Raw genomic sequence first — 144,179 nt, 5'->3', positions numbered from 1 at the left:
CTGTAGTATTTACTACTAAAAAAAAATCCACATGTAAGTGGACCTGCACAGTTCAAAGCCATGTTGTTCAAGGGTCAACTGTATTTTTCATTTGTTTGTTTTATACAACAAATTAAATATTTGTTTTCCATCCTGTACTGATAGCAAAAGCGTGGCTCTTAAGCAGTAAGGAGAACAAAGAGGTAGATATTTTGAGCAGAAAGAGATGTTAATGATCTCTAGTCCAACCCTCCTATTTTCCATATGAGGAAAGATTTTCTCTGAGGTTCAGAGATTTTAATCTATATTTGTAATGGCGCTAAGCATTGTTTTTCATAATACTGAATGGAGATAAAAATATGGAGGCCACAAAGGGACTTAGCACTATCTTTCTATAGGCTGGCGCCTCAGCATAGCCAGAGTTCCACAGGCTGACTGACTCTTGAACACCTCCAGGAAGCAAGCATTCAGGCCATGCATTTGGTCTGAGGACACTCAACCAAGCAGATGGATCCTCTGAACTGACCTGTAGTACTCTGTAATAGTAGCAGTAAAGCCTGTGGGGCTGTAGCAGATCTCTAGCAGTCAACTGCCCTTCTTTTGCAATCTTCTTGGCTTCTTCATCATTTTCCTGAAAAGTTTAAAAAGAAACAATGAATGAAGATTACTCCTGTGACTCACAAAGAAAGCTAATTGTGAATATGAGGTAGGACAGATGTAGGGTTGAATGTGAACAGCATGGGAGAGATAAAACATAAAAATATAACTTAAGGGTTTCCCTGGTGGCGCCATGGTTGAGAGTCCGCCTGCCGATGCAGGGGACACGGGTTCGTGCCCCGGTCCGCGAAGATCCCACATGCCGCAGAGCGGCTGGGCCCGTGAGCCATGGCCGCTGAGCCTGCGCGTTTGGAGCCTGTGCTACGCAACGGGAGAGGCCACAACAGTGAGAGGCCCGCGTACGGCAAAAAAAAAAAAAAAAAAAAAAAGTTTATATATATATATATATATATATATATATATATATAAAACTTAAGAATTAGGTTATGGAAATTGACAAAGTACTTTCCTAGAAATCTCTGCTATATAGAAATAATCATACCTGTTTGGATCCCCCCTCACCCAGTGCAACAACCCACATACAGCCCCTATCGTGACTATCTTGGTACTTTCCTAGCTACCCAGGAAGTCTAGGGCTCATCATCTGTTCCCCTAATCTAACCCTCTCTGCCTGATATTAAAATACAACTAAAATAGAATGAATTAGTTTTTATAACATCTCTTAAAAGCTCCATTTAAAGTCTGAGCCAAAAAGTTGTTGTAAAATGGTACCTATGAAAGACTGTATTATTGTTGTAATAAAAAATTCAGTTATTAGTACCCATAGGTTGTTCCTTCAGTACCAGGAATAGTCAGCATTCCTAATTATACTTTTAGAAAATAGCTAATATTCTATCATGGTGCCCACAGGAAAAGCCATTTGCAAGCAATTCTGACTCTTTATAAAGGGTCACAAAAATATTCTGCCTCAGGGGCACCCAGTTATTTCCATAGCCACATTGCTTCTCAGAAACAAAATAAAGTCTTACAGTGGAAGGGTAAATTTTATAATTTCACAATAAAACACAAGAACTTTTAAAATACTTTTCCTTTTTTAAAAAAAGAGTTCTTATTTTATGGGAAACTTGTGATTCATTAAGAACTTGTTATCCAGAGAAAACCATAATTCGAAAAGATACATTCACCACAATGTTCATTGCAGCACTATTTACAATAGCCAGGACATGGAAGCAACCTAAATGTCCATTGAGAGAGGAATGGATAAAGAAGATGTGGTACATATATGCAGTGGAATATCACTCAGCCATAAAAAAGAACAAAATAATGCCATTAGCAGTGACATGGATGGACCTAGAGATTGTCATACTGAGTGAAGTAAGTCAGAGAAAGACAAATATATGATATCACTTACATGTGGAATCTAAAAAAAATGGTACAAATGAACCTATTTACCAAAGAGAAATAGAGTCACAGATATAGAAAACAAACTTATAGTTACCAAGGGGGAAAGAGTCAGGGGAGGGATAAATTGGGAGATTGGGATTGACATAAAATAGATAACTAATAAGAACATACTGTATAGCATAGGGAACTCTACTCAATACTCTGTAATGACATATATGGGAATAGAATCTAAAAAAGAGTGTATATATGTATATATTGTAACTGGTTTACTTTGCTGTACAGCAGAAACTAACATAACATTGTAAATCAACTATACTCCAATAAAAATTAATTAAAAAAAGAACTTGTGCCTTTTTTTCTAACTGGGGAAAACAAAAGTGTACCATAATTGCTTTAAATGTTTTCTTGTGCATAAAGCACTTTAACCCTGGTCTTTTTAATCTTTAATTTGCATTTGGTGTGTGTAATTTGCATTTGGTATGTGTGCATGAATAAGGATAGTTTAGAAAAATCTATATTCTATATAACACTGGACTTCAAGTCTTCTAAAAATCCTCAAACATACTGATAGAGGGTATTCAAAATTGTCCTGATGTTGATTCTTCAGATATTTCAAGGGAACAAAAATTTCACAAAATAACATTTCTTTTGACTAAATTATGTCAAATTAAATTGTGTTATGATGGAACTCATGTAACTAATACTGGTGAATTTGTGATTGCCTAAAGAAACTAAAATGGCAGAAAGCATACCTTGGCCCATTCAACTTTCTCTAGTAGATCACTAAGATTTCTTTTAATTGGAACATAATGTTTCCAAGGCTTTAGTGCCATATAAAAATGTTCATAATATGGTGAGTCCTGCTTCAGAACCAAACTGTCACCAAGCATGAGGTATGGATATCTATAAGCAGCCACAGTCCCGTCCACATTCACTTGATACTTGTACTAAAAGATTAAAACAAACATAAACAAAAATTTTAACAGTCATTTGTTTCACTTCTGCTTCTTGTCAACACTGTAACATTAAATATAAAGAAGTTATTTCCCAACTTTAGTATTTACAAGTTTTATATTTTATTTTGTAACACACATCTTCTCTTTGTATTAAAATCATAAGTATCATTTAACAGGTCAATTTTAAGAAATACAACACATTTAAAGATAATAAATAATTTTAGGAAATAGGAATACCTATTTCAACTATGTCTATGTAATGGGAAATTCAGATTTCTGTAACCAGGTAAGAAAACTATTTCCAAAGCTCTATATTTAGCAAAGCTTAATATTGATAACAATTTACACTTTCATTTATTTCATTTGTTCCTTATACCCATGTTAGTATAAAAAAGGAAGGCATTATTGTCTCAAAGTTCGGTTTTAGAGTTCAGGAGACAGAAGCCTGGAGAAGACTAAGGACTAGTGTGATGCTGGTGACACAGTACGGACATATTTGTTGGATTAATAAACTTTGATTTACATTTAAAGTCACTTTTCATTCAATTATAATAATGTGAAGCAGATGTTATCATCTCCCTCTCTTTTTTTTTTATTAATGATAAAATTTGTTTCAGAGATATTTATAAACCTCTATTCTATGAGCCCAAATCCCATGCTCTCTTCATTATATCATACAGAGGAACAGGATATACTAACAGATTCGGTAATTACTTTTTTCTTAAATAATTGGTACCAAGGACTTTACCAGCCAGTCAGATTTTGTCACATTGTCACACCTCTACGTCCTTTGAGCCTTATACGGTGCTCTGAAGGAGCTAGGCAGGCTCACACATGTTAGAGGCGAGAAGTGCTAAGAGATGAAAGCCCCACAGTTCGTGGCAGAGGCAGGACTGGAGGCAGGACTTGAACCCTATTTTACTAGCATAGAATTCATACTCTTTTTATTTACAAGATCATTTTATGTAAAAGACATTTATATTCCCAGTTTATTAAAGAAGAGAAAAACAGGGAAATATACCAAAACTCTAGGTTAATCCTTGTACTGTATTTTGAGTATTAAATACAGTTCTGAGCTATTTGTTAGACAAAGTTAACAACTACAACAAACAAAAAAGAAACTGCATGAGTTTCATAATTCCCTATGCCTGATAAGAAAGTGTGTGTTGGGTCACAAGATGGGAGAAATCTGCCCAACCCCAGCTATTTGGTTGACTTTTAATACAAGTTTATCACTTCATATGTATCCAGGAAGACTTAATTGCATACCTTAAAGAAGTCAAAGAAACCTATCAATTTAGCTTTTCCAAGCTCCTTTTCTTTTTCTTGGAAGAAGAAATATCCTGTAATTCCTGCATCTAGTAGCTGTGGATTATCTTTGGACAGCTGCACCAACTGGAGCCTCTCCTCTCGGCTATCTCTACCTCTAAAGAAAGCTTTCTCTGTTTTATTGATCCAGGAAGGTCCTAGAGGTTTGAGACCATAAAAAAATACAATTATGAATTTGACATTTTTATATTATGGTAAGTATAATCATCTTTAATCTACCTTTGTCATTTAAGATGCTAAAGCTCTTTTATCATCAACACATCTAAAGTAAATGTTACTTTCGAAAAATATGCTCTAATTTTATCCTTTAGTGTACTAGTGAGAGGTCACTCAAAAAGTGGAGTTTCTATTGCATGACATTAGGAATTATCCAAAATAATGCTGGATCAAGTTCAAAGCAAAAAGAGATTCCGTGACTTGGCTCACTCATCAAGGCATTAGTTTCTTCCAACTTTTGTGCTTCACAAAAAAAAAAAAAAAAAAAGCGCTAGGCTTTTATTCTTAGAGTGACTAGAACAAAGTAGAGAATTAAGTAACATCCACACATCTTTAATTCTTAGGTTGCTCAGAATTTTGAGCATATCACTTTTGAATACAGTGCAGAATTTTTCTAGTATGTTGTTAAATGCAAGTAAGTTTTGCATAACCTAACTATGTATATATATTTATATCCTCTCTTTCCTGGGAGGGAAATAATCTGGAAGACTTAATTTAGCTCTCTTTCTATTATTCTAAAAAGAAGTCATTAGTTAACACCTGTCAGTGTTCTAAGGGATAAATCATAAAACATAGAAACTGTAGGGGGTCAACCTCTTTACTATTTTAGCATACTTTTCAGGAATTTACTGTTATCAAATAAAAAGCAGGTCAGTTTTCATTTCCCATTACCTTTAGAGAGTTTACAAGGAGTCTCTAGACTTGTCTACTAAATAAGTCCACTAAACTGCTCTAAACAGAAATAGAGACTTATTAAGACAAGGCAGGGATGTTTTCTACTCAGGGAGTTCGGTTTAATAAAAAGGTGTGTAGTACCATAAACCTAAGGTCATCAAATAGGAGGAAAGGAATTCAGATTGTAAAGGATCAAGAGAGGCAGAAAGAGGGAAGAGGAGAATTTCTTATGGTGCTGGAGGTTGTAATATCCAAATTATACTGTTATCACAATTCTCTTACATATGAATATAATTTTATATTTTTCAGAATTCTCTCTCATTTCATCCAGCAATATAAAGGCACTGGAGTCAGAATTAAGTTAAGTGATAGTTTTACCAAATATGTATTTTCAAATGGTATTTACAAGTGACCAACTCAAAGGAGACTCAGTTACACTAGGTTCTGGACATTACTAGCCTAATCCACATATCTTTAATTTCTGGATTAGAAGAATCCTAAACAAAAACCACTTTAGAGTTTAGAGTGCTGTTTTTCTTTTTTCCTGGCTAGAAAATAAGAACAATGGTTATTTAAATATATTCACATACTCTCTCTGATTGAACATTCCTTTCACCTTTCTTACTTCTAAGCTTTTTCTTAGAGAATGACTTTTACCTGTATTTCCTTGAATAGAGAGAAGATCATTTGTAACACCCCTCATAGCTTCAAGTGTGGAGTGGGTGATGTCATATGTTGGAAGGATAACATCTCGTGAATCCAGAGAGCCACACCATGAAATGATAGGTAAAGGGCCAGGGGTTTCATTGACTTTTCGATGCTCCAAAGGCCAATCTCCAAGATTAACATAAAATTCTAAATCTGGGAGAAGGACCTAAATAAACAAAAGAATGCTTATCAGTGCTGGGAAGACCTCAGTCTTTGGTACTAAATGCTTCAGTTCTTTGGCTTTTAAAATATTTCTGATAAAACTGAAATTTGAAAATAGTAGAAGAGAGAAGGATGCCTCTCAGTCATCAGTAGTATCAGAAAATCAAGGGTGAGGATTGTACATGACAATTCACTTGAGCAGGAGTTAGCTTCCTCTGTTCAGAGGTGACATTTAAAACTGTTGTGTATTATAGATATGGAAACTGTGTAGAAAGGTGTGTGAGTGGCTTCAAGCACCTTTTCTGCCAGCTGCTTAAGTGAGAATCTACAAAGTTAGACCCAAGCCCTTGTTTTCCTTCACTATCAAGCCTTTTTATAACATCTATGTTTGTTTCTGGAATCTGCTATCCATTTCTATCTCCATGGTCAATGCCTTAGTTTAGGCCTTTATCATCTCTTACCTAGATTGTTGCAATAGTTGTCCCTTACTAGATGTTCTGATTCTAGCCTCTCCCCACTCTAATCTGCTCTCCACATTACTGTCCAAATTTCTAAAACACAAATTAATGTTACTATCAAGCTTAACAGAAATTTAAGCCTATAGGACAAGGTCTAAACTCTCTGGCTGGAATTCAGGCCCCACTCTCTTACTCCAGCTTAGCTCTGAATCCATCTTCCATCTGCCCGTATACCAGAAAACTTTAGTTACTCTCTGAAAATGCCACCCACTTTAATACGTAATTCTCTTCACCTAGAATGCCCTTCTCCTACTTATCCACTTGGCAGTCTCCTGTCTCATCCTTCACACTCAGAGCTAATGTTACCTCTTCTATGACTCGCCTTCCTCAGACATTTTAACCCTGGGTACCTACTTTTCTTATGGGCCTATCGTGTTGTGGTACAATTACTTGTTTGTATTTATATCCCATCCTGACTTCTGAATAACAAAAACAAGTTCCACTAGAGTGAGCTGTTCAAAGACCAGAGGTGAGTCTCACTTATCGTAAGTCTCCTTTCAGTCACTGGGCAAAGAACCTGGAACAAAAGGGAAGGGCAAAGGGATATGACTATTCACCTTAGTGCTTCCCTGTTATCATTTAGTAGCTCATTAGTAAGCTCCACATCAGAAGTTCTCACTGTAGAGCAGGATTTCTCAATCTTGGCACTATTGATATTTTGGTGTGGATAATTCTTTCCTGTGGGGGCTGTCCTGTGCATTGTAGAATGATTAGCAGAATCCCTGGCCTCTACCCACCAGATGCTAGTAGCAACTCCCCAGTTGCGATAACCAAAAATGTCCCTAGGCATTGCCAAATTCCTCTAAGGGGCAAAATCATTCCTAGTTAAAAACCACATGAGTACAAGATACAGAAATACAGGGCAGAGTGGATTGATGGTAGCCCAGGAAGAAAGAACCGCCTTTAGGATCAGATGCCCATAATATGCTCATACGGTGGGCTGATGGGGAGATAGGAGGCAACTGCTATTTAAAATAAGAATTGATTGCAGCCTTACATTCCATGTGCTTGGGAAATTGTATAACTCACATCAGGAAAGCTGGCTTTTGATTTAGAAAACTACCTTGATGGTCTTTCTGGGTGAAAAAGGTAAAAAATGCCCATCCTCATCTTTTACTCTGCATAATCAGGAACAAGAAAGAACAAAAGGCGGTTTGAATTGCTCTGCTTAAGAGGAATTTATAGGAATTTGGCAAATGTGGAAAGAGGGGCTGAATAGAGGGATTGGGGGAGGAGTTGCTGGGGATGTGGAGAAGTCTTTTGAAAGACAGAAGCCCCAGTCATATTTAGTAAGAAGCCAAGACTTGAAAATCAAGGACAGCCAGTGAGAAATTCCCAGAGGCAAGGATGACTGAGAGTCTGATTAACACAGGGATGTCTATTTTTAAATGTTAGGATTTTTGTTTTGTTTTGTTTACTCTGCATTGGCACAAAATAACCTCTCTCAGTTACCCCAACATTCAATGAAGTGTGCAATGCACTTAGGATAAAACAAGGAAAATGTGTCCTCAGTTCAACTTATTCTGAGGTGACAAGAAGAAAGTGAAATCTGAATGGAAGGAGTATTCAGCAGGATTGGGGAACTTGAAGAAGTCACCTTGCAGCTGTAAATGTCTGGGAGTTCACAGAAACCTTGGGAGAGCACTATATGGCCTACTTACCTGGGATGGGGGCTCAAGCCATTTAACTTAAATATTAAAGGAAAGAGATATCCATAAAGGTGAAGAACTTATGAGTACTCAGGTGGCAGACAGATGCACATTTTCAAGCCTGGAATCCATTTCCATTCTTTACCATTATTATTCTAAGAATTAAAGGTTACAAATAAATAATTAAACTATTTTTAGAATCAATGAATTCATTCTCATACCTTTCTTGCCAGTGACAGCAAAATCTCATCTGAGAACATTTTGAAGTCTGTGTATTTCCCTAAAGATCTCCGGTAGATTAGGTTACTGAGAATCGTGTAATGAACAATAGCACCCCTCTCATCCCCAAACCTTTTTGGAACTTCGTTTAGCATCTGCTGGAGATTGATGCTGGGAAAAGAAGAAAAATCTTTTGCAATCTGTGGCTCCTTGGCTGGACAAGACAGAGTTTTCTGCCAGGCCTGAGGATCCTCTTCTGGACACTCACAGTACTCATGGTACACTGGTCCTAAGGAAAGCAAAACACATACAATGCCAAGTTTCATTAACATGCACTGCAACACAGGAAGTTGTTTGTGCCCCTGCTGTGAGCATGGGATGACTTCTTGGTAAATTCTAAGATTATCCAGACAGGGATAATCTGCCCTAAACAAATCAGTGGTAAAAGTAGTAATGTCAGAGTCTTGTGCTCTCACCTTCTATCCCCCTTTCATCCCACCCTAGATAAACTAGTATAGCATATGCTCTCTCCCAATATAACCTACTCTCAGTCAATTTATTGAAAAATTTATTTCTAATGAGTTATAAATGGCTGATGAGCATAAAACAACTTACCTTTTAACAAGGAAAAAGAGAATGTATTACTTTTCAGGCATGATAATGTAGTAGGGGTGGTGATTTTTTAAGACAAGATGAGGTCTCTTCCTCTGAGTCCCTAAAACTACCTCCATCAGCACATCTCAAAGAGGAAATATGAAACCTAAGGGCATCTTGCAGTGTAATTTTAAAGTGGCCAGACATAAGTATAAAACTATTCTGAAGACTCATTTAAAAAAGAATTTATGCAGAATTTATATATTATTTCAAAATATATCCATATTTATTTTAATATAAAAATAATTTTTTAAAGTTATTCAATTTTCATGAGAATTTCTACTTCAGACAAGTAATAGGGACCAATTTACCCTCCTACCTGAAACTACCAAAAAACAGATAAAATATATGAAATAACATTTTTTTTTAAGACATTGGACATCAGGCAATGGACAATGAGTTTGAGAGATGAGAAACAAATGAGGTAAACCCTACAGTTCCTAAAGCTTACTGCCTAAGGGAGTTTCTAGGTTGTGGAACATGGAGGAGGAATCCAGGTAGACCCCAGCAGTCTCACTGAGCTGAGGAGACAAGAGCTGAAAGTCCAGTGAGATCAAGGCAGCTAAAAGTTGTAGGACATACTCACTGCACAGAGAGGACTCCAGAGATCTGTACAGGTTCCCTTCAAATATTTAAGGCATACTGACCAATATATATGTTTGAGGAAACTATCCAAGGCAGAGAAAGGACCATCCATAACGATTAGAGGCAACAATACCCATTGTTCATACAGGGCTGGGAATAGTGCCTATTCATACAAGCCAGACTGGAAAGCATTCTAATTCACAGAGGTTGGATAGAGTATGCAGAGATGTATTGGCTGAGTAGTAAGGAATAATTAGCCCTAGACTAAACATGGCTCTAGGCATGCCTAATAAATTGTAAAAGAAAATTTGAAGCATCAAACTAATTCCAAATAACTTAACTGCATCCTAGAGAAAAGCTCAAGAAGATGAGAAAGCATCAAGCAATGAAGAATACACTGGATGGAATTAATGACAAATTGGGCGTTATAGAAGAAAAGATTAGTGAACTTAAAGATATAGCAATAGAAACTATACAAAACGAAATGGAGAAAAAACATATTTTTAAATGAAAAGAGCATAATTGAATCATCGGATAATTTCAAGTTTAATGTATGGGTAATTAGAATTCTTGGAGGGGAGCTGGGGTAGAACAGAAAAAATATTTGAAGAAATAATGGCCAAATTTTTTCTGGATTTAATGAAAGCTATAAACCCAAAGATCCACAAACCCTAAGCACAAGAAACATGAAGAAACCTACACCAAAGCACATAATAATCAAATTGCTCAAAAAAAACTGATAAAGAGAAAACCTTTAGCAGAGGATCAAAGATATAGATGATGGAAGATTTATCATGGGAAATAATGCAATTGAGAAGACAGTGGAACAGTATATTTCAAGTACTAAAAGAAAAAAAAAACTGTCAACCTATAATTTTTGAAAGACAGCTGTCTTTCAAAAATAAAGGCAAAATAAAGACTTTTTCAGATATCCAAAAGCTAGAAGAACTAATCATCAGCGTTCTCACATTAAAAGAAAAGCTAATGGGAATCCTTCAGGTAGAAGGCAAATGGTACTAGATGAAAATATGTATGTATGCAAAAGAATGAAGAGTACTAAAAATGGTAACTACCCCGGTAAACACACAAGATTTTTTTGCTTGTCATTTAAATTGCTTTAAATTACTTAGTTTTTCTCTCCCTTAAAATATCTAGTTAAATTGAGCTCCAGAAGATACATATATAATGTTTACCCTGTTGCACATACTTTAAGGTCATCATAACGCATTCTGAAAGCCATGGAGTCTACTCATAAGGCTGGCTCTGGTTTATGTAATAATTACTTACCTTTCAAAATATAAGGAGACTGAGCGACATGTTCATCACCATAAAGGACCTCTATCTTCAGCCCTTCACTGACAGTTTCATACATCCTATATCGCATCAAAAATGTCCCATCATTCCTGTCCAAAGGTTTAGGGATGTGAATCCGAACTAACTCTTTAGGTGAGAGAGATTTGATTACTACTTTGAATAGTGTTTGGCCTGAAAGAAAAAAAATATATAAGTAATTCTACTATTTCATGATTATTTTGTTTTACTAATTATTGGGTAAGTGTCTTTATGCAGAAGTTATTTTTTCAGTAATATCAATGGTAAACAAAATTATTTTAGTTTGGAAGATCCTTGAGGCCAGGAACTACGTTTGATTTACGTCTCAAAACAAAGGATCTGATTCAACATTTGATTCCTTAGTCATTCAATAAGATTGATTGAGTGAACAAAATCATTGAATAAAATAATTCTTAAAAAAACAAGGAAGAGATTAATTTTTTGCCTATTTGATCTTTTCTCCTTTGTGTAGGTTTAAAAGCCCAGGTAGTTAAAAATCCATAAACTTTTAGGATGACATAGCTCTAAGGCAATCTTACTTACTCCTTATAAAGTATGCACAAGCTTTCTTTGTAAACCATTTTAATACCTAATAAACCTCAATTCTGAAGAAATTTCCTTTTTATTAACCCAAATTTCAAGCTATACTTCCAAGCCCATTTCCTTAAGTAGAGAGAGATTATAGCTAGTTACTAGACTCTGCACAAATGCAACACACTCATACGTACACACAAACTCACATACCTTTGTAAATACTAGAGTTTACTTCTCTAAATTTGTTTCCTCAAGTTGAAATGAAACAGTTATACTAGGATGATCTACTAGGATGATCTAACAACCTTTTCAAACCCAGAATTCTGTGGGTTTTCTTTTCCAGGATAGACAATACCTACTTAGCAAACTTTCCCTTCTCTTTTTGCAGTATATTAGCTGACTTTTCAGGCTTTGAAACAATATTGTTGCAGGAATAAATGTTGGGACTTCTTTCTTCAGAGAGTACAGTGGACATACCTGCACTCAGTACAGATCTGATCCTCAGGAGCTTTAAGAATAAAGATCAGTGAATGTCTTAACCACAGTTAATCACCTATCAAAGGAATTGTTAAAAAAAAAGTGGTGAATCCTCTGAAATACACAGTCCTAGTACACAATAATTTGTGATCAGTCTTTCATCTCACACTATCATATTTCATAATATTCAAATATTAAGCATATTTTTTGTTTTTTAAAATTAATTTTTATCGGAATATAGTTGCTTTATTTTTTAATTTTATTGTATTAAGCATATTTAACATATATTTTTGAAATTACTAAAGAAAAAAGTTTGTTCCTCCTATTCTTAGTTTCTAAATCTAGTGAGTGATGTTTCTACTTTTTTTGATCTTCAAGGGTATCATTTTTTCTTGTGGGTCAGAAAAAAATGTTTCTCAGTCTCTTCAATTTAGTAATAGTAATGTAGTATCTGACATATTGCTACTACATAATTAAGTACCAAACACATGCATTTTAGGATTCTTGAAAGAAGTGTGATAAAATTATGAAAGACATCTGCTAAAAAAAATGAACTATAACAGATAAATGTAAGGGATTTATTAAAAAAAGAGTAATAACTTAATGTGAAATTATTATAAATGTTGGCCAATTACCTGAAATAATGAAACATGTAAGTTATTGCTTTACGTTATTTCCCGCTTAAGTTTCAGAAAGGCAATGTGGTATGGTAGACTGAAAATCAGGAAGGCAGAGCCTGGAGACTAAAAAGCCACCATTCTCTCCCCAGACTGGAAACAGGACAGAAAAGTCTTCTTATCTCCTATCAAATAGTGCTATTCTCCATAAGTTTATGATTTTTAAATAAACAAAACAGATATAAGACAAGCATATTAATGACTATGTGATATTTTGGAAGGAGCTGGATTTACAAAAGAAAACTATCTCCAAAACACTTCATTATTTTTAAATTGATCACACTAAAATAGAAATAAGCAATTCCAACATCATAAAAGAGAAAATGAGAAGAATGCCATTTCAAATTGCTTCAGATAGAAGGTACGTGAATTCTCATTTGCCCTGGGGGCTAATATAATGGAACAGAATCAAGCTCAGCTTGAGCTTTTCTATTCCACAGATCCACACTTGTTTAGGAAAGATAGCTAATTGAATGAGAATGCAGTGACTAAAGGAGACAAAAGGAGGTTGGCAGTATCAAAGCCTTACATCATTAGAATCAGAAATTTTGCAGACTTTTGATATGGAAAGAACACATTTTTAAAAAATTCACTTACTTAGCCAGGGGGACTGGGCCAGTCCCTGAGCTTGAAATTTTCATATGCATTTTCTTATTTATTTCCTCCAAGAACTTGTGAGGAAGGTATTTGCCACCCCATTTTACAGATCAGGAAGCCAAGGCTCCCTTGAAGAATTTAAGTATATACCTTGCCCAAGGTCTCATACCTATGAGTAGCAGAGCCAAAATTTGCACACAGCTTGAATCTTTCTTCTTTCAAAGCCCATTCTGAATCCAACTTGTCACATTGTGTAATGTTAACATACAGGTTCCCAAAATTCATAGTTGGAGAAATAACCTCTGACATTCCTGGTACAATGGAGTCAGCACCTCCCTTGTTGTTTAGGAATTTTATTAAGGCTCTCTACAGCTGCAACAAAAGTGTTGACTCCATCTGGCCAAGGGAACAGAGTCCCTGAAGGCCAACTTGTTACACCTTGAGGCTAAATAGAAATCCTCCCAAATGTCTGGCTGCCTGCTTACCATGCATACTCTATAGGATCTTAGTGAAAACTGGTTCACAGTGATCATATTACCAGTGATTTGATAAAAGGGAAAGACCATTGAACTAGATATTGAAAGGGTTGGGTATCTGGTTTTGACTCTGATCCTTATCCACTGTAGGACCACAGGAAAGACATTTATTTTCACTAACCTGGTTTCTTATAGAAAAAGTGAAGAGAATAGTATCTACCCTTCCTACCTCACAGGATGCTTAAGGAGAGCAAATTAAACACGGCACAGTTCAAAACACTGAAGTGCTACACAACTAGGAGGTAAGATAAGTTTATGAAGATATCATTACTGATGAAGGTAGAGGATGACTGAGGAGAAAATGAGTACTTGTATCCTGCCATCCTGACATACTCCAACCACCCTCTCTCCACCCCTTCTTTCTTTTCTTCTACAATAGTTACTGAGCAACTTTGCCGGGTATTATGTTAGATGCTGGGAATATAACAGTGGCAACAGGTTCTGCCTACATTCATAATAGAAGGAAATAATCTAAGTCAGACATTAGTGAAAATAAAGATATAAATTGGTTTTTTTCCTCATTCAAGGTCACAAGGGATTGAGTAGGATAGTCAAATAGTTAGCATAGAAACCCCATTAGGGAATTGTAGATAGAGAGGGAAATTTAGGGGGCTTTGGGAGACCACAGTAAGATTAATGATCACTCAAGAAAGTAATGGGAAAATCCTGAAACAATGTGGGCTTGCTTGACTCATAAAGCAGAACAAGTTGCTTAGCATCAAAGCCAGACTGGCTTGCTTAACAACAAAATCAAGCTAACTTGATTAGCTACAAAATCATGCAACAGAAGCACGAGACATGCCCCAAAACAATAAAACAATAGTAGCATGAGACCTACATCCTGTCCAGTGAGCTCAGTAAGTTAATGACCCCCAAAACATGCTTTTTGCCTGATGCCCTAAAAACAATAAAACAATAGTGGAGAATAAGGCCTACAACCTGCCTAGTGGTGTCATCAAGTTAATGACCCCCAGCACATGCTCTGTGCACACACAAAAAAACAATCATTTATGGAAATGTGACATCTACCCAAGAGAGACAAAGAAGGTCTTCTCCCCGTCCCCTGTCTTCCTTTGATTATAAAACTGTAACCCATTAAGCACTCAGGGGAGAGCAGCTTGCCTGCCCACTTGTAAGCCTCACAAGTGTTCTATTCTAATTAATCACTTCTTATCTATCACTTTGCCTTTGCTGAATTCTTTCTGTGTTGAGACATAAAGGACCAGCCTCCTTGGAGCCCCCTGAAACGACACCTATCAGTTTCAAAAGGGCATGGACATTTTTCATAAATGATATATTTTTTAAAAATTACATTTTCTAACTGTTGAAACTCATTTTTGCACATTAGATTTGTAAATGTTTAAGACTCTTCATATGTTGGGAAAATTACTTTCCAGAACCATTTGACCAATTGTGCTCCCACCAGCGGAGGATGTAGGTCATTGTCTGAGAGTATCTCATTAGCAGCTTTGAGTATTACCACTTAAAATTTTTTTGCCATTATTTTTAGATTAAAAAAATGGAATTTTATTTGAATTTATAGTTCTTTCATTAAAAGTAAGGTTAACAGTATTTCCTTTTGGATCATGTAACTTTCCTTTTTCATGTATAAATTAATTTTTTCCTTAGTTTTCCATCTTCTTTCTAAAGTCCTCCCCCATTTATGACATTATAAAATTAATTTTAGAAAACAAAGAAAACTATAAAGAAGAAAATACACCTCATGGTGAAAGACTGAATCTGGGTTTAAGAATCTTTTTTTCTGATCCTTAGGGCCAAGGAGAGTCTTTCTAAAACTGAAAAAAAAAAGTACTCAGTTTTCCACCGGCAGCGGAAGGGGCACTGGGTATTCTGATTGTCTCTTTGTTGATAAAACAGGGTGCCAGTTAGCAAGACATAATTTAGACATAAATTATCAAATCCTGACTGGCAACAACTTGAAACTTGCGGGACAAGTTGTAAGACGTTGCAAAGGTAAGATATTAAAGAGAACGTGGGAGGATGATTGGGCAGAAGGGATTCAGGACGATATCCACCCTCGGTAGAGGTAAAACCTAATGCGTTCTGAGTTTCGCTAATTCCTGCAATCTGCTTTCAAGAACTCAAAACTCTAAGAAAATAACCTAGTCTGCAAAACTGCCTCCTTTCTGCCTACTGCTCTGATATTTCCTTTGTGTAGGAGGGAGCTGTTTCAAACCCATTAGGCCTAAGCAGTGTAACCCCATCCGATTCTTGGGCTTGATGACTCAACACGTGAAGGCACTCCCTGCAAGCTGTGACAGATCAGACAACTAGTCAGGGGTGGAAAGACCATCTCCAACTTGAGACTCACACTGCATTCATTAACACCCTGGGCGCCATCCATTCGGAATGTCAGTCCTTGCACGTTAACTAAGGAAGGGCCCTCGGAGTTCATTTATTCATTCAGCAGACTCTTGTTGCAACTGCCTCCCGCCTTCGGGTCCAGGGAACGGGGAGAGAAGAGGAAGTGACCGGACTCGGGGGAAGGACGCCACGCAGGTGGCGGGCGGATTCCCGAGAGGCGCGGTCGCGGCGGGGACGCGCGGCGGGGACGGAGGGGAGCGGGCAGCTGAGCGAGGGAGGCCCGCGGCCGAACGCTACCTGGGGGCGAGCGAGTGAGGTTTTGGCCCTCCGAGTTGACGGCCTGCAGGTAGAAATAGCGGACGGGCAAAACGACGCCCGCCCGCAGCCCGGGCCCCCACACCAGGCTCTGCGGCGCGCTGACCGGAGCCTCGGGGGCCCCCGCGGCCACGAGCAGGGCGAGCTGCAGCGGTAGCAGCGGAACCAGCGGGAGGCGGCGCATGGTCTCCAGGCCGCTGCGGTCCAGCTCGGCTGCGGCGGGGAGGGGACGGGAGCGCGGCGGCCAGAGCTGGGCCCACCCCGGGGCGGGCTGTGAGCCGCCGCCCGCCGTCCCGCCTCCGGCCCCCTTCCGGCTGGAACGCGAGGGCGCGCCACAGGCGACTGCGTCAGGCGCTGCCGGGGGTCCGCGATGGACTCGTCACTTCCCCCACCCCCCCACCCCCAGCCGCGCAGGGTTGAGGACCAGGGTCGAGAGGCGGACACTGAGACCAGGGTGCTTGAGGCTGCACCCGGCCCCCACCTCTGGTTGCTGGAGTTTGGCACCTGTTTAGTGGAAACCGTCTTTTGAAGGACGCAAACACAATGGTGATTGCTAGGGGACCAGAGAAAAGGCCCAGCGGCGAACAGCTTTGAAGAGTTTAGGGAAATGCCTTCAAACAAGGAATTTCACTGGGTTTACGAGACGCTGAGCAAATATCACTCCCCTGATCCCCTACAAGGCCAAATCTCCCAGCCCTTTTGTTCACATTAGCACCAAATTTTATTACCTATCTCCTGTTTGTTTTCTGCTCAGCAGTCTCCCTCACTGGACTGTGACTCTCTCCATTCTCCCTAATCCCCTAACCCTAACTTCCCTTCTTTCAACAAGTGTTTGCTGAGCATCCACTGAGTTTGGGCCAAGCCTCAAGCCAGGAGCCAGGAGCTGGGCACTGGAGTAGCAGAAGTCACGGTTGAGGCTGGTGGGTGAGCGTCACCTCAAAGTCAGAAGCTGCTGTCCCCTGTAATTGATGAGGAATGATTGGTCTTGATTACTCCTCAGATGCTGAAAGTTGGATCTGGGAAGAGACTGGCAAGGGCCCTATTAGCGGGAAGCCACTGTCTGCCTCTCTTTTCGGACCATCTTATCTATATTAGTTAATTATTTTTCCTTCTTTTATCTGTTTATGGTTTTAATCTATTCAAAGGAAATAAAAGTTCTTCGCAGGCTGGGTGAGCCAGGGAAAATTCACGTACCAGTATGGACACAGGATTTCTTTCTTTTTTAAAAATTTATTTATGGCTGCGTTGGGTCTTCATTGCTGCACGCAGGCTTTCTCTAGTTGTGGCGAGCGGGGGCTACTCTTCGTTGCAGTGTGCGGGCTTCTCATTGTAGTGACTTCTCTTGTTGTGGAGCATGGGCTCCAGGCACGCAGGCTTCAGTAGTTGCAGCACACAGGCTCAGTAGTTGTTGCTGCCGGGCTCTAGAGCCCAGGCTCAGTAGTTGTGGTGCACAGGCTTAGCTGCTCCATGGCATGTGGGATCTTCCCAGACCAGGGATCGAACCCTTGTTCCCTACATTGGCAGTGGATTCGTTTTTTTTTTTTTTCTGGTACGCGGGCCTCTCATTGTTGTGGCCTCTCCCGTTGCGGAGCACAGGCTCTGGACGTGCAGGCTCAGCGGCCATGGCTCACGGGCCCAGCCGCTCTGCGGCATGTGGGATCTTCCCGGACTGGGGCACGAACCCGTGTCCCCTGCATCGGCAGGCGGACTCCCAACCACTGCGCCACCAGGGAAGCCTGGCAGTGGGTTCTTAACCACTGCGCCACCAGGGAAGTCTCTGGAACAGAGACTGCATCCTCCTGATAGTTTCTTAATCCAGAGTCACCAAAATCAGGCCCTTGGGCTGCTCAGCATTCCCGCTATGACCAAGGTTTACCAGGGCAAAATCTTTACCATATTTTCCCCACTTCTCTTGACCTATTTTAATAATGCTGAGCAGAGTTTGTAGATAGTGTTCTTTGTACTTTGGAAAAATTTTCAGAAACCAATAGTAAAGCACTGATAAATTGCAGGGCTAAAGTGTAGCATTACTTGGCATTACTTTCACTGCTAAATTTTATTTTCTGGGAGTGTCTGCATACTTTAAATTGAAAAATTTGCTCTGCTCTAGCTATCGCTTAAAAGGTTGTTTGGAACACATTGTGTTTGCATTCTTTCAAAATAAATATTAAATTTTTTATTCAGAGAAATAATCTGAGGTTTAGCTGGTACTGGATGATAGTAGAATATGGCCTAATAACATTCCATCCAAAAAAAACAGAATACAGTTTCTTCTCAAGTGCTCATGGAACATTCTCCAGGATAGATCATATCTTGGGTCACAAATCAAGCCTTGGTAAATTAGAGAAAATTGAAATCGTATCAAGTATCTTTTCTGACCACAACGCTACGAGACTAGATATCAATTACAGGAAAAAATCTGTAAAAAATACAAACACATGGAGGCTAAACAATACAGTACTAAATAGTCAAGAGATCACTGAAGAAATCAAAGAGGAAATCAGAAAATACCTAGAAACAAATGACAATGAAAACACGATGACCAAAACCTATGGGTTGCAGCAAAAGCAGTTCTAAGAAGGAAGTTTATAGCAATACAATCCTACCTTAAGAAACAAGAGACATCTCAAATAAACAACCTAACCTTACACCCAAAGCAATTAGAGAAAGAAGAACAAAAAACCCCAAAGTTAGCAGAAGGAAAGAAATCATAAAGATCGGAGCAGAAATGAATGAAAAAGAAATGAAGGAAACAATAGCAAATTTCAATAAAACTAAAAGCTGTTTCTTTGAGAGGATAAAAAAAAAATTGATAAACCATTAGCCAGACTCATCAAGAAAAAAAGGGAGGAGACTCAAATCAATAGAATTAGAAATGAAAAAGGAGAAGTAACAGCTGACACTGTAGAAATACAAAGTATCATGAGAGATTACTACAAGCAACTATATGCCAATAAAATAGACAACCTGGAAGAAATGGACAAATTCTTAGAAAAGCACAACATTCTGAGACTGAAGCAGGAAGAAATAGAAAATATAAACAGACCAATCACAAGCACTGAAATTGAGACTGTGATTAAAAATCTTCCAACAAAAACCCAGGACCAGATGGCTTCACAGGGGAATTCTGTCAAATATTTAGAGAAGAGCTAACACCTATCCTTCTCACACTCTTCCAAAATATAGCAGAGGGAGGAACACTCCCAAACTCATTCTACAAGACCACCATCACCCTGATACCAAAACCAGACAAAAATGTCACAAGTAAAGAAAACTACAGGCCAATATCACTGATGAACATAGATGCAAAAATCCTCAACAAAATATTAGCAAACAGAATCCAACAGTACATTAAAAGGATCATACAACACGATCGAGTGGGATTTATCCCAGGAATGCAAGGATTCTTCAATATACGCAAATCAATCAATGTGATACGCCATATTAACAAATTGAAGGAGAAAAACCATATGATCATCTCAATAGATGCAGAAAAAGCTTTTGACTAAATGCAGCACCGATTTATGATAAAAATCCTCCAGAAAGTAGGCATAGAGGGAACCTACCTCAACATAATAAAGGCCATATATGACAAACCTACAGCCAACATTGTTCTCAATGGTGAAAAACTGAAACCGTTTCCTCTAAGATCAGGAAAAAGACAAGGTTGTCCACTCTCACCACTATTATTCAACATAGTTTTGGAAGTTTTAGCCACAGCAATCAGAGAAGAAGAAGAAATATAAGGAATCCAAATCAGAAAAGAGGTAAAGATGTCACTGTTTGCAGATGACATGATACTATACAAAGAGAATCCTAAAGATGCTCCCAGAAAACTACTGCGGCTAATCAATGAATTTGGTAAAGTTGCAGGATACAAAATTAATGCACAGAAATCTCTTACATTCCTATATACTAATGATGAAAAATCTGAAAGAGAAATTAAGGAAACACTCCCATTTACCATTGCAACAAAAAGAATAAAATACCCAGCAATAAACCTACCTAAGGAGACAAAAGACCTGTATGCAGAAAACTATAAGACACTGATGAAAGAAATTAAAGATGATACAGATGGAGAGATATACCATGTTCTTGGATTGGAAGAATCAACATTATGAAAATGACTATACTACCCAAAGCAATCTACAGATTCAATGCAATTCCTATCAAACTACCAATGGCATTTTTCACAGAACTAGAACAAAACATTTCACAATTTGTGTGGAAACACAAAAGACCCTGAGTAGCCAAAGCAATATTGAGAAAGAAAAATGGAGCTGGAGGAATCAGGCTCCTGACTTCAGCCTGTACTACAAAGCTACAGTAATCAAGACAGTATGCTACTGGCACAAAAACAGAAATATAGATCAATGGAACCAGATAGAAAACCCAGAGATAAACCCATGTACATATGTCACCTTATTTTTGATAAAGGAGGGAAGAATATACAATGGAGAAAAGACAGCCTCTTCAATAAGTGGTGCTGGGAAAACTAGACAGCTACATGTAAAATGATGAAATTAGAACACTCCCTAACACTATACACAAAAATAAACTCAAAATGGATTAGACACCTAAATGTAAGACCGGACACTATAAAACTCTTAGAGGAAAACATAGGAAGAACACTCTTTGACATAAATCACAGCAAGATCCTTTTTGACCCACCTCCTAGAGTAATGGAAATAAAACCAAAAATAAACAAATGGGACCTAATGAAACTTAAAAGCTTTTGCACACCAAAGGAAACCATAAACAAATGAAAAGACAACCCTCAGAATGGGAGAAAATATGTGCAAATGAAGCAACTGACAAAGGATTAATCTCCAAAATTTACAAGCAGCTCATGCAGCTCGATATCAAAAAAACAAGCAACCCAATCCAAAAATGGGAAGAAGACCTAAATAGATATTTCTCCAAAGAAGATATACAGATTGGCAACAAACACATGAAAGGATGCTCAATATCACAAATCATTAGAGAAATGCAAATCAAAACCACAATGAGGTATCACCTCACACCAGTCAGAATGGCCATCATCAAAAAATCTACAAAAAATAAATGCTAGAGAGGGTGTGGAGAAAAGGGAACCCTTTTGCACTGTTGGTGGGAATGTAAGTTGAAACAACCACTACGGAGAACAGTATAGAGGTTCCTTAAAAAACGAAAAATAGAAGTACCATATGACCCAGCAATCCCACCGCTGGGCATATACCCTGAAAAAATAATAATTCAAAAAGAGCCATGTACCACAATATTCATTGCAGTTCTATTTACAATAGCCAGGTATGGAAGCCACCTAAGTGTCCATCAACAGATGAATGGATAAAGAAGATGTGGCACATATATACAATGGAATATTACTCAGCCATAAATAGAAACGAAATTGAGTTATTTGTAGTGAGGTGGATGGACCTAGAGTCTGTCATACAGAGTGAAGTAAGTCAGAAAGAGAAAAACAAATACCGTATGCTAACACATATATATGGAATCTAAAAAAAAAAAAATGGTTCTGAAGAACTGGCGGCAGGACAGGAATAAAGATGCAGACGTAGAGAATGGACTTGAGGACATGGAGAGGGGGAAGGGTAAGCTGGGACGAAGTGAGAGAGTGGAATGGGCATATATACGTTACCAAATGTAAAATAGATAGCTAGTGGGAAGCAGCCGCATAGCACAGGTAGATCATCTTGGTGCTTTGTGACCACCTACAGAGCTGGGATAAGGAGGGTGGGAGGGAGGTGCAAGAGGGAGGAGATATGGGGATATATGTATATGTATACCTGATTCACTTTTTTATAAAGCAGAAACACCATTGTAAAGCAATTATCCTCCAATAAAGATGTTAAAAAAATATGGCCTAATAAATTAGATAACACGTGGTAACACTATTTTTGAGAACAGATCAAGGAAGCCATATAATTGTATCTGAACACTTGTTTAGCTGTACTGAGTCTATAGCAACCTGTTTTCTTTCTCATCCTAATCCATATCTTAAAAGGTATATCTCTTCAAATCAACCAATGCCTTGACTAGATTCTTTATAATAAATCAAATATCATTCACTCAACAAACATTTATTCCATGCCTACTATGTTTTACACATTATACTTTGACTTCACAGCTCCTGTGGTTTAGTGGAGAAGAAAGACAAAGAGGAAATGTAAATAGTGTTATAGGTGCTAAAACATGGGTGTCAAGAACTGTATAGTGTCTGAGATTTTACCCTATTTACAAGCTAATAAGTTAGTCTGTTACTGTTTCATGGATGCTGTCAAAAGACACAAGACTCCTGGGTCAGAGACAAAGAACAATATTATTCATTGTAAAAGCAGTAACCAGAGCTTGTTTTGGTTTGTGTTGGATCCCCATGTCTCTTGTTATATGCTGAAATGAGTTCCTCGATAATTCATATGTAGAGGTGTTAACACTAGTACCTCAGAACATCACTGTATTTGGAGACAGTACCTTTAAAGAGATGATTAAGTCAAAAGCAAGTCATTAGGGTGGGCCCTAATCCAATCTAACTGGTGTCCTTGTAAGAAGAGGAAATTTGGGCACACAGAGAGACACCAGGAGTTCTTGGTTACAGGAGACAGACCATGTGAGGATGCAGTGAGAAGGTAGCCATCTGCAATCCAAGGAGAGAGGAGTCAGGAGAAATCAAATTTGATCTTGGACTTCTAACCTCCAGAACTGTGAGAAAATAAATCTTGCCATTTAAGCCAATCAGTCTGTGGAATTTTGTTATGGTGGCCCTAGCAAACGAATACACTCTCTCCACCCACCTCCCCCCCAACAAAAGTCCTGTGGGGACAATGCAAAAGACCTGTCCTGGATTCCTGAAGTGAGTTGCATTACAAGAGATACACTCTAAATTCAGGGGCTTACCATTTTTAGAGTAAGGGGAATTAAGTCTGTTCTTTGTCAGTGGGGAGATGTTTTCTCATCCCTCTAGGATGCTTGCTGCAAACACACCCTGTACCTTTACACTATGGGTAAAGAATAGTCAAGAACTTACATTCTTGGCATTCCCAGCAAAAATGTTCAGATATGTCCAGGGCCCATGGCAGATTGCCTCTACCAACATAAGTACATCAGATGAGGCCCAGTTAACCCAAACTTGGGAGAACTGAGATGCTTTCTGAAAGAGATGACATCTATGCTGACTCATGAAGGTCAAATAAAAATTTGCTGCAGGAAGAGGGGGAGAAGGGCATTCCAGGCAGGAGAAAAGTCATGCACAAAAGTTGAAATAAATGACACACTTCAAGAAGTTTTCTGTTCCCTTTCACATTCATCTATATATTGAGTTCCAATCTCAGACACCTAGAATTACAGTCTGTGTGTGACTCTGGAAGGTCAACATTCAATATGTATGCTTTTATGAATTGCACTGGCCCCTGGAGTCTTCACATTAAAGCTATGTAAAATTCACAGCTATTGATTATTCACTCAGTTCATCATTTTCTACCTTTTCTAGAAACTGTTCCTCTTTTTTTTTTTTTTTTTTTTTAATATACTACACAATCCAGAGTTAACAGTGAGGCTTTGCGAAACATGACCTTAACCCATGGCCATAGTTGATTGGTCCATAGTTTAGGACCTGCCTCATACTGAACCAGTCGGAATCTTTTCCTTGGGAGTTTAAAATCAGGGTTAAGAGATTTCAATTTGTAACTATTCTCTTAAACAGAGGCAACGTAAACGTCATGTTTTTTGCCTTTTAAACTGAAAATGGAGGAGAAATATAGAAAACTCTCTGGGTTTTCTATACAGTGCACTATAGAGGCTTGGTACAGTTCATAAGCAGCATCTTTGCCCTTGGTTTCTGGGATATCCCTGTGTCATTATAATAAATTCATCTTTTAACATTAGAGAATTGTCTAATTTTCAATGTTATTAATAAAAACCTTACTTGGGCTTAGACAAGCTTAGATCTCATAAAAATTCATAAAAATTTATTTTTGATTATTTCAGTAATATTTATTCAGCACCCACTTTTTGTCATGCATTCTGCAAGGTACTGGGGATATAAACTCAGTGGCTGCCTTTCCATACATTACAGTTCCAAGGGTGGATTTTAGATTATGAGACAACTGGTTTAAATATTAACTTGCATTTAGAATCAGAATACAGGTGTATTTCCTCCTAAAACACACTACTTATTGGTCCAGTCTGAATCAGGCACTCATTCCTGAACCAATCAATTGTGCTCAGACTCTTAGGGTCTTGTAAGAACATTGATTCTTCCACAGTGAAGATGTGGTGGTGGTGGTGGTGGTGATGGGGTGTCAGTTGGAGAATGGAATTGCCAAAAAAAAGAAAGAAGTGTCTACTGAGAAGACAATCATATCAACCACCACTGCATACCTCCAAAGCATTTCTAGAAGTACTTCTGAGTTTACTCTAGACTGCAATGACAGCATAATCTGGAAAGGATGGATGGGATAGAAAGCATGGGCTCAGAGGGAAAATTAGTGCTAGCATTTATTTTATTAAAACACAATGTTTCCTAAAAGTTCTCAACACAAGGAAAAACACAATTTTCTTCTTCTTCTACCCCCGTTCTTTTTGTATCTGTATGAGATGATGAATGTTAATTAAACTTATTGTGACAATCATTTGGCAATATAGGTAAGTCATGTCATTATGCTGTACACTTTAAACTTATACAGTGCTGTATCTCAATTATATCTCAATACAACTGAAAAAAAAACCCCACAATTTTTCACAGACTGTAGTACAAATATTAATTTTCTAAAAGAAAATAACTTATTAAATATTCTCCTGGATAGTAAATCTTTTTAAAAAATTGTCTCTCATTTTTTATCTGTATACCCACTGATAAAATATTCTAAGTGCATAAATACAATCATAATTACACACACACATAGATACCTATGTATACCCATGTGTGTATATATTTATAGTTTCTTTTTTGGAGGGGTCTTGGCTACCTCTTCTCTCTCTTTTCTGCTGTTCTTGAACATACATCCCCACCTCACCCCCCGAGTCTGGCCACAAAACAACCAACATTAATAGCCTAGTATGTAGCCCTCCATAACATACACATGCATATGCAGGTTTCTTGGTTAATGCTTTACAAAAATGAGATTTTGTATTTCTCAGTCAATAGTACCTCACGCAAATTCTTCTAAGTCAACTTGTATAGTTATACCTTATTTTTTTTAATGGTTTCATCATATTACATATGTGGGTGTTCATAATATATTGTCACTTCTTATTAGGTATTCACTTTGTTTCTGGTTTTTGCCACAAAATACATTGTAGCAATACAAATGATTATGTGTAACTCTATGCATATTAGTGCTTTTTATTTCTATTGGAGTGGTTTCTGGGGCAAATAAATATGATTCAGCCAGCATCCTGATTCTGCATCTTCCTGGTCATAACAAGGACAGAAGCTCCCATGGCAGTCCAATAATCTATGGCATGGTTTTAGGAATTGGACCTAGAATTTCAGCGTAATGTTTATCCCCTGAGCCCTACCAATGTGTTTCTGAGCAAAGAATATATGCTTTAATAAATCCTTTTCTATTTGAACCACCTAGAGAGGATTATATTGTCTACAACTAAAAATCCTAGCTGATCTAATGTATTTTAAATTTTAATAAAGGACAGTAAAAATATTTTGAATAAAATACTGCTCATATTCAAGATGATGACACTCTCCTGTCCTTGGTAGAGAGATGGCTTTGGGTTCCTCTTCTAGAAAAGATAAAAGATTAGTACAAATCTACTAATTTGTTTATCAGGAATTAACATTGCATGTCTTACATTTTAACTGGAAAGGTCTGCTTATCTTTCATAAGTGCTACTGGGCAGTAGATGGCCCAACTCCACGGGGCTTCCTCTTCCTTTATAAGTGTGAGAACTCTCAGAGAGAAATGCCAGACCCTCCTCATTCCTCCTCTCTTTTGCAGCCAAGTACATTGATCTCCACTTATGGTTGGTTGCTTTTTGGTACAAATGGAAGGAGAAGAGAGAAGGAGTCATTGTTTTCTAAAACCACTCATATGGCTGATCTTATTCAATAGCCACCAGTAAGATTTATTTGAATACTTTCGTCCACCACACTCCACCCCCCATTTTCTTTTTTGTATTCTTCCTGAAACTTTCACACTTAAAAATAATCATTTGAGGATGGGAATAAAAACCAAGTCAAATAATGCATCTATTTAAATCATTTATTTCAACACAGGCATTGTTTCAAATTTGTACCTTGTCTTGTAACACATTTCATATCTAGGGAACAGGTTTGAGAACAAGTACATAAAAGGATTATTTGACAACATTTTAAACAAAAGTGCTTAAGGCTTATTACATGTTTCAGAAACACAGAAGTGCCAGTCACAAAGAGACTCAAAGTAAAATATTTACATATCTACACTGTACATTTAAATGGGTTATTCTGAAGCATTATTACTATTATTAACAATAAACTCTTAGCAAAAAGGCCTCTTTAACCCTCTGGTATTCAATGGAGTATATTACTTTTATGGACATGTGGATATTCCAGTTTGACACGTAGCTTTACCATAACGTAAGTGGACTTTCTTTCACCACCTCAAGTACAGGCACACATGTACCTCCTACACAAAGCAGATTTTATTAGCCTATCATCAGCCAAAACCTTGTTAGCAGCAGTTGGAGTTTTATTAACAGCGATGTATTTACAATATAAGGGAGTAAATTATTTAGAGGGAAGTCTCTAAAAATTAAAATAATCTCATTAAGCCCTATTTTATTTTATTATTTTATTTTTAATTTTATTTATTTATTTATTTTTGCGTTACGCGGGCCTCTCACCGTTGTGGCCTCTCCCGTTGCGGAGCACAGGCTCCGGACGCGCAGACTCAGCGGCCATGGCTCACGGGCCCAGCCGCTCCGCGGCATGTGGGATCCTCCCAGACCGGGGCACGAACCCACTTCCCCTGCATCGGCAGGCGGACTCTTAACCACTGCGCCACCAGGGAAGCCCCTAAGCCCTATTTTAAATGGACTTTACATGTAAAATTTATGGCTATAGAAGTCTATCATTTAAACAAGTTAATAATTTACCAGGTACTTATTAATATTGATTTCTTCATTATTTACTCCATTTATGTGACTATTTACTTTAATGATGATTATATATTTTAGAAAACGAGTTATGAGTATAAAAATGACTACTATAAATTATTATAGCTATACCAAAAATGAATATTAAAAAGCAGCAGTTTGTATGTTAAAATACATAGACATTTGCTATACTTCTTTAATGAAGTGTTTTATAAAGGTATAAAATTATAGAAGGTGCTATTTTCATGAATTTTCTGTTTGCTTGACTTTTGAGCCAGACCAACAAGCAAATATTACAAATAGTGCAATGAGCATTGGCCATCAATGACCTTTGAATTCAGATGGTAGATTCTAGTACAGAGAAGCAGGGTCCCAAAGTAGTTGTTTAGCCTGACTTTAATTTACCTAATTGTTGATATAGGCTAAATTCAGTGAAAAATAAGCTAACTTCATCTCACCTTTTGTAACATACATGTAGACTCAGAATATTTACTGAAATAGATTGGTAAATGATCATTTAAAAAACCAAGAATCTTAATATTAAAATATTAACTTCGAATATTTTAAAATTAAATAGAAAACATAGGTCATGGTTTATGAATTTTATTTAAATTATCAGATAAATAGAAAAAGGAAGGTAGAATTTACAAACATACATGAAACAAAGAATAAACTGTTATTTATTCTTCACCATACAAATTTAAATGGAAACGTTTAGAACAGTTGATTTAGAATTCTACTGTCAGTCTCTTTGAGGTCAGGATTGGCCAGAGCTTGAAGTTTAAGACAATGTATAGATTGAAGAAATAGCTTTCATGTAATTACCTCATTTTCCTTAGTTTTGAGTTTCATGGGAACAATGCAAACTAGCTCTGGCATTTTGCTTCTAGGCAAGGCAATGGTTAGGAGGATAATAATAATATAGTCCTTTCTTGCATTTCTATCAGTTCCAAATTTCTGCATACTTCCCCAACACCTATCATTATCCTTAATTTTTATGGATGAAACAAACTAGGTGAGAAAAATGGAAACTAAAATGAGGCCAGGAAGCAAATATAAACCAAACAAGATGAAATCCATTCATGCTGACCCTCACAGTACTAAGATCCAGGATAGCACGATTTCTGTAGTTCTAGCAGATTAGCTTCACTGCCACCTGTTTATTGGTCTTTATGCTGATTAGGAGGAGAGAAAACCCCAAAAATTCCGCAAGGCAAATAAAGAGTTAGGAAAGCCAAGTTATCAGTGGGTGTGACAAGTTATTTAGTCTAGATAAATTATTGAAGGAATCATAGTGACGAGCCCTTAGAAGTTCTGCCTTCTAATTTCCCAGGGTCTGGTAAATGATCTGGCAAAGAAGCCTGTGAACCCCAAGGTGTCAGATCTGACTTGGTAGTACTTTAGGGACTTGACCAAGGCTACCATTTGCAACTAAAATGTCTCACATGGAAAAAAGTGTTCTATCCTGCAAATAAAGAAAAAATTTAAATGGATGGTTCTGGAGAAATGGAAGAAAAAAGGAACAGTTGCAGAGAGAGCTGCAGTAAGGATGTCAGTCTCATGAAGGGATGTCTGCTTATCTCTACCCCTCAGTTATGTTCCCTTCCTAAGCAGAAATTCTGTGGCAAAGCCACCTTCTGTACCATCCTAGAAACTATTTCAAAGGAATTCCTAGAAGTACTAATGTTCTTTGGCTTACTAGGGATTTACCTCTTCACCTACTATCTCAAGCACTTCAAATATGTGTTTCCCTGGCTCCGCTATGGATAAAACAGGATGTCCTTATAGATATGGCCTTATCTTTGCTCAAAAGAAAAAAACCCCAAAAAACCCAAACTCTAAACCTCCTAAATGTTGATGAGTCAGACAGGATAATAATACTTACTCCATTGTTATCACCCTATATTTTATTAAATGCCATGAATATAAGGTATGGAAGAGGCAAGACAGAGTTTTGCTGTTGTGCTGGGATATTAAAGTTGTAAATCACCATGAAAGGTATAAGAAAGTTAGGGGGAAAATAGAGCAGAAAACCAAAACTGGACAGTGAATTAGAGATTAAGTTTGGGCTGAGTGGCAGAAGGCCAAGGATATATACAGGGGAAGAAAACAGCAGAGAATCCCTCTAAACAAGAATTCATTGCTCTAGAATTCAGGAAGTCTATATATAGGGTGTGGAGGGGGAAAAAAAGAGAATTTGGATTGTTTCAGAGCAGGAACTGCCCAGACTAGATATTTTTTTTTTCTAATGTCTGTCCTTTCCGTAGACATACATATTTGCACTTTATTTACATTACAAACTTTTTTTTTTTTTTTTTTTTTTTTTTGCAGTTCGCGGGCCTCTCACTGTTGTGGCCTCTCCCGTTGCGGAGCACAGGCTCTGGACGCGCAGGCTCAGCGGCCATGGCTCACAGGCCCAGCCACTCCGCGGCATGTGGGATCTTCCCGGACTGGGGCACGAACCCGTGTCCCCTGCATCGGCAGGCGGACTCTCAACCACTGCGCCACCAGGGAAGCCCTACATTACAAACTTTTGGTGAAAAGGTTATACATTTTATAGAAAAAGCTTCACAGTTCTGACTCTTTGTCATTTTCATCCAGGTAGTATTCGTCATCCGTGGTTGTGTCTGTGTCACAATCTGAGTCTACTGGATCATCTTCATAGATATTAAGTGGTGCACTTAGAGATAAGCCATCTTTTGGCATCTGATTACTAGGAGAATTAGAACTTGATGACTCTGTTGGGTTAGGAGGGTTAACTACGTCATCTTTCAGGAAGCCAGGGTTCTTAAGAAAACTTGGTTTCCATAATCTTCCTTGTGTGAGTGACCTCTTTACATTCTCCAAGAAAGCCAGTTGTTGTTCTTTCCCAAATATCCCATAGTCAATAGGTCTGGATATAGATGTTGCAGACCTAGGACCCATTTTTGGCCCGCTGTTGTACAAAGCCCAACTTTCATTTTCATCACAGGAGGGTAGTTCAGAAAAAGATTTGAATCTTCGACTGTACCCACTGTTGTTAGAGAATTCATTCCCAAGGGTCAGTTGACTCAGGGCATTGTCAATAGAAGTACTTTCAGAAAAATGACGCTCTCTGAATTTTGGAGGATGACTTTTTCGTAGTAGAGCACCGTGCACATTGATGCTTTTTAAACTCTTTGAATGATAGGGGTGTGGCTCAGGTTCCCACTCCAGAGATGAAGCACTCCTTTGTTGTTGCTGAAAACTGGCCAGTGGCATGCTTACTGTAGATTTCTCTGCAGGCTCCAATTGAAAAGGAGGGTTCAGCCCCCTCTGATGGTCAGGGAAATCTGCTTCCCTGAGGCTGATCAATGAGGGTTGGGCCAGGGCTTCTGACTCTCCTTCCAAAATCTGAGCTACTGTTACATCCTTAGAATTCTCATACTTTAGTTGTGATTCTGAGATTTTTTTAAACTCATTTTGATGTGGCTGTGAAATATTGTTAGACTTCTGATTGCTTAAGTGTGTAGAAGTTTCTCTGTTGGTTATTGCAGTAACCTGGAGAGGGTCCTCGGATTTCTCCACATTTACTCCATCATTACTTAACCTGCTTTCATCTGTGGATTCTGTGGACTTTAACGTAGGCACAGGGGAGTGTGGGTTGCACTCTGGTGTGCCAGGGGATAAGGTGCTAAAGCCAGAATTGTTCCCACTTTGAGGAAAGATAGTAGTTACATGTCTTCTGGGGTATAAATCTTCAGCTGGAAATTTTCTGCTTGCTTTGGACATAACTGCCAATCTGGGTTTAACTGAAGATCTGTTTTCCCCTTTTTCTAGGTCATCCAAGCTTTTTTTACTTTTATTACTTCCTTCAAGAAGTGAAGGTTGATTCCATGCCAACTCCTGCATTTCATCTTTAGCCTTGCTCTCTGTCATATTTACCTCCTGACTTCTTTGAGGTAGTTCTCTGGGTTCAGACTGTAAACTGTCTAAATCTTGTTCACTTGAACAAGTCTTCTCATCAAGCTGTAGTTTATGCAAGGCTGGAGTAAGAGCAAAGACTTGGCTTTCTGAGTCAGAAAGTGGTTTATCAGGGTTTTTTGGGAAATCTTTTCTAATTCCCCCTCTTACTTCCCCAGGCTGCAATCCATTGGAGCTATCATCTATAGCTATACCTGTTATATCTTTCTGAAGACTTCCAGTAGCTGTAATGGTTATAGCACTACTTGTACACTCCCCAGAACTTCTAATAATTTGTGAATTTTCAACATTCTCTTCTGAATGGGCTGGGAGGTTAGAAAAATCACTGTTACCTGATTTAATGGATTGCTGACAATTTTCAGATTTCTCTCTTGTAACTTTTTTTCCCTGAAGCATTAGTGAAGTATACAGGGTTTCACTTCGCAATTTTCCCCCTTTCTCTTTCTTGCTTTGTGAATCACATAAAGGTGTTTTAGCTAAGTTGTGTGGGGAAACCTCTCTAGATTTAGGTTCTCCTTTATGAAGAGAAACATCTGCTTCAATAGAAGCAATTTCCTGTAATGTAGGCTCTGAGGACCTAAAACTTGGTAATTGTAAACCAGTCATATTTTCAGTGGTGTGAGAAAGATGGCTGTTCTCCTGAGCAGAGCTGACCTGCATCTTTAGATCTTTAGAGGAAGGTGTTCCTGACTGCTCGTGTGTAGAACAATTTAGTTTGTCTTTTTCTAAAGCATTAGGAGATATTTCAGTCCCCACTTTAGTTGATTCTGTAAGTGAATCGATATTTTGTGTATACTTTTGAAGAAGGTTACAGAACTTTTTTCTGTGTTTCCTTGGTAGAGTATAGTATATTGAAATCACCTCAAGACATTTCACATTATCTTCATCACCAGAAACAGAAAACATGCTAGTAGTCTTAAATTTATGTAATGTTTTCCCACTTTCTTTGCCTGACAAATCTGCAGAAAAAGGTAAAGGGTGTTCATTTGGATGGGAAAATATACCTGTCCTGGAGGCAGAAATTCTACCATTCTTTTCAGTGCATTCCTGAAAGTATTCCTTCTGGTGGTGTCTTTTGCTTAAAGAACACTCCTGAACAGATGAGTCACTTCCCAGAGGGTTAATGAGTCTCTCCCAAGGCTTTAGTGTTATAATAGAAGCATCTGTATCTGAGACTAAACCTTCTTTTCTTTCATCTCTTCCAGTTGAGGCATATGGCACCCCTGAGGGACATGACACAGCCCTCTTGATGAGGACTTGAAGTGGTCCTTTTCTAACAGAAGCAGATCCAATGTTTGTCATATTTGTCATCTCCTCTGTGGCTTCAGGTGGTATTGAGACTGAGTCTGAAACTACTCCGGAATATTTGCTCTCTGACTCACAAGAACTGGGACTGAATTTGTTTGATGTGTACTTCCCTACTGGATCTTCCACATCATTTTTGATTTGGAATGCAAGTTGCTCATTCCTAAACGAAGAAGGCATTTTCTTACTTTCAGACTTCCTGTTATTGATGAGAAAACTGGCTGATTTTCTTGGTAAGGTACAATAAATTGTGTGAAGCTCAGGAGGCTTGGAATTGCTTTCAGTTCCCTCAATGAGGTTACTGATGTCACTTGTGGGTATTGATCTGCTTTCCGTTTTGCTTACTTTTTCGGTATAGGATATACGTCGTCTTATTTTTCCTTTTCCCTTTCCATCCCTGAAAGGAGGATGTGAATGGCATTTGACAACATCAACCACTTCATTATGTACAGGCATACAATTAACATTACTCTTTTGGTTTTCTGAGAAGCTTAGGGAAAATTGACTATTTTGGTTCTTGCAATCATTGTCTTTTTCTTCTCTTTCTCCCAGAGACAGATCTTTGCTTGAAGGACATTTCCAGGAGAACCCTGCAGTAGAAGGAATCACCAGAGCATCAAGGCAAGAATCATTTGATGGTAAGGAATCTGGTAGTGTACCTGATGACAGATCTAAAGAATCACATGGCACATTGTGGTCGGCAGGTGACTTGCTACAGTTGGTAGAATAAGTTGTGGTACATTGTTCTTCCTTGGTATCTAAAACAGCAGGCTTTTCTGAAGACTGTGCATTTTGATTATCAGTACGTTCAGGACTCCCGTGGTTATTTTTAATAATGTTTGAAATATCTTTATTTCTTACTGTTAATTCCTGGTGAAAACCTTGATTTGGGCTGAGAGAAGGTGATGTTGTTTTGCTTTCCTGAATGAAAGGAAGGGAAGTTGCTGAGCCAAGTTTTCTGTTCCCAGTATAACTCTTATCTTTTTTTAGTTCATTGGCTTTATGAATTTTGGAGATATCGCTCCTGGAAATCTCTCCAGGCAAACTTTTTGAACTTATCGTCGTAGATGCATTAAAAACAAATCTGTTGCTCTTGGCTGAGTCCTGAGAGAGGAAATTTTGAAAATCAGGTAAAGGGTTAGAAATTACTGTCTGTGAAACAAGTTGGGGTATTTCACCTGTCATGGTTGTCTGGTCTATCTTGTTTAGTTGTTTGTCTTTTTCCAAAACAGATCCATTCAAGTCTTTCTCATTATTCACTTCCGTGACCAAGATATTGGGTTGGCTTTCAGTCAGAGGTGGAGAATCAACTGAGTCACTGTTGGTCCCAGTGACTTCTGTATAGTTTCTGATTGGAAGAGAAGCAGGCTTAATTTTCTGCAAAGTGACTGTGGGATTCTGAAAGTTGGGACTCTGAGGATTCCCTCTGTCATCAGGAATCTGTGGGAAGGTAGTTTTGAATGAGGATGCTAGAGTTTGAGCAATTTCAAATGAGTAAGGTTCTTTGTTTATATGTAGTTCCATAGGAGAACTGTCCTGTTGACATTCTAACCCATCAGATTTGATGTGATAGCTTGAACCAGGCATGGGGCAAACATTTGGTGCACTAAAATAAGTAGACTGGTTCCTTTTAACTTGTGACACCTCCATGCTCTCCATTGTGGATGCCTGAGAATCAAACTGTGAGGGATGTGGCTTCTCTTGGTTTCTGGAAATATTTGTCCTGTACCTAGGAGAAAATGACCCCCAGTGTTGAGAAGGAACACTATGACAATGACCAGCTAAAAATGCACTATTTGCTTCAATGGAGATCATTTCAAAGTCTCTGTCAGAAGAAGTGAATGGTTTCCTGCTTTGATGAAAGTCAGACCAGGAAGAATGTTTTTCCTGTTGGCCCCCAAAAGGACTTGGTCTAAATCTCTGTTCCCTGCTCCATCCAAAGGTATTGCTAAGGAAAGACCCAGTAAATGGGTTATCTTCATGGTAGAACAGCATATTCTCTGAGTTCTCAAATGGGTCAGCACTCATTGCATTATTCATGGGGGCATTTAAACCAACACTTCGGTGAACACTCTGTGGATGGTAAAATTCATATCTCCTATCCTCCTGAAAACACCTGGGATACATATACTGGTCAGCAAGGTCAATTTCCATTGGTGATGGTGCCCTCAGGAACTCTTCCTGGTTCTGCCTATCACTAGAGGAATCTGATCTATTCCATATGATAGATGATAAAGGAGTTCTCTTTGGGCTCTGTTGGTGGCTTGGTGGTATAAACCCAGTCTTGATCTGAGTTGTGGCTGAAAAAGGTAAGCTTCTTGCTGTGAAATACCCTGTAGCTGGTGAGGCTGATTGTTGTCTGCTGTCAAAATACAGAGAAATACTACCAAAAATATTCTTTTGCACATAATCTTCTTTTAAGACTCTGGGTTCCCTTGTTTTGTACATATCACAGATTGTCCTTGTTCTAGGAGAAAAGGTTTTAAAACCTTCCTTAGGGGTTCCTGGTCTTAGGATGTCATAGATAGACATATTAGAAGTTTCATTACAGCAATTTTTGTGCCTTGCTGTGATATTACGGTGTTTATTCCCACTGGAGTAAAAACGACTGAACTGTGTTCTTGATCCATAGTTGAGAGGTGTTCTGGCATCCAATGAGCTTGGAGACTGTTCCTGAGCCAGTTTTCCATCCAAATCATCTAAAACTAAAAGGAGAATATACGTCATTTTTTTGCATAAGATTTTACAGTCTAATAATATTTTGAGTTGTTGAAGGCTCCGCTTGAAGAAACATAATCCCTTATAATTTTTAGATCATATCACCATAAATGTTATGACATTAACTTTGATTATGTCTTTAAGATAGTTTGACTTTTACAAGCCTGTAATGGAAGTTTCTTTTTCATTTTCACACTTTTTCAAATCACACATTTTCAAAGTTGACCTTCCAAAATGTCTTAAGAACATAAAAGCACATTTTCCCCCCTAACAGTAAATTTTAATCATGGTTTCTAGTGAATCTTTTGTGTCACTAGGTAGCTATAATGTTTCCAATTATGTTTACCTCAGGGGATTGTAAAAGATATGAAAGTCTGTAAATAACATGTGAGTTCTTAGTTGTACTTAGTTGCACATTACTGCCAAAAGTTTAGCATCCAATTTATTAACATACCTATTTGGATGGTAACAGATATATTTTATCATATTCATGTTACAATAAATATGAGTAGATTGTGTATTTTTTTAAGAAATGTTCATTAAAAAAATAAAATGTGACATGAGAAATAAGTTATGGGATTATTTAAATTGCTGAAGAACTTTTTGGTTTACAGAAATCTATCCTTCTGAGTTACATAAAATGGTGCACTTTCTTTGGTTAATTAAAATTATTTGTCATTAAAAATTGTAATTTTAGGGGTTTCCCTGGTGGCACAGTGGTTGAGAGTCCGCCTGCCGATGCAGGGGACACGGGTTTGTGCCCCGGTCCGGGAAGATCCCACATGCCGCGGAGCGGCTAGACCCGTGAGCCATGGCCGCTGAGCCTGTGCGTCCGGAGCCTGTGCTCCGCAACGGGAGAGGCCACATACAGCAAAAAAAAAAAAAAAAAAAAAAAAAAAAATTGTAATTTTAACTCTTCAATGACAGGGAAAGTGAGGTATATCGGTATCTGAGTGAATGTAAGTGAGACGTACTTATAATATACCAATTATGTTAGGACAGGTGCTGAAGGGGTTTTTGATATCTGCTCTGAATTTTCTCTACTCTCTTTTATTTGTAAGTTGGTGCTATTAAGTTCGCATAGCCAGCAAAAGAACTAGTCTTGAGCATGAAAGATCTGTAACTAAGGAATTCTTCAGGGAAAACATTCGTCAATGTTTTAGTGAAAAAAATTATTTTTCTCCTGTCCCTGAAATAATTTATTTCCTACATCCACAAATAAAATAATCAAGCAATGCCAAAATATAAGGCAGGGCAAAAAGAAAAGAAAACTACATAAATCTGTCTTTAAAGCAAATTATAATGAAATCTCTTTGATTTCTGTTTTCCCTTTCAAGCTGTTCATAGTTTTTTCTTCCTCCTTAAATAAAGTCTTTTGCTGACTACAAAAGCAATATATGGTAAATACAGGAAAATATAACAAAAGAGGTAAAATCACCTGGAGTCCTTCTTCCCAGAGATAACCACTCTTAACATCAGTATCACGGGACTTTAAATTATTCAAAGTTACTTTGATTCCGAAATTAATACTGCTATTTGACTCACTACTCTTGAGGTCAAAAAAATTCCTGTTCTGCTTCTCCTTTTTATTTTCAGAGAGGTCAAGTCATTTTTTTTTTTTCATTTCATAAAAAGTAGCTCTCCTCTACTAGCAAAACCTTTGTTTCGGAACAGAAGTTTTCCTCTGGGTCTCTTTTCTCTGAAGCAAGTTCTCTGCCAGTAACCATCTTACTGAAAGGAGTTAACCAACCAGCTGGATGTCTCTCAATGATCACACCACCTGTCCTAACTATAGGGCTGAGGTGACATCATTGCCCTTGGAAATTGAATTTAGTTCCTCAAGGTGAAGCTAGTGAATGATTTCAGACTTCACTTTTCAAATGGCTAGGCTTATTTTATATAGAATAAACTATGTCAAGGTGAGCTATGCTTGTATAATAAGGTCCATGTGTATATAGTACTTTTGGAACCTGTTTTAGTCTTTATTGTTATCTATTGTACAAGGTTAATTGTTTAACAACGATCAGATTTCATCACAGTGCATTTAGGTCCTAATCAGGAACAATAAAAGTCTATTAAGGACAGTAAACTTTATAGATATATTTCCTAAAGACATATCTTTTCCTTTTTACCTGGGTTTAAATATTAAACATTATTACCATTCCATAGATTTATCAGGCCTTGATCCAAGAATATTTGCTTAGATTATATTTAAATATAAGATTCTTTAGGGACTTCCCTGGTGGCGCAGTGGTTACGAATCCACCCGCCAATGCAGGGGACATGGGTTCGAGCTCTGGTCTGAGAAGATCCCACATGCCGCGGAGCAACTAAGTCTGTGCGCTACAACTACTGAGCCTGTGTTCTAGAGCCCGCGAATCACAACTACTGAGCCCATGTGCTACAACTACTGAAGCCCGCACACCTAAGAGCCCATTCTCCGCAACAAGAGAAGCCACCGCGATGAGAAGCCCGCGCACCGCAACGAAGAGTAGCCTCCTATCACCACAACTAGAGAAAGCCTGCACAGAGCAACAAAGACCCAACACAGCAAAAAATAAATAAATTAATAAATTAATTTAAGAAAATGATTCTTTAATATTTGTGTTAATAGCATGTAACCACATCTTCTTCAGGTAAGGTAAACAAGAAGGACTTCAGAAATGAGGTACAGGGTTTGATACATTTTGAGCACTTTAATACAGACTGTAATTATTATTTGCTTTCCTTTAGTACTGGGAATTCCAAAGCAATTCAATGCATAGACTTACCTTGGAAAAACTCATCCTCTAGCAGTGAAGCATCCCACGGAGGCATGCTACTTCCCTCCCTCATGCCTGCTGGCTTGGGGACAAATGCACTGCCAATGGGTTGATTTTCCAGAGGTGAATTGTATATTTTTGCCTGCTAATTTTAAAATAGAAAATGTAATATTATTTCTGGACTTCCCCAGCCAACATGTTCCCACGAAAATGTCCCAAGCTTAAAAGTCCTAGTCTAGGGCTTCCCTGGTGGCGCAGTGGTTAAGAGTCCACCTGCCGATGCAGGGGACACGGGTTCGTGCCCCGGCCCGGGAGGATCCCACGTGCCGCGGAGCGGCTGGGCCCGTGAGCCGTGGCCGCTGAGCCTGCGCGTCCGGAGCCTGTGCTCCGCAGCAGGAGATGCCACAGCAGTGAGAGGCCCGCGTGCCGCAAAAAAAAAAAAAAAAAAAAAAAAAAAAAAAGTCCTAGTCTAAGGACAGCAAATAAATTTTCCTAACATTTATTTCTCTAGTTGTAATGTTTTGTTGCTTTTGCAATTTGCAACTGATCACAAACTTCTCCATACCTACATTAATTCCTTTCAGTATGAGCCTCTCCCTGCAAAAGATTCCTACAAATTTACATAGCACTACAAAAATCTTAAGGAGGTTCCTGGAAAATAGGAAAAAAATTGACCTCTCTTGAGTGAGGAATGTTGTCTCTCTGGCCCCAGTGGCTGTAATTTTAGATTTCTTAACACTGTACCTATTTTCTCTCAAGAGGCGGTTAGCTGAAACTTGCGGTAGATCTTAAGATTTGTAAACTTGATGGATTTAGGAAAAAAAAGTATTTCTATCCATGGAAATCATGTAGCATGGTAGAACCTCCCAGATACACATAAGGAACTGATTAATCATTCTGAAAAAAAGGTGCTGAAAAGCATGACCTTATAATTTTTTTTTAAACCTTTGCTAGTTTTATAGGATTTAGGAGAATGATGTAGAGTTCTTTACTAGCAAATTATATCTTGATTTCATTAAATCCATCACTGCTCTACTTTTAAGTTTTAATTTGTCTTTATAACCTTGGGGAATTATCCACTCCCACACCTCCACTTCCTTTTGCCAAAACTCCATTTGCATTTCCTCTGGCAAACTGGGTCTGCCACTCATGACTCCACTTTAACTCATCCTGCCTGCATCCCTGCACAAGGCCACTTCCCATTCCAATTGCTTTATTTTCAGTTCACTTTCTACCCAGTCCTTGCCGCTTGAATCCTTCTCTTCCCCAATTTTTCTCTTTTATTTGATGTTCACTATCACATTTAATCTCATCTTGAATGCTTAAGGCCAAATCTCTAATATTTCTAAAGCTCCAGCTTTATAATTTCCTCAACACAGGTGTGTCCAATTCTAAAGCCTAGGTTCTCTTAATCCTTGCATTCGTCATAATCTAGTATTTTTATACCTGTTTGTTTTCTTTCTCAAGATCTAGGTCAGTTATTTCTTACAGAAGCCCTGCCCAAATTTCATTGACTTGTCATTTTCAGTTCTATGGGTAAGCTGTAATTGAATACATACAGAGGAGATTTAGTAATAAGAAAAATAATCCAATGATAATTTATTGGTTATTGGATATAATTTAACACACTTATGTTAAATTCAGAAGTAAACAAATATTAGAAGCACGATATAACTATAGGGATATACCAATTGGAGGTAATAAAACTAGAAACTAATCGTTTGAAAAATCAGATCAGTTACAGTTACACTTTTCTCTCTACAGTGCATCGAGGTGTTCTCTTTTGTGTCCTACCTACTGTCTCTCCAAGTCTTTATTTGTGCTAATAACAATTAGCCATGAACCTTATAAGCCCATTCTTCCCAAACCTTCAGTTTTGGTAGTTGGTGCAGAGTAGATACATTTAAGAGAATAGTAAGCATCATTGTCTCCCAACCATTTTAACATTCAAATAAACTTCAGATTTCCTCTATGTAGACCAGAGTACATTCTTTTTGGCCTCCTGGATCACATTCCTTTATAATGAATTTATAATAAAATGCAAAGTACATGAACTGAACACTCAGGTGAAGAGAAGAACCTCTCTAGGCGGGAAGGGTTTCTACCAAGAGACTGTGAATATAACATCCTTTGGTTATATTTCTGCACAGATCTTCTGCTTCAAGGCCACCCCTATTCACCTAACATATTAAGGATGTTTCCAACACATGGAGATATTATATGGCTAAGAGAGGTAAATCCTTCTGCGGCTCAGAGCACACACAGATCCTCAGTCAGGGGTCAGTCTTGGACTCCGAATCTTCCTCCAAAGAATATTCTGTGCCATAACGTCATCATAAAAGATGAAGCCTATTTCCCATACCTGGCCTAGAGGATGAGGCCCAAACACCTCCATGCAGCAAAATAGTGTCAAAATCCTTTTCCAATTTTTGATTTAAGCCTTTCTTCCCCAACTAGCTTTAATCCCCATGCTCCAAGCTCCCTACACACAGTCCTTTAAAATGCTGTGCACTTCTGAGGACTCTGTGTCTCTGCTCCTGATCTTTGCCCTTTCTCCTCTTCTTCTGGAAAATGTCAGCTCATCCTTCGGAGTCCAGCTCCTATATCAACCTCTCTGTTAGTCCTTCTCCAATTCTTGCAGGAATAATTAATTACCACAGTATTTTTTATGCACCTCTGGTATTATACATTTTATTTCATATCAAAGTTGTTTACATTCTCTCCACTTTTACTTTATCACTCGACTTCTACCCTTCCTCCCCTACCCTCTCACACATTCTAATCCCCACTCTGATCTAGGAAACCAGGGATTCACAGACACATGAATAAAACCCTGGAAGTGGACCAAATTCTAAAATAACTAAGAAAGCAAAGTATTCTACTTTGTATCCTGAGCACCTTGCATAGCATCAGCATATAAGAGATTGACTCATATTTACTGAACTGAATTCAAAGACGATGCTTCCCACAATAATATTTCCCACTTCTGAACTTCTCCAATACATTTTTGTACACTCTTTTGATACTATTTTATATTTGAACAAAATTACTCATTTATTCAGTTTTCAATATACTTTAAAAATATCTTCTCTCATTTGATCCTTAGAACAAACTTGTGAAATAGGTAGGGATTTTCATTCCCACTTTGCAGATGAAAAAACTGAGTCTCAGTTAAGTACCTTACTCAAGTCACAGGAATAATAAAAGGTGACACTGGCTACTGACACTCATATGGTCTGATCTTTAATCCTATTTTCTCCACTACATTGCTTTGTATTTTTATTTTACTAATGTACATTTCTTCAATTAGGTGGTAAACTCTCTGAGGACAGGAACCTTGCTTTAAACATTCCATACCCTCCATGCACACAGTTATGGATTGATTTTCAATATACCAAGGTAGAAAATTACATATATAGGATTTTTAGTGAAGATTATTACAGAAATTGAGACACTGAATATTTACAATATTGACTCAATATAGCATGTCTGAGGTAGCAAAGCATAATGGTTAAGCACATGAATACTAAACAAGTCCAAATTCTGGTTCTCTCTCTTAAAAGCTGTACAACTTTGGGCAAGTTGCTTAACGTTTCTGTTCTGTACCTTAGTTTCTTTCTTGGAATAATGAAAAAAAAGACAAAAACGCAACAACACCACTCCTCATCTGATAGTGGTGCTGCGAGGATTAAATGAATTAATAGTTGTAAAACACTTTAGAATGGTGTTTAGCACTTAGTAATTCCTCATCGTTAGCCATTACTAGTCTTCTGTGGTTACAGAGAATTTCCTGGAGGACTCCTGCAGGTACTCGTAGTGTAATGAGTTAGAAAAGTGTCCTACAGGATTAGAGGCCAGAGTCTCAAAATGCTGGCTTTAGGGTCTCAGTTACATTCTTAAACATGGTACACAGAATATGCTGAGCAAAATAAGGCCATTTTTCCAACCCCAATTCACTCTACTGATAACATCTGCAATTCTGACATGATGAGTCAAACAAACCTCTGTCATAGAGTAACCTCAGACTATCTGAGAACTTCTAGGGCAGCCAAACCTGTAGAACAGCTGTTGGAACTGAAGCCAGAGCTCGTGGATGTTATCAAATGCCTTGATAAAGTCAACAAGTTAATTTTTCAAGGTGTTCTTGAATTTATTCTGCATCTGTTTTCCTGCAAAGGTCAAATCCAGCATTGCATCTTGTGGCTTAAAACCACACATTCATTTCTTCTTTCAGTTTCTGAGTACTCACGTTGTGCCAGGAAGTGGGGATACACAGGTAAGCAGGTATGGTCCCAGTCTCAGGGAGCTCACACCAGCCTAGTCTGGTTATGCCACATTGGAGGTATGTTTCTAGGGGTACAGAGCTGGCATATCAGCTAAGAACAGACCCAGCCTGAATTTGTTCAGAAATAAGGAGTGACCAAGTGGCCAAGGCCATACAGTTTGTCTATTCTCGGAGATGGCGGCTACTTTGATTTTTGATTCCTCGCCTTTAAGGAGATGGTTCTCAGCTGAGGTCAATTTGCTCCTCATGGAACATTTGGCAATTTCTGGAGATAGTTTTGATTGTCACAGTTTAGTGGAGGAGAAATACTGGCATCTAGTAGGATGCCACTAAACATCCTACAGTTCACAGGAGAGGCCCCACAGCAAAGAATTATTCAGCCCAAGATGTCAGAAGTGCTGAAGTAGAGAGGAACTCTGAGCTAGAAGATCTCTAAGTTTCTCTTGTCAACCTAAATAAAAGGGTAAACTGAGGCAAGATCGAGAGATGAGTTTATTTAGCAATAGCAGAGGACTTGCAATTTGGGACACACAAGCTGTAGCGAGCTGCAGGCAAGTCTGCTGAGGGTTTGAGATAGGCTGTATTTGGGCAGGGAATGTAAAGAGGGGAAAGTTCAATTCGAGTCTGTTAAAACAGACTTATATACACTACCAAATGGAAAATAGATAGCTGGTGGGAAGCAGCCGCATAGCACAGGGAGATCAGCTCGGAGCTTTGCGACCACCTGAGGGGGGGATAGGGAGGGTGGGAGGGAGACGCAACAGGGAGGAGATATGGGGAAATATATATATGTATAGCTGATTCACTTTGTTATAAAGCAGAAACTAACACACCATTGTAAAGCAATTATACTCCAATAAAGATGTTTAAAAAAACCACACAAATGGAGACCAGCTTTGAAAATTTCCTGAGCAGACAAAACCAGTCCAGTCATACAAACAAAGCTCAGTTAGCTTATTTTGTGAGGCCAACCTGACCCGGATCATTTTTGTTCATGCCTCTGGAAACCATAAGCAAAACTTTGCAAGGTTGATAGGAGGCAATCCCTGACCAATTCCCTGTCATTTAAGAAAATTCCAATATTATTATCAGTTTTCTGTAAATCAGGCATTTATGGGAAATCAGTTTCTCGGTCCTTAAGTTTTGTCTTCCTCAGGGAACATGTGTCAGATTTTCCATTTTATGCAATGTATCCTCTGGTTCCATTTTATTTATTATTTTTATTTTTATTTTTTTTGCGGTACACGGGCCTCTCACTGTTGTGGCCTCTCCCGTTGCGGAGCACAGGTTCCGGACGCGCAGGCTCAGCGGCCATGGCTCACGGGTCTAGCCGCTCCGCGGCATGTGGGATCTTCCCGGATCGCGGCACAAACCCGTGTCGCCTGCATTGGCAGGCGGACTCTCAACCACTGTGCCACCAGGGAAGCCCTGCTTCCATTTTAGACTGAAATTCTTTCACACATTCTAGCTCTAAAAATTCTGTTTTCTGAAACCCTTTGCTTCTTTTAAGCTGATGTAAATGTTTATTTATTTATTTATTTTTGGCTGCATTGAGTCTTCGTTGCTGTGCGCGGGCTTCCTCTAGTTGCGGCGAGTGGGGGCTACTCTTCGTTGTGGTGCTCGGGTTTCTCATTGTGGTGGCTTCTCTTTGTTGCAGAGCACGGTGCTCTAGGCGCGCGGGCTTCGGTAGTTGTGGCATGCGGGCTCTAGAGCACAGGCTCAATAGTTATGGCGCACGGGCTTAGTTGCTCCGCAGCATGTGGGATCTTCGTGGACCAGGGATCAAATCCATGTCTCCTGCAATGGCAGGCAGATTCCTAACCACTGCGCCACCAGGGAAGTCCCTGATGTATATGTATAAATAGCAGCTTCCTTCTCTCTCTTTTTAAAAAAATATTTATTTATTTATTTGGCTGAGCTGGGTCTTAGTGGCGGTATGTAGGATCTTTTAGTTGTGGCATGCAGGCTCTTAGTTGTGGCATGCAAACTCTTAGTTGCACATGCATATGGGATCTAGTTCCCTGACCAGGGATCAAACCCGGGCCCCCTGCATTGGGAGCACAGGGTCTTAACCACTGGACCCCAGGGAAGTCCCAGCTTCCTTCTCTTTGAATGGAAGGTCATCCAAGAATGTAGTACAACCTCCTACAAAATGTTGGAATCCCCCTTGTACAATTCCTGCTAGGCTACCAACCAAGTGAGAGGAAGTTCATTATCTTAAATCTTGGCAAGAATCCCTGTGGCATCAAAGGCCAAATTCCAGCTCTCTGCAGGTTAAGGGGATAGGACTTTCATGGATAAATAATGGAGATCTACATGTTATACAAAACTCTTGTCTTCAACAATCGTTTCATTATTTTCTCTCTCCTACTTTTTATAATAGTTATTAACTGGGAGCTGCAATCATCAGCTTGAGTTTCATTTATATTCCCAGTTCTTACTTTTTTAGATTGACATGCTCTGAGCAGAAAAATGGTTTAAGGCAAGCAGCAATTAAGAGTGCCAAAGAAGGATATCTACTAATCCTCAGACTGGACTTTCAAATCCCAAGAACTCCAGATTAGCTCTCCTGTTTTATAACTTCTAGGTGCTCGCATTTCTTTTTATGTTCCTCATTTGTTTCAGACCCCATGGCTCTTAAATGGGAAAGGAAGGTTAGCTCTGAGCACTTCTCCGAGGAAAAGCAAGAGTACAGAAGCATCCTGAAGTAGGGCTCTGTCCTTTTAGAGAACAAAGCTGCATGTGTGCCAGTTCAGTCTACTGCTCAGTTAAAGGAGAGTCTGCATGTAGCGAGCAACTGGGGCTCATAAACAAACAGGGCTTTGGGGCTGTTGAAGCTGTAGGCATTTTTGACTTCTGGCTACCGAGTTAACAGAGACCCGGGTGTTTCAATCCTGATTATACCATTTTCCAGTGTGACCTTGAGCATGATCTTTAAATTCTCTGAACCTTAGTTTCTTCATCTTTAAATGGGAATAATAATAGTACCTACTTCATAGATTACCTCTGGGGATCAAATGAAGTGACCCATGTCAAGTACCTGAATGATAGCAAGTTCTCCATCAGAATGTAGCTGTTGTTGCTGCTGGCGTCATGGTTGGGGCTCAAGCATATAAAGGAGAGAAAGTAGCATTACTCTGAAGAAGAAAGGAGGCTCACTTTTGTTTGTGAAGTAAAGAACCTCTGTTTATATGCACTCCTCACCAGAATTCTATCTCATGCTTTTTGAAAAAAGAAGAGAAAGGTAGATATTAGTACTAAGGGCCATCAATTGAGAAATGCCTCTACCTTCCTCCTGCACTCTTAGGTACCTTCCAAAACTCCGTCTTTCTTTCATCTCCAAACCATATGAGTTACACACGAAGACACAAGTGTGTGTAGATCAAAAGTCATGATAGCAAAAAAGTAAGAAACAGAAAACTTAAAGCTTCTCAATCTTATAAGCATGTGAACACAGAGATAAATTTAAATTTAAGCCCTTTAAGTGGAGGTCCTGTTGGGTCAGCCCCCTCATGTGAACCTGTTCTGTCCAAATGCATCTCACCTATCAGTGGCTTCCTCTTTGAATACAAATGATGATCTTGCCCAGAATAGGTCTAGCACAGACCCACACTGGTTTGAAGTTTATTTGGAAATTTTCAAAGCTGGTCTCCATTGATTTTGACAGACTCAAACTGAACTCTCCCCTCTTTACATTCCCTGCCCAAATACAGCCTACCCCAAATCCTCAGCAGACTTGCCTGCAGCTTGCTACAGTTTGCATGCCTCAAATTGCGATTCCTCTGCTATCCCCAAATAAATTCTTCCTCTGTCCAACATTCTAGGGCTGTACAGGACTGACACGTGGTAAAATATCAGAGATACTAACGCTAGTCTCTGTGGACACACAATGGCTTCACTCCTCCTGGCAGAGCCTGCTGTTTGAGTATTTTAGTACCACAGCCAACTGGAAACAGATCACAGCTGGGAAACTTTGAACTCTGTAGGAGAAATCTAAGCTTCTCAAGGAAATTTCAAACTGTGCCAATGAGAATTCTATTTAAGTAGGTAGCCAATCAGGAATTACATTAATTCTGAGTTCTTCAGCATAACCTTTAGTTCTTCGGTTACTTACCAAAGCAGTTCCCCTCACAGACACAGGAGGTATGTGGTCGTCACATCTGTGAAAAGAATTTGAAATAACTTCTTTGAAGAAGTGCCTAACTTTTGGAAAATCAATAGCATGTTTGCTATTATATCTTGATATCTTGAGAAGATATATTTCTGATGCTTAGTAGGGAGACATTTCTTAGTGCACTGTTGAAAAATCTTTCAGAAACATTTTCCTATTCTTGCTTAGGATCAATGTTTTACATCTTTGTCACTCAGGTAGCCAAGAAAAATTACATAATAGTGGATTTGTACTTGAACATAGCATGAAGACAATTACAAAAACAGTTATATTTGTTGAGTGTTTACTGTGTATCAGGCAGTATTCTCATGCTCTATAGGCATGTTATCTCATTTAAATACATCACTCTTGTCAGGTGGATACTATGACAACTCTCATTTTACAGATTAGAGAAGTTAGAAGACACTGTACAAGGTACATAGTGGCTGAGTTCAGAGCCGGCCACAGGCTGACTGAATCTAGAGCTCTCATTCTTGATCAGTATGGCACACAGAATTTTCTTGTAAATGGGAAACAGATTTTCTGCTTCTGTACATTTTTATTTTAAAGAGAGAGTAAGTCAGAACCAGACTCAACAATTCTTAAGGGAATTTTTAAAAAAGCAAACCTTATAAAGATGACTTCAGGATGCTTATTTTTATACATATGTCTTATTTATTATGAAATCATCTTGAAGGAGAACAATTATGCTTTTACTATTTATGTTGCTCCTCTAAAATTCAGTAGAAGGTGAAAAATTTTAAAGACATAGGTCCAAAATTGAGATAAATTTTGATTTTTTTAAATCTATAATCCTATGCCAGGGTATGCTGCCTGAATTGCAGCTTAAGAATTAATAGACCATAGTGACTCAGAGCTCTTGTATGAAATCAAGTCCTCTCCTTCGCTAAGAGAACAGCAAAATGGAATCAAGAATTAAACAAACTGAGACTCTAGGTCAGATCAATTGAAAGTGGCAAGATGCAGTTTTCCTTCATTCAAACTCCTAGTTGCTTCATGGTTCTTGAAAGTTGAGCATAAAACCTGGGAGGCCAAGCAATTTTATATTTAAAAGATAGCAACATGTATTTTATAGTTTAGCTCAAAATTTAAACAGAAATTAAAATTAATATGGATTTTTTTAATATTATTTTGAAATACCAGCTCTACACTAATAATATTTAGAAGTTAAAATACTGTTTTTATTCATATGCTTCCTTTTCATACAGCTTTATTGAGCCTGCAAGCCTTCTACATGCTACGCACTATTTTGAGTGCTTTGGAGGAAATAAATATGCCTGAGATAGAGACCCTGTTCTCTGAGACGCTTTATGATAGGAAAGATTAGATACATAAAGAGCCAAAGTGCAAGCCACAATGTGAAAAGGACAATACAGACAATACAGAGGCTTAAGTATAATATGCTGAAAATGCAGAGGGGCCGGTGAGCACTTGCCGAGATAAATGGGAAGGCAACAGGGAGAGAAGGTGGTGGTTGAACAGGTATGAGAGGAAAAGAACAGCAGGAGCACAAGCCTGAGGTGTAAGAGAGTAAGGGAGGCCGGGAACTGGCAAGTAATTCAATTTGCCTGGAGCCAAACTGTCCAGATTGTGAAGATTCTTTCCGGAGCCCTGTGGAGCTGCCGGCTTCATGGTGTCGCTGCGCAGCTCAACACTCTCATCAGCTCAGTCAGGCCCCTGGTCTGATTTGGAGTGAAGGGAGCAGGGGCAACAATCAGTTTCTGAGGGTAGCAGGTGGCACAATTGGGACAGAGTGTCACCGAGTGGGAGGGTGTGCTGTGAGTGGGAGGATGCATGTTCCCTGACAGTGTGCAAGGCCGTGTGGATTTAGGTTGCAGGCAGGGTATAGGACTCAGGAGGCTTGGAGGCCCAGAGTCTCCATGGTCACTTCCAGGCCCACCTTCAAGTTAATTTATGTTTCTTCCACTGAAGAAACATAAGTATGCTTCCGCTTGTAGAGTGAATAAAAACAACAGTGTAATCACAAAAGCTATGCTGGTTAAAGTCCTCTGGACTGGGTGATTTCAAGAGATTGAAAGCTATCTCACCTGCATTTGCTTACAAGTCCTACTGAGCCATACCTTAAAGATCTCTCACATATATTTCCACTTCACCAGCTATAGGTAGAGCAGTTTCTCAGCCTTGGTACTACTGGCGTTTCTTCTGTGTAGTGGTTTGTCACATGCGTTATATGATGTTTAGCAACATCTCTGACCCCTACCCACTAGATGCCAATAGCACCCACCCTTCAGTTATGAAAACCAGAAATGTCTTTAGACATTGTCAAGTGGCTTTCGGGGTGCAAAATTTCCCCTGCTTGAGAACCACTGTGCTAAAGTGATTTTTCTAAAATGAAAATCTCATTATGTCACTTCTCTATTTAATGAAAAAATATATATACAATATGCACACACGCATGAAATACACCAAAATAATTAGTGTTTGTCCAGGTCGTGGGTGGGGGGTGATTTCATCTGTTTTATATATATATATAAAAATATATATATATAAATATAAATAAAGGAATGCATATACATATATAATAAAGAGAAAAAGTGATTAAGGGCTCCCTGCTGTCTACAGGATCAAGTCCAAGCTCCTTAGCATTGCATGTATAAGGTTCCTATGTTCTGGCCTTTGCCAGCTGATCCCACCCCACCTCTTATCAGTCTCACCTTATACTTGGTCACTGAACCTCAATGACCTAGATGAGTTCTTACTTTTTTCCAGTCTCTGCATCTTTGCTGTATCATTCTTTCTGCCCAGCGCAACCTCCTAACTCTTAATTGCCTAGCTCAGTCCTATGTGTCCTTCAGAAATTGGCTCTCTTTTTCCAGGAATGCTTCTGTATCCTCCAGTCTGAATTAACTGCTTCTCCTATAATGTTCTCATGGCAGGAATACCTTGCATCCACCACAGCACTCACCATATGATACCATAATCATCAGTGTACTCGGCTGTCATCCAGGCTGTCACTCAGAGGTCACCCCTGTGTGTTTTCTAAAGAGCATCCCTTCCTCAAGATCCTTACTGTCATTTGCCAGGAAACTGCCATAATGAATATACGAATAAATCCATGATGATTGTGATGTGATCAGCACTTCCTAGAGTTCTGCCCAACCATACGCAGTCATCTGGTGTTCCCTACTAGATTCTAAAGTCCTCCAGGTGGGGACTTTGCCTTATTTTCACGATTTTACCTCCAGCACTAAACACAGTATCCGATCCAGAGTAGGACTTTGATAAACAAATGAAAGAGAAGCTATCACCTCAGCTATTAGTACCATGCCAGGAATTCTGATGGCCCTTGCCATAATGAGGGTAGAAAGCTCTGTAACCATGGCTCCTAAACCTGGATGAGCATCCAAATATCCTAGGGAATTAAAAATAAATAAAGTGTTCCACTTCAGACCTGAATCAGAATCTCAAGGCTAGGGCCTGGTTATCTGTCATTATTTTAAAATGCTGATGAAATTCTAATAATGATCAACCAGATCATCTGGGAACCACTCCCTTTGTCATGCTTCTCCCTCCTGTCACCACAATCCTACTGTTTATCTGTGGACACCACACCTGGGATCACTGAAGGAGAATTTCCAGAGAAGGATTTTGCTTACTCTGATCTCTCCTTTGATCTAGGTGTCTTACATGCCTGTGTCCTCCAACTGAAGCCTAGTCACTTAGCAGGAAAAAGGAAGGCAGCATAGTAGGACATTTGGAAAGAGAGAAAAAGGAAGAGTGAGAGAGACAGATAGACAGAGAGAAAACAGAATCCAGGGAAAACAATAATCTGCCTTTTAAACTTTCCAAAATAGCATTTGATCTTTTGCTTATGTAAACTGGAGTGCCTAGGCTGTGTACATCCTATGATAGATCAGGTAAATTTGAGCACCCACCAAAAACTCTGCATCCTCAGGTAAAAAATCATCTGAAAGGAACAGGGTAGTGGGCAGGCATACCCTCACTCCAGGAGAGCAGTTGTCACGCTATAATCACAGCTGTGTGGTGAGTGCTTACTGTATGCTATACACTGTGATGGTCCTCAAAGGAAAGAAGCCAACTTAAATTTAACTGTACATGTTACTCATGAGTCTTATGAACTAGTTCTCTTGTACTTCCACTTTGCCCTAGTCCTTGGGACTACAACAAAGGAAAGTATAGAGGAGAAAACAATCAACATCTCTAAAATCACCATCATGAACTGGTGGCACATGGCTTCATACCTTTAAGAATGTGTGTAGACATGAAGGGGCCCCTTTGCAGGGACGACTTCATTGTGGAGTGTGTTGGTGCATGGAACAGAGGGTGGCACATCACCTATTCACAGTGAGGCGTACATCAATGGAATAACTCGGGGTCTGGAATAAGAAAAAGTAACTGCAGATATTGCTGGGCAGCCAGGAAGGCTGCATTTACAAGCTCATGATATACACTATTAGGTACTTGCTGAACTATGTGGAGGTGATGGAGTTACTGAAATTCTGTGGCAGGGACTGAGCTCCATATCTCAGGCAATAAATACCCCAAAACAAGACACAAGGAAACATAACTTACAGGGAAATATTAGGAGAAAGATACACAATCCAGTCAGCCCTCAGTGTCCACAGGTTCTGCGGATTCAACTAACCACAGATGGAACCCTGGTTGGCTGAATTTGTGGCTATGGAGGGCTAACTGTACATTTTGTATAAGATACTTGAGCACCTGTGGGTTTTGGTATCCGCAGGAGGTTCCCAGAACCAATCCCCCGCAGATACCAAGGTACAATTGTATATGTATGTTTTCTTGAATTTTTGGCTAGTAATAAATGAATTAAAACATTAATGGAAAATTTTCTTTGTTCCTGGGTTGTGGTAGAGTCATAGAGAGTACAGTTCAATCATTTACAAATAGGATTAAAATAATAAGGGGATAATTTGGGAAGTACATAAATTTGGGAGGAGAAACTTCAGTAGTCATATTTGAATCAGAAATAGCAAAACTTTTTGCCTTTTCATTAATTAATAAAGTCACTATGTTCCCATGGCTTTCTAGGGGTTGGCTTTCTCGCTGTGATTTGCAGAAGATCCTCTTAAACTGCTTTGCTGACTTGTTCTCCAGAAGACAGTGTGTGACAAAGTCGAGTCTTGATGCTTCAGCAAGTAGAAACCTGCCTCGCACAGGATGACTGTGCTCCCCTCTGGGGCCCTCTGGGGCTCTTTGTCAGTTCCTCCCACTGCGCTTATAGGCAAGGAGGAGCTCCTGAACCAGAGTCTGTATGCTGAAGCTTGATTCTGTATTTTGAAAAAAATCAGAACTGCCTAAGGAAAAAAGCTCTACGTAAGAATAAAGGGCCCCTCGGAATGTATGACACACAATTTATAGTCCTACCATAGTACTATGCTCCCTTAAAAACACCCTTCCCCCAGCACACACATACACATTCAGGATTTAGATCCAGATATTTAGGTCACATTCATATTTAAAAATAAAAAGGGCATATTTTCATGTTTTATCTTCTGAAACCTATTAGGAGCATAAAACAGTGCCTTCATTACATTCTGCACCAGCACAATTATTCCCACTTACAGTTTGAACATAAAATGTATTTAAAGATGGCAAATTCTGAAAACTGTAACACACACACATGCTTAAAGGATAAAATTTGTTTCATTTTTGTATCCTGTGTTTGGCTAAAAGACAGCTACAAGTCATTGTGATATTTAAGAAGAACAATCGCTAAACAGAATTTTGCAAGAGTTTCATTTTTTTCAATTTGGTCTATAACTAAAATACATGATACCCAAAATGAAGATTGTAGAACTTTCATCTTCTTTGATCCACTTTGGCAGCAACTTACAATATGAGCTTGGAAATAACTTGTCAATAGAGTTAACAGTTTCCTCAACTTTTCCTAGTTTACTAATGTTAGATTGTTCAGCTACAATAAAACTCTGCCTTGAAGAAAATTACCTAAAACACAAATTACATCATAAGTCTCAGCCACACTACACATTAGGAATATTTCTTTTCTCCTTAAAAATAATATTTCCTATAAAGGAAATACTCCTCAATTTTTAATTCCCAAATGAGAGAATTACTAGAGTTTAAAACATTTTTTACAAAGAAAAGCAACTCACTATTTGAAGAGTACTTCCTCGTAAGTGACTCTGGTGGAAACGATCACATAAATCTACATTTTGTTCAGCTCTTCACTATTTCATCAAAGACAAAAACAGCCTCAAGTGAAAGCTGGAAGCAAAACCCTTCCATTCCCCCAAGAGCTCCTCTACGAGTCAGGAGCCTCATTGCATGCTTCACCAAGCTGCTTGCTGCCTGTTGTTTTTCAGCAAGAGTGACCTCCAACACCTTTTATTTAGAGCTGCAATGCACTCTTAAAGGCATACATGGAACACATCATGTGCCAAGCCAACACCTTAAGAGGGTGGGAAGCTTTTCAACCAGGAAGACATGCTGAAAATATTTAGCAGTCAGCAAATTGCATGTAAGCAAAGCCTTGCTTGTTTTTCACAAAACAATCCAACAACGTAATGAGTCAAGATGAACTGATTTACACAGTTCTCAACTGGGAACCATCTGGAACAATACCTCCACTGCTCTCAGAGCTTCCCCTCCTTCACCTTAAGTTTAAATTCCAAGCAACTACAGAGGAATGGCTGTCCTCAATATTTTTAATGATGGTAATATATTTTTTCTCCATTTCATAATTCAGTTTTTCTCTACTCTTTGCTCATCTCATTTATGCTCATTTACTCTTTAAACTGCAATTCTCCTGACACACATACTCCCCAAGTAAGGAGTAGTTTCAATTTAAATGTAACTACTTGACCAGGGCAAAGACCAGGCTCTTGGAGCAGTGGAGAAACTGCCAATAATTATTTCTCAACATTTAATCCATCATTCACTATGTCCACCTCCTGAGACCTGTGCAGTTGGTTAGAAGTTAGATTTCAGATGAGCCCAAAGTTTCATAAGAACTTTGTCCCTTTGAGGGCTCAGCCCTGTTTCCTTTGTTACTATCTGAAATTAAATTCTAAGAACATTAAACATTCTGAACACAAAACAGGCTGGTGGGCTCTGGTATCAGATAACTAATGAGCTGTCACAGGAGCTGAGTTTAACTCACCCTTTCTCTCCCAGTGGTTGAAGCTTTAAAGTCTCCTTTCTGGATTTTCTGAATGAGAATAGAGAAGCAAATGATGATCTGAAGCTCAGCTGAGAAGGAACGGATGTTGGGTTTCTTTGATTAGGTATATTTTTAGATCTTGATGTTTGTAATTCCATAGGATCTAAAAGAAAATTGTAAAAATTTTGCATGATTAATATTTCCAGGTAAATACTCTTGGAGAACTAACACCCCCACCCATGCAGTCTAGGAACGCAGGCATCCCCACGTGAAGACCTCGGGACTAGGTGGGGCCCTGTGCCTCTTGGTTCTGCTGAGCGGAGGAGCCTCACTAAGAGTGGGGCATCTTTCAGTAGTTGCTGGGGCCTGCAGCTCCGCAGGACATCCTTCCTCTCATACCAGCTGGGACACTTTCTCAATGCGCTTTCCCCATGGCAATCCAAGGCCAAAGGTAGTGTGTTAGGGACCTCATCCGGTTCTTGTGCTGGTCTTAACTACCCCATCCTTCAGAAATTTTTATTTTGGTGCTTTAAAAACATAGTGATAGGGCCTCCCTGGTGGCACAGTGGTTGAGAGTCTGCCTGCCGATGCCGGGGACACGGGTTCGTGCCCCGGTCTGGGAGTATCCCACATGCCGCGGAGCGGCTGGGCCCGTGAGCCATGGCCGCTGAGCCTGCGCGTCCGGAGCCTGTGCTCCGCAACGGGAGAGGCCACAACAGTGAGAGGCCCGCGAACCGCAAAAAAATAAATAAATAAATAAAAATTAAAAAAAAAAAAACACAGTGATAGACTACGTGACTTTTCATATCAAAGAAAGTAAAGGAAAAGGAAATTAAGCCCTTTAGAGTGCTCCTTATTCCCATTAAAATCTCTGTGCATATGTATTTGCTACATATACGGTTTATATGTGGGTATGCATGTAATATAAATATGTATAATATATATGTATAGATAATATGATATTATATATGAGTATTAAAAATTCTAAGCCATGCTCAACATATACCAGTTCCATCATACTGTAATACTTTTGGACATGCTGAGTTTTTAAATGAGAAATTCAAGGTAAGGGGAAATTCATCATGGTATATATGGGGTTAATCTAAAAATCTGAATTGTGAACTTTTTAGATAAATTTCTTTTTTCTGGGAGTTGCAAAATATTTCCAATATATAAGTTTAGATATATTGTTACATATTTCTCAATGTTACTAATGTTAGTAACATATAACAAAAGCAGTCAATGTGACTCTATACTTTACACTGTTTTACTACTTAAAATTTCTAAATGCACTTTGTTATTCTCAAACAGTCCTGAGAAAGCAGTTTTTATTATCCTCATTTACAGACTAAAAAATAAGTGATTGGTGAAGGTGAGAGACATGCTGGTAGTCACAAAGTTAGAATGTCCAAGGAAGGCATTTGTTTGAGCTCATTTTTGGGGTTTAAGTTACCAAAGTACCAGAAGGGTGGCAGTTTCTCTACCACCTTCCCCCTCCTAACCCCCCTCCTGTCCTGTTCTCCTTTCCCTCCCTTCCTCTGTCTCCCCCTCCTTGTGCATCATCATCCCATTTATTTACATGCTTACTGTGTTAGAGTTCAGTACTTTATATGTATTATTTTATTTAATTCTCACAACCACCCTGTGAAGTAGGTATTATCATACCCATTTAAAGATGAGAGAATTGAGGCTTATAGAGAATAAGAATAAGTAATTTGAACAGAGTCACATGAATTCTGATAGAATAGAGAATACAGAGACAGACAGAGTGGAGATTTGAATCCAGGCCCTTTTTGATACTGATGCCTGTGTTCTTAACCATTGTGCTATCTTGCCTGACTCTAAACATACCCTCAAGACAGTACAGTCCATTTTCAGTTCACTCTTTTTATTGTGAATTTTGCCCCTTATGATTTAAAAATAATCCTGAACATGATTGGTTAAATTGGAGATCCCACTGAGCCTTTATCTACAATGAGGTGTCCTAAGATCTCACCATTTTCTACCATCCCCTTTCTCAGTCTGTATGTAACTGGTTGTTTTAACATTTGGCTAACATCTGTTTCATTGCAAAACTTTTTCCTTTGAACTTCTTCAAACCATTCACCAGTTACTCCTTGAAGCCATCTGATATCCCTCTTTGTCTTCTGGAGTTTGCTGAAATAAAACAAAAATATCAATGCATGCTTTAAATTTCTTTGCATGAAGTGCAAACTCGTGGTGGGTCAAACTTTACCTAGTGGAGGCGTTGCATAAACTATAAGTCCAGGGGAAAAATTGGCTCTAGTCGGAGTTTCCTCTTCACCACCATGGATGTATTTTGGCTGTAATCATATAAATTCGATGACAATCTAAAAGTGTCTGCTAGTAGTTGAAATAATCAAGTTGCTGAGGACAATGTGGGTTGAGCATTGTGCAAACCTGACCTAATAATGCAACTGAATGATAGATATTTTAATGACATGGGGAAACTAGAATATTCCAGTTCTGATTACGCATTCATTCATTCGGTAATGATTAGATGTTTATTGAGCAATGTAGGCAATGGGGATTCAATGGTGAATATAACAGATAGTGTCCTTACTTGCCCATTCAGTGGTCAAAGAGAAAAGCTTACATGCAGAAAAGAAATTGTTGAATGTAATGGTCTTAGATAATGGAATTCTTTAAACACACAGACACAAAAGCCCATGAATGAGGACATGGCTAATGCTCAGTAGTAAGGGCAGTGCGATTTGAGATGGATAGGAAAGGTCATCCAAAGCACAGATGTGTCTGATGCACACTTCCAGAGTGCCAGAACTGAAATTCTGCCATTATTTATTTTTCCTTCTCCCCTGCCCTTACCTGCTTAGTCTTCTTTCAAATGAAAATGTTGCTCTAAGTCCTTAGTTAAATCATGAGTTGTGATTTTTTTTTTTTTTTAAAGCAGATCATTTGCTTCATTTCAGGAGGACCCTAGAACTGTTTGGAAATGAGAGAATATTCAATCCAGAGGGAGACTGCCCTGGACTGAGGCAAATAAAGCAGAAAGGGGAGTCTGAAGAACATAATGACAAATTTCATCAAGTGGTCAGTTTGACAAAGCTCTGATGAAAAAGCCAGGCTTGTTGTTGGGCCCCAAGCTCGAGAAGTTCTGCTGTTATTTATTTATTTATTTTGCGGTACGCGGGCCTCTCACTGTTGTGGTCTCTCCCGTTGCGGAGCACAGGCTCCAGACATGCAGGCTCAGCGGCCATGGCTCACGGGCCCAGCCGCTCCACGGCATGTGGGATCTTCCCGGACCGGGGCACGAACCCGTGTCCCCTGCATCGGCAGGGGAACTCTCAGCCATTGCGCCACCAGGGAAGCCCCAGTTCTGCTGTTTTGGAAAGAAGTTCATGTGACTCCGCAGTTGCCTTTTATCCAGGGTCCTCTGTGAAGCACAAGTGTTAGAGAGTTTGTATTCCTAAGAAAGTGGTGAGCAAGACAGCTGCAGAATGGCTAATTTGGGGTTAAAGGCAATGAACTGTGATGGTTGCAAGTCAGGCTCCTGCTTGGGGCTATGATACTGTCATTTTATAAAATAATCAAGAGGGAAGCCAGAGGCCATCCTGCCCAGACTTGCATTTTGAAAAGCATTACGCAACAGTCATCATGTCTAATCCGCATAATTTGCATTGGTGCCTCCCATTTTGCCATTGCCATCCCTCTGACACCTGGTCACTCCTGTCTCTATTGCTACTATTCTTACTAACAGACTAAGAGACCACAAGTACCAGTTTCTAACCAGTACTGGCTGCCTCCAACTTGTTACTACCTCATTTATTAATGTCATATATATATATATATATATATATATATATACACACACACATATACATACATACATATATATATATATATATATATATATATATTTTTTTTTTTTTTTTTTTTGGCCACACCTCACAGTTTGCAGGATCTTAGTTTCCCAACCAGGGATTGAACCCGGGCCCCAGGCAGTGAAAGTGCTGAGCCCTAACCACTGGATGTCCAGGAAATTCCCTAATGTCCCACATTTGTACATGACCTCTAGTTCCTCAAAAACCCTTCCAAATTATCAGACCCCAACATTCAGCAGCATCCCTGCCCCCTTCTCAACACATCCTTCTCATTTCAGAGGACAGTCAAGCTACCCGACTTAGGAACTCTCTAATAAACGTAACTTTATTATTTTTTTCTAAAGCCTCCATATAACATTGAGTCTCTTTTAAAATAATCACACTTCATTTAATTTCATCTCAAGCACTCATTCCACACTTGCACTCAAATCCATCACTGACTGTTTCTTGTTAACATTTGGCCAATGAAGTCAGAAATCTGTACCTCTATGTGAATACTCAGACAGTGTGAATTCTACTCCAGGACATGTATCTTAAAGAAATACCCTCCCACTCCCCACCCCCCGCAAAGTACATTAATTTAACTGAACATTATGCAGTTGCTAAAAATAATTACTCAGGCAATGTAGCATGTGACATAACATGAAGCAGAAAAAACAAAGTACAACATTTTATCTGTGCTTATATCTATGTGAAAATGATGCACCCATTTAGACACACTAGGGAAAAAAATCAAACACCCGGTCTCTTAGAATACAGTAATTACAGGTATCAATTCCACTTTTAATTTTTGTAAAATTATGTTTATTCTATAAGTACAATATATGTTTCTTTTTAATGTGAGTTTTTATTTATATTATCATTTTACATTATAATGTTTCTTGTAGATAGAGAAAAATATCAGTCATATTTTCACAATCCTAATGCAATCGGTATTGCCCTTTTTTTTTTTTTTCTTCGCGGTACGCGGGCCTCTCACTGTTGCAGCCTCTCCCGTTGCGGAGCACAGGCTCCGGAGGCGCAGGCTCAGCAGCCATGGCTCACGGGCCCAGCCGCTCTGCGGCATGTGGGATCTTCCCGAACCGGGGCACGAACCCGTGTCCCCTGCATCGGCAGGCGGACTCTCAACCACTGCGCCACCAGGGAAGCCCCGGTATTGCCCTTTTGATGTGATCTTTTCCTCTGCACGTTTCACATGGTTGTAATAAAATGTATTAAATATATATTTGTGGAAAGCCTCCTGCAGAGAAGATGCAGGGATACAATGGCAAGCAGAGCTGATATAGCTACTATCCTAGAGAGCTTACCGCCTAATGAGAGAGACAGATATGAGTCCAATAATTATACAAATATAAGATAACAAAGAGTGGTAAGTATGATTTCTTCATTCAACACATGTTTGAACTCTGGGCAAAGAGCGGTGAACAAGTCAAGTCCTTGCCCTCATGGAATTTACATTCTGTTGGGGTAGGAGTGGGGACAAACAATAAAAAATTAAACAGGTGTTATAAGAGCATATAACAAGGGGCCCTGCTTATATGAGGCAGAAGCAAATATTTCCCTAAGAAGATGACATACGGCCTGAAGGATGTATCTCAAATTTATTGAGGTATAATTGACATTATTATTTAATTTTAAAAACTTTATTTTACAACATTAGTTTCAGGGGTACAACATAATGATTCAATATTTGTATATACTGTGAAATGATCACCACAACAGATGTCTAGTTAACATCTGTCACCACATATAGTTACAAACTTTTTTCTTGTGATGAGGACTTTTAAGATCTCTACTCTCTTAGCAACTTTGAAATATTCAATACAGTGTTATTAACTACTGTCACTATATATAAAACCATATAGTGGTTATATGTAGATACATGAAAGGGCAAGATTTTGAAGAAATCCAGTGGCTTTTAAAGCAGAAGTATTCCAAGGTTGTCAGGGAAGTGGGTGAACATGTACAGCCAAGAGTGAGAAGATTCAAGGGTAAGGTAGTAAAAACTGGCATTGTGTTTACGTGTTACTAAATAAGTAAACATAAATAGTTCTGGCCCTTGAAGTAAGGATAACCCAGGAAGGGAAACTATGAATGACATAAAAGTCTACTCTAGGTATTACTCTAGGCATCAGTAATTTACCGCCTTAAGCTTTATATTCCCATAAGCCCTGTGCACTATAAAATACAGTCTGTACACTTGCAATGGTTGACTGAGCTTCTTGTACTAAAAGGAGCACACCAACTGTAAAACCAGTGGTTTAGACTCATTTATTTACTTAAAAAATAAAACATCAAATTAGCTCAACATTAGCAAAAAAGAAAAAAAAAACCTGAACACAAAGCAGGGGTATCTTGATGTATGAAACTTAAAAAGACAATATTTTAAGTTTCAGCTAGCCTTAGTCTGAGAGAGGTAACAGTTGCTTGCAAATGGAGTTGAACCAAGTTCATGGCCAGCCTGTACAGGGCTCTTCCTCATCTATTTTGGTTTGTTATATATTCAGCCAGTCATTTAGAGCACACGGTCCACTTTATACCCAAGAGAATAACCTCAAGGTTACAAAGGACATACAACATACATATAGATAAATCACCAGTACACAGATTATTTGCTTCATTAGTGCAGCTTGACTCAACATATCACAAGGGACTGCTGTCTATACATGTAATTTGTTCTACCCCCTAGGCTGATTAACTTGACTAAACTAAATCAGGTCTTTTCTTGCTGGGCCGTAGTCCCAGCCCTCTGCTCCAAGTCAAAATGCTCTTTCTTCATTCACAGGAATCTTAGTCTGCTGTGTGCTGTCTTTTTCCATTCTAGCACCTGCTGAATGAGTCTGTCCTCTGAGGTTCCTCCTTCTATGTTAAATTTCTTTTCCTTTGTTTTCCATCCTTGAGTAATGAACCCATCTCCCCATCTTCCTTGTACTCCCCCACTGTGCCCTTGCCGACCTTTGCTACTCACTTTTCTTTGTCCACCTTTTTCTGAGCAGGTCTCTGTCCTCATCTCTATTTTGATGACTAATTATGTACTAACCATTGAGAATGTGCTCAGTAAATGATACACAGTTGTCTCTTTATCTTCCAGTCTTTTGCCCCACTTGTCTGCTCCCTGAGAACCAAACTCTGGCCTGTTCTTGAGCTGCCATCAAATAGTAGAAAGAGCTGGTGATCTTGGCCAAATATTTAACTCTCTTGCCTTTGTCACCTGTGAAAGAGAGTTAAAGGCACGGTAGGTTGTTTACAAAGCAGGCGTCCATGGTTCCTTTCATGGCAGAAGGTATACTCCTTCGTGGAGTGACTTTGTCCCTCCTCTGCCCCCTTGAATCTGGGCTGGCCTTGTGCTTGCTTAGACCAATTGAAAATGATAAAGTGAAATTGTGAGGCTTCTGAGCCTAGGCCTCAAGAAGCCTTGCAGCTTCTGCCCTCTCCCTCTTGGAATCTTGATTCTCTGGTCTGAAGAAGCGGGGGCTAGCCTCCTGGAGGATGTGTTCATGTGCAGAGGAGGACCCAGCAGAGTGCTATCACCAATTGCCAGAGATGTGAGTGAAGCTTTCTTAGACCATCCAGATGCCATCCAGCTGCCAGACGACTGGAGCCAAGGGAGTGATCCCAGGCAAGACTAGGAGAACCACCCAGCTGAGCCCAGAACAAATGGCTGTCCCTTAGAATTGTGAGCTAATAAACTGAAGTCATTTTAAGCCTTTAGGCTTTGGGATGGTTTGTTATGCACAATTTTAAAAAATGGACACAGATGAGATTATCTGGAAGATATCTTCTCAGTAAATCTTCTCAGGAAATGATGAGAAGTCCTGACCAAAATGTATGGTCAGGACTTCCCTGGTGGTGCAGTGATTAAAGAATCCACCTGCCAATGCAGGGGACATGGGTTTGATCCCTGGTCTGGGAAGATCCCACATGCCGTGGAGCAACTAAGCCTGTGTGCCACAACTACTGAGCCTGCACTCTAGAGCCTGCGATCCAGAGCTACTGAGCCTGCATGCCACAACTACTGAAGCCCGTGCGCCTAGAGCCCGTGCTCCGCAACAAGAGAAGCCACTGCAATGAGAAGCCTGTGCACCACAACGAAGAGTAGCCCCTGCTCGCTGCAACTAGAGAGAAAGCCCACATGCAGCAACGAAGACCCAACACAGCCAAAAATAAATAAATAAACAAAATGTATGGTCAAAAGACTCATCATTCTCACATCAGAATTAAATCATTGAGAAATCTTATAAAACTGAAAAGGGGTTTAAAGCATAATCAGGTCAATCTCCCTGTCTTCAGATGAAATAATAGCAATAACAGATAATAAGGGAAGATGCTATATATTGAGCACCCACCCTCTCCCAGGATTCTGCAGTCATAATCCTCACAATGCTGCACAGGTATTGCTGTCCTCATTTACAGAGGCCAGCAGGCTGGAGCTGGAGAACTGGGATGGGTACTCATGCCTCATTTGCAAGTCCATGGCCTCATGACCTATCTCACTGTCTCTGGGTACTATTAACCCCATTAATAAACAATGCAATTGATATCAGCTCAAAGTGATTTTTCCCAATTAAAAAGGTGACAATGAGTATTCAAATGTGATTGAGAACAGTCAGACAAATGTTGAAAGCAAACAAATTCCCCAGACCAGAAAATAGGAATTACAGCTTCTATTTTCTTGTCAGAAAAATCTCAAATTTCTCAAAATTGTTCCCTTATCATCTCCTCTTGCCAAGGGCATCAATTCCACTTTTGGCTGTTCTCACCTTCCTTTCATCTCCTCAATTCACATTTTTTTCTCCACTTTTCTTATTTCCTTGGTTTCTATACACGTATCAGTTTGCTTCGCTGACCTTCCGGGTACATGACCCATCTTATTACACCTTATTCTGCCTTCCAGGCAGCTAAGCATCCTTATCTCTATCAACCATATGCTCTTGCCTTCGAGGACCGCTTCCCAAATATTCCCCAAATCCCTCACCCTATCCTAGTCTCACAGGTTCAGTCATCAGTAAACCCTAGAACGAATTGTTCAATTACACCGAATCCTGTAAAAGTGGATTTGTCATTTGAATTGTAGGAGATCAAAGCAGCATTAAAGTTTGCTTCCCACACAGGAATTCAAACACATTTTTGTTTTATATTGCCCAGCAACCACAACACACAGAAAAGCACAAATGAGTGCACGGGGTGGGAACTGTGTCCAAGTCGCAGCGTAAACACTGAGTTAGTGTCATAGCAGACACAGGATCAGTCTGTCCAAGCAAGGACCTTTCAAACCCTGAAACCCCAAGGAAACTCACCATCTTGGGAAAGTGTTGCCCTTTTGTTTTCCTGCTCCAGAAAGGTGATACTTCCAGGTCCAGATTTCTTATCACTCATGATCTAGGGAAAGCTTTAGGACAACTACTATGAGTTCTCAGCCAGGAAGAGGAAAAGTAAAGAATGCAAAAGCCCTTGTTCAGTGGTTGTAACAGCAGCTTTACAATCCAGGTCCTGGCCTCTCCTCTCCCTGTTTGCTGAAAAGAATTGTTTTTTGACAGCCATGGCCCCTGATATCAGAGGCTATTTTTTGGCTCAGCCCATAGCCAAGACTCAGAAAGGGCAGAGATTAGAAAAAAGCAAGCAGGTGTATTGAAAAAATGTGTTCTTTTGATCATAGAAAAGTTAAAACATAGAAGGAAGTCTAGAGGAAGGGAAGCTCAGATAAGGAAAAGTGATGCAAGCAGGAGACAACAAAAACAAAGAGTGGCAGGAAATAATGGCACCAGCATTCAAGCCAAGCTAGATAATAAAGCCCATTTAATCTCCCTGAATGGCTGTCATTGAACCAACCTAAAATAAAAGACAACCTTTTCTATATTTAAAAAATTGACCTGGGCTTCCCTGGTGGTGCAGTGGTTGAGAATCTGCCTGCCAATGCAGGGAACACGGGTTCGAGCCCTGGTCCGGGAAGATCCCACATGCCGCGGAGCAACTAAGCCTGTGGGCCGCAACTACTGAGTCTGCGCGTCTAGAGCCTGTGCTCCGCAACAAGAGGCCGCGATAGTGAGAGGCCTGCGCACCGGCGATGAAGAGTGGCCCCCGCTTGCCACAACTAGAGAAAGCCCTTGCACAGAAACGAAGACCCAACACAGCCAAAAATAAATATATATATAAAAAAAATTGACCTGTGCAATCTTCTTGAATGCTTATTCTCATGTGACACAAAGTCACAACAAAAGGAAAAAATAATCTAAGTAACATGAAGGATGTATACTTCCTGTACTGGTTCAGATCACAGAGAGTCATTTCTTACTGATTAATCACTCTAAGGAAGGTGCCACAGAAAAGACGAGCTGTACACACCAAGGCCAAACTAAGAGTTTAAGTGCCAGCCCCTCATCTGGCCTCAGGGCTTTCTGTCTTCTTAGGTTTGTCTTATTTCTTTCTTAATCTATTTATACCTTTTACCCAAACCACCTGGGAAAACATCCATTGTCACCTCTATATTTGCCAAACTGTATTGAATTGCTTGTCATGCTCCTGTTGGTTTCACTCTCTGTCAGCTCCTTGAGGACAGGTATTGTGTCTCATTTCTCTTCGTGCCCCAGGGCCTAGCACGGTCTCTGACCCAGGATCAATCAATACATATTTGCTCAACTTCTGGGGTAATGAATGAGTTCTACATTCATCGCTGTGAAGCAACTCAGTCAGTATTTGACATAAGTGAGAGAGGTGACCCTGCACATACAAAAAATCATGTATGTGAAACGTAATTTCTCCATAGGAATAATACTGGAAAGCTAGTCATAACTAAGATTTATATGATGCTAATTCTAGACCAGGCATGATTACTTATATTAATTAATTTAATCTTTACAAGAACTCTGTGAGGTAGATACTTTTATTTCATTCTACCAATGAGGAAATTAAAATACCGAGAGGGTAAATTAATGTCAGACTGACTGGTTTGAATGCTGTCCCTGATCTTTATTAACTGTGTGATTTAAACCTCTCTGTGTCTCTGTTTTCTCATCTGTAAAGTAGGGATAAGGGTAATAACAATACCTCATGGGGTTTTTGTGAGGATTAAGTGAGTTAATACATGTAAGGCCCATATACCTGTTCTGGCACAAATGAAATACTAAGTGAGTGCGATCTGCAAAATGACAGAACAGGCAGTAAAGGGGTGGATGGATGGAGAGTGGGGAATGGAATTTGTGTATCACCTTCCTCAACAGAGGTAGATAGCAGGCAGTAAAGAGAATTACCCTTAGGTTTTCCTTTTCCTGTAGAGAAACTCAAAAGCATTAATTATTTATCATGGGCCACCTACCCCTCTTGGATCTCCAAGTTGCACTTAAATTAATAGCAGGAGTGTGAGAAAACCAAACCTTGCATTGCAGATTCCACAAACACAGTCTAAATGCCATGCTCAAGACAGCGGTGGGGGGCTGGGGGTTGGGGGGGCGCTGGGTAAGACTTATTGACGTCACTGGACTGGACCTCACACTTCACTGAATGCATTGGCTGATGCCAGGGTTTGGGCCATGATTCGCTAAGAACATTGCACTGATTTTAGTCGAAGGTCTAAAGAACATTTACTGTTTTAAACTCTATTAAGGCAAACATACATGAACTGAGAAGAACTTACACTTTTACTTATCTTAAACCTGATTCAAGTCTAACTTCAGAAAGTAACTATTCACTCATTTATTCAACTAATATTTTTTGAGTAGGTATTACGTTCCAGGCACTGTTCTGGAAGCTTGGAATATAAAAGTGCACAAAAGAGACAGCTCCAAGCCTTCCTGGAATTTGTAGTCTAGCTAGTAGCAGTATTTCCATGGCCACCTCCATGGCCCAAGCCACCACCATCTCTCACCTGGACAAACACCAGAACTCCCTACTTCTCTGCCTACTTCCACTCTGACCTCCCTTCCATCCAGGCTCCACACAGCAGCCAGAGTGACATTTTTAAAAAGTTAGTTACATTATGCATTCCACTCCCCTGCTTAAATCTCTCCAGGAGCTTCCAATCATGCTTAGAAGTCCAAACTCCATTGGTCTTCAAGTCTGTACAGAATCTGGCTCTCTACCTTATCTGTCACTTTTCTCATACTCCTCTCCCCACCACTCAGCACTTGGCCTTCTTTCTGTTCCTCCAGCAAGCCAAGCTGGTTCCACTGGGCTTTGCACTTGCTGTTTTCTCCACCTGGAATGCTCTTCCCTATTTGTCTCACGGCCATTCCTTTGTATCATTTATGCCTTAGCTAAAACGTCACATCCTTAGAAAGGTCTTCCATGACCCTCCAAAACTACAGTCACTTTCTATCAAATTAATTGGTTTACTTGTCTTTATCTCATTTATCATCACATCATCTTCTTCATTTATTTACTTTTTTATTATATTTATTTTATATTTATTTTATTTATATTTATTTATTTTATATTTATTTTATTATATTTATTATATTAAAATATAATCCATAAGAGCAAAGACCTTGCCTACCCTGTCTTCTGGAATGATGTCTGATATAGAGTAGGGGATCAGTAAGCCCTTGATGAACAAATGAGTAAGAATTTGGGAAACTCTTCTCTATGGACCAGAATTTCTTCATCTATAATATGAAGGATTTGAACTAGATGTTCTCAAGGGTGGTTTCCTGCATTTTATCATGCTAAGATTGCTTTTGCTAATATTTCAAGGGGTATACCCTAATATTTCAAGACATGGTGAACAAATCCATATTTAGCTCTGTCTGAGAGTTCATAAGATTCCAACTCTGTCTCCCTTGGGCCTCTGTATTTCAGCCTGAAGAGTCCCAATTATTCATATTGTACTCATATGTCAATTGCCCTTTCACTCCCTTCACTCTTTCTTTCTGCTTCTTCACTCTGGATCCATCACATGATTAAAATAAAACAACTAGAAGAGAATTTATTGTCAAACAACTAGAAGAGAATTTATTGTCAAACAATAACTTTATGGAAGATGAAGACAATATTTCATGTTATATCTAGTACCTTCATGATGCTGCTGAATGTTATGGGAACCTTGCACCCTGTCACAGCACATCATTCCTTGCAGAGGGATGTGCACCTGGAATTAAATGTTAAGCATGTGTTGTGTGACAGCCACTCTGTTAGGTGCTTCCACATGCACTATCTCATTTAATCACTATGGGTGCCCAGCGAGGTAGGTATTATTATATTCATTTTACAGTAAAAGGAGTTGAAACCATGAAGTGTGAAAAATCTTGCCTGTGGTTATACAGTGGTAAGTGAAAGAGTTAGGCTTCTACCTAGCCTCAGATCCCACTACCCAGCATGATAACATGTGTTGAGTGAGTACAGTTATTTCCAGATTGTTTTCCAGAGCCTGAATTATTCAATGCTCACTTGTCTCTGAACTTTTTTCACACTGGGTGTCTCATCACTGGATTGCCATCTCCTTAAGCAGAGTGCCAGACATTCTGAACATACAGCAAACAGTGACTAAATATTTGTTGAATAACCCAACAAAGGAATACAAGAAAATTAAAAACTAGAGTTTTTAGCCTTTGCTTCTCACTTATTCTCTTTACACAGATGCTTAGACATCTTCCACTGAAACTTGTAAGGCAAGGGTTAGTTAATTCAAGTTGAATGTTAGGGAAGCTGCTCAGAGCTACAGAATTGGATATGAATGCCTCTTGTAAGGCTGTTATATTACTAGGACAACTGCAAGGCAGGTTAGAGCCAATAAGTTTTGATCAATAGATAAAGTATATTACCTCAACATCTTGGCTTTGTTTATTATATTATTCATGGCTTCTTCTCAAAGACAACTACATCCAAAATTTTGACCACACTCTCTACACTGTTAGTTATATAGAGTTAGGTAGCAAGACAACTGTTCTCGTGCAAATCTGGTGCATCCTTTCATTTTCATGAATAAGAATGCAGAGCATGTTTTTTTTTTTTTTTTCACATATTCAGGCAATTTAATGTTAATTCTTATAATGTGTCCTGACAGGAAAAAAATACAGAAAGAGAAACGTTCTCAGAGGAGCCTAGGCAATTCTACAAGGTTGAAAGAAAGTGATGCCCCCATAGTTTCATTCCAGGTCCAGGCAGTGAAGGCAGAAAGTGCCTTCACTGTCTCAATACCCACAATTATCGTACTTAACTAATTCATTCTCTGTATCATGAAAACTTAAAGATGTTAGAAAATCAACTCAAATCCAACATTTTGGAAGTAGCTTTAACATTAAGGAACTTAATGTTGTAATATGAGACTCCCTCCGCCACACCCCTACCTACACACTGACCAAATATGTAAGCCGAGGGGGAAAGAAAGATAGTTCTCAAATGGCTATTTAGTCTTTGCTTTGGGACACAGAACTCTGAGAAAATGCTTGAGGTTTCCTAAATGCCACCACCATGGGAACCTCTGGGTTCCCATCAGGGATAATGGAGGTTCAGAAAGTCCATGGCTTGCAAACCATTACCCACTTCACGATTCAAAGAAAGTTTGACGTGGACATCAATTAAAGCTCACTGGTTTGGATTACAATTTGCAATACATTTTCAAAAGGAGTTAACCCTTGAAGTAATCCTTATCCAAAGGGCTGCTGCTTTTCCAAGTGCTCTCTAGCAAACTTGCCTCACAATGATCAGCTTGGGTTTTTTTTAAAGGGCTTCTTGCTGACCTGACAAGCCAACATTCCACCTCATCAGAAATTACTGCAGAATCATATCCCAAAGGGCTTGCTTTGAACATTTCCCCTTGAATCCCTCTGCTAAATGGTATTAATGATAATTATTACTCTTCTGATCAGTTATTCCAAACTGCTTATCTCATCTATGGTATTATCTCATCCAGAAGAGCTTATTAAGTTTTGTCTCTAGATGTAGTTACATTTATTTACCCAAACATACTCTTAAGCACTCCTAGAATAATTCTATAACAAAATCAGTACCTGGGGTGAAATGAAGTAATGCCAGCAGTACAAATGCTTGTCTCTACTCCAAATTATGTAACTTACTTATGGAAACTTAACACATATAAAAGATATTTTACTGGCAATACTGTTGTTATGCATTATTACTATCATTTTAACTTTCAGATTCTAGTATCTAAATTTTTCTTTCTCAATAACAAAAAAAAATTGTGATCATTCTTTATAATGTATTAAATACTTTATCATAAAATCTCAATGGCTCTTTGGAAAAAAGTCCTAAATGAAGCTTTGTTACACAATAAAAATGATAATGTAACATCAGAAGCTATTATGTACTTTACATGAATATGTCTCAGTGCATCAAGAAGAGGTACGGAATTGTACTTAATCTGTAAACAGTCAACAATTTCTCAAAAATGAGAAGAAATGTCAGTTGTAATGAAGTAGTAATGCCCGGTGTATTTTACAGAAGAAAAGTGGAAATGAAAAGAACTGTTTACTTGGTATTGTAGATGGGTGTGGTCTATTCTTTATTAACAATGACATTAAATTTTAAAAGTCATTATTTGGTTTTGAATCACTTTGGATTTGTTTGCAAAAATTTGTTTTCTTTCAGGTAGGATGTGATGAAGTAATGTATAGCATAGAAAAATAAATCTGGATATCTGATTCTCTCCATCTTGTTTTGTTTTGTAAATTCTGGCCCCTTTACTGATATCCAAAAATAGGACTCAATTAAACCATAGAGGTAATGAATTAAATATGGTGGTAGGTCTGTCTGAAAGACATGGACCGCTTTTCTAGCATACGGGCAGTCCATGATACGTTGGGAGCCTATTTCACTAGCAAAATTGTCATGGGTAGTTGCTATGCTTTGGGTTATGTGATCCAAAATTTTTCACATTCCTGACCCTAATCAACTGAACCAGGGATTCACGATTGACCCAAAAGCTAAACATGAGCAAGAATGCTGCCTACTCAACATCACTAATTATTAGAGAAATGTAAACCAAAACTACAATGAGGTATCACCTCACACCAGTTAGAATGGACACCATCAGAAAATCTACAAACAACAAATGTTGGAGAGGGTATGGAGAAAAGGGAACCCCCTTGCACTGTTGGTGGGAATGTAAATTGATACAGCCACCATGGAGAACAGTATGGAGGTTCCTTAAAAAACTAAAAGTAGGATTACCATATGACCCAGCAATCCCACTACTGGGTACATACCCAGAGAAAACCATAATTCAAAAAGACACATACACCCCAATGTTCATTGCAGCACTATTTACAATAGTCAGGTCATGGAAGCAACCTAAATGCCATTGACAGATGAATGGGTAAAGAAGATGTGGCACATATATACAATGGAATATTACTCAGCCATAAAAAGGAACGAAATTGGGTCATTTGTGGAGATGTGGATGGACCTAGAGACTGTCATACAGAGTGAAGTAAGTCAGAAAGAGAAAAACAAATATCGTATATTAACGCATATATGTGGAATCTAGAAAAATGGTACAGATGAACTGGTTTGCAAGGCAGAAATAGAGACACAGATGTAGAGAACAAACGTATGGACACCAAGGGGTGGGTGGGGACAGTGGTGGTGGGATGAATTGGGAGATTGGGATTGACATATATACACTAATATGTATAAAATAGATAACTAATAAGAAACTGCTGTATAAAAAAAATAAAATAAAACAAAAAATAAAATAATATTCAAAAAAAAAAAAGAATGCTGCCTAACTGATGTGCTCTGTTTTGGAGAGTAATTAACAACTTATTCATATCCTTCCTCTTGAGATGTCTTGAAATCATTATGACAAGTAAGACACACTAAAGTGACACAGTGGCTGAGAGAGACATTGAGAAGGCATTAAGCAGTACCAGAAGTAGAAGCCATGAGGCAACAGAGTCTGGAATAGGCAGAAGCCCTGAAGCAGAAAGGAAAGTTGCAAGAAGAAAATCAACCATGGCCATGGAAGTGAACAGGGAAAAGCAGAGCAAAGTAGTTGAGCCACAAGTCTGGTAGATTACCAGCCTGGTTGATTGGCACCAGAATGTTGCTATGTTGTGATCACTGTTCTTGTTCCCAAGGACTGGTTGTGCAAGCTTAGGCCATTGTTTCCTTAATTCCCCACTGCAGACTTACAATAGAGTGCCACCCATCACTTGAGGTAAACTAGAGCGTGTTCCTGAAAGGGCATAATGAAAACAGCCAGCCATAGCTACATGTAGAAATCTTTTTACAAGGGAATTCTTCAGGGTTGGGACAGGAAATTTCTAATGTCAACAAAACTGACTTTGATTGCTGTTGTACAATTTTTAAGTTCATTGTTTTTCTAATTACTAAAGTGAAGTTACACTCAGTACAGAAGACTTGAAAATTGCAGAAAAGCTTGAAAAAAAAAGTCACTCATAATCCCCACAACCAGAGATACTGCTGTGTGTGCCTATGTCCACAGAGCATTTTAAAGCAGGGGTAACAGGATGTTATACTGAGACCCAGCCTGTCTCAGTTTTAGCTGAGGCATGAAAGCAAGTGATTCCACATACTCAATTGAATTGTGAGAAGACCAGTAGGAGAATTTGTTTGGTAGGATTTATAAAAACAAACCAAAAAAAAAAAGAAAGAAAGTCAAAGACTTTATCCTATGTTTTCTTCTTCTTTTACAGTTTCCAGTCTTATGTGTAAGCCTTTTGAGTTGATATTTGTGTATGCGGTAAGGCAAGGGTCCAATATCATTCTTTTGTATGTGGATATCCAGTTTTCCCAACATCATTTGTTGAACAGGTTATCCTTTGTACTTCGTGTATTCTTGGCACTCTTGTCAAAGATCAGTTGACATTAGGACTTCCCTGGTGGTCCAGTGCGTAAGACTCCACGCTCCCAGTGCAGGTGGCCCAGGTTCGATCCCTGGTTGGGGAACTAAATGCCGCATGCATGCTGCAACTAAGGAGTCCGCGTGCCACAACTAAGGAGTCTGCATGCTGCAACTAAGAAGCCCGCATGCTGCAACTTGGAGCCTGGTGCAGCCAAAATAAATACATAAATAAATATTAAAAAAAAAAGATCAGTTGACATATATGTATGGATTTATTTCTGGGCTCTCTGTTCTGTTCCATTGGTCTGTATATCTATCTTTACACCAGTATCATACTGTTTTAGTTACTGTAGCTTTGTAATATATTTTGACATCAGGACGTGTGATGTGATTTCATGGATATGACATCAAAAGCATAGGCAACAAAAGCAAAAGTAGACAAGAGGGACTATATCAAACTAAAAAGCTTCTGCACAGCAAAGGAAACAACCAGTAGGGTGTAACAGCTAACTATGGAATAGGAGAAAAAATGTGCAAACTATATTTCTGATAAAAGGTTAATTTCTAAGATATACGAGGAACTCCTACAACTCAATAGGAAAAACCCTAATAACCTAATTTAAAGATGGGCTAAGCACTTGAATAGACATTTCTCCAAAGAAGGCATACAAATGACCTATAGATATATAAAAAGATGCTCAATGTCAGCAATCATCAGGCAAATGCAAATTAAAACCACAATGAGATATCACCTCACACCTGTTGGGATGGCCATTGTAGTAGTAATAATAATAATAATAATAATAATAATAATAGACAACAAGTGTTGGCAAGGATGTAGAGAAATTGGAACCCTTGTGCACTGTTGATGGGAATCCAAAATGGTGCAGTTTTTATGGAAAACAGCATGGAGGTTCCTCAAAAAATTAAAAATAGAATTACCATATGATATAGCAATCCCATTTCTGGGTATTTATCCTAAGTAATTGAAATCAGCGTCTAGAAAAGATATTAGCACTCCCTTGTTCACTGCACCATTATGAATAATGGCCAAGATGTAGAAACAATCTAAATGCCCATCAGTAGATGAACTGGTAAAAGAAAATGTGGTATATACATATAATAGAATATTATTCAGCTGTAAAAAAGAAGGCAATCCTGCAATATGCAACATGGATGAACCTTGAGGACATTATGACAAATGAAAGAAGCCAATCACAGAAGGACAAATAATACATGATTCCACTTATATGAGGTTTCTAAAATAGTCAAACTCATAAAAGCAAAGAATATATTGATGGTTGCCAGAGGTTGGGGGAGGGGGAAATGAGGAGTTGCTAATTAACAGGTATAAAATTTCATTTATTCATGAATGAATAAATTCTAGAGATCTGCTGTACAACACTGTGCCTATAGATAACAATACTGTCCTGTGCACTGAAAAATCTGTTAAGAGGGTGGATCTCATGGTAGGGTAACAAGTCCCCTTACCCACATTGGTTCAGAAGAGCAGAGACACAGAGTCTTTTTTTACAGAGGGGCTTCAACAGTACCACTGAAAGAGCTTAATATATGTCCTTTAGAGTTTTGGGGAAAGGACAACTGGTGTCTAACTCCTGCCTAAGAAGCATAAGTTTGAGAAACTGGGGCCAGCCAGCCTAGAGTGAGGGAAGTAAGGGGAGACTGAAGGGAGATTGTTCAGCTGGCAGTCAGTCCTCACTTCCAGAGTTTCTCATGCATGAACAGTTCTACACATTTCTCATGGACAAGACATGGGCCACAGAAGAGGCTGAGGGGGGGCTGAGGTTCTCTTAGTTCATGTCCACGATAGCTGGCTCAAGAGGCGAACAAACCTTAATAGAAAGGCTGTGAGCGAATCACAAGATTCCTAGGGACATGGAGGGGTTGGCAGAGAGCAGGGGAGGGCACATCATGGTATCAAGAGAGCTGCAAAACAGAGCCTGAAAACCCCACCTGAGCACACAAGAGGCATATTTAAACATCTGCCTGGCCTCAGAGACCGTGAAGCCACCCCAGTCAAGAAAGAGCTTCCTAACATATACCCCCACCCCCACCCAAACATGTACCTCTCCTCCCCTCCATCCTCCACTTCAACTCTGGAATGGTCAAGAACTACCTTCGAGGGGATGGAGAGTAGAGGCTGACAGGGAAAAGGTAGGATCAAACCCCTCCTTACTGTTACAGGCTTCTCACTGCCGCAAGCTGTGGCTGTGTGAGGGGAAATGGCTGCTGCTCTGAATAACACTGGAATTAATCAGGGACTGGACAATCTAATTATTGTATTGAATTGAGACAGTGGTTTTGTGTCTTCAAGTGCCCAAAGGATGTTTACTACCTGAGAGTGAGCAGAAAAGTCATGGGACAGCCCATGTTTTTATCCAGTGGCATTTAAAGGCAAAACTAAAGGTGCTTTCTGATTATATCCCATGAGTCCTGATTTCTCAACATGCCAGTTATACATGTATACATTTTTCAAAATGTTTTTAAACTATAAATACTGTTTTGCAGCCAACATTTCCCACTTAGCATTATATTAAGAATGCTGCACTACATCAATATCCTTTTACCATTGTGTCTTTGTGCCATAGGATATGTACCTACTCCCCTAACATTAGATACATGAGTCATTTCTAATTTTTCACAGCCATAATGTTGAAATGAACATAGTTCCAGCCTAGCATTGCACACCTCTCTAATTAGCTTCTTCGGACTTGAAGTAGAATTGCCAGAAAGAATGACCATGTTTTAATGACTGATGAAATACATTGACAAATTGCTCTGTGGAAAGCTTACATCAAATTTTTCTCCAACCAGCAGATTCTACATGTGTGCCAATTTCCCCATATCCTTGCCAACAGTAGTTATTATTGTTATTATTAATCTTGATAATCTGATATCTAATAAGAGAAAAATAATTTTTTCATAAAAAATTTTCTTTTATTACTGGAGAGGTTGAACATTATTTCATATGTTTATAGGCTATGTGTCATTTTTTTAATGACTTACCTGCTCAACACCTTTGCTTATTATTGTAACTCAGGTATCACTGAAAATATTAGTTCTTTGAATCTCAAGGCAAAGGCCAAAAGAATGGCAGAGCTGGCAATTCTTGGTATTTGCTTCGAAGTGTAGCTCACAGACCAGTCTGTGGGTTACTAAGTGGGGGCTCAGGTTGGCCACTACGACTTGCCACAGAGCAGTGCTAGATGTTGTCTTCAGAGCACCTAGTTTTCTTGGTTGTTTGCCTCCTATTGCTCTTGCCTCTATGGAAGTACAAAGAGAGGCATCGTGTGGCCCGACCACACAGACACGATTGTCACAGATGCTCTTTGCATTATCTTCATCTTTTCCCACCCAGTTGCCTCAGACTGGCATGGTTGCATAACATTACTGTCTGAGCTTATGGAAAGTTGCTGGGCCTGGATGGTGGGAACAATCAGATGGGTTCTAATCCCTTTGTTACTGTGGCTGATCAAATAACATCTATGTGTCTCATTTTCCTCATATGTAAAACTTCATGACCAGACCCCACACTTACCTGTCTGGACTTGTTTCCCATTACCCTCTCATTTAAACCCTATGTACCAACCATTCCAAACTCTTTGCATGCTCTCTGGGCCTTTTTCCAAGTTTCTCTTTGGTTTGCAATGCCCTTCCTTAAACAGTTTTTGGTCCCATGATTAACTCAGGGCTGACACAACTAAAGGTTTGAAAAATGTTCTTTGAGTGAAAAAAAAAAAAAAGATTCAATTAAACTATAATGAGAATTTAAATTTGTAAGAATGACTTGAAAGCACTAGGAAATTTAAGATCTAACAGTAGGAAAAGATACGTACAAAATAGCTGTGATATAACACAGGACATGATAGACCTTTAAAAGAAAAACAGATTCTCTATTCACAACACTTCTGAGTTAGTGCAGACCCCGCAGGTTAAGGGCTCAGTCCCACAAAACTAACTCCACTTCAGACACCAACCTCAAGTCCAGACTTCTAGGACTTCGACTGACGGGCTGTAAATTGGGGGTTTCCATGACCCCCTCTTCAGGGTTGACAACTTATTAGAACCGTTCACAGAACCCAGGTAAATAGTTTACTTACTATTACCAATTTATTACAAAGGATATTTTAAAGGATACAAATAAATAGCTAGATGAAGAGATATGTATGACAAGATCCAGAAGGGTCCTGAGCACAGGAGCTTCTGTCCCCATGGAGTTTAGGATATGCCACCCTCTTGGCACGTAGAGGCATTCTTGTTCACCAACTCAAAAGCTCTCTGAACTTTGTTGTTTATTGTTTTTATGGAGGCTTCATTATGTAGGCATAACTAATTAAATAACCAGCCATTGGTGATTAAGGCGGGGGTGAAGTTAGGGGGTGGCTAAAATTTCCAGCCCTCTAATCACATGATTGGTTCCTCTGGCAACCAGCCCCCATCCTCCAAGAGTCACCGCATTAATGTAAACTCAGGTGGTTGAAAGGGGCTTATAATGAATAACAAAAGATACTCCTCTTACCCCTCCCACTCAGGATATATTAAGGGCTTTAGACGTTCTGTGCCAGGAACCTCGGATGAATACCTAAACTATATATATTTCTTACTATATCAATCACATAATAGAAAAACGAGACTCTTACCAAGCCCAGCCAAGGCCCCACTGACTGTTCCCGGCCTGAGCCCCAGCGCCCACAAAACTGCCCCTACATCCAGCAGAGACGGCAGCAGCCCCCTGGACCCAGGCAGCCCACAGCCCCGGAGACCTCAGCCCCCACCAACAGTGGGGACCCTCCAACCACCATACTGGAGTGATTCCAACTCAAAGGACACCCAGAGCCACCATCTGGTATCTGCCAGTTTTTCCAACTGACCTGTATCCTACCCAGCACCTCCCTTCCCCCTTTCCCACAATTCATGACATCAAAACACCGGCTTTTCCCCTTTTTCCTTGAGACTCAGGAGGGCCAAAGCAACAGCCTTTTGCTTTTTTTCTCTCCCTTACCAAGGATTAAAGGAAGGGATCCATTCTTATTGTTCAGAGGCACTAACTCCCTCCGCTAAATCAGGCTGAGAAGGAAACAGCCAGCTCTTATCTCCTCCTGGTTGTTTTTCTTTCCCATCCCAGTTTAATTTTTGTTTCCTCACTACCCCCTACCTCTGAAGCCATTTTATGAACTGTCATGTGCCACCTGAGCCTCCAGTAAAAATAAAAACAGGCTTTCCTGTTGAAAAAAAAAAAAGAAAAAAAGAAAAGAAAACCGAGACTCCTGCTTTAAGATTAATTCTGGCTACGGGCTGGGAAAACATTCCTGAAGATGGGTCTTAAAGACAGGGAGATAAGCCTTGTTAGCTCAGAGTCTGAATCCACCATTGTTCCTCACTAGTGATGCTTATCCCCAGTGAATGGTGGAATGGTTTGGAAAGTAGGTACAGGGTGTGTGTGTGTGTGTGTGTGTGTGCGCGCGCATGCGTGCACAGAGGGGGGATGCATGCAGGCCATCATTGGCAGAGAGTAATCTGAGCAAAGGAAGCGAAGTAGGAGAGTGAAGAACTTCATTTTGTTCTTGTTTTATTTTAAATGGTCATAGGAAGTTTGTATTTGCTGGCCTTGCATCAAGGGAAATCATCCAAATTTACTCGTGGAGGTCAACCATTATCCATTAATATTTTCAACACTGTCCTGGTCATTGGGTTATAAATAAGAATCCCAGAAACTCTGAAATTCTCTCAATTCTTTGGTACACAGAAATATACACAGAAATTTCAACACTAAGATCATGCAAGTCTTCTGGAGGCTCCTATGCTCTTATGTAAAGAACAGGGCTTGGAGGGGAAGCCAAAGATTTCTTTTTGTGGCCTCATGCCTATCACTCACACAGCTGGTGACTGCTCCCTGACTCAGCAGATTCAACTGAAAGCCTGAGATATGGAGAAAAGTGCCACATAACACTTTAAGACACAGTGAATTTCTATTTATCAAAATGATTTTGTGCTGCTCTGCTATTTATCATTTGCAGAAAAAAATATAAACAGCTAGCCTAAATCTCATTCTCTATGTGAAAGATTGCTAAAAATTAGTGAACATTTAGCAGAAGTTACCGAGGGTGAATAGATCTCTGGGGAGGATGAGGGAAACAATTCAGTTGATGGAATGCTCCAGCAAGCCAGCAGTTTTCCTACAATAAATAAACACTAGCTCTTTTCCTTAGGACTTTAGTTCCCAGTATTGACATGAATAGCCTTCCTGAATTGAAGATTTACATATTCTAACTAGAAATTAAAATTCAATAAGTGTGTTATATAAACTTGATTCGATGGAAGTGTTAACAAGCCATACTTGGAAGTCATTCTCCCCTTATCCACCTTCCACTTATCTACAACCAACCACCCTTCAAGGCCAGTTTCTGTATGAAGTCTTTCCTAATAATTTCAGCTACCATCCATCTTACTCTCATTCCAATATCCTACTGTCTGTACTACCCATTAGGTACTTAGTCATGTGTAACCTTATAATATTATTTAAATTTTCAATTGTCCACCCAAATAGATTATAAATTTCTTGGGTTCTGCACTTTGTATTTACCATAGAAGTTTGCATATACCAAAGAAGTTTGCATAGCACATAAAAAAAATAGTAGGTCCTCAAAATATTTGTCAATGATTTCTTATTTTAATAAAGATGAAAATATCACTAATCTTGATCTCCAAACATGTTGGGATTTAAGTACTCTACCATCATGTTAAACTTGGAAAGGTGTACCTTTTTCCTTTATCATCGTTCCTACTGAAGATACCATTCTCAGCCTTGCTGCTTTGAACCTAGAGGTATGCGTTCAACATATTCAGGCAAATTCTGAAATACCAGGGCCAGTGGTTTGCCGGGGGCTTCATCCTGGTGCACAGCATCTTACCTGATGGGTGCTGAGTAGCACAAGGTAGAATGATGGCTTTGCCTCTCTCTTCAGTGACTCTGGACAAGCTTCTGGACAAGATCCCCAATGCCCTAGGCTGGTGGGCAGGGCACACAGAAGAGGGGATTCCCCCACTTGCTGAAGGTGAAATACACTTCTGCTGAGCCCGGAATGAAGAGAAGGGTACTGCTGCACTGCCACTTCAGAGGGAAACAGCCACTTGAAATGAAATGTCTTGCTTTTTCTTTGGAAGGGGGGAAAAGGTGTTTTAATGATCAGTTGGTCTTAATTATTTTTGCTTATAATAGTAGAGAGATAAAGCTACTGATAGAAGTCCAGAGCTGAAAGGGAGGAAATGAAACCCGCTGCAGTTTCCTCTGGCAGGCGGTTCCTGTGGGCCAATCAGTGCCCTCCTCTCCTGTCAGGTGGCTGCTTTCCGCTTCTCCCCAGATGTCCTTTACCAGGCCGCCTGGAGCTGGGGAACAAGCTTCAATCTCCCTAGTCAGAATTCTGCTTTGAAATCTGCTTACTCCTCCCTTCACCCCCAATCCCAGTGTCAGGCCTAAAACGAACTTAACTGCTAAGAGATAACATTCATCAAGAGATAACGTAATTTTTAAATGTTTAGAAGTTGATGGATGGAGGAATTGATGTCCTTTAATATTCATATATATTACCTCACCCGGGACTCACAAAGTGTAGAGTCCACTTGCATCTACCAGTTTCAGTGTAAACAGTAGGTCAAATACCAAAAACTCATCAAAGCCAGAAACCTAAGTTCATATGAACACTCCTTCCCCCTCCTCCTCCAGCCAATCAGCCACTAAGTCCTGCTAATTTAACTGTGCAAATATTTCTTGAACCTTTCCCCTTCTCTTTATCCCTAGTCAAGGCCCCTAAACATATCTGTCTTCTAATCTGGGCTTCACCCTTCATACAGAGCCATCTACCTAAGAGGCACATGTGACACTGTCACTCTGTTGCTAAGCATTTCAATGGCACCTCCTCACCCCCAGTTTGTACCAAGCCGTCTCTTGCAGGTCATTGGCTCTCACTCTGTATTCCAGTGCTAGCCACTGCTAATGGTGCTGCAACTCCATCAGGGTCTTTCACATCTTTGTGACTTATCTCCTCCTGCGAGTCTTCCCTGAGACCACACATGGGGTTAAATGATCTCTGTGTCCCTGTGTGCAACTACCTTATCACCTGCCACATTATAGTGAATATACTGTTTTCAAATCCATCTCCTTCACTACACTGAGAGATTGTGGAGAGCATTTTAGTATCTCTGGTACTAAGATCATGGTAGGATCTCATCTGTGAATAAATGAGTGTTTGATACCTAACAGAAGTGTTGTTGAGTCAATATACTGGGAAAAAAATCTACCCTATGGGGCTTTCATGCTCAAGAGGAACACAGAGGTACCCGACTCTGACCCCTGATGCTGTGAGGTGATGTGAGGAGGGTCCTGAGGCAGTGACAGGTTCCCAAGACAGTTGCCTTAATGCTGCAAATGGAGAAGCTTGTCATATCTGGCAGGTCCAAGAGAAAGAGGTGAAATTGCAATGCTACCCCCAACACGTAACTTTGACGGTTGATTGACCTACAATAAAAAAAAACTCCTGATGATGACCTACCTCCCAGGAAGGAAGCCAAAGGAGTAGTGAGGACCTGGCTTACCTCCCGAAGAGACCCAGGCCCCTGGAGGTGTAGAATCTTCCATCTTTAGGAGTTGCCACCTAGGAGTGCCTATAGTACCTCAGAGATGAAGCTCAGATGAGCTAAGAAGAGAAAAACATTTTAATCACTTTGATGATAAAACTGTAATTATTTTGCAGCACTGTTTGGAAACTGTGACACTTACAACACTTAGTTGGCTTTTAGACGCATGAAGATTGTTTATAATAAAAAAATTCACATTTACATATCATTTTGTTCCCCTTAAACTCTGCTTAAGGATCTGGGAGGCCCGGAACAAGTGGTTACATGCTGACACATGAAGGAAGTGAAAAAAGCTGGGGAAGCAGCTGGAGCCAGAGCTCAGGGGAACTGGGCGTACGAGGTGTGAGGCAGAGCTAGGTGAGGGGTGGTGCATGTGACTTTGAAGGTGGAGACAACTACCCTGGAGGGAATATGTTACTCATAAACCTTTTAAAGTTTTGCCTGGATGACAGCGACAAAGTAATTAAACAGCTGTGGACAGACATGACCTACTTTACTGGCCTTTCCTGTTGTCTTTGGTGGAGGCGGTGCTATAGCCTAACCTACAACTAAGAATGTTTGGTGGGGTGTGAGGTTGGGGGTTGCTGAGAATAGGGAAGAAACTGATGTCCTTGAGGAAGAAGAGGCACTAGCAAGCAGGCCAAGTGGAGGGATGGCCAGACCCTCCTGACATACTCCCCTAGAGGGAAGGCCATTGTTAGCAGTCCCCTCAGCAAGCCCCAGTGATTTTTCTACTCTGAGGAGTGAAGTACCCAACACCAGCTACTTCGGGGACAACTTTCAGCAGACAGAGTTCTCCTTTGGCCTTCGGTGATCCTGAAGGGGACTGCAAAGTGTAGGCTCAAGTACAAACACAGAGATTCAGCAACTCAGACCTGCCCTCAAGTGTGCATGATCCAAAAGTCATGCTTATCTACTTTATGGCATCTGGAAGAAAGGAAGAGGACCACACATAAAATACATGATAGATATTTTAAAAATAGGCCACAAAAATGTTCTGCAGTTTAAACACTTAATAATGAAAAGAGGGGGACGAGGGGAAGATGGCGGAAGAGTAAGACGTGGAGATCACCTTCCTCCCCACAGATACACCAGAAATACATCTACACGTGGAACAACTCCTACAGAACAGCTACTGAATGCTGGCAGAAGACCTCAGACCTCCCAAAAGGCAAGAAAGTGCCCACGTACCTGGGTAGGGCAAATGAAAAAAGAATAAACAGAGACAAAAGAATAGGGACGGAACCCGCACCAGTGGGAGGGAGCTGTGAAGGAGGAAAGGTTTCCACACACTAGGAAGCCCCTTCGCGGGCAGAGACTGTGGGTGGCGGAGGGGGAAGCTTCGAAGCCGCGGAGGAGACCACAGCAACAGGGGTGCGGAGGGCAAAGCGGAGAGGTTCCCGCACAGAGGATCGCTGCCGACCGGCACTCACCAGCCCGAGAGACTTGACTGCTCACCCGCCGGGGCGGGCGGGGCTGGGAGGTGAGGCTTGTGCTTCGGTTGGAGCGCAGGGAGAGGACTGGGGTTGGCGTTGTGAACACAGCCTGCAGGGGGTTAGTGAAGCTCGGCTAGCCGGGAGGGAGTCCGGGGAAAAGTCTGGAGCTGCCGAAGAGGCAAGAGACTTTTTCTTCCCTCTTTGTTTCCTGCTGCGCGAGGAGGGGGGATTAAGAGCGCTGCTTAAAGGAGCTCCAGAGGCGTGCGCGAGCCACGGCTAAAAGCGCGGACCCCAGAGACGGGCATGAGACGCTAAGGCTGCTGCTGCCGCCACCAAGAAGCCTATGTGCGAGCACAGGTCACTCTCCACACCTCCCTTCCGGGGAGCCTGTGCAGCCCGCCACTGCCAGGGTCCCGGGATCCAAGGACAGCTTCCCCGGAAGAACGCACGGCGCGCCTCAGGCTGGTGCAATGTCACGGCGGCCTCTGCTGCACCCCTCCCTCCCCCCGGCCTGAGTGAGCCAGAGTCCCTGAAGCAGCTGCTCCTTTAACCCCGTCCTGTCTGAGCAAAGAACAGACCCCCTCCAGCGACCTACACGCAGAGGCGGGGCCAAATCCAAAACTGAGCCCCTGGGAGCTGTGAGAACAAAGAAGAGAAAGAGAAATCTCTCCCAGCAGCCTCAGAAGCAGCGGATTAAAGCTCCACAATCAACTTGATGTACCCTGCATCTGTGGAATACATGAATAGACAACGAATCATCCCAAATTGAGGAGGTGGACTTTGGGAGTATGATGGATTATTTCTTTCCCTTTTCCTCTTTTTGTGAGTATGTATGTGTATGATTCTGTGTGAGATTTTGTCTGTATAGCTTTGCTTTCACCGTTTGTCCTAGGGTTCTATCTGTCCGTTTTTTTTTTTAAATTTTTTTCTTAATAATTATTTATTTTAATACTTTATTTTATTTTACTTTATCTTCTTTCTTTCCTTCCTTCCTTCCCTCCTTTAGACAACGAATCATCCCAAATTGAGGAGGTGGACTTTGCGAGCAAGATTTATGATTTTTTCCCCATTTCCTCTTTTTGTGAGTGTGTATGTGTATGCTTCTGTGTGAGATTTTGTCTGTATAGCTTTGCTTCCACCATTTGTCCTAGGGTTCCAGCCGTCCGCTTTTTTTTTGTTGTTGTTAATTTTTTTCTTAATAACTATTTTTTAGTTTAATAACTTTATTATATTTTATCTTACTTTATTTTATTTTACTTTATCTTCTTTCTTTTTTTCCTTCCTTCCCTCCTTCCTTCCTCCCTCCCTTCCTTCTTTCTTCCTTTTTCTTTCTTTCTTTCTTTCTTTCTTTCTTTCTTTCTTTCTTTCTTTCTTTTTCTTTCTACTTCTACTAATTCTATCTTTCTACTTTTTCTCCCTTTTATTCTGAACCGTGTGGATGAAAGGCTCTTGGTGCTGCAGCCAGGACTCAGTGCTGTGCCTCTGAGGTGGGAGAGCCAACTTCAGGACACTGGTCCACAAGAGACCTCCCAGCTCCACATAATATCAAATGGCGAAAATCTCCCAGAGATCTCCATCTCAACACCAGTACCCAGCTTCACTCAACGACCAGTAAGCTACAGTGCTGGACACACTATGCCAAACACCTAGCAAGACAGGAACACAACCCCACCCATTAGCAGAGAGGCTGCGTAAAATCATATTAAGTCCACAGACACCCCAAAACACACCACCAGACGCGGACCTGCCCACCAGAAAGACAAGATCAAGCATCATCCACCAGAACACAGGCACTAGTCCCCTTCACCAGGAAGCCTACACAACCCACTGAACCAAACTTAGCCACTGGGGACAGACACCAAAAACAACGGGAACTACGAACCTGCAGCCTGCAAAAAGGAGACCCCAAACACAGTAAGATAAGCAAAATGAGAAGACAGAAAAACACACAGCAGATGAAGGAGCAAGATAAAAACCCACCAGACCTAACAAATGAAGAGGAAATAGGCAGTCTACCCGAAAAAGAATTCAGAATACTGATAGTAAAGATATCCAAAATCTTGGAAATAGAATAGAGAAAATGCAAGAAATATTTAACAAGGACCTAGAAGAACTAAAGATGAAACAAACAACAATGAACAACACAATAAATGAAATTAAAAATACTCTAGATGGGAACAATAGCAGAATAACTGAGGCAGAAGAACGGATAAGTGACCTGGAAGATAAAATAGTGGAAATAACTACTGTAGAGCAGAACAAAGAAAAAAGAATGAAAAGAACTGAGGACAGTCTCAGAGACCTGTGAGACAACATTAAATGCACCAACATTCGAATTATAGGGGTTCCAGAAGAAGAAGAGAAAAAGAAAGGGACTGTGAAAATATTTGAAAAGATTATAGTTGAAAACATCCCTAATATGGGAAAGGAAATAGTTAATCAAGTCCAGGGAGCACAGAGAGCCCCATACAGGAAATACGCCAAGACACATATTAATCAAGCTGTCAAAAATTAAATAAAACATATTAAAAGCAGGAAGGGAAAAACAACAAATAACACACAAGGGAATCCCCATAAGGTTAACAGCTGATCTTTCAGCAGAAAATCTGCAAGCCAGAAGGAAACGGCAGGACATATTTAAAGTGATGAAGGAGAAAAACCTGCAACCAAGATTACTCTACCCAGCAAGGATCTCATTCAGATTTGATGGAGAAATTAAAAGCTTTACAGACAAGCAAAAGCTGAGAGACGTCAGCACCACCAAACCAGCTTTACAACAAATGCTAAAGGATCTTCTCTAGGCAAGAAACACAAGCGAAGGAAAAGACCTATAATAACAAACCCAAAACAATTAAGAAAATGGGAATAGGAACGTACATATCGATAACTACCTTAAATGTAAATGAATTAAATGCTCCAACCAAAAGACACAGACTGGCTGAATGGATACAAAAACAAGATCCATATATATGCTGTCTACAAGAGACCCACTTCAGACCTAGAGACACATACAGACTGAAAGTGAGGGGATGGAAAAAGATATTCCATGCAAATGGAAACCAAAAGAAAGCTGGAGTAGCAATTCTCATATCAGACAAGATAGACTTTAAAATAAAGACTATTAGAAGAGACAAAGAATGACACTACATGATGATCAAGGGATCGATCCAAGAAGAAGATATAACAATTGTAAATATTTATGCACCCAACATAGGAGCACCTCAATACATAAGGCAAATACTAACAGCCAGTAAAGGGGAAATCGACAGTAACACATTCATAGTAGGGGACTTTAGCACCCCACTTTCAACAATGGACAGATCATCCAAAATGAAAATAAATAAGGATACACAAACTTTAAATGATACATTAAACAAAATGGACTTAATTGATATTTAGAGGACATTCCATCTAAAAACAACAGAATACACATTTTTCTCAAGTGCTCGTGGAACATTCCCCAGGATAGATCATAACTTGGGTCACAAGTCAAGCCTTGGTAAATTTAAGAAATGAAATTGTATCAAGTATCTTTTCTGACCACAATGCTATGAGACTAGATATCAATTACAGGAAAAGATCTGTAAAAAACACAAACACATGGAGGCTAAACAAGACCCTACTTAATAACGAAGTGATCACTGAAGAAATCAAAGAGGAAATTAAAACATACCTAGAAACAAATGACAATGGAGACACGACGGCCCAAAACCTATGGGATGCGGCAAAAACAGTTCTAAGCGGGAAGTTTATAGCAATACAATCCTACCTTAAGAAACAGGAAACATCTCGAATAAACAACCTAACCTTGCACCTAAACCAATTAGAGAAAGAAGAACAAAAACCCCCAAATTTAGCAGAAGGAAAGAAATCATAAAAATCAGATCAGAAATAAATGAAAAAGAAATGAAGGAAATGATAGCAAAGATCCATAAAACTAAAAGCTGGTTCTTTGAGAAGATAAACAAAATTGATAAACCATTAGCCAGACTCATCAAGAAAAAAAGGGAGGAGACTCAAATCAATAGAATTAGATATGAAAAAGGAGAAGTAACAACTGACACTGCAGAAATACAAAAGATCATGAGAGATTACTACAAGCAACTCTATGCCAATAAAATGGACAACCTGGAATAAATGGAAAAATTCTTAGAAATGCACAACGTGCCAAGACTGAATCAGGAAGAAATAGAAAAAAATCAACATACCAATCACAAGCACTGAAATTGAAACTGTGACGAAGAATCTTCCAACAAACAAAAGCCCAGGACCAGATGGTTTCACAGGCGAATTCTATCAAACGTTTAGAGAAGAGCTAACACCTCTCCGTCTCAAACTCTTCCAAAGTATAGCAGAGGGAGGAACACTCCCAAACTCATTCTACGAGGCCACCATCACCTTGATACCAAAACCAGACAAGGATGTCACAAAGAAATAAAACTACAGGCCAATATCACTGATGAACATAGATGCAAAAATCCTCAACAAAATACTAGCAAACAGAATCCAACAGCACATGAAAAGGATCATACACCATGATCAAGTGGGGTTTATTCCAGGAATGCAAGGATTCTTCAATATACGCAAATCAATCAACATGATAAACCATATCAACAAATTGAAGGAGAAAAACCATATGATCACCTGAATAGGTGCAGAGAAAGCTTTCAACAAAATTCAACACCCATTTATGATAAAAATCCTGCAGAAAGTAGGCATAGAAGGAACTTTCCTCAACATAATAAAGGTCATATATGACAAACCCACAGCCAACATCATCCTCAATGGTGAAAAACTGAAACCATTCCCACTAAGATCAGGAAGAAGACAAGGTTGCCCACTCTCACCACTCTTATTCAACATAGTTTTGGAAGTTTTAGCCACAGCAATCAGAGAAGAAAAGGAAATAAAAGGAATACAAATTGGAAAAGAAGAAGTAAAGCTGTCACTGTTTGCAGATGACATGATACTATACATAGAGAATCCTAAAGATGCTACCAGAAAACTACTAGAGTTAATCAATGAATTTGGTAAAGTAGCAGGATACAAAATTAATGCATAGAAATCTCTGGCATTCCTATACACTAATGATGAAAATTATGAAAGTGAAATCAAGAAAACACTCCTATTTACCACTGCAACAAAAAGAATAAAATATCTAGGAATAAACCTACCTTAGCAGATAAAAGACCTGTATGCAGAAAATTATAAGACACTGATGAAAGAAATTAAAAATGATACAAATAGATGGAGAGATATACCATATTCTTGGATTGGAAGAATCAACATTGTGAAAATGACTCTACTACCCAAAGCAATCTGCAGATCAATGTGATCCCTATCAAACTACCACTGGCATTTTTCACAGAACTAGAACAAAAAATTTCACAATTTGCATGGAAACACAAAAGACCCCGAATAGCCAAAGCAATCTTGAGAACGAAAAACGGAGCTGGAGGAATCAGGCTCCCTGACTTCAGACTATACTACAAAGCTACAGTAATCAAGACAGTATGGTACTGGCACAATAACAGAAAAATAGATCAATAGAACAGGATAGAAAACCCAGAGATAAACCCACGCACATATGGTCACCTTATCTTTTATAAGGGAGGCAGGAATGTACAGTGGAGAAAGGACAGCCTCTTCAATAAGTGGTGCTGGGAAAACTGGACAGGTACATGTAAAAGTATGAGATTAGATCACTCCCTAACACCATACACAAAAATAAGCTCAAAATGGATTAAAGACCTAAATGTAAGACCAGAAACTATCAAACTCTTAGAGGAAAACACAGGCAGAACACTCTATGACATACATAAATCACAGAAAGCTCCTTTTTGACCCACCTCCTAGAGAAATGGAAATAAAAACAAAAATAAACAAATGGGACCTAATGAAACTTCAAAGCTTTTGCACAGCAAAGGAAACCATAAACAAGACCCAAAGAGAACCTCAGAATGGGAGAAAATATTTGCAAATGAAGCAACTGACAAAGGATTAATCTCCAAAATTTAGAAGCAGCTCATGCAGCTCAATAACAAGAAAACAAACAACCCAATCTAAAAAGGGGCAGAGGACCTAAATAGACATTTCTCCAAAGAAGATACACAGACTGCCAACAAACACATGAAAGAATGCTCAACATCATTAATCATTAGAGAAATGCAAATCAAAACTACAATGAGATATCATGTCACACCAGTCAGAATGGCCATCATCAAAAAATCTAGAAACAATAAATGCTGGAGAAGGTGTGGAGAAAAGGGAACACTCTTGCACTGCTGGTGGGAATGTGAATTGGTACAGCCACTATGGAGAACAGTATGGAGGTTCCTTACAAAACTACAAATAGAACTACCATATGACCCAGCAATCCCACTACTGGGCATATACCCTGAGAAAACCATAATTCAAAAAGAGTCATGTACCAAAATGTTCATTGCAGCTCTATTTACAATAGCCCGGAGATGGAAACAACCTAAGTGTCCGTCATCGGATGAATGGATAAAGAAGATGTGGCACATATATATATAATGGAATATTAGTCAGCCATAAAAAGAAACGAAACTGAGCTATTTGTAGTGAGGTGGATAGACCTAGAGTCTGTCATACAGAGTGAAGTAAGTCAGAAAGAGAAAGATAAATACTGTATGCTAGCACATATATATGGAAGTTAAGAAAAAAAAATGTCATGAAGAACCTAGGGGTAAGACAGGAATAAGGACACAGACCTACTAGAGAATGGACTTGAGGACATGGGGAGGGGGAAGGGTAAGCTGTGACAAAGCGAGAGAGAGGCATGGACATATATACACTACCAAATGTAAGGTAGATAGCTAGTGGGAAGCAGCTGCACAGCACAGGGAGATCAGCTCGGTGCTTTGTGACCGCCTGGAGGGGTGGGATAGGGAAGGTGGGAGCGAGGGAGATGCAAGAGGGAAGAGATATAGGAACATATGTATATGTATAACTGATTCAATTTGTTATAAAGCAGAAACTAACACACCATTGTAAAGCAATTATACTCCAATAAAGATGTAAAAAAAAAAGAAAAGAAAAGAAAAACCTTTGTTGCCATCTGGGCTCTGATGCATTTTAAATCAGAATGCTGCCTTTTTAGGGGATTTATTTAAGACCCCTAGGACTTTCCTCAGGCTCCCTGGGAGCCTTTGAGGATTCTATCTGCACCACTCCTTGGCCCCATGGTCACTCCTGCCTGTATCACAGCAGCACCTCAGGGAAGCTCACTGAGGGGCTGCAGAACAGCAAGTGGTCGGCCTCAGAAAAAGGGGATCTTGTTGTGAAGCTGTGTCACATGGACAGCACTTGAGTCTCACCTAGACTGTGAGTTTATCTGGTGTGGCTGTAGGGGTGATGCTGACGGAGATCACAGGGGTCCCAAGCTGACCCACACATATCATAGCAATCTATGATCACAATTCACACATTCTCTCAACTGTTATTTAACTCTCTTAAAGCTCAGGTATTAACTTCCCTTTGAATCCACACATTTCCACACACCTCCATCGCTTAGTGTCTGGATCGGTTCACCCGTACAGCAACAGGACATGCTGCACAAGTGCCACAGGGCCCAGAGTCCTGTGTTCTAGTCTCACATCCACCCTTGGGCGTTACTATGGTCTTGAGGCATTTTGAGAAAAGAGAAAAATAAGGATAATAATATCTCATCTGGGAAAATAAGAAAATAATATCTGCTGTTTCTACTTTAAAGGATATTTGAGAGGATCCAGTGAACATGGTAAGCTTTAAAGTACTGCATATATTTAAAAAGTCACCAATCACATATTCCTGAATAATCACAGAATCATCAAAGAAAGACATCTAATTCCTTTCTCTTTCTTTTGACCAACTTGTAGTGAAACCAGGCTGCTTTACCCTTTCAGAAACTCTTTGGGCTTCCATGTTGTCCTTCTTTAGCTATGTCCTGTTTCCTCACGTTGAACATAACCACTCAACAGCCAATGTGAAGAACCTATGACTAGAATTTGGTTCAAGGAAGCGAGTTCACAGCCAGGATGTAATAAGCTCCTGGATATTACAGCATTTGTGTTTATGTGTAACCACACTAAGAGGGCAGTAAAACAAAATAAAAGCAACAAAAAGTGAAAAGCAATTTTTACAGTTGTCAGACTACACAGCTCCAGGGGCAGAAGGTCTTTTTGATCCTGCCAAGAAATTCTGAAGTGGGAAAGTACTAGAAACAAGGCTTTCTACATTTGTGTCAGGCATATTCCTCTCAGACTGTCCTTCACTAGCACTCTAGGCTTTCCCTTCCCAAACCATAGGGTTTCCTGAGAAATCAACAGTCCCTCAACTCATGTAAAGGAGTGGCCTATAGGAAAGATGTGACAAGCGAAGTCACAATCCAATGTCCAGGCAACCAAGATGGGATCCCTTACTGCATATTAGGTCATCTGGGAGCTTTAAAAAAACACCCATGCCCAACCTGATCACAGACCAATTTGGCTGGAGTGTCAGGGTGGGGCATGGAATCGGGCATTTTGAGAGTTCCTCAGGTAGTTGTCATTTCAACCAGGGTTGAGAATCTCTGTCTTTGCAGAGCCTGCAGTCCAAGACTTGTCATCACAGAAGCCAAGCAGACACATCAAATGTATCTTAGTGCACAGGTAGGCATACAGAAAGGAGAGACAGTGTGAGTACAAAGAACCCAAGTGCAACCCCCTCCTGGACAGGTGAATCTCAGTGCCTGCCAAGTCAATATTATATCATCTTGAGCTGAACTGGATGGTCTACGGCCCCCACTTAGAATATCCAGCAATAAGTTTTCCCTAGGAGGTGCTACAGATTGGATGCCTTATCCTAGGGCAGCCCATTCACAGGCTGGCTAGAGAGGCATCAGGTGACCTGGCATAATGGCCATGAGCACCAGAAGCAGACCAGAGAATGTATAAAGAGTCAGCCAGTTGAAATATGCCGCAGCATGAAGTGAGGGAATCAAAGGCATCCTAGGAGAAGAACAGTGTGGGCTGTGCCAGGCAAGCAGAGTAGCTGGTCCCTAGAGTTGTCTTGGTTTCCCAAGTCCTTCAAATTCCAGATTCAGTCCACAGGTAACCTTTCTGCAAAGCCCTCTCCATCTAAAGTGTCCTGAGTGAGACTCTTCCTCTCCACCCAAAGACCCTGACTAACCTGAGCATGTTGGAGGCTGACCATGGCATAGGAAGAATACCCAGAAAGGTGGGGAGAAGCAGCAGCACAGAGAAGCAAGAGCAGAATAGGGCCACTCCCAAAAGGTGCTGAAGCAAGAGACAGAAACTGTGAAAGAGCAGAGTGAGCAGGAACAATAAGTATAGGATAACTGGAAAGAAAACTCAAGACAATTTTCTGGCAGGGAAGCAAAGCCTTAGCAATGTAAGACTGGGCAGTGAGAAAAAGTAGAATCTAAAGGACGACAGAAGAAAACAACAGGGATGGAAGGGAAAAGAGGACAAGAAACTGTCCCTTCCCCGCTCTGCTCTGTGCTGCTGGGAGATGACCCCTGTAAGCTGCATTTCCCAGGCTCTCACTACCAGTTAGATGCTTCCAGCTGGCTTCAGCCAGACACTGGCAAAAGACTGGAGGGCTGGAAGGGAAAAGTCAGGGTATTTCTCCTCTTCCCTCTCTCTGCCTCATGCAGAACTTCTGGCAGTGACTGTCTCTCCCACGTCTCCAAATCCCCAGACAGGCCTGCCATGGTCCCAGTTTCTCATGGGGGACCCTAGCCTGTAGGGCTTGGCTAACACCACCTGCTCCCTTTTCCTCTCTAACCAGTGGTGTGCTACAGCTGGCTTGTACTGGTTTACAAGAGCAGATTGTAAATATTCAGGAATTTTACAAGCTGTTTGTTAAACTGTTTCTAGCTTGAAATTAGCCAATGCTACAAATCAAGGCTTTTTCTCTAGGAGTACCAGTTATCAGTGCACCACTGCCTCCAGGCTCCCTGCAGCTGCCAATCTCTGGTCAGCCTCACTGTCCCCTGATTGTTTTCTCTCCCTTTTTTTATCACCATGTAACTAACCAATTCACGGCACTACACTCTGTTTTAAATACCCAGTAGTTTCTGTTTTCCTGGTGTGACCCTGAGTGATAAGCAATGATCTCCTGAAGAGTTTTACCTGTTCCCCTGTGAATGGTAAACATTAAACTCAAAACATATGTGATTTTAATTTTGTTTGCTTGTTTGTCTAGTAATCCTGTTAATCACTTATCCTTTTAAAGCAAATTAATTTTGTTGTAAGTTAAAAACTTATACCCCCCTAATAAGGTATTTGTTTGACTAGGAAAAGAACCAGATCTAAATGACAACCAGGTCACTTGATGGATATCTCAGGATGAGATAATTGAGGTCTACTCTCAATTAGGTTTGCTACCTGTCATAGAAAATGGAAAGAGGAAGGAAACTGAAACACGATCCATTAACTATGTGCACTGATAAACGTATAACAAACAATCACACTTCTCAGTACTAAAGCCTTTTCCCTGCAATTTCCTTCTTAGGTTTCATGAAAGCTGATGTTGCAGCATTTGCCTCATCAATTCTTTGCTGTTGTTGATATTGTTTTTTTGTCCCATAGTCCTTTCTCTAAAAGGAATAACCATGGGCCCTAGAAGTAGATGGAAATAAGTGGTACCAGGACAATTTGCTAGTTATTTGGGAAAAAAATCAATTTATATAATTAACCTACCTTATAGGTAAAATACATATCTGATCAATTAAAAAGTTAAATTTTCAAAAAGATTTTAAAAACTAGAGGTAAATGTCGATCTAATTTCTAAATGGAAGAACTTTTTAATCTAAAAAACAAACAAAAAAATTTAAACTTAGTACATTATATAAATAGGGAAAAAAAAGCCTTTTCTCAGATAAATAGCAGTTAAGTGCAAACTGAAATCTGGGAAATATATTTGTAATAAGTAGGATAAAAGTCAATTTCCTTAATGTATAGAGAAATATATAAAGCAATAAAAAACCCAAAACACACTGAGACTCTGTGTCAGATAGTGCTCTTTGCCTTCTAGAATCCGTTCCCCCTAGTTCCCCTCCTTTTTGGTTTTGCTGTGGGCAGCAAAGTGTGCAGCCCCAGGGGATGGATCACGAATGATTTAAGCCTAACATTTAAATCCTATTACTTGATTTCTCAATTCCCTTGCAGCAAAGGGTGGCTTTCTGACCTGGTTCTGGTCAATGAGACATAAGGGGAAGTGTGCTGGGATAGCATTTGGCAAAGCTTTTACTTTCATAATAAAGGGGACAGATGCAGTTGGCTCCACCCTATCCCCTCTCTCCCTGCCTTGAACATGGATGTAATGTTTGGGGCAGTTGCAGCCATTTTTCATTGCAAAGACACCAACCTGACATCCTAAACCACTAAACCAGCTAGCAGTCGCCTACTTCTAGATATCTTGTTTATGTCAGAAAACTTTATTCCCAAGTCATTAAAGCCATGATTAGATCTGTTATTTGTGACAACAAGCATTCTGAATATAAATTCTGAAATATAAATGGGCAAAGGTATAGAGAATTCATAAATCATGAAATGTAAATAAATAGTAAACATATGAAAAAAGTTCAAATTTATTATAACCACAGTGTCAGAAATTATTGATAAATCTATTATAAGAATATTTTAGCCTACAAAATTAGCAAAGATTAAACATAATAATAATAATAATACGATCCAGGGCTGGGAAGGGTATGGTAAAATAGGAGGCTTTCCGCTGCAAGTCAAGTCAGTGTTCGGTAGAACATTTTTGAAGAGCAAGTTGGTAACAGGTATCATGAATTTAGCAAGTATTTATATTATAAAATAATGATTCTACATTTTGGAATTTACCTTAGGGACACAGTTTAAATTGAATTAAGGATGTAAGCACAAATGTTTGTCCTGGTGTTATTTAACATAGTGTAACAGAGAAGAACAAACCTGACTCCATATTGAATCTATTCCTTTAGCTCTAACCTGTGTGCTCTGTTGCCAGTGCTTAGTCATGCTGGTTCTGAACCTTTTGTACAAGAATGTTGCCTAGAGCCTGAAATATACAGGATAGCCCATTCTCAAGAACATCGTGACCAGACCTAAATGGACAGTTGCAAGAACAAAGAATTCTGGCACCAAGAAGTTTGCAACAACCAGCCACATCCCCTCCCCTTTTAGTATAAAAGAAGGCTGAATTCTAACTTGGGTGAGATGGTTCTTTGGGACACTAGTCCACCTCTTCCTGGTCTGCTGGCTTTCCAAATAAAGTCACTATTCCTTGCCCCAACAACTTGTCTCTCAATTTATTGGCCTGTAGTGCAGCAAGCAGTATGAGCTTGGACTCGTTAACAATAGCAATGAGAAACAAAAAGAATAAGAGAAAACTGAAGAACCTAAAATACTGGAATGATTAATTAAATTATAAAATGCATATAGCAGAATAGTATGCAGCCACAAAAAATAATGTTGACTAAGAGTCTTTAATTTGAAGGGGTTATTTTTATGTCAGATATTACACAAACAAAAATATACACAGTACAGTCACAATTATATGAAAGTGAGTGTGGATGAAAACAGTTTTGATGATTCCTAGAAAGTTAAACCCAGAATTACCAAATGTCACAGTAATTCCACTCTTGGGTATATACCCCAAAGAACTGGGAACAGGTACTCAAAACCCTTGTAGATAAATATTCATAGCAACACTATTCACAATAGCCAAAAGGTGGAAACAACCCAAATGTTTATGAAGAATGGATAAACAAATTGTGGTATGTACATACAATGCAATATCATTCAGTCATAAAAAAGAATGAAGTACAGACACATGCTACAAAGTAGATAAACCTCAAAACATTATGCTAAGTAAAGCAGACACAAAAGGTTATGTATTATATGAAAGGTTCCATTTATATGAAATATTCAGAATAGGTAGATACATATAGACAGAAAGCTGATTGGTGGTTGCCAGCATTGGAGGGAGGCAGGAATGAAGAGTAACTTTTAAAAAAATTTATTTTATTGAAGTAGAGTAGATTTACAGTGTTGGGTTAATTTCTGCTGTACAGCAAAGTGATTCAGTTATATATATATATATATATATATATACATACACACACATATATATTCTTTTTCATATTTTTTCATTATGGTTTATCACAGGATATTGAATATAGTTGCCTGTGCTGTACAGTAGGACCTTGTTTATCCATTCTATATATAATAGTTTGCATCTGCTAATATCAAACTCCCAATCCATCCCTCCCCCACCCCCTCCCTCTTGGCAACCAACCACAAGTCTGTTCTCTATGTCTGTGAGTCTGTTTCTGTTTCGTAGATAAGTTCATTTGTGTCAAATTTTACATTCCACATATAAGTGATATAATATGGTATCTGTCTTTCGAAGAGTAACTATTTAATGTTTAATTTTGGGGTGATGAAAATGTTTCTAGCCTTGTGCCCAAATATCCCAACACGTTTTGTTGAAAAGACTATCCTTCATTGAACTGCTTTCATACCTTTGTAAAAAAATCAATTGGCTATATTTTGGGGGTCTATTTCTGGACTACATTCTGTTCCATCAAACTATATGTTTTTCCCTTCACAACTACTATGATAGCTTGATTACTGTGATGTTATAGTAAGTCTTAAAATCAAGTAGTGTGATTCTTTCAATTTTCTTCTTTTTTTCAAAATTGTTTTGTCTACTCAGTTCCTTTGTTTTTTCATAAAATTTTTTAAAAATTAGATTTTTAACTGTTCATTGTTATTATATGGAAACACAGTAGATTTTTGTGTATTAATCTTGTATTCTACCACCTTGCTAAATTCACTTATTAGTTCTAGGATTTTTTTGATAGGTTTTTGGGGAGATTTTCTTTGTAGACAATCATGTCATCTGCAAATAGTGATAGTTTTATTTCTTCCTTTCTGATATGTATACCTTTCATTTCTTTGCCTTGCTAGGACCTCAAGTATGATGTTAAATAGGAACGGAAGGATTGATTGTACATCCTTTTCTTGTTCTCAATCTTAAAGGAAAAGCAGTCTTTCACCATTAGATATGATGTTAGCTGTAAGTTTTTTGTAGATACCTTTTATTAGGTTCTATTTCTTCCTTGCCAAGAGGTTTTATCTTGGCTTTTTCTGCATCAACTGATATGATCATGTGTTTTTCTTCTTTAGACTGTTGATATAGTGGTTTACAGTAATTTATTTAAAAACATTGAACCAGCCTTACTGTTATGTATTAAATTGTGTCCTCCAAAAAAGATATGTTGGAGTCCTAACCCCTCGTACCTCAGAACATGACCTTTTTTGGGATAGGGTCTTTACAAAGGTAATCAAGATAAAATGAGGTCATTAGGGTGGGCTCTAGTTCAGTATGATTGGTGTCCTTATGGAAAAGGCAAAATTTGGACAGCAGAGGCAGACATGCACACAGGGAGAATGCCATGTGAAGACTGGAGTTACACTGCCACCACCCCAGGAACTACCAGAAGTTAGGAGAGGCCTGGAACAGATTCTTCCCAAGTGCCTTCAGAGGGAGCATGGCCCTTCTTGATACCTGGAGGACAGATCTTTTCAGCAGATCTGAAGAACAGAGCAGTGGTTGCCAGGTTACTCTCTCCCCACACCAGATCAGACCCTTCCCTCCTTCAACTACCATTAAATGCATTGTTTTAAAATTGAAACCAAGGCAAACTTGATATAAATATAAAACACCACAACTTTTCTTTGGGAAGTGGGGAGTTTGGTGGTCACTGTAGCCCCTGATTTCCTCTTTCATCATTAGAAAGTCTAACACACAGAGGAATGAGGAAGCTGGCTCCTGTGGTATGCCAAGTTGATATTTTGAGTACAGCCTTTAATTAGGGCTATTGGCAACGCCAATAAGGAAATATTCCTGAGCAGGAGAGTGAAGTGAACCTAGACCCTCAATATTATGGCCTGTGCAGTAACTAACTGCAGAAAAACGGACCTGAATTGCTTTAGCAAGGCTCTTAGCCAACTCGTTCTCAGTTTTAAAACCCAAATGTGCTAACAGGAAGAAGAATATTTTCTGATTAACCTTAATCTGACCTTCTTTGTCCTTCATATGGTTTCCCCAGATCTATCCTTCCCTCATTTTGTACTCCCTCACAGAAGTAAGTTAAAGTCCACTTAATTAGGAACTGAGTACCTACTAGGTGTGTGAGGCTCTCCATCCCTAAGATAATCCTTGACCACAAAGAACTTGAGATTGATGCAGAGAAACCAACTTACCCATAAATACATTAACATTACAAAATGTATAAAACATTATAAAGAAAAGGGCAGAAAAATATTCAGATATTTTTAAGACAAATATTTTAAAAGTTATATTTATGAAGGAAAAAGAGTTATTTTGCATTTCTTTATTATCAAAAGAAATAATCATTAAAAAATAATCCGTGATAATTTTAAGGAATAAAATAATAGTAAAATGGTTAGAGTTCCTTTAAATATCACATCCAAGAGATAACCATCTTAATAGTTTACAGTATATCCTTACAAAATACATATACGCTTTTTTAAAAAAAAAACAGCAATAAAAGAAAATTTCACATATTGAGGTACAGGGAAGTCATTCTGGCTTATACATGAGTAAACTTGAATTTTGTGCTAACTAAAACAGCCTGTGTGTACATACATTGTACATCTGCTTTAATTATTAAAGAAAAGGGCACAGTGACCAGAAGTAAAGAATGTCCATGTTAAAAGTAAAGATTAAATGCCTCCCTTCCTGGGACACCAATGCTGGTTCTCCTTTGATGATGATTCCCTTCCCAGGTGCCAAGGCTGTACTGACTCACTGTGTATGTGCTGATCTGTTTTTGGTCTCCTTGGAGACCAATCCAAGGAGTAACTAGCCAGGAGAATTTGTCTGAGAGAAAGCTCTCCCCTCAGTTTAAAGGAATTAACTAAATTGGATGTTACTGAAAAGTGCAGACGCCTCAGAGATCCATGATATTGATCCCATTCCTTGTTATATTATCAGAACACTCCAGCCTATAGGGCACTCTTGTGACCTCCAGGCAGTTCTCACAGTCCCTTCCCCAGCCACGCAGGGCTCCATGAGGGCAAGCTACATTTGTACGAAGTCTTCATCTTAGAGGACTTAACCACCAACCAAAAACTTTCATAGACTAAAGCCATTTGGGGCAGAATTTCTTTGCTGTATCCTCAGGGCCAACACAGTGTCTGGCACAGAGTAGATGCCCAATAAATAAGCATCCAAAGTTTCTTGAAAGTCTATCCTAGCCAGAGGCAAATTTCACCAGCTGGAAGAGGAGAGGGCAGGCAGAAAGCCTATGAGAGACAGGAGACTTGTGTATCTTGTTTTTAATCTCCGCAGGATGTTGCAGTTTCCAGCAGCTACGGATCACTTCACTACTTTGATATGCATAGTCCCCCTCAGGACTGAGGCACAGCTCAAGTACACTAGTGTAAATCAATCGAAACAGCTAAGTTCTAGAAAACTCTCCTGGGCTGCAATCTTGCCACTGAGCAAAGATAGTCTAAATCTAGACATGCCATTTTTCAACTTAAGTACACCTGGTGCTGTAACATCTTATACTTTATAAGTTTTCTGCAATAGGAAAAATAAACATTTTTGATTTATTGATATCTCTTCTGTGAGCTTGACTAGTTGATATAATCTCTTGGTACTTTCTATTTCAGTCACACTTATGAGATGGGGGTGGTGGGGGTTATAGGTAGGTAGTTGTGTTTTTCAAAGACTTGTAAAAAGTAAGATGCTTTTCAGATTTTATTCCATCTATCTATCTATCTATCTATCTATAGTATTTGTGTATATATATGTATACACACACACATATATATTTCCTCCAAGATGTGATAGAAGTAGTAAGGGGAAATTTTTCACCCGCCAATCGTGATTCAAACTCTCAGCCATTTTTCTTCACTGTAGCTAAAACCACAGACTGTACATGGCTTAAAAAGTCACGACCAAGTGAATACTTCCAGGCAAAATCCTTTCCACAATCCAAAAAGAAGCGTAACTGACAGATTATAATTTAAGTATTTCCATTTCTTTAACTGGCTCTCAGAGAATTTCTGTAGCTCAGATCCCAGACTGACAGGACAGAAGAGGATAAATGTAACAGAGTGATTATAGTCCATTACAGGGTTCAAAGGAGGGAGAAATCCCATGTAACTGGGCAGAGGGTATTGAGGGATGAGAAGAAGGTGAAACAAACAGAGACTGAGAAATGGGAAGAGAAGTTGGGACAGCAGAAGCCTCTGACTGCAGCCAGTGCAGACCATTAATTCCTTCATCAAGTATTTATAGGGGGCCTATACAGACAGAAACCTTTGTGACCCAGGTCTCCCTCTCCTCTTAGCCATGAAATCCTACATCTTTCCCCTCATCTGCCTTCCCAGAGCCTTAGGAGGAAGCATGTGTCCGGCATTCCTGCCCAGACTACCAAGCATCCTTACCCCCAGGTCTGATATCCCATCTTGGCAGTGTTGGGTTTGAGGGCAGGAGAGCCCAGCCCCCAGCTGTCAGGGCAAGCCCATGCCTTTCAGCAAACATTTACTGACTGTTCACCATGGGCCAAGAGCTGCAGCAGGCCCTAGAGATTCACGGAAAGGAGAAGCACAGATTTTTGCTATTTTCTTCTAGTTGCTATGCACATGCCCAGATGTCCAGAAGAAACTGAAATAATAACATAAGCACTATTTTGTGTTCTGCTTTTTCACAGAACAGTGCCTCGTACACAGTTTTCCACAGCTGCATCCATGACAAGCTTGAGGTGTCTACAAAACCAAGGTAGTCAGAAATATAGAACTAAAATATCATATTGGATGGGACATAATGATGTCTTCATAATTGTCCTTTGTAATGACCGGACTTTTACTTAGATTTGAAATTTTCCACTATTTTGCTATTATAGGTAACACTGCAATATCTGAGAGTATATGTCTTGTTTTTCCTCTACTAAATTGTCTCCTCAGGGAAAAACATGGTATAGTGGAAAGAATACAGGTTTTTAGAGCCAGATAGATTTGGGTTCAAATTCTAGTTCTGCCACTTACGAGCTGTGTGACCTTGGGCAAGTTCCTTAACCTTGCTAAATTTCAGTTTCTCTTCTGTACAAAGTCATTAATAATACTCACCCCAAGGGATGGTTGTGAGGATTAGTCAATGCTGATGGGTAAAATAATTTTGAGATGGATCTGGATTTGAATTCTAGCTCTGCTGCTTAACTTGAACAAGATACTCAACATTTTTAAGCTGTTTCCTTCTCTGTGGAATGGAAATTAAAGTGTGTACCTAACGAGGTTATTGAGAGGATTAATTAAAAATATACAACATGTTTAATACAGTGCCTAGTATACAGTAAGGGACCAATAAATGTTAGCAATTATTATTATCACAGTAATTACTATTATTACTTAAAAAGGCAGCACTTAATAAATGTTGGTGTGGTCATTTTCTCCACCTCAATCTCCGACTAATGAGTAACATTCAAGAATTGGATAACTGGGTCAAGGGCAAGTCATATCTTCACAGATGTTGCAGTATTGTTCACCAAAAGGATGATATTCAACTTACAATACCACTAACAATATACAGAATCTATCCATTTCACTTCAACCCTCACCAAGTCTTTTTAGTTATTTTTAAAGGTGCAGTATGATATCTTGAGGTTACTTTGATTTTTTCTTTTTTCTTTTTTTTTTACTATTAGGGTGAACATTTTCCCATATGTTTTGTTTACTGTTTTGATATCTTCTAGTGTGAATGATTTCTTTCTATCTTTGCTTATTCATCAGTATGAATCTTGGTGTTTTTCTTAAAAATCTGAATAAACTCTTCATATATTGGAAACATTATAATATTTAATGTGAATACTTTCCCAGTAAGCTGGGGCCAAAGAGTTCTGGTACTGATGAAGGAAGATCGGGGGAAGCTCATTTCTACAGGTGGGGCTATGGTCTCCTGCATGGTGAACTCAACTAGTTCTGTGCCATTAACATCCACCTCTGGACACCTCTGGCCTTGCATGATACTGTAGTTCTATATTTCTAACTGTAGGATACTTCTTCTTAGTTGTCTTGTAGACAGCTCAAGCCTATCACAGATAGGCCCTAACCGGCAAACCTTCCAAGCTTCTGCATTTAGTCCCTTCCCTTTTTTTTTTTTTTTTTTTGGTACACGGGCCTCTCACTGTTGTGGCCTCTCCCGCTGAGGAGCACAGGCTCCAGAGGCTCAGGCTCAGCGGCCTAGCCGCTCCGCGGCATGTGGGATCTTCCCGGACCGGGGCACGAACCCGTGTCCCCTGCATCAGCAGGTGGACTCTCAACCACTGCGCCACCAGGGAGGCCAATGCCTTCCCTTTTTGTCCTAATTAAGAGATCTGAAGACTGTTTCTCAGTATAGTAAAAAGACCTCTGAGAGTCTCTTAGCACTGTTGTATTTTTTCTCAAATAATACTCTTGATTTATAAGTCACGTGTCTTGACTTGATTAGGAAAATACGATGATCAAAAATGAACAGAAGAGCTAAGTTGGCATGTCATCTCAGGACTTTTCTGCATGCCAGTATCTGCTTCTAAAACCAACGCATGTGAGCTGGTGAGCAGAGCAATCCCATGGAGACTGCTATCCAGGGACAGGTATTTGATAGTGAGACACAGGAATCAACCAGGGGAAAATAAAGTACTAGAAATAATTGCCTTGAGCATTTGGCTCAAGTGTCTGCTTTCCTTAAATTATTTGTATACTTTAGTGGTGACATTTAAAAAATTGCTGGGGTAATTATTTTTCAAAGTTTGTTTAATAGTTAACAGTATTGATTTTTTTTCTCTGCTTCAGACCTTTATTAAACAGATTTTTTAAAAAACAAAGCAGAAAAAAATGTTGTGCCTGAGTAAATAATCTTAATTATTTTAAATTTCCTCTCTGATAATGCCAATATTCCTATCATAACAGTATTGATCTTTGTCTTAGCATTATGGCTTTTTTTGCTGATGCTCCAGTTAGGATATGAGTGCCATGAAATCAGAAAATGTGTTTTAGCCTTCCTTCTAAGGCCTAGCCCAATGGCCTTTGCCATCTAAGTGTAGTTCCCCCTAAAGTCAGCTGCCACAGGCACCATGAGCTGCTATAGAGAAAACACAACAAGGCAAGCATGCAGTTCTAAAGCTCTGCTTCCCAACATTGGGTGTGCCTGTGTACACTGCACGTGCATACGTGTGGGCACATGCTCCTGGGTGTATGTGGGTGTGGACATACTGTGCTCACGAGGGCATATTTCTTCATAGTTTGAAGAAATTATGGAGCCTATTTTTCTAAAGGCAGAGTATGATGGCGTGAAATACACATCCTCAAACTTCAAATATTCACTTCTCCCCACAAGAGTCATATCTGGGGGGTAGGGGGTGGGGAGAGAAGACAGGGTTTTGGGCCCAGCGTGTTTTAATCGCTTCTACAAAACCAGCTAGGGTTTCCCTATGTGAAGAGTATCTTTGGAGGTTTTTTCCCTGGGGGTTTGGGGGGTGAGGGGTAAGTAGGATGCCTGGAAGGAAGTGGAAACATAGAACCTAGATCACCAAGAAGTTGTTCACAAACAAAATGGCTTTCCAAATTCCATCAGTGCCACACTTTCTGGTCTGAGAGTGATGCCCTAAATTTTCTTCCACAGTCCACTGGAGGCCTTGGGTGGGTTTATTCCAGGATTGGTGAGAAAGTCTTTAATTCATTCCAAGACTTATCCCACACTTCCCCAGCAGAAAAACTGGTTACTTTACATCTCAGGCAATGATCTCTGGATTTCATTTCCTGGTAACTAATCCCTCACCTCCAACACTGTACAGTAAGGTCAAGGGGGAAATTCCGCAGCAACTTCTTCCCCAAGCGCCACACACAAGGGGATCGAACCATTCTAGACACCCCACGCGGCCCAGTCCCAGCTGGGTTCACTCCACACAATTTGGCAAGTTCCTCGAACTCCAGCCCTTGGGGTGGGAAACACTTGGCCTCCAGTGAGGTGCCAGCTCTCCCGGGCCTCGCTGACGGCCCGCGTCGGATGGAGAGGGAGGTTTCTCTGGGGCAGAGGAAGAGTGTGTTGGGCGAGAGTGGACGACCCGGAGGCCTCTGTAAGCACGTGGATGCGCGCGGGCAAGACTGCGCTCCCCACCCCGTTTCATGGGCCCACCTGGCCCGCGCCACGTGGCAGCCTAGGAGACACCTGAGAGATCCGCCACCCAGCCTGGACCCCCTGCGGCGATTGCCGCCCACGTGTCCCGGTCTGGGGCCGGAGCCGCAGCGCAGGATCCACTCTGAGAAGAAACGCGCCAAGGCACGCTCCCGCGCGGCGAGGGCAGGGGCGCGCCCTACGCTGCGGGACCTGAGCTCGCAGTCCAGCCTGCCCGGAAGGCCGTGTCTGCACCAGCAGCGCCTCCCAACGTTCTCAAGAGAGACTCACTGCAGATTTCCCCCTGCCGGGCCGCGCGCTCCGGACGAACGCTGAGCGTCCCCGAGCCTCGGACAGGTGCCCCACAAAAGCTCGACCCCTTCCTCCACTCACGCCGGGCTCGGGGGACGCCGCGGACGCCCCCCACTGTGGCCCAGACCCAGGGGAAAAAGGAATTAGCTCGGTACCTGATCCTGTCCTTCTCTGCCCTCTGTAGCTCCTCATTTCTTTCCAGCACCTGAAGGATCTTCCTGGCTTCTTCTTCATTTAGGAAACTGAAATCAAACCCCTGAGGAACTTTCGTCATATCCTCTACTGTGTGTGAATTAACACTTAAGCTCTTGGCGCTTCCTGTTACAATGACATTTTTCAAGCTATAGAAGACCAGTTTCAGGAACTTGATCCTATAGCCAATGATAAGTCCTCCCGTTTGAAAATCTAAAACCACAAACCTAGGGAACAGCCCACACCTACAGGGCTCTCAATGACATATTTCTCTCAGCCTATCCAACCGAGATGCAAAATGAACGGCTGAAGGGAGAGAGGGAACCAATCCCATTCCAAAGGGGCGGCCCCTTCCACGCTCCTCCCTTCCCTCCCCCACCCCCTATCAGACTTGTTGACGATCCTACGTAATTTTGCTCGTGAGGCAGAGGCTTCAGTATTGGCTCTAGCGTATTTATTTTGGCTGTTGCTTGCCCACAAAACTTGAACTTGACTAGCAGGAGTGAAAGGGAGACAGTTTCACGACTAATCCTCCTTTCCAAAGAAGAGCTTATAGGAAATAGAATTGCGCTTAGGAGCTTTGGAACTGGCAAAAGGGTTAGCCTATTAGAAAGACCCGGAAGGATTGAATTTACTATACAGCTGGCTGTAGGCGGACCAGGCCTCAAGGCTGAATTTAGTGTATCCTTGGAAATAAATTATTTGTCGAGTCTCCCATCCCTCAGATACCCCCAATTCATTGTCCACAGAAGGCATTCTCGGACTTTAGAAAAATCAAACAAACACAAAGCCGTTTGTGGTATTTTAACAGAAGACATGACCAAAGGATGGTAAAAAGCACCTGTTTGTAGTTTTCTATAAGATTTGATAATCTTCTTAATAAATTGTTTCAGGGAAGTAATAAAAGTGCCACTTTAGGGGCTTCCTTGGTGGTGCAGTGGTTGGGAGTCCACCTGCCAATGCAGGGGACACGAGTTCGAGCCGTGGTCCGGGAAGATCCCACATGCCGCGGAGCAACTAAGCCCGTGCGCCACAACTACTGAGCCTGAGCTCTAGATCCCGCGAGCCACAGCTACTTAGCCCACGTGCCACAACTACGGAAGCCCGCGTGCCTAGAGCCCGTGCTCCACAACAAGAGAAGCCACCACAATGAGAAGCCCGTGCACCACAATGGAGAGTAGACCCCGCTCGCTGCAACTAGAGAAAGCCCGTGCCCAGCAACGAAGACCCAACACAGCCAAAAATAAATAAATAAAATAAATAAATTAAAAAAAAAAAGTGCCACTTTAAAACACCTAATCCTCTAAGGTAGAATGTAATCTTATGAAACCACAGAAATAGCTTTCCCTAGAAAGTACTATTCCAAGATATGATGGAAATTTCTAAATATATTTATAAATATACATTTAAAAAATTATCCATACTTTAAAATGTATAACTCAGAAATAACTAAATTTTCTTGTCAATTGCATTATTATGAACTTTCATCAAATCTTTAACCATGGTCATTTTAAAGTCTTTTGTCATTTACAGACAGTTCTGGGTATACTCTGATGCTTTTGCAAAAATGTTCCTATAAAAGGGTTTCTATCCTCAAGGAATTCATGGAAAAGACAGGTTTCTGGTAACTGACTATACTGCTGAACTGAATGAATAAGCATTTTCAGAACTCTAATAGAAAACTGATGAATTCATAAAGTGCTAATCAAAGATCAAGATAAAAAAAATTAATTACATGGGACTGAGTGAACTGATGAAGATGATTATAATTTTTGTGACTTTCTGTTTGAATTAAAAAAAAAATCCCACAAGGACTCAGAGGCAAAAAATATACAAATCAATTTTCACTGCAAAGTAAAGGAGCTGTTACAGTGGAGGATTACTGGATTAAATGTCAATATTATGACATAGTATGAGTGTGTTTCGTGTTTGGTAATTGCAATCATTGTTGCTTTTGTTGTGGTCATCCAAAAAAAAAATTGAGTAAAACTGTTATAAGAGAACTCTGTCCATTTCCACTGAATGATTCCTCAGCACTTAAATGCATTAAAGATTGATAGGATTGAAAAAAAAATTATCCAGCCTTTTTCAGAAAACATTTTGCTTCTTTTGGCTTCACTTTGCACACAAAAATAGCTTCATCAGATCAACTTTATTGTCCCATAGCCTTAATGTGGTCACATAGTATGTAGTGGTGATGGTTACTAAGAGTTAAAATGTGCTTCCACATGTATCATCTCTTTTCATAGTGAATAAGCACAATAAAGATTTTCTATCTGCAACAAAAACATTTGTCAAAAATGGCTATTATGTTTTGGCCTTTGGATCCTCTACTCACCTTGATCATACTTATTTAAGACATGTCTAGGCAGGTAGGCTTTAACTAACTTCTGTGGGCATCTGTTATTTCTATGAAACAGGAATTAATTCAGTTCACCAATGTTGTACAACACACAGAACTTCTTTATAAATAATCTCTGTGTTAATGATGGTTTAGGAATGTGTCTTGTTTATGATGTCCATTTTTTCTACACTTTAGTGTGTTCATTTATTCAGCATACATATGGAACTTTTTAAATGTGTGCACAGGTAGGCTCTTATTTTGTTCCTGGTGTAGCAGTGAATTGATTTCAAATAACATGTAATGGTGCCTACTATATGAAAGCACTATACACTGTGAAGAAGATAGTCCTTGTCTTTAGGAAGTTTATAATACAGTGAAGGAGATAACACAAATAGAAAAATGACTACATAACAAAGAAGAACATAATGGATGTATAAAGTAAGTTCTGTGCTCTATAAAGAGCACAGAAGGAAGAAGTTAGTTCCAGCTGAGTGCTTCAGGGGAGGAAATGGTACTTGGGTTGCAACATGAAGAGTCATATTTCAATAGGAAGAAATGGAGGGTAGTGCGAGGAGATGTGTGAGTCTATTCAAGGCAAGGGAAACAGTGCACTGAGTAGCAGAAGTACACTCTAGGAATCTTCTCATAATTCCTCTACTCCTCTGGCTAATGGCCAAAGTGAGTTAAAACTTGGAAGCTAGGAAATAGAGGGGCATATTCAGGGATTGGTAAAAGATGTGTTTTGGCTAGAGTATGAATTCTAAATAGGGGCAATATTGCCCCTGGTGGAGCAAAAATTGGTTCTTGGAGGGTAAAATCATCTTACTTTTTAAATGGAAAGTACAGATATACACCCAGTGTATAAACAGACAGTATACCTATGGCATTAAAATTTCATGAGAGGGATGATTAAGAAAAAAATAAAACCCTTAAAAGACACCTTGGGGGACAATAATTAAAAAGGTTGAAAAACCACTGAGGTAGGGCATAGGACATGGAAAGAGTAAATAAGGCTGAGCCCTGACTATGAATGCCATGCTGAAGAATGTGGACTCCACTGTGTAAGAATGTGGACTCCACTGTGTAAGGAGTCAACACAGGCTTTAAGGATGACAATGATAAAGTTGAAGCTGAATATTGGGATGACGATTCTGGCAGCAGTAGGTAAGAAAGAGTAGAGTGAGGGTGGTAGCAAGGGGCACTGTTGGGTTGGAAAGCTGATGCAGGAGAAAGGGGAAGGAGGACCAGAACTAAAGCAGTGGAATTGGGAATAGAAACGAGGCTTGGAGTCCAAAGATATTGGCTGGACTTGGTAACTCATTAGATATGAGAGTTAAGAAAGAAAGAGGCACAAAGATTATGCAAGGTTTCAAGAGAAGTGTCTGAAAGGAGTGTAGTCTTTTTGATTATAGGAGAAGCATAGGGCTTGTAAAAAGATTAGGAGTTCAGTTTTAGACATAAAGAGTTTGAGGTACCTGCAATTTATCCACATGGAGGTACTGAGCAAAAGTGAAAAATGTGGGACCAGAAATTCTTGACACATGGATGGAGAAGTAGATTAGGAAGTCATCTGCTTAAAGATGATTGCCAAAATCCTGAGACTAGATAAGATGGCCAGAGCAAAGGGGAGATAGAAGTAGAGGCTGTGTTCAGAACCTTGAATGACCACCCGGGACATCAGCACCCAGGCATGTTTCAGCCCTGGGTTATGGCACAAAGGGGAATATGATTGAGAAATTTTTATATTGAAGTTTTATACTGAGAAATTTATAAGGCATTGGGGTTGCCCTGGAAACCACAGAGGCACTTTCTGTGGGGCTATAAACTTAGTGTTTTTAAAGTAAAAATAATTCTCAACGGGTTGTTTTACAGGCTCCTTCAGCCAGCTCCAAGCAGCCATTTTCATCCTTAGTATTTGGTAAACCTGACAACCTCCTGCCCAGCCTCCCAGCTAGAGAGATACTCATCAGTTTGGTTTTTAATGGTAGCAGTTGGATAGAGAGCAATGATCTTTTTTATTAACATCTTTATTAGAGTGTAATTGCTTTACATTGTTGTGTTAGTTGCTGCTGTATAACAAAGTGAATCAGCTATACGTATACATATATCCCCATATACCCTCCCTCTTGCGTCTCCCTCCCACCCTCCCTATCCCACTCCTCTAGGATCAGGAATATGTGAGAAAGGACATCACCTTCTACGTCAATCCCCAAACTGCCTACTTCTAAAGCCCCATCTTGATCTGATCGTGTTACCCCTCCAAACCTGCCCCAGTCAGTTGGTTTCATTATGGTCTCTGTCTGCTTAGACTCTTTCCCTGCCTTGTACTCACCCATCTACTCCACTGTACTTATCTATATCCTGCTCATTTTAAGGCTTGGCTCAACTTTACTTCCTTTATACCTTCCCTATGCACCTACTCCAACTTACCTACACTACTTCTCCAAAAGCTTTTAGATCTATTAATCAGTTCCACACAACTTAATGCCAAATTATTCACTATTTTTTCATGTATTTTAAATTTGGACTCTCTAATGAGATTGTAAACTTGTTGATATTAAACCTTTTAAAGACAAGAGTTTCATTCTAAAGGTTCAGCTCACTTTGCATATGAACACTTTCCTTACCCTCTCCATGTGATTCATCCCTGCCTGATGACACACTCTCTCAAGCCTCACTCTACCCATGCAGACCTTTACCATAGCACCTGGAACTAATTCTTTTTTTGGGGAATTTTATTTATTTTTTTATACAGCAGGCTCTTATTAGTTATCCACTTTATACGTATTAGTGTATATATGTCATTCCCAATCTCCCAATTCATCACACCACCCCACCCCCACCCCCGCCGCTTTCCCCCCTTGGTGTCCATACATTTGTTCTCTACATCTGTATCTCAATTTCTGCCCTGCAAACTGGTTCGTCTCTACCATTTTACTAGGTTCCACAGATATGCGTTAATATACGATATTTGTTTTTCTCTTTCTGACTTACTTCACTCTGTATGACAGTCTGTAGAGCCATCCACATCTCTAAAATGGGCCAGTTCCATTCCTTTTTATGGCTGAGTAATATTCCATTCTATAAGTGTACCACATTTTCTTTATCCATTTGTCTGTCGATGGGCATTAACTTGCTTCCATAACCTGGCTATAGTAAACAGTGCTGCAATGAGCATTGGGGTGTATGTGTCTTTTTGAATTATGGTTCTCTCTGGGTACATGCCCAGTTGTGGGATTGCTGGGTCATATGGTAATTCCATTTTTAGTTTTTTAGAGAACCTCCATACTCTTTCCATAGTAGCTGTATCAATTTACATTCCCACCAACAGTGCAGGAAGGTTCCCTTTTCTCCACACCCTCTCCAGCATTTGTTGTTTGTAGATTTTCTGATGATGCCCATTCAGACTGGGCTGAGGTGATACCTCATTGTAGTTTTGATTTGCATTTCTCTAATAATTAGTGATGTTGAGCAGCTTTTCATGTGCTTCTTGGCCATCTGTATGTCTTCTTTGGAGAAATGTCTATTTAGGTCCTCGGCCCATTTTTGGATTGGGTAGTTTGTTTTTATAATATTGAGCTGCCTGAGCTGTTTATATATTTTTCAGATTAATTCTTTGTCCGTTGATTTGTTTGTAAATATTTTCTCCCATTCTGAGGGTTGTCTTTTCATCTTATTTGTAGTTTCCTTTGCTTTGCAAAAGCTTTTAAGTTTCATTAAGTCCCATTTGCTTATTTTTGTTTTTATTTCCATTACTCTAGGAAGTGGATCAAAAAAGATCTTGCTGTGATTTATGTCAAAGAGTGTTCTTCCTAGGTTTTCTTCTAAGAGTTTTATAGTGTCTGGTCTTACATTTAGGTGTCTAAAACATTTTGAGTTTATTTTTGTGTATGCTGTTAGGGAGTGTTCTAATTTCATTCTTTTACATGTAGCTGTCCAGTTTTTCCAGCACCTTATTGAAGAGACTGTCTTTTCTCCATTGTATATCCTTGCCTCCTTTGTCATAGATTAGTTGACCATAGATGTGTGGGTTTATCTCTGGGCTTTCTGTCCTGTTCCATTGATCTATATTTCTGTTTTTGTGCCAGTACCATTTGTCTTGATTACTGTGGCTTTGCAGTATAGTCTGAAGTCAGGGAGTCTGATACCTCCAGCTCCGTTTTTTCCCCACAAGACTGCTTTGGCTATTTGGGGTCTTTTCTGTCTCCATACAAATTTTAAGATTTTTTGTTCTAGTTCTGTAAAAAAATGACATTGGTAATTTGATAGGGGTTGCATTGAATCTGTAGATTACTTTGGGTAGTATAGTCATTTTCACATTATTGAGTCTTCCAATCCAAGAACATGGTATATCTCTAAATCTGTTTGCATCATCTTTAATTTCTTTCATCAGTGTCTTACAGTTTTCTGCATACAAGTCTTTTGTCTCCCTAGGTAGGTTTCTTCCTAGGTAAATTATTCTTTTTGTTGCAATGGTAAATGGGAGTGTTTCCTTAATTTCTCTTACAGATTTTTCATCATTAGTATACAGGAATGCAAGAGACTTCTGTGTATTAATTTTGTATCCTGCAACTTTACCAAATTCACTGATTAGCTCTAGTAGTTTTCTGGTGGCATCTTTAGGATTCTCTATGTATAGTATCATGTCATCTGCCAACAGTGACAGTTTTACTTCGTCTTTTCCAATTTGTATTCCTTTTATTTCTTTTTCTTCTCTGATTGCCATGACTAGGACTTCCCAAACTATGTTGAATAATAGTGGTGAGAGTGGACATCCTTTCTTCTCCTGATCTTTGAGGAAATGCTTTCAGTTTTTCACCATTGAGAATGATTTTTGCTGTGGGTTTATCATATATGGCCTTTGTTATGTTGAGGTAGGTTCCCTCTATGTCCACTTTCTGGAGAGTTTTTAAGCATAAATTGGTGTTGAAATTTGTCAAAAGTTTTTACTGCATCTATTGAGATGATCATATGGTTCTTCTTCAATTTGTTAATAGGGTGTACCAGAGTGATTGATTTGAGTATATTGCAGAATCCTTGCATCACTGGGATAAATCCCAATTGGTGATGGTGTATGATTCTTTTAATGTGCTGTTGGATTCCTTTTGCTAGTATTTTGTTGAGGATTTTTGCAACTATATTCGTCAGTGATATTGGCCTGTAATTTTCATTTTTTGTAGCATCTTTGTCTGGTTTTGGTATCAGGGTGATGGTGGCCTCATAGAATGAGTTTGCAAGGGTCTCCTGCAGAGGCAGGGTTGGGGAGCTGTGGCTCACTGTGAGGACAAGGACACTGTCAGCAGAAGTTCTGAGAAGTATTCCTTGGCGTGAGCCCTCCGAGAGTCCACTGTTATCCCCACCAAAGAGCCGGGTAGACTCCAGTGTTGGGTCGCTTCAGGCCAAACAACCAACAGGGAAGGAACCCAGCCCCACCCCTCAGCAGACAAGCATATTAAAGTTTTACTGAGATCTGCCCACCAGAGCAATACCCACCTCTACCCACCACCTGTCCCTCCCATCAGGAAACTCGAACAAGCCTCTTAGATAGCCTCATCCACCAGAGGGCAGGAAGCAGAAGCAAGAAGAAATACAATCCTACAGGCTGTGGACCAAAAAACACATTCACAGAAAGATAGACAAGATGAAAAGGCAGAGGGATATGTACCAGATGAAGGAACAAAATAAAACCCAAGAGAAACAACTAAATGAAGTGGAGATAGGAATCCTTCCAGAAAAAGAATTCAGAATAATGATACTGAAGATGATCCAGGACCTTAGAAAAAGAATGGAGGCAAAGATTGAGAAGATGCAAGAAATGTTTAACAAAGACCTAGAAGAATTAAAGAACAAACACCTAGAAGGATTAAAGAACAAACAAACAGAGATGAACAATACAATAACTGAAATGAAAAATACACTAGAATGAATCAATAGCAAAATAACTGAGGCAGAGAACAGATAAGTGACCTGGAAGACAGAATGGTGAAATTCACTGCTATGGAACAGAAAAAAGAAAAAAGAATGAAAAGAAATGAAGACAGCCTAAGAGACCTTGGGAAAACATTAAATGCAACAACATTCACATTATAGGGGTCCCAGAAGGAGAAGAGAGAGAGAAAAGACCCGAGGAAATATTTGAAGAGGTTATAGTTGAAAACGTTCCTAACATGGGAAAGGAAATAGCCACCCGAGTCCAGGAAGTGCAGAGAGTCCCAGGCAGGATAAACCCAAGGAGAAACACGCTGAGACACATAGTAATCAAACTAACAAAAATTAAAGACAAAAAAAAATTATTGAAAGCAACAAGGGAAAATAGACAAATAACATACAAGGGATCTCTCATAAGGTGAACAGCTGATTTCTCAGCAGAAACTCTACAAGCCAGAAGGGAGTGGCATGCTATATTTAAAGTGATGAAAAGGAAGAACCTACAACCAAGATTACTCTACCCAACAAGGACTTCATTCAGATTCCATGGAGAAATCGAAAGCTTTACAGACAAGCAAAAGCTAAGAGAATTCAGCACCACCAAGCCAGCTTTACAACAAATGCTAAAGGAACTTCTCTAAGTGAAAAACACAAGAGAAGAAAAGGACCTACAAAAACAAACCCATAACAATTAAGAAAATAGTCATAGGAACATATATATATCGATAATTACCTTAAATGTAAGTGGATAAAATGCTCCAACCAAAAGACACAGGCTCACTGAATGGATACAAAAACAAGACCCATATATATGCTGTCTACAAGAGACCACTTCAGACCTAGGGACACATACAGACTGAAAGTGAGGGGATGGAAAAAGATATCCCATGCAGATGAAATCAAAAGAAAGCTTGAGCAGCAATACTCATACCAGATAAAATAGAGTTTAAAATAAAGAATGTTACAAGACACAAGGAAGGACACTACATAATGATCAAGGGATTGATCCAAGAAGAAGATATAACAATTGTAGATATATATGCACCCAACACAGGAGAATCACAAAACATAAGGCAACTGCTAACAGCTATAAAAGAGGAAATCGACAGTAACACAATAATAGTGGGGGACTTTAACACCTCACTTACACCAATGGACAGATCATCCAAACAGAAAATTAATAAGGAAACACAAGCTTTAAATGACACAATAGACCAGATAGATTTAATTGATATTTATAGGACATTCCATCCCAAAACAGCAGATTACACTTTCTTCTCAAGTGCACAGGGAATATTTTCCAGGATAGATCACATCTTGGGTCACAAATCAAGCCTGAGTAAATTTAGAGAAAATTGAAATCATATCAAGCATCTTTTCTGACCACAACACTATGAGATTAGAAATGAATTACAGGGGAAAAAACTGTAAAAAATCACAAACACATGGAGGCTAAACAATACGTTACTAAATAACCAAGAGATCACTGAGGAAATCAAAGAGGAAATCAAAAAATAACCAGAGACAAATTACAACAAAAACACGATGATCCAAAACCTATGGGATGCAGCAAAAGCAGTCCTAAGAGGGAAGTTTATAGCAGTACAAGCCTACCTCATGAAACAAGAAAATTCTCAAATAAACAATTTAACCTTACACTTAAAGAATCTAGAGAAAGAAGAACAAACAAAACCCAAAGTTAGTAGAAGGAAAGAATTTATCAAGGTCAGAGCGAAATAAATGAAATAGAAACAAAGAAAACAATAGCAAAGATCAATTTAAAAAGTGGTTCTTTGAGAAGATAAACAAAATTGATAAACCATTAGCCAGACTCATCTAGAAAAAGAGGGAGAAGACTCAAATCAATTAAATTAGAAATGAAAACGGAGAAGTTACAACAGAAACCACAGAAATACAAAGCATCCTAAGAGACTACAAGCAACTCTATGCCAATAAAATGGACAACCTGGAAATAAATGGACAAATTCTTTGAAAAGTATAACCTTCCAAGACTGAACCAGGAAGAAATAGAACATATGAACAGACCAATAACAAGTAATGAAGTTGAAACTGTGATTAAAAATCTTCCAACAAACAAAAGTCCAGGACCATATGGCTTCACAGGTGAATTCTAACAAACATTTAGAGAAGAGCTAACACCCATCCTTCTGAAACTCTTCCAAAAAATTGCAGAGGAAGGAACACTCCCAAACTCATTGTATGAGGCCACCATCACCCTGATACCAAAACCAGACAAATATGCTACAAAAAATGAAAATTACAGACCAATATCACTGATGAATATAGATGCAAAAATCCTCAACAAAATACTAGCAAACAGAATCCGACAACACATTAAAAGAATCATACACCATGATCAAGTGCGATTTATCCCAGGAACGCAAGGATTCTTCAATATATGCAAATCAATCAATGTGATACACCATATTAACAAATTGAAGAAGCATAATCATATGATCATATCAATAGATGCAGAAAAAGCTTTTGACAAAATTCAACACCCATTTATGATAAAAACTCTCCAGAAAGTGGACATAGAGGGAAACTACCTCAACATAATAAAAGCCATATATGACAAACCCACTGCAAACATCATTCTCAATGGTGAAAAACTTATAGCATTTCCTCAAAGATCAGGAGAAGACAAGGATGTCCACTCTCACCACTATTATTCAAAATAGTTTTGAAAGTCCTAGCCATGGCAATCAGAGAAGAAAAAGAAATAAAAGGAATACAAATTGGAAAAGACGAAGTAAAACTGTCACTGTTGGCAGATGACATGATACTATACATAGAGAATCCTAAAGATGCCACCAGAAAACTACTAGAGCTAATCAGTGAATTTGGTAAAGTTGCAGGATACAAAATTAATACACAGAAGTCTCTTGCATTCCTGTATACTAATGATGAAAAATATGAAAGAGAAATTAAGGAAACACTCCCATTTACCATTGCAACAAAAAGAATAATTTACCTAGGAAGAAACCTACCTAGGGAGACAAAAGACTTGTATGCAGAAAACTGTAAGACACTGATGAAAGAAATTAAAGATGATACAAACAGATTTAGAGATATACCATGTTCTTGGATTGGAAGACTCAATAATGTGAAAATGACTATACTACCCAAAGCAATCTACAGATTCAATGCAACCCTTATCAAATTACCAGTGTCATTTTTTTACAGAACTAGAACAAAAAATCTTAAAATTTGTATGGAGACAGAAAAGACCCCAAATAGCCAAAGCAGTCTTGTGGGCAAAAAATGGAGTTGGAGGTATCAGACTCCCTGACTTCAGACTATACTGCAAAGCCACAGTAATCAAGACAAATGGTACTGGCACAAAAACAGAAATATAGATCAATGGAACAGGACAGAAAGCCCAGAGATAAACCCACATATCTATGGTCAACTAATCTATGACAAAGGAGGCAAGGATATACAATGGAGAAAAGACAGTCTCTTCAATAAGTGGTGCTGGGAAAACTGGACAGCTACATGTAAAAGAATGAAATTAGAACACTCCCTAACAGCATACACAAAAATAAACTCAAAATCGATTAGAGACCTAAATGTAAAACCGACACTATAAAACTCTTGGAAGAACACTCTTTGACATAAATCACAGCAAGATCTTTTTTGATCCACCTCCTAGAGTAATGGAAATAAAAACAAAAATAAGCAAATGGGACCTAATGAAACTTAAAAGCTTTTGCAAGGGAAAGGAAACTACAGACAAGACGAAAAGACAACCCTCAGAATAGGAGAAAACATTTGCAAACGAATCAATGGACAACGGATTAATCTGCAAAATATATAACCAGTTCATGCAGCTCAATATTAAAAAAACAAACAACCCAATCCAAAAATGGGCAGAAGACCTAAATAGACATTTCTCCAAAGACATACAGATGGCCAAGAAGCACGTGAAAAGCTGCTCAACATCACTAATCATTAGAGAAATGCAAATCAAAACTACAATGAGGTATCACCTCAGCCCAGTCTGAATGGGCATCATCAGAAAATCTACAGACAACAAATGCTGGAGAGGGTGTGGAGAAAAGGGAACCCTCTTGCACTGTTGGTGGGAATGTAAATTGATACAACCACTATGGAGAACAGTATGGATGTTCCTTAAAAAAACTAAAAGTAGAATTACCATATGACCCAGCAATCCCACTACTGGGCATATACCCAGAGGAAACCATAATTCAAAAAGAGTCATGTACTCCAAAGTTCATTGCAGCACTATTTACAAGAGCCAGGTCATGGAAGCAACCTAAATGCCCATCGACAGACGAATGGATAAAGTAGATGTGGTACACATATACAATGGAATATTACTTCACCATAAAAAGGAACGAAATTGGGTCATTTGTAGAAATGTGGATAGCTGTAGAGACTGTCATACAGAGTGAAGTAAGTCAGAAAGAGAAAAACAAATATCATGTATTAACGCATATATGTGGAACCTAGAAAAATGGTCCAGATGAACCGGTTTGCAGGACAGAAATTGAGACACAGATCTAGAGAACAAACATATGGACACCAAGTGGGAAAGGGGCCAGGGGGGTGGTGGTGGTGTAAGAATTGGGAGATTGGGATTGACATATATACACTAATATGTATAAAATGGATAACTAATAAAACCTGCTGTGTGAAAAAATTAATAAAATAAAATTCAAGGAAAATAAAGAAACTTTTCTTTGCATATTTACCACTACACATAATGGTCATGAGCTCTTGAAAGCGTCTGTGTACAAAGATGGAATCTGTATAACACAGTGCTCTTTTATGACGACATGCCCTTTATAGCACTTGCTGTGTGATGACTCAGTTCAATTATTCCACCACTTGTGTTTATTTGTACTACTTGTAAAACTTTCCCTAATTTATACATGAAGGCTCCACTTGGACTGAACACATCATTCATGTATTATATATGCTTCTTGTGTTTTTTTTTCTCTCATTGGCCTATAACAATCAAAGTAGTTCATAACTCCCTTGCATCACATTGCTTTCTACAAACAAATGAAAGTCTCGATGGATTGACTTTTCTATGAAATGTCTTTTAATTTTGAACTATCTCTCCAAAAAAAGAAGTTTGACTTTGGTAAAAGAGTTAAACATGAGTGCTACTTTGAACACATAGCTCACCATATAGTGGCCCTGGTGAGCAGAGGTAATTTTCACACATAGAAATTAATGCTATTATTTAGGGACATGGATTTTAAACCTATGCAGGGACACTGAAAGGGATGTATCTCTGTGAAAGAAGGATAAGAAAAACTCTCCCCACTGTCTCAGGGAGATTCAAAGGGAATTTGTCAATGCTTAGGTCTTTAGGTATGAAAAACAAAACAAAACAACAAATCAAAAATCCCAAGTTTTCTCCATGTATAGGTTTGGAACTTCCAGCATGGTCCAGGAAAAACTGCCCTGCCCCCACTCCTGAAATGAAAAAGTTAATGTAAAAACTTGTCCCCATTGGTGGTACCACTCAGCAGCCTGGAAAAAACGAAAATCAAATAAACAAATAAGCTACTTTGGAGAGTACTTCCAAATCCAAGTCTTCACTGAAAAAAATTCCCACTGAAGATAAACTCACATTTTTAAAATTACAAAACAAAGGAGGAAACAATTCACCATGTGTGAAAGTTATCAGATTCAATAAACAGCAGATTGATACATTCTCAAAACGTCCCTCCCCCAAACTTCAGCTTACAGCACTACAAAATACAAATGTTTAAAATAGTTTAAGAGATAAGAAAAAATAGAAAGCATAGGAAAATGATATACTATAAAAGGCAAGCTTTAAAAAACAAAACTTTTAAAAATAAAAATTGAAAAATATAGTTGTAACTTGAAACCTTTATTCCCTAAATAGAGAATTCATGACCTAAGTTATAGATCTCAGGAAACGTATACAGTATGTGAATCTCAAAGGGTTTATTTAAGAAATGGAAAACATGAAAGAGAGTTTAAGAGACATGGAAGAAAAAGGGAGATGTCCAATGTCTATCTAATAGGAATTTCCAAGGAGAGACTGGACAGTGAAAGGGAGGCAGTGTTTCAAAAGATAATGACTGAGAATTTTCTTGAATTAATGAAAGACATGAATGCTCAGGACAAAGAATTACAGAACACTTAAATAAAAGAAAATATTAAAACAACCAGGGATTTTAAAAAAAATTACACTAAAAGTGAACATTAGTTAAAATGACAGTAGACTCCAACAGAACTGAACAAGTTCGGAGTTAATCGAATAGACGTTTCAAATCTGTCAACTTAGAATTCTATCCCCAGCTAAATTATCATTCAGTTGGAAGGCTAAAATAAGGTAAAATAAATATATTTTAAGACAAAAGTGAGAAAACTTACCACTCACAGATCCTTGCTAAAAGAGCTCCTAAAGGATTTACTCCAGGAAGAAGCAATTTGAATGGAGAAGAAAGGAACAAGGAGGAGTGAGGTTTGGGAGATAAATGAGGACACAATAGTTTCTGACCTCTTGCCCCATTTCTTCCATCTCCTTCCCTTTTCAGAGGGCTTCTGCTTCCCTTCCTAATTTTGAAGTAGGATTACTTTGCCTTTTATCATATCCTCCCCATTTATGGAATTTTCTTCTAGTTTGTACCTTCTTCCCTGGGGCTTCCATCTGGCTTAGCATGCATGATAGATAGTAGGGTACTGGGGAACATGATTAATTAGGAAAAGAAAAATATAACCTGCTTAATATTTTAAAAATCTTAGCCTTATAGTGCTTATATTAATTTTTTTAGACTATCATTGAAATGAAAATACGAAATTTTAAAGACCTGTGTTCAAGGTTCCCAAGGGTTCAAGACCACCAGCTTGAAAGATCTGCTTGATAACATTTGCCTTCTTAACTCATGGGTGTTCTAACTTTTTCCTAGTAGCAGGCTCATTTTCATTGTGTTTATAGGCTTGTCCCAAGCAAACAAGCCAATGTATGTTCATTGTCTCATCAGAAAGTTTTTCATTTGAGGTGGGTCTTGGGTATTATAGATAATTTTCATGGTGTAATTGAGATTATTGTGAAAGACACACCTCAAGAATCGACACACTGCATCTAGCATGCTTTCTGGGTGCAGGGTTTACATTGTCATATAAATCCATGGAGAGCTCAGTTTCCATGTCCTTCCTGTTCAGTAACATTATAAGTACAAATGTTCAAACAGCAGTGAAGTTGTTCTATGGCTAAATAGCAACTTTTACCCTTTAAGAATTGAGCAGCTCTCATTTGACTGGTTCTTTTAGATTCATTTGAAATGTTTGAGAAAAAGAACCTCACCTTCTGAATCTCCGCTTCCATTAAGCAGGAGAGGATAAAGATCGAAACTTAAATGACATTTAAGATTCTGCAGTTTCAAAATCTATGCTCTGTCCCTTGCCTTCTCCTTTTAAGTTGCTTTTGTTTTGACACAGTGGGTGGGGAACCGGCAATTCAACTTAATCCACAATGAGCGAGTGGTGAAACACTTATGTCAGTATAAAGAACTGGAAATGCTGTCGTCTAGGTAAGACTTAAGGTAAGCTACCCAGTTGACAATACTTTAGTGTTTCTATAGAAACCTCTTTCTAAAAAGGCCACTTTTCACAATGTAGCATAGATTTCCTGGCCTGATCTGATAAAACATATTCAATGAGATAAATGTCATGCATGGTTCCTATCTTACAAAAAAGAAGACAGGCACAGAGAAATTAGGGGCAGCAATAGCATTGGTAAAGTGAATTCTCATCTATCTCATGGGTAACCTGAAAGATCCTGGCCCATGGTTTCTCCTCCAGTGGTCCTGCTGAGGTAATAGGTGAGGGTGTGTAGAGAGAGGACCAGTTCAGAAGGGGTCTCCCATGACATGCTGAGAAACTTGACCTTAACTCTGAGAGGATTACAGGAAGATGTAAAGGAATATTTTTTCTTTTCAACTAAATAACTTTTTCTTCATAAAACATATTGTCTTCATAAAAATGATACAGGTCATTATATTTAAAATATTCAGCAATATAGTTTTATTAGAGAGTGGATTGAATACACTCCTTTACCTTTACTATCTCCTAAAATACTATTTAACATAGCCAAAAATCCACAAGGACAAAAAAAGTCCAGAAACAAAAACTGGGCAAAAAATTTTGGAGGCTGGAAAGCAAACAGACCAGTGTTAACTGGCTTAGCAGAAGCAAGAAAGGTAAAAACCTATGAAGTCAAGGAAGCCATAGTTATTTTAAATTCCTTTTCTAATACTTCCAATATCTGCTTCATATCTAAGTTTGGTTCTGATGCTTGCTTTGCCTCTTTAGACTTTTTTCTTGTATATTGGTGTATCTTTTCAATTTTTTGTCAGAAGCCTGGTACATTGTATTAGGTAATAGGAATTGAGGTGTGTGAGAGTTTATGGTAATCCGTCTAGGAGTTGAACTTTGTTTAATGTTTGCTGTAGCTATAGGTGCCAGAGGCTTCAGATTCCTCTAGTGTTCTTGGTTTTATATTTTCTATTGACCTTGGGCTTCCCTAAGTTCTTCTCCTTAGAGAGAGCCTGTGTATTGCAGTTTTTTTCAGTTATAACCCACTACTATTACATTGGAGCCTTGCTGGAGTGGTGGTAAGGTGTAGGGGAGGGGGAGGGTCTATAATTTTCCAATTCAGTGTCAATCTTTTATTGGGTCTATGTCTCTTGCCTGTGATTTTCACAAGTATTTATTCTTAGATAGTCCTTCCCTCACTTTAGGTAAGACAGGAAGACTGGAAGGGCTGGAGTGAGAGGAATGTCCTTCCCTCATGAATCTGGGACAAAGTTCTGGTAAAGTTGTTTCTCCTGGAGGGTAGTCCTTTATCATGGAGAAGGCTTTGGGAATATTTCATAATAATTACTCTTCCCCTCACCGTGGCCACAAGGGCATTTTTCTCAGATCTTTACTTTTTTTTTTTGCGGTACGCGGGCTTCTCACTGTTGTGGCCTCTCCCGTTGCGGAGCACAGGCTCCGGACGTACAGGCTCAGCGACCATGGTTCATGGGCTCAGCCGCTCCGCGGCATGTGGGATCCTCCCGGACCGGGGCACAAACCTGTGTCCCCTGCATGGGCAGGCGGACTCTCAACCACTGCGCCGCCAGGAAAGCCTGGCAGTTACTTTTAATTGAAAGTAATGTGATGGAAGAAAGAATTCATAAGTATTCCAGAGAATTTGAGGAGTACTAATTGTAGGTCATGTTCTAAAAGCTGATTGTTACAAGGCAGATAAACTGAAAGGAAAACCAACTGCTTGGTGGCTATAAAAACTCAGATTGAATTTGGTCTAATCCCAAGGGAAAGAGAGTACGTGATCCTGAGCTGCCATCTGCTGGCCATGACCAACTAAAAAGAACTAACTGTAAGTTCTATTCCTTACTAAGTGAGAAAAGTGGCAGAGGTTTAGTTTATCTCAGACAAATGATTAGGGCATGAGTTTTCAAATATTTTTACTAGTAGACCTCTTTATCAGAATCTTTATGGTGAGAGCTACAGTAATTTTTACTGATAACTTCCATGAGTGGAGATGGTTTTGTTAGGCTTGTTAGTATTATCTATGGTTCAAATGTGATTCAAGGGCATATGGAGAATTTATTCATTTCTATTTCCTTTTCATATGTTAATCTTTCATAGTTTTATTATTGTGTAATTTTAGTGGCATTAAACTGAACTGATTCAAATTATATAATTAGTTATAATCAGCTTCAAGTATTATGATTAATTATAATCTATTAGACCAGAGGTTCCCAAAAAACAATGTGCAGACCAGTTGATCTGGCTGATCACATCAGGTTGCCTAGTTTCCATTTCATACTTGCAGAATCAGAATATTTTTGGGTAAAACTGAGGAAGCACTATTTTCTAAAAAAACTCCCTTTGTGATTCTCAGCAAGCTAATTTCAGAGATTATCATACTAGGTTATAAACTCCTTGAGGCAAGGACAATTTCTTATTCATTTTGTATTCTTGAGGCTTAACAATGTCCATCCAGTACACTGTAGGCACCCACAAAAATTAGATAAATGAATGAACAAATGTGTGCAGAGACAAAGTAATTGATTCATGACTTCTGGCAGAGGTTAGAAACACGACAGCTGTGGCCAGAACCTCTTGGCCTTCCAGTTTATGTGTTCTAGCCAATTAGGCAAATATATTTTTGCTGTTGAAAATTTCAGAGATGTTACATACACTCTGTTTCTCTGGGATTAAAGTGGCTGCATGTTGGCCCTGCCAGGTTTCAGAGGATGTGAGTTAAAGAAGATGGAACCAACCTAAGCTGCAACCTCTAAAATTCCATAGAGGTATTGTGTCCTAAGAATGACTTCAGACTGATGATATTTATAAGGCATAAAGAGACAAAGAGGGATTTATTTATTTGAATAAGCATATACTTTGTTGTAGGGTTATTAATTTCCTTTTCAATAAATAAGTTGACATACAATTGAATTGATTTACCATAAATTATTTGCCTTTTTACATGACAAGAGGACTTAGATGAATCATATTTTAGCTTCTTAGGCCAAGTTATTCAGCAGCTATGGGACTCTCTTGAACTTAAATATATTTAATTTCAGTAGCAATGTAAGAGGCAGTTACATTATAGAAAGCAGAAAAACTTAAACAAAGAACTAATATTGAAGAGATCCTTTCTGTGCCTGGGAAAAAATTGACCGGTAGCAGTTAACTCTAAAACATAACATAGTAAAACTATCAGGGTTTTTCAATTGAAGTATAGTTCATGTACAATGTTATATAAATTATAGGTATACAATATAATGAGTCACAATTTTTAATGGTTATACTCCATTTACAGTTATTATATAATGTTGGCTATATTCCCTATGTTGTACTTATAGTTTATTTTATACCTAATATTGATAGTTCGTACCTCTTAATCGCCTGTCCCTCCCTTATTACCCCTCCCTCCTTCCTTCTCCCCACTGGTAACCACTAGTTTGTTCTCTGTATCTGTGAGTCTGCTTCTTTTTTGTTACATTCACTGGTTTGTGGTGCTTTTTAGATACCACATATAAGTTATATCATACAGTATTTGTCTTTCTCTGTCTGACTTATTTCACTTAGCATAATGTCCTCCAAGTCCATCCATCTTGCTGCAAATGGCAAAATTTCATTCTTTTTATGGCTGAGTAGTATTCCATTGTGTGTGTGTGTGTGTGTGTGTGTGTGTACATATATGCCACATCTTCTTTATCCATTCATCTGTTGATGTACACTTAGGTTGCTGCCATATCTTGGCAATTGTAAATAATGCTGCTATGAACATTGGGGTGCATGTATCTTTTTGAATTAGTATTTTTTTTTCAGATGTATACCCAGAAGTGGAATTGCTGGGTCATATGGTAGTTCTATTTTTAGTTTTTTGAGAAACCTCCATAATGTTTTCCAGCTGCACCAATTTACATTCTCACCAACGCTGTACAAGGGCTCCCTTTTCCCCACATCCTTGCCAACCTTTGTTATTTGTTAAAACTATCAGATTTGTTTAAGAAAATGGGGTGATCCTCTTATTCTGCAGTCAAAATAAGTAAGATCCCAAAAGTACATGTTATATAACAATAATTTAGTAATTCCTAGGTAAGCATTAGGTGATTATACAAGGGTACATGCTTCCTTGTTCTTTTTTTTTTGTGTGTGGTACGCGGGCCTCTCACTGTTGTGGCTTCTCCCGTTGCGGAGCACAGGCTCCGGACGCACAGGCTTAGTGGCCATGGCTCATGGGCCCAGCCGCTCGGCGGCATGTGGGATCTTCCCGGACCAGGGCACGAACCCGTGTCTCCTGCATGGGCAGGCAGACTCTCAACCACTGCGCCACCAGGGAAGCCCCGCTTCCTTGTTCTTATAAAATGTCATTAGGCAAAAATAATCAGTGTTGAAATTTAGCAGCTTTTTTGGGTATATATTGTTTTAAATTTTTACAAATTTTGAGATAAAATACAAAACTCATATAATTTCTTACTAGATATCAGAAACATAATTTTAAATATTAATAGAACCAGAAAACAAAAAGAGGAAGCTATTATAGAGGAAAGTGAAATAATATTATTTGGTTAATTGAGAAAATATAGGGGGGATACAGTACTGGAAAAAATAGTATTTTCATAGACTGTGGAACTGAGAGAAGGGTGGGAATTTACTTACCTCCATGTCAATCAAGACACATGAATTGAAATAAAAACTGGAAGAGAAAAAATTAAATATACATTTGTACCCATGTATTTTCTTCCAATTCAGGTACATGGCCATATAATTTGAATATTAAATAGGTCATTCTTCTTGGAAATTATCTGTGACAAGCAAGAAATCTAAAATTAAAAAATAAAAAACAGCACACGTGGAAGTTTTGGAAACTTTGTAAAAAATACAAACTCTTTCAAAGAGTGAAAACTTACTAGATTCTGTTTATTTTACCTTGAAGGAATGTTTTTATCAAAAGTTATCAAAGAATGAAAAAAAATGCAAATGGATGCAAAGACTCACATTTATCACATGTTCCTAGAAATGATAAAGAGAATGAAAAAGCACATCAGCAAAATGTTAAATATTCAAAATTGAAATTGGATTTGAAAAGTATATATGCAACTGTTGGTGCTGTGGAATAGAGACTATACTTAGAGGGTAAAATACAAAACCAAATAATTAATACAATAGCAGACGCATTACATGAGATTATTTGAATAAGGCAAGATATGCTAAATATTGCTCAATTGTTTTAGTTATAACCTTCATAGAACCCATGTAAAAGAGGTAACAATTACTGTTAGATTTGTGGATTTCTAAAATCCACTCTTTCTGTATATGAACATAGATTTTGCTCAGCAAATGACACAACTGGAGAATTATCAGATCTACATATCTAGTGGGCTACTTGTAAACACAGAACAGAAACCAAAATCATGTCAAGGGAAGAGATCTTTGTGATTTGTGATGATTCTCTCCATGATGAGAGCATGTTGGCCAAAGTAAAGCTTCCCTGAAGGCTGAATTCAAAGTAAATGCCAAAAAAGCTTCTGACAGCAGTGTAGAAATTGTGACCGTGAAAAAAAATACTGTTACCTGACTAAAGTTTGAAATGCTACATTTTTCTTTTTTGCGGTATGCGGGCCTCTTACTGCTGTGGTTTCTCCCGTTGTGGAGCACAGGCTCCGGACGCACAGGCTCAGCGGCCATGGCTCAGCCACTCCGCAGCATGTGGGACCTTCCCGGACAGGGGCACGAGCTCGTGAACCCGTGAACCCGTGTTCCCTGCATCGGTATGCGTTCTCTCAACCACTGCGCCACCAGGGAAGCCCTGAAATGCTACAGTTTTGAGGTGAAGATGTTACGGCAAATTGAAAATGATCTATCCTTAAGAAAAAAAACATAACTTCTGGTTCATAGGTCGATATTGGAAAAAAATTTGGTTCAAATAATAATTTCAGCAGTAATAATGATATTATTATTAATATACTACTACTACTATTATTCATAGCTTGGAAGTCACAGATATGATAGTGTCACAATTTTGTAAATGAAAAGCCAAATGGATTTTGACAGGAAGTTTCTCAAAAAGTAATTCTAGAGAATTCCATATCCCTGTTGTACGTTCTTCAAACATAATGGTGAAAAACACAGCAAAAATCTTTTTTTATACATTTGAAATTTTCATATCATCTAAGAACTATACATCTACCTTTTAGTTCATTGAAACATGGAAAGGTATTAAAATATTAATTCTGAAATCATAATAAAAATAAATGATGTGAAAGTCCAGTTGAGGTCATTCTGTCACTAAAACTCAATTAGAGGCAATAAACAATGCTCTTTTATAAATTATTGATATTTTTAAAGCTAAATTTTCTGGATAAAGGTTAGAATGCTAGCCAAAGATATACTTTTGAAAATACCTATGTTTAAATGTATTTTCTCAGCACTATTTTTGTATGCCTCTTTTGGTGTGGACATTTTATATTTTAAAACATTTTTTATTGAAAATATAACATACCTATAGAAAACAATATAAAACAAGTATAGAACTTATGAAGTATTACGAGGCCAACATTCTTACGACTAGCACCTAGGTCAATAAATAGAACTGTGCCCTCTATTCCCATCATTCTTTGAACTCTTTTTAAAAATTTGTTGGCACCTCAAGACATTCTAGGCTCATCCTGTACTTTTCCTGCCCCGTCCCTGGAATTAGTTATTTCTCCAAAGAGCTGTGGTTCATTTGATTGGAAAAAAGGGTATTTACAGACCAAGATCTGGGCAGCAGTTGGGCTCATCACTACTGGGTATCATTGCTTCTATGCTTTTGCAGATAAGATAATCTTTAAAAAACAGTTTTAAAGTACAGAAAGCATATAATGGTCTTTTCAAATTTTAGAGACATATGTAATTTGAAGAATTTTGATGATGAACAACCATAACTATGTAAAAATTAAAATAGAGACCAATGATGAATAATATTAAGTGGGTTATAATATATGAGGAACTGATATTACATCCTTCTCCCCCTAAATTTTAATAAAGCCCCTGCCCCCACTGAAGTTTTGCCTGTATTTGTAGTAGTAGTTACCAGGCATATTTCCATATACTTTTTAGCCCTTTGGGGCCTTTTTTTTTAAAAAGTATTTATTTATTTATTGGCTGCGCCGGGTCTTCGTTGTGGCACGCAGGAACTTTGTTGCTGCGTGCGAGATCTTCTTTGCGGCATGTGGGATCTTTAGTTGCAGTATGCGGGATCTAGTCCCCTGACCAGGGATTGAACTTGGGCCCCCTGCATTGGGAGCGCAGGGTCTTAACCAGTGGACCACCAGGGAATTCCCAGGAGCTTTTTGAATATTGGCTGGTAGCGGAGGATGTAGTCTGAAAATTAAAATGTGTTAACAACTATTTAATGTCCTCAATGTCACTGAACATCTGTCTCAGGGTCATTTCTACAGAAAACAGGTTATTGGAGTAAATAAGCATTGAAACCATCATAAAAATGTTATTTTATCCAATCAGGATGTGAATTATTATTATTACAAATCATTAAATCCATTAGTGACTTTGGAATGTGATATTGAGTTTTTTATTGTGATTAAGCTTTGAATTTTCTTATTTTATGTCAAAAATTTGACATATATAATGAACAAAATAATTTCCATTGAGTTCTATTTAATTTTCTGAATAGTTTCTGTTCTTACACGTGGATACCATATCTTACCTTTCTAAAAATATTAATTTTTGAAGATTTATTTTGCTCTTTGCATTCATTTGTTAGTTTTAGCTTCCAACTTTTTAGTTAAAGGATTTCCTCAAATGTTTGGTGGTCTTTGCTTATTATTTCATATTTGAGTAAGGCTGATCAGAAACAAGTGTTTGGAAGGCCTTATTAATTGGTAGGTTTCACTGAAGAGCCGGGGGAGGTCAGTGACTTGCCATTTATTTGGTCGCTGCCTAAATGCCATCATATCCAGGTCTTTCTCTTATGCCAGGCCGCTTCCCGAGAGACAAACGGTCCAGTTTTTTGCCTGAGGCATGTACATGCTTGGCTGCTTCAGATTTAGGAGAAAAGTGAGAATTAGCGTTGAGAACCTCATTGTTCTGTATATACCGTTAAAAATTAAAATAATTTTAAAAATTGTGGTAAAGTACACATAAAATTTGCCATTTAAACCAGTTTAAAGTGTATAGTTCAATGGCATTAAGTATATTCACATCCTTGTGCAACCAACCTCCAGAACTCTTTTCATCTTACAAGACTGAAACTCTCTACCCCCTAAACAGCAATTCCCCATTTCCCCTCCCCCCAGCCCCTGGCAACCACCGTTTTACTTTCCATCTCTATAAATCTGACTACTTTAGGTACCTTATATAAGTGGAATCAGATGGTATTTGTCTTTTTGTGACTGTCTTATCTCATTTAGCCTCATGTCTTCAAGGTTCATCTACATTGTAGCATTGTCAGAATTTCCTTCCTTCTTAAGGATGAATAATATTCCATCGTATGCATATACTGCATTTTGTTTATCTACCATTTGTGGATGGACACTTGGTTTGCTTCCACCTTTTGGCTATTGTGAATAATGCTGCTATGAACATGGGAATGCAGGTCTCTTCCAGACCGTGCTTTCAATTCTTTAGTGTGTATATCCAGAAGTAGAATTGCTAGGTCTTGTGGTAGTTCTATTTTTAACTTTTAGTGGATGTATATATACTTTTATATAACCTCTCCATATTGAGCTTTACTCTCTACCACATCTAGTGATTCTTGAGTGTGGAGATTTTCCAGTTCACCTGCTCCCCCACTCCCTCACCCTCCATCCTCTGTTTAGGGAATGGGCTTGTGGTTTGGGCATTCATCTGGCTTTGTGGGGTTGGAAGGGGAATTTGAGGGTCCAAATACTCTGCATGGGAACTTTGAACTTAATTTCCCTGTTTTCCTTGCCACAACTCTGCCCTCACCCCTCTCTAGTGTATATTTGTGCTCTAGGTAAATGTACCAGAAAAACCAATTCACTGAAAGCCAATTCACTTAAATGGCCAACTTGCAAATAACTTTTCTTTTAATTCTTTATTTTTACTTATTTTGTCTTCATGATAGCCTTTTAAGGCAATTCAATTTGACCCTGCTCCAGTTCCCTACTGCTGCAGCTACAATCTGACGGGCTAGAAAAAGGGGAAAACACAGAAGGACATAAGAAGAATACAGAATATTCATTTTTATTCCTACGGAGTTACCCTGCAGTGGACAGAAATCAGAAGTTGTTAACTAGCTGTTTGATTTTGGGGCAAACCATTCGGCTCCCTGGGCTGAAACATGCAAAACGAGGATCACAATTATAATTCACAGATGGGTGTGTGTATATGTGTGTGTGGCGGGGGGGTGGGGCGGTGTGTGTCTGTGTGTGTGTGTGTGTGTATGTGTGTGTGTGTGTGGCGGGGGGTGGAGGGGCGCGCAGTGGTGGTAGCGCCCGGTTCGCGAAGGAAAACCCAGAGCAAAGTTACGGCCTTTAAGTATTAAGTTGTACGACCTCACCATAGTAACAGCAATCAGCACGCATGCGTGTATTTAAAGCGCCGGCGTGCTTTAGGAACCACTCAGCCCCGCCCTCTTCCTCAGATTGCCCGGTTTCCGTTTCCCCCGAGCCTGCTCCGCTCCGCTCTGTGGATTCCGAGTCGCCAATCACCGCCCACTTTTTTCTAGCTGTGAACACCGCGCATGCCCACGTTTCGAAAGCCCGGGGGCGGGCTTGTGGTTTCGCGTATGCGTAGTCGTCCTCTTTCCCCACGCTGGTTCCTCGTCGTCTTAGTGCCGTACGTCCTCCTGGCCTGATCTCGTGTTTGGGCACCGTGTGCGCTGTCGCCACCGCCGCGATGGGTAAAACTTCCGCCTCTCAGGGTCCAGGAGCTCGGCCTGACCCGGTGCGGAGCTTCAATCGTTGGAAGAAGAAACACAGCCACAAGCAGAGCCAAAAAAAACAGTTGAGGAAGCAGCTGAAGAAGCCCGAGTGGCAGGTCGAGCGCGAGGTTATCAGCCGCCTCATGCAGAACTTTGAGAAGGTGAGGCCGGCGCCGGGGAGGGGGCGCGGGCCGGCTACGGGGCTACATGTCCCTGCCGCGCTGGGCTGCACAGACGAGGGGGCCGACCTGTCACTGGTACCCTGCCTGGGGAGCAAGCCGTTAGTTCCGGAGAAGAGTGGGGTGAGAGGTGCCACCCGGGGCCCTGTTGAGGCCACAGGTGGGCTGCTGGGTGCCACAACCCAGGCCTCCTGACCGTCCAGGCCGCTCTTCTGCTCACCACACTTGTCTTGATAAAATGATGGAAATGCAGTGGTACTTAAGCATAGGGAGATTAATTGCTATAATAGGTATTAGAAATATTCATAAAAATAATACTAACAACAGTAATGGTAAATAATGACACATTTTAAGCCACTCACCATGTGCTTCCCATTAATTATTTGACTTGATCTGAGGCATTGGGTCTTATTTCCATTTTACAGATGAGAACATTGAGGCTCCAAGAGGGTAAGAAACTTGTCTGGAACCTAGACTCATGTCTTTCTGATTCCAAAGCCTTTGCTTTTAATCGTTATGCTAGTCTTGCATCTCTCATCACCATCCTTCCTATGCTTATTTTTTCTACTTGTTTCATGTCCCCATCCAATAATTGCTATAGAAAAGCTGGACTCATGGTCTGTTTCTGGTACCTGCCATCCCACAATGTAGCTGATGTTCCCAGATGAATGTAGTAGTTATCCTGTAGTTATCATTTTCTTTTTTCTTTTTTTTCAGTTTTTTGCGTTATGCGGGCCTCTCACTGTTGAGGCCTCTCCCATTGCGGAGCACAGGCCCCGGCCGCGCAGGCTCAGCGGCCATGGCTCACGGGCCTAGCCGCTCCGCGGCATGTGGGATCTTCCCGGACCGGGGCACGAACCCGTGTCCCCTGCATCGGCAGGCGGACTCTCAACCACTGCGCCACCAGGGAAGCCCCTGTAGTTATCATTTTGACTTCTAGATCTCTTCCCAGCTCACGCTTCTTGGGGCTGCCACTACCCCTTCTTTTCCTTCCTCCTAAATTCCACGTCTGTTGGTCTTCACCCACCTCACGTAGCCTTTCAGTGATTGCCCCCTTCTAGTGCAGTGTAATCGGGGATTTAACATATGGAATATATCTGGAATTAAAGTCATCATGTGTCATGCTGGTATAGCTTTTCTTTAAACAACTATTAGATCAAAAGTAAGGTTAGATGGAGCTTAGAGTTTGTTTTGGGCTTTTAAGTTTAGATGATGATTTGATTCTGGCTTTTGGTTGCCCGATGAGTGACTTTGGGCAAGTTACTTTGCTTCTCTTGTCTTTAAAAGGCATAATAATATCTACCTTATAAGTTATGGGCAGTTAGTAAGAATGCATGTAAAGTATTCTGCACAATGCCTGACGCATAAATATTCCATATATAACCTGTTACATTATTACTGCTGCTGTATACACAGCACCTCAAGAAGCCACTGTAAGGTAAATTACTGTCAGATTGCATTTTGGGCCCTTCTTCATCTGACTGGAATTACTTCAGGAGGAGAGCCTCATCCCTTGCTTCTTCTCACTCTGTCCTCTTATCTTGTGTAATCCCAAGGTTTATTCTTGTGACTCTTCCTTCTTGCATTCTACCCAGAGCTCTTCTGAGTTCATATCCTTTTTTTTTTTTTCTGACTGTGCTGGATGTCTTTATTTGTGTCATAGGATACCTTAAATGCTGCAGATCTAAAACTGAGTTCATTATCTTTGTCTTCTAAATTCACAATCCTGTGTATTATTTCTGTATTGCCACCATGGCAAATTACCACAAATTTGTTGTCTAAAAACAACAGGAATTTGTTCTCTTACAGTTCTGGAAGCCAGAAGTCTGAAATCAATTTCACTGGGCTGAAATCAAGGTGTCAGTGGGGACACACTCCCTCTAGAGGCTCTAGGGGAAATTCTGTTTCTTGCTGCTTCTAGCTTCTGGTGGACGTATTCATTGGCCTGTGGCTGCATTACTCCAGTCTCTGCCTCCATGGACACACTGCCTTCTCCTGTTCTATGTCAAATCTACCTGTATCCTTTTTTTGTAAGGGTACTTTTGATCACATTTAGGGTTTACTCAAATAATTGAGGATAATCTCCCCATCTCAAGATCGTTAGTTACTGTGCAAAGTCTCTTTCGTCATGTAAGATAATATCCACAGTTCCGGAGATTAGGATATGGGCATATTTGGGGACCATTATTTAAGCTACCCCATCCTAGCCCCACCACTTAAGCAGACTGATGAGCTAGAAACCTAGGAGTAATCCTAGAGGCCTCTGTCTTACCACTCTTACATTCAGTTAGTCACAGTGGTGATTAACTCTGCTTCTTAAATTTCTCAAATGCTTCTCCATCGCCAGTGCTATGCCTTAGTTCAGGCTCCATCATCTCTTGCCTGGGTTACTACAGTAGCTATTGCTTGTAACATGGGTCAGCAGACTTTTCCTGTAAAGGACAGGACAGTAAATGGTTTTAGCTTTGCAGGTTGTAAGGGTGGAACTACTCAACTCTGCCATTGTAACACAAAAGCTTGCCATGGAAATACTTAAATGGGCATAGCAAAACTTCAGTTACTAAAACAGGTGGTGGGATTTGTCCCTTAGGCCTTACTGCCTTCTAATCTGTCTTCCATATTTGCTAGAATGTTTATTTCCAGGATGAGATCCAATTGTTTTACTCCTGATTAAAACCCTTCCTTGGCTCACAGTTATTTTCAGAAAAGTGGTCAAACACTTCAATGTGTCAGCGTGTTCTAGTCCAGTGAAAGAGTAAGTTATTTGTGGTCAGGCAGACCTGGTTTAAATCTCACTCAGTTCAGGTGTTGACTCGCCAAATTTCTTTATGTCCCTGTGTCTCAGTTTCTTTATTCAACAGAGATTATTAACCACCCAGAGTGTTGTAAGGCTAAAATGAGGTGATGTATATAAACCAAGTGGTATGTGGTAGGCACACATGAAAGAACAACCTGCACTTTTGTGAATTGGCCATGCTCCTTGATGCTTCTTGTCCTGGTACTTGATGTTTCCACTGCTTGCAGTGAGCAGTCCCATTTCCCCAACCCTAGGGACACCTACTCATCCTCCAAGATTTACCTCCAGCTTCTCTTCCTGACCTCCCCAGGTAGGGTTAGGGCTGCTGTGTGTCCGTAGCATTTTGTATATGCCTTTATTATAGCAGTCATCAGCAGGCTGTGATGACTGGCTTTAACTTCTTTGTCAACTCTACCACTAGGTCATTGATGATATACCTGCTTTGCTCTCCCCAAAGATGGGTCCCACAGTGCTTGTCCTTGAGAAGACCTTTAGTGTTTAGATGTTTGGTGCCCACTGACCTTTTCCAGGTGGCTTTATTCTGCTCGGTAACGTGGGTCCGTTCTTTTTGGTCTCTTGTTTTAATAATAATTATTAACATTTATCAAGCTTTTATACATGTTGATTTGCCATATTCTCACAACAAACAACCCTATGAGATAGTCCCCATTATATAAGTGAGGAAACTTTAAGACACAGCAAGGCTAAATAATTTGCACTACATTAAACAGGAAGTGAAAATGCTATTGATAGTAAGGGGAAAAGTTCTAATCCAGCGGGTATAGGTCTGATGCCAGGGCTCCAGACCACCATGCTTTACTGTGTTGCACAAATGTTTAAATCCCAATCTTTTCACTAAGTTGAAGGAACATTTTTTTTCCTGCTAAGTATTGTTCTGTTTTTTTTTTTTAAGTTTTAGAAATATTTTCTTAAGAAATAAATGCAGTATGGAATCAGTTGCCATGGCTAGCAATACTAGAATACAACCAGAGAAGATTGTATGTAAAAAGGGGCAGACCCTACCATATGGCTCTCAGATGGTAGAATTTGTGCATAGAAGTTTTATTACAGTGGACAGTACACAGGTGGTTCTCAGTAGCCTCACTGGTGAAATACTGAACAATTTGATTCAGAGACATTTTGGAACATTTTGACAGGTTGTTGTTGAGGCTTAGGTAAAAATCGGTGGAAAAAAAATACCTGTCTGTATCTCAAGGGAGGTGGGATGGGGTTGATACATTTTGACAGATGTAATGCTAGTAAATATGTGCAGTGCTCTGGAGTTAGAGGATGGTGTAATTGGGGAAAAAGGTTGAGTTATTCTGTGCAGAGCCCTTTCTGGCCAGATGACTTAGAGAAAGGTTTTTCCACTGGGCACGCTACCCTTCTTCCTGGTGGTTGCAGCCTCAGGCCTGGCTGGTGGCGCTGAAAGTGGGCTGGATTTCAGCTCCCACACCTCAGCCTTACCAGATGCCTTTGGGTAGGACATGAACTGTACAGCAGTTTGTGGTAGCCATGAGTGGAGCCAGTTCTTGAATGATGTGTTCTCCAGGTGGAAAAGATTGGCAAGGACATTGTAGGTGGAGGGAGCAACAAGAGGAGATACAAAAAGATGTGAAAATACATGGTGTTCTTTGAGGGGGACATACTCCTTGGAGTGTGTGTGATATGTGTTCCAAAATTGGCTTCAGATGAGGTTGAAGAAGAGGATTGAAAGTAGACTGAATGGCTTTGGAGGCTGTAGTAGGTAGAATAATGACCTCCTAAAGACGTCAGCATCCTAATCCTCAGACCTGTGAATAAGTTACATGGCAAGGGGTAATTCAGGTTGCTAATCAGCTGACTTTAAAATATGTTGGTTGATCTGGATTATCCAAGTGGACCCAGTGTAATCATCCAAGGGCCCTTAAGTGTGGAGGAGGGAGGCAGAAGAGTCAGTGTCAGAGCACTGTGAAGTGAGAGACTTGACTGTCCATGCTGGCTGGCTTTGAAGATGGGAGGGGGCCATAAGCCAAGGAATGTGGGCAGCCTCTAGAAGCTGGAAAAAGCAAGGAAATGGATTCTCTCCTAAAGTTACCCAAAAGAATGCAGCCCTGCCAACTCCTTGATTTTAGTTGAGTAAGACTGGTTTTGGACTTCTGACTTCCAGAATTGTAAGTAATAAATTTATATTGGTTTAAGCCACTGTTCTTGGTAATTTGTTACAGCAACAGTAGGAAACTTATATAGAGGCTGTCTTTAAAAGCTTTATCTAGAGGCAATGGTGAGTTTCAGGGGACAATTAGAGAATATATCCAAACTGTAAAGGGTCTGGAGGCTAGACTGTTGGTATAGTCTAGATCTTGGGTCCTCTGAGAGGCAGATGCCAAGATGGGGTTAAGTGAATTGGAATTTATTGGGGGAAAGTGTCTGTAAAGGTAAAGGAGAGGGAACAGGAATAGGGAGGGAAAGGAAAGAGGACAGGAGGAGGGGGTAGGAGGCGCGTAGGCTGCAACACTGTTTTCAGAAAGCTGACAGGATGTCCTCAAACCAAAGTTGCGCATAGAGGAATCCCCTGTCCTGCGGGAATGGGTACTGCTGCTGTGCTTGGTCATTGACTGGGTGCAGGCCAGGCAGGCATGGCTTTTTCAGTGGTGGCTCTAGAGCGGTGACAGCTGGCATTTATCAGTCAGCTCTCTTCCCGAAGTGGGAACTCTGGGTGGCTTATTTCTAAGGCCACTGTGTAGGGTGTGTGTTCTAGAGGGGCTGATGGAGAGCTGGGGATTGAAGCTTATGGAGAAATGTTGAACTAGTTGTTTAGTAATGGTTTTCACTTGCTGAATGACTCAAGCTCTCCTCACCTAGGATTCATTTAGATTTTTTATTGTAATCAGCTATGCTATATAGGAACTCTGCTTTCTAATCTGATTTTGGTTTTTCCTTAATCAGAATTTGGTCTGGTGTAATTTGAAGTAGATTGCTTTTCTTCTCTTGATTGCAATAGGTGGAGCATTTTAGGAAGTTTTAAATACTTTTTCCTCCCTGCTTCGGGATGTAAAAGCATCATTCACATTTGTGAAAAAAAGACAGTTGGAAGAAGTATAAGAGAGTGGTTAAGTAACATCCACCCTGTTCTCCTTTCCTCTGCCCCCTCTAACTTTTCCACCAATGCTGGGATGTTCTTAATAAGTACCGTCACTGAAAGATCTGTTCTTTGATTTCAGAAGAATGATGATACAGATTTTTAGAGGTTTTGATTGATAGAGATGTTATGATTTTTCTAAGAGTGATTTTTTTTCTAAGAAAAGAAAAGGATGAAGGGAAGGGGAAAGAGAGTTTTATTTTTTTTGTAGGAACCATAGCCATCTTCTGCTGTGGCTTCCTAGTGTTCCTTGGACTATAATTGACAGTCTTCTAGAACATGGTTGGCAGAATTTTTCTGTGAATATTAAGATAGTGAATATTAAGTTTTGTGGACCAGATGGTCTCTGGCACAACTACATAGACAGTATGTAAATGAATGGTTGTAGTTGTGAATATTAAGATAGTGAATATAAGTTTTGTGGGCCATATGGTCTCTGGCACAACTACATAGACAGTATGTAAATGAATGGTTGTAGTTGTGCTCCAGTAAAACTGTATTTACAAAAACAGGGAAGAAAAGATTGGGCTTGTGGGCCATAGTCTGCTGACCCTTGTTCTAGAAATCAGTGGAGTAAAAAAATGTCCTTTTTGTTTCTTTGGTGACCTCTTTCTAAGCGTATAGTGTGCAGTTTTATGTTGTAATGGTTGGTAGAGTACTGGAATAGTTTGTTTCTTCCAGACTTTCCCTTTAGGAGGTTGATAGACTTTAGAAAGATATGCAGTCCTTTGTCTGAGTAGCCCACTTTGCCTGTGGGCTGTATCTATGATGGGGATTAAAGAGTGTGTTGCCCGTCTAGCTCCTGTAAGCATTCTACTTGCTGTGAAAACAGATTTTTAGCTGATAATACCACAAGTGCAGGGTGGACCGCATCTGATTTTATTGTCTGGTTTGGGAGATTACTTACCTCCTAATTTAGGTTCCTTGATAGGACAGGATATTATTTGAATAAAATTTTCTCCTTCTACTGTTCGTACACTGATTCTGCCTCCTCTCCAGTGTTATCTGGAATGAGTTGTAGGGATTAAGGCAATGTTTTAATAATTATGTTTTCATCATTTGAGGCCAGAGAATAACCCTGTCTGGACTACATTAAGAATCTATAGACTGAAATGAAATCCAAGCTGTCATCCCTTTACTGCCTGGAGTGTAATTTTAATAAATGAACCTTACAAATGCAGCTTTCCCCTTTTGTGAATCATGAATAATTTGGCAGCACATTCCCAGATCTGAGTAGTTCCTACTTTCAGCATCTATGATAAAATAATTCTCCTGAGCATCCGAAATGAAATTCAGAAAATTGGGTTTATGCTAATGAAGAACATCCGTGATGAACATTTAGGTAATGTAAAGTTAAAGGGCAAAATGTTACTTTTTGTGACTTCAGCTCATGACAGAGACACTTTCCCTGGTTATTGTTAAATAATACCCCTCCTCCAGTATACCCCCAAACGAGTAGTTGTCAGGTTGCGTTTGAAAGGTTTGTGCTAGCAAGATATATTTCTGCACCTAACTTCAAGTTAGTCTCCAAAGTGTGTAAAGAGAAGTTTTCTCATCGTGGTCTGTGGTTTATAGTCATTTTGCCCTTGACTTCCTAGACTGATATTCTTTGAAGGATGGGATGAAGGGAAATTTTCTTCCTAAAATTGATGTGATGATGACTTATTGTATTGTTAACATTTTAGAGGTGTTCGAAGATATTGAAGGTAGGTGTGTGTGTGTGTGTGTGTGTGTGTGTGTGTGTGTGTGTGTGTGTTGAGTGAATGAAGTTTTTTTTTTTAACCAGTTGAAATGGTTACAGAGTTATATTTTTTTTTTTTTTTTTTTTTTTTTTTTTTTTGCGGTACGCGGGCCTCTCACTGCTGTGGCCTCTCCTGTTGCGGAGCACAGGCTCCGGACGCGCAGGCTCAGTGGCCATGGCTCACGGGCCCAGCCGCTCCGCGGCATGTGGGATCTTCCTGGACCGGGGCATGAACCCACGTCCCCTGCATCGGCAGGCGGACTCTCAACCACTGCGCCACCAGGGAAGCCCCAGAGTTATATTTTTGATGATAGCTTCTTCAAGGCATATTTCTTTTCAGAAGGAATGATAGTTTTTATTTAGAAGTGATGATTGAATTCAATACCGCAGTACCAAGGATGCGCTAGGCAGCACAATGTAGACAAAAATTAGTTTTGTTGTAAAATAAATGAATTATGCAGTATGTTATTTTGCCTTATCTCACATAGTCCCCTTTTACTTTTCAGATAAATGTAAATGAAATTACAAGATTTTCAGATTTCCCCTTGTCCAAAAAAACACTGAAAGGTAGGTTCATGGTGATCTTGGGACATATTGTTGGATTTCTTGATGCTTTTTTTAAATGGAAAAATGTTTAGAGAAAGTTTAACCTGAAAAAAGTCTTATTTTGTTGGACTTAATGAAATTTAAAAGCTTTTGCACAGCAAAGGAAACTATAAACAAGACGAAAAGACAACCCTCAGAATGGGAGAAAATATCTGAAAATGAATCAACGGACAAAGGATTAATCTCCAAAATATATAAACAGCTCAGGCAGCTCAATATTAAAAAAACAAACAACCCAGTCAAAATATGGGCAGAAAACCTAAATAGACATTTCTCCAAAGAAGACATACAGATGGCCAAGGGGCACATGAAAAGCTGCTCAACATCACTAATTATTAGAGAAGTGCAAATCAAAACTACAGTGAGGTATCACTTCACACCGGTTAGAATGGGCATCATCAGAAAATCTACAAACAACAATTGTGAGAGGGTGTGGAGAAAAGGGAACCCTCTTTCACTGTTGGTGGAATGTAAATTGATACAGCCACTATAGAGAACAGTATGGAGGTTCTCTAAAAAACTAAAAATGGAATTACCATATGACCTAGCAGTACCACTACTGGGCACATACCCAGAGAAAACCATAATTCAAAAAGACACATGCAGGGGCTTCCCTGGTGGCGCAGTGGTTGAGAGTCTGCCTGCCGATGCAGGGGACACGGGTTCGTGCCCCGGTCCAGGAAGATCCCACATGCCGTGGAGCGGCTAGGCCCGTGAGCCATGGCCGCTGAGCCTGCGTGTCCGGAGCCTGTGCTCTGTAACGGGAGAGGCCACAACAGTGAGAGGCCCACTTACCGCAACAACAACAACAAAAAAGGGACACATGCACCCCAGTATTCATTGCAGCACTATTTACAATAGCCAGGTCATGGAAACAACCTGAATGCCCATTGACAGACGAACGGATAAAGGTATGGTTCATATATACAATGGTATATTACTCAGCCATAAAAAGGAAAGAAAGTGGGTCATTGATAGAGACGTGGATGGACCTAGAGACTGTCATACAGAGTGAAGTAAGTCAGAAAGAGAAAAACAAATATCATATATTAACACATATATGTGGAACCTAGAAAAATGGTACAGACGAACCAGTTTGCAAGGCAGAAATAGAGACACAGATGTAGAGAACAAACGTATGGACACCAAGCGGGGGAAAGCGGGGGGTGGTGGTGGTGGGATGAATTGGGAGATTGGGATTGACATATATACACTAATATGTATCACATAGATAACTAATAAGAACATGCGGGCTTCTCTGGTGGTGCAGTGGTTGAGGGTCCGCCTGCGGATGCAGGGGACACAGGTTCGTGCCCTGGTCCAGGAGGATCCCACGTGCCGTGGAGTGGCTGGGCCCGTGAACCATGGCCGCTGAGCCTGCGTGTCCGGAGCCTGTGCTCCACAACGGGAGAGGCCACAACAGTGAGAGGCCCGTGTACTGCAAAACAAAAACTAAAACAAAAAAAATCATGCTATATAAAAAAATAAAATTAAAAAAACTCTTATTTTGATATCATGAAAACCTATAACAAGAAACAATATTAATTTATTTAAGCTTTACCAATTTGTCATTCTCAGTCTTTCTGGACTGGTTAAAAAACAGTAGTAAAAAACCAAGGTGCCAGGGCCTCTGAATAATTAAAATGTTTAAAATAAGCAAGAGAATAAACAAAAATGTGTCACCTTTTGTATTGATTTGCTAGTGCCACCAGAACAAAATAACACAGACTAGGTGGCTTAAACAACAGAAATTTATTTTCTCATTGTTCTGGAGGTCAGAAGTCTAAGATCAAGGTGCTGGCAGGGGTGGTTTCCTCTGAGGGCCATGATGGAAGGATATGCTCCAGGCCTCTCTCCTTGGCTTACAGATGGTTGCCCTCTGCTGCCTCTCAAAGTAGTTGTCCCTCTGTGTACTCACACCCTAGTGGTTTTTGCGTCCGAATTTTCCCTTATAAAGACATCAGTCAGATTGGATTTGGGCCCACCCTAATGGACTCATTTTAACTTAATCACCTCTTTAATCACCTGTGTCTGAATACAGTCACATTCTAAGTACTGGGGGTTAGGGGTTCAACATATGAATTCTGCGATTGAGGGGGTGCCCAATTCAGCCCATAGTACTGTTCTACAGGGATGCTCTAAAGTGTCATTTTCTTCCTGTCCATACTGGCAGGTTTGCAAGAAGCGCAGTACCGTTTGGTAACTGAGATACAGAAGCAGACCATTGGGTTGGCATTGCGAGGTAAAGATGTCCTTGGAGCTGCCAAAACTGGATCTGGCAAGACTTTGGCTTTCCTTGTTCCAGTAAGTAGTTTTTTCATGTTGGGTCAGATCCTTTGTTATATGATTTTAAAACATTCTGTGCCTAGATAGAAATAACTATGTGAAGAGTTGTTTCATGTTGGGTTTCCCTGGCTAGAATGCAAGCTTTATCAGACTGGTGCCACATCTGTCTTGTTCTCTACTGTATCCCCCATGTCCTAGCACAGCACCTTGCACATGATGGGCACTCAATAACTTACTGAATGAATGAATTATCGTGTGCCGACAAGCCTGAATTCCTGAAGGATGTGGGGGTGGCAGGTTCCAGGGTGGCGGGCTTTCTGCAATGAGCCCGGTGGCATGGCAGGGAAGGCTGTTTCTGTACTCACCCTTGCAAACCTGCCAATCGCATTTATACTTGCCACCTGTTTAGGATAAAGCTAAAATTGCTCACTTTAAGGAAATTGGGTCATTCATTGAGAATTTTCCAGGACATTGATATCTATCTTTTATAGCAGTAGAACAATAGAGCCTCTTAGGAATTCACTTATATCTGTTATGCAGTTGGTCTCGTAATTTTTAATTCCTGCTAAATAATCAGCTCAGAAAAATCACATTTGATTTTTTGTTCCAAGTGTTAAAAAAACATTTTTCTCTTAAATTCTATTTTCTATAACAACATCTTTCTACAACTAGAAAATTCAGTCACTGTATAACTACGGCAGTTACACAGAGTTTATTTTAATGTGGTTTCTGTTCAGAAAATGGTGACAAATATTTTTCTGAAATCTGTTTTAATGGACTGTGGGCTATACAGACCTTTCACTGATTGTCATCTCATGGCATGTCTCTGGTAGCATCTGCACTGCCATGGGGCTTCTTTTCCTCTATGATTGGGGGAGGATGCTTCTGGTGCATAGAAGAAAAAGAAAAAACAAAGCAAACAGTTTCTTCTTTCTGATTAAGACTCATGACAGGTATACTTTCTGCTTGGAAGGTGCCTGTGATTTGGGGGGGCAAGATTGACTCAGGAGTCAAAAAGTTGCCTCTCTAAAGGACTTATTGAACGTGAATTTGTTCTTTTTTGAGGTGCTGGAAGGCTTGTATCGTCTGCAGTGGACCTCAGCAGATGGGCTGGGGGCTCTGATTATATCACCTACAAGAGAACTGGCCTATCAGACCTTTGAGGTTCTCCGAAAAGTAGGGAAGAATCATGACTTTTCAGCTGGCCTCATCATTGGCGGAAAGGTTTGTCTTTTTGTCCTTGTCCTTCTTTCTTTCCTTCTATAACTTATTTATGTTGGAGCACTGTGGCAGTTGACTGGGAAGAGGTAGAGATATCATCTAAACAGAGGCTGGCCCCTTAGACAGGAGGTGGCAGCATCCTGGTGTGGTCACTATCATCCAGAATATGTTTGTCAGTTTTGCAGGTCCAGAAAGTCTGTTTTGTCAGGGTATCTGGATTGATCAGATTCTCTGAGACTAATTAATTCTAATTAGCCTGTAAATCTATTTGTTAATATTCATTGGAAAAGGTACATTTCAGTATGTAGACTAGTTCCTTTCAATAAAGTATCTAGGAGGTTGAATAATTCAGAACATTGCTGGGTCAGCAGCAGAAGAAAGGAAGGTAGAAGGTAGTTTTGAGGAGTGTTTGTTTTAGGTTATAGTAAAGCCTGCTGCTCCACTTCTCTTTCTTCTGGTTTACCTGGACTACTTGTCTTGGCTAGAGTCTCTTCTAGATTGTGAGGAATTCTTGAATTTATATGGAAATATGCACAAAAAAGGAAGAGTATCACAAGCCCTCACATACTCATGTACCTATCACCCAGCTCTAACAACTAACATTCTGTGGCTCTTCTTTCGAGGAGAGATATTCTAGAATGTGGAGAAGTCAGCTCTTGTTTTCAGTCCATGAAGTGCAGTGAGTGGTGTCAGAGAGCCTGTTCAGTGCCCCTGGGTTCTGACTTAAAAGAATGGGTATAATTCTAGTTTTTAAGTGGGTTCTGGCAGACACAGGAGGAAATAAAGACTTGGAGCAGTCATATATTTTTCTTGGCTTCAAAATCCCAGATAGGATTAAGAATCTAGAGGAGCTCTGAACTCCTTAGGTCTTCACTAAGGACTTTTTTTTAGCCCAGAAATTTGGATGTGCTATAAAAATAGAAGGGAGAAATTACATTTACTTCTAGAGTATTTACATTGCTATGATGAAATGCCACATGCAGATGGCTTGTATAGTTTTGCTACACAGGCTGCTCAGTGATGGGTCTGTGTAATCAAAAGAAACAACTGTTTTCAGGATCTGAAACACGAAGCTGAGAGGATCAATAACATAAATATACTTGTTTGCACACCGGGTCGGCTTCTTCAACACATGGATGAAACGATATGTTTTCATGCTACCAATCTCCAGATGTTAGGTGAGTCTAATATATCTCTAATGAAAAAAATCTCAGGCTTAGGAGTGAGTGCTCATAAATTTTAATGATAGAAATATTTTATTGAATAAATATTGTGACTAAAAATATGAGAATAACTTGAAGCAATTTTTTGGCATATGGTTCTAAATCCAGAGAGTACAACTCAGACTTTTTTTTTTTAATATCTTTATTGGAGTATAATTGCTTTATAATGTTGTGTTAGTTTCTGCTGTATAACAAAGTGAATCAGCTACATGTATACATATATCCCCATATCCCCTGTCTCTTGAGCCTCCCTCCCACCCTCCCTATCCCACCCCTCTAGGTCGTCACAAAGCATCAAGCTGATCTCCCTGTGCTATGCAGCAGTTTCCCACTAGGCATCCATTTTACATTTGGTAGTGTATATATTTTCAATGCTACTCTCTCACTTTGTCCCAGTTTCCCCTTCCCCTGCCCTGTGTCCTCAAGTTCGTTCTCTACATTTCCACCCTTATTCTTGCCCTGCCACTAGGTTCATCAGTACTGTTTTTTAAGATTCCGTATGTGTGCGTTAGCATACGGTATTTGTTTTTCTTTTTCTGACTTACTTCACTCTGTATGACAGACTCTAGGTCCATCTACCGCATTACAAATAACTCAATTTCATTCCTTTTTATGGATGAGTAATATTCCATTGTATATATGTGCCACATCTTTATCCATTCATTTGTTGATGGGCATTTAGGTTGCTTCCATGTCCTGGCTATTGTCAGTAGTGCTGCAGTGAACATTGTGGTACGTGTAACTTTTTTTTTTTTAACATCTTTATTGGAGTATAATTGCTTTACAATGGTGTGTTAGTTTCTGCTTCATGTAACTTTTTGAATTACTGTTTTCACTGAGACCATTTTTAAATCAAAATAGAAAGAGATAAGCCCTCTTTTCTGTATGAAATTAGACACCTCAGTATTTGACACTGCTAAGAGTTATCTTTTAAGGTACATCTACTTATGATGTTACCTAATGTGTATTTTTTAAAATCAACTTCGGAATAATTCTAGATTTATAGAAAAGTTGCAGTGATAGTTCAGAACGTTCCTCTATATCCTTCCGTCCCTCATTTTCCCCCAGTGTAACATCTTATATAACTTTGGTACCTTTGCCAAAATTAAGTGATTAACATTGGCATATTTATTTAATATACAGACTTTTTTTCGATTTTACCAGTTTTTCCACGAATGTCCTTTTTCTGTTCTAGAATCCAGTGCAGAATACCATATTACATTTAGCCTAACGTGTATCTTAAATATTGTTGTTCAACTTGCATCTCTCTTTTTAGTTCTTGATGAAGCAGATAGAATCTTGGATATGGGCTTTGCTGATACCATGAATGCTATTATTGAAAACCTTCCCAAGAAACGTCAGACTTTGCTTTTCTCAGCTACACAAACCAAATCTGTAAAGGACCTTGCACGCTTGAGTTTGAAAAACCCTGAGTATGTTTGGGTTCATGAAAAAGCAAAATACAGGTATGTACTATTTGAAACCATATTTGATTCAATCACAATCAGTGTTCTCTCTTTTTAGATTAAGAATTTGACATTTCAAATTAATACTACTTTTCTAGGAAAGAAAACATTATTTTATATTGTTGATTAAATATGCAAAGCATAGAAAGTATATTGGTAAAAATTATTTAAATTCTCTATGCACCTTTAAATGTGTGACTACTCTAATGCAATATTTTCCAAAATGTGGTGTGGGGAACAAATTCCCCCATAAAATAGGGGTGAGGTGGGGAAATGCATACCTAGATAGATAAATAGCAAATGTTGAGTTAAGGTAAAGCAGTGTTCTTCGAGACTTCTCAGAACTTTAATATTTTCTTGGACATTGTGATTCTTCAAAGCAGTGGGAGATGAATAAAGCTTTCTGCATTTACTGAAATTATTTTGGTACAGAATCATTCTTTTTAGCTGTATTATGCGGGACTAATGTGCTATGGAACACATTTTATCAACTGCATTAATATTTAGCAAAATACCTTTCTGTTTAAAACATTGCAGCAATGTTTTGTGTTGGTCTCACTAAAACTGGAAAGTAAGGTGTGTGTGTCTATGTGACAGTAAAAGGTGTGTGCGTGTGTGTGTGAGAGAGAGA

The 144,179-nt window shown here is 39.5% G+C and overlaps 3 protein-coding genes across 11 annotated transcripts in view; 1 reads left to right on the top strand and 2 right to left on the bottom strand.

Annotated features, from left to right (window-relative positions):
* Nucleotides 1-16,595, bottom strand: part of POGLUT3 (protein O-glucosyltransferase 3) — a 19,760-nt gene extending 3,165 nt beyond the window's left edge. Inside the window, exons 1-7 of one of the 2 annotated variants that reach the window (XM_060017184.1) lie at nt 16,388-16,595; nt 10,900-11,097; nt 8,376-8,662; nt 5,775-5,991; nt 4,167-4,363; nt 2,694-2,888; nt 506-610 (exon numbers count right to left, since the gene is read on the bottom strand). In XM_060017184.1, the coding sequence (XP_059873167.1) occupies nt 506-610; nt 2,694-2,888; nt 4,167-4,363; nt 5,775-5,991; nt 8,376-8,662; nt 10,900-11,097; nt 16,388-16,589 (1,401 nt within the window). In that variant the 5' untranslated portion in view covers nt 16,590-16,595. The remainder of the gene's footprint in view (nt 1-505; nt 611-2,693; nt 2,889-4,166; nt 4,364-5,774; nt 5,992-8,375; nt 8,663-10,899; nt 11,098-16,387) is intronic. The other variant, XM_060017185.1, reaches the window with a different exon arrangement.
* Nucleotides 16,596-27,225: 10,630 nt separating this feature from the next.
* On the bottom strand, nt 27,226-103,457 carry EXPH5 (exophilin 5). 8 transcript variants are annotated; one of them, XM_060018000.1, is made up of 8 exons: nt 103,163-103,183; nt 80,035-80,135; nt 78,354-78,597; nt 55,799-55,959; nt 53,803-53,965; nt 46,620-46,665; nt 38,230-38,365; nt 27,226-35,445 (listed from the first exon to the last, which is right to left on the bottom strand). In XM_060018000.1, exons 4-8 carry the CDS (start codon nt 55,848-55,850, stop codon nt 30,062-30,064), a joined length of 5,781 nt encoding a protein of 1,926 aa, XP_059873983.1. In that variant the 5' UTR covers nt 55,851-55,959; nt 78,354-78,597; nt 80,035-80,135; nt 103,163-103,183; the 3' UTR covers nt 27,226-30,061. The 8 variants fall into 8 exon arrangements, with proteins under 8 accessions (XP_059873983.1, XP_059873984.1, XP_059873980.1 ...); XM_060018001.1 differs by lacking the exon at nt 103,163-103,183 and having other exon boundaries at nt 78,354-78,840; nt 80,035-80,064; XM_060017997.1 differs by lacking the exons at nt 78,354-78,597; nt 80,035-80,135 and having other exon boundaries at nt 103,163-103,457.
* A 25,347-nt stretch (nt 103,458-128,804) lies between these two features.
* DDX10 (DEAD-box helicase 10) overlaps nt 128,805-144,179 on the top strand; it is a 287,618-nt gene continuing 272,243 nt past the window's right edge. The window contains exons 1-6 of the mRNA XM_060017996.1: nt 128,805-129,069; nt 137,253-137,313; nt 139,526-139,656; nt 140,704-140,862; nt 141,917-142,037; nt 143,359-143,548. Coding sequence (XP_059873979.1) covers nt 128,884-129,069; nt 137,253-137,313; nt 139,526-139,656; nt 140,704-140,862; nt 141,917-142,037; nt 143,359-143,548 — 848 coding nt within the window. The 5' untranslated portion in view covers nt 128,805-128,883. The remainder of the gene's footprint in view (nt 129,070-137,252; nt 137,314-139,525; nt 139,657-140,703; nt 140,863-141,916; nt 142,038-143,358; nt 143,549-144,179) is intronic.

This window comes from Delphinus delphis, chromosome 8 (genome assembly GCF_949987515.2).
Source record: "Delphinus delphis chromosome 8, mDelDel1.2, whole genome shotgun sequence".
In the NCBI taxonomy this organism is placed as follows: domain Eukaryota; kingdom Metazoa; phylum Chordata; class Mammalia; order Artiodactyla; family Delphinidae; genus Delphinus; species Delphinus delphis.
The sequence above is the reverse complement of the archived record's forward strand: the minus strand, read 5'-3'. Positions and strand labels throughout refer to the sequence as shown.

What these genes read in the sequence shown, in the direction of transcription:
- EXPH5 (XM_060017997.1), bottom strand. Translation starts at nt 103,281, where the DNA reads ATGACGAAAGTTCCTCAGGGGTTTGATTTCAGTTTCCTAAATGAAGAA. An exon ending in GCAGAGAAGGACAGGATCAG is followed by an intron (nt 55,960 to 103,162) that starts GTACCGAGCTAA and finishes GTTTTATTTCAG; the next exon opens with CAAACTCCAGAAGACAAAGA. An exon ending in CAACCACTGGGAGAGAAAGG is followed by an intron (nt 46,666 to 53,802) that starts GTGAGTTAAACT and finishes TTCTTTTCACAG; the next exon opens with ATGTGACGACCACATACCTC.